Source organism: Ruditapes philippinarum, unplaced genomic scaffold, assembly GCF_026571515.1.
Source record: "Ruditapes philippinarum isolate M1 unplaced genomic scaffold, ASM2657151v2 ctg4134_1_1_1_1, whole genome shotgun sequence".
NCBI lineage: Eukaryota > Metazoa > Mollusca > Bivalvia > Venerida > Veneridae > Ruditapes > Ruditapes philippinarum.
In genome coordinates, this window is record NW_026857240.1 from 144,514 (window position 1) to 261,256 (window position 116,743).

General features: G+C 33.8%; 5 protein-coding genes and 1 long non-coding RNA gene across 8 annotated transcripts; 2 read left to right on the top strand and 4 right to left on the bottom strand.

Annotated features, from left to right (window-relative positions):
- Positions 1–6,570: 6,570 nt before the first annotated feature.
- Positions 6,571–8,492, bottom strand: LOC132749146 (uncharacterized). The gene is made up of 2 exons (XR_009628378.1): positions 7,643–8,492; positions 6,571–7,471 (listed from the first exon to the last, which is right to left on the bottom strand). It is a non-coding gene; the product is annotated as an uncharacterized LOC132749146 (long non-coding RNA).
- A 2,332-nt stretch (positions 8,493–10,824) lies between these two features.
- Positions 10,825–29,352, bottom strand: LOC132749151 (uncharacterized). The gene is made up of 12 exons (XM_060738846.1): positions 29,329–29,352; positions 24,389–24,512; positions 22,261–22,475; positions 20,177–20,378; positions 19,482–19,631; positions 18,129–18,271; positions 17,144–17,369; positions 16,013–16,159; positions 14,183–14,329; positions 13,417–13,520; positions 12,163–12,364; positions 10,825–10,955 (listed from the first exon to the last, which is right to left on the bottom strand). The coding sequence occupies exons 2-12, from the start codon at positions 24,510–24,512 to the stop codon at positions 10,825–10,827; spliced, it is 1,791 nt and encodes a 596-aa protein (XP_060594829.1). The 5' UTR covers positions 29,329–29,352.
- A 9,755-nt stretch (positions 29,353–39,107) lies between these two features.
- On the bottom strand, positions 39,108–62,013 carry LOC132749148 (zinc finger and BTB domain-containing protein 24-like). Of its 2 annotated transcripts, none has more exons than XM_060738841.1 (10): positions 61,692–61,765; positions 60,824–60,976; positions 58,417–59,022; positions 57,689–57,801; positions 56,789–57,122; positions 43,813–43,903; positions 43,144–43,282; positions 42,310–42,455; positions 41,596–41,781; positions 39,108–40,575 (listed from the first exon to the last, which is right to left on the bottom strand). In XM_060738841.1, the coding sequence occupies exons 2-10, from the start codon at positions 60,972–60,974 to the stop codon at positions 39,618–39,620; spliced, it is 2,724 nt and encodes a 907-aa protein (XP_060594824.1). In that variant the 5' UTR covers positions 60,975–60,976; positions 61,692–61,765; the 3' UTR covers positions 39,108–39,617. The 2 variants fall into 2 exon arrangements, with proteins under 2 accessions (XP_060594824.1, XP_060594823.1); XM_060738840.1 differs by lacking the exon at positions 61,692–61,765 and adding an exon at positions 61,920–62,013 and having other exon boundaries at positions 39,110–40,575.
- Positions 62,014–68,021: 6,008 nt separating this feature from the next.
- On the top strand, positions 68,022–77,356 carry LOC132749149 (heat shock 70 kDa protein 12A-like). 2 transcript variants are annotated; one of them, XM_060738843.1, is made up of 5 exons: positions 68,022–68,165; positions 69,003–69,311; positions 69,667–69,888; positions 75,357–75,513; positions 76,155–77,356. In XM_060738843.1, the coding sequence occupies exons 1-5, from the start codon at positions 68,163–68,165 to the stop codon at positions 77,204–77,206; spliced, it is 1,743 nt and encodes a 580-aa protein (XP_060594826.1). In that variant the 5' UTR covers positions 68,022–68,162; the 3' UTR covers positions 77,207–77,356. The 2 variants fall into 2 exon arrangements, with proteins under 2 accessions (XP_060594826.1, XP_060594825.1); XM_060738842.1 differs by lacking the exon at positions 68,022–68,165 and adding an exon at positions 68,241–68,479.
- A 2,074-nt stretch (positions 77,357–79,430) lies between these two features.
- LOC132749150 (heat shock 70 kDa protein 12B-like) lies at positions 79,431–91,885 on the bottom strand. Its single transcript, XM_060738845.1, has 5 exons — positions 91,787–91,885; positions 89,925–90,233; positions 87,230–87,451; positions 86,874–87,030; positions 79,431–84,356 (listed from the first exon to the last, which is right to left on the bottom strand). Exons 1-5 carry the CDS (start codon positions 91,859–91,861, stop codon positions 83,305–83,307), a joined length of 1,815 nt encoding a protein of 604 aa, XP_060594828.1. The 5' UTR covers positions 91,862–91,885; the 3' UTR covers positions 79,431–83,304.
- Positions 91,886–98,773: 6,888 nt separating this feature from the next.
- Positions 98,774–100,738, top strand: LOC132749152 (myb-like protein X). The gene has a single exon (XM_060738847.1). It carries the CDS (start codon positions 98,774–98,776, stop codon positions 100,736–100,738), a length of 1,965 nt encoding a protein of 654 aa, XP_060594830.1.
- The last annotated feature ends 16,005 nt before the right edge of the window (positions 100,739–116,743 follow it).

Below are 116,743 nucleotides of genomic sequence, written 5' to 3' on the forward strand. Positions count from 1 at the left end.
TTGGTATTGATGATTCCCATAAAGTTTCATTGAATTCCAGCCAGTAGTTGCAATGTTGATATCATTGTTATATGACCTTTATGGAAACCTGCAACAAGAAGTTTGGTTATAGCATCCTTATATTTCAAAAGCACGTTACATTTATTTTCAATGTACTCTTCATTTAAATTTAAAAAAATAAGATGAAAGAAAAAGCAACACGATTTTTGTATAAATTTATTTACATTGTATACATAAATAACATATACAATCGTGTTTTTCATGTTTCGCAAATAATCTACATACATATGTTTAACGATGTACTATAATATCAAAACAGTTTAACAGTTTGTTTTTTTTACTGAAGAAATGTCTAACCATATTGAAATTTATATGCATGCATGTTTTTTGTACATAAAGAAGCCCACATTTTAAAGGTGGAATGATGAATTATATAATTATGTTACTATTGGAATTTTAACATTCGTAATTGCCAACTTTTACAAAATACATTTGAACCAAACAAAGGTAATCTACATGTTTATAGCAAATATAGTAATTGAATAGATTTATAGTAAGACTGGACAATTTTATTTAGTATAATTTTTAAACCATTTCCAATTATACATAAAAAATTATAACTAAATAAATAAATAAACAAACCACAGAGTCATGGCGATAGTTCGACGTTGTTTCCAATGAACACATTTATTTCAAAATCAATATTGAGTTCTCATTGTCCCATATGGTCTTTTTACCACTCATCGACTTACGGAATAAAGGTTTAAATCTTATGCGTCTTGATTTTGCCTCGGTAGCAAGTCAGTAAAAAGACCATCCAACCATATATGTCAACTTTTGAAGAAAAAGATGGAGTTCGATGGACAGAGAAAGGCGCGAAAATACCCTTTACAGAAGCCGGGAAAGAAATGTATGAGGATATGCAACTCACATTTGACATAGATAGGACATTGGATAAGTTCTGGATAACATAGAAAGATTGTGGATATTTACAACATATGTGACTATGAAATTCTAAACATGGAGAAAGTGTAGAGCTTCGGAAACTGATCTGACAAATTGCTTTCAGATGTATATGGAGCCCAAAATGACTTGTATCAGAATTTTTTACGCCAGACTCACGGTAATGAATCACTTGAAGAACTAACTGCCATCAGAAAATACCATGCAAGAAGAAAGCAGTTGGTACACAGAGAGACAAAATGTCTACGTGACATAAGATTTAACATGCTGGAGAGTAAAGCTGCAAGTAAATCTGATAGGCTGTCTATAAAATCACGCGATACGATTTTACACAAAGCAAATCTTGAATATAAACGAAAGGAAGATGATATAATGTGAGAAAAAACAATTGTCAAAGAAAAATTACAAAATGCAAAAGCAAAATGTGAAAGAAAAGAAGCAGAGTTGAATAGTACACTTAACATATTAAACATTGAAAATGAAGCCATGAAAGACTCAGATTCACAAGTGATTGACAAAGACAGCAATGACAGCATTATAAATTAGGACAATTTAACAAAAGATTACGTTGAAAAGCTTTGGCATCTTAATCCCAATGTGCAAGATTATTCATGGAGTTAGTTGGCCCTGATATTACAAACATTTATCTTAATTCTTAATGAAAAAAGATTTACAGCTTTCAAGATTTACACGATTTGATGATAAACCTGAAACCTTTGATTCGTGGAAGCCGAGCTTCAAGAATGTATCTGAGAATTTTTGCCTAAACAATGCAGAAGAAGTTGATTTGCTTATAATGTATTTTGGTCCGCAATCTAGGAGATCAGCAAGAGTCATTAAGGCTATTAACATATAATTTGGAGAAAGCTAGGGAAGAGGTATGGCGTCAAATGGACAAAAGGTGTGGAAGACCGGAAATGGTCCAAGCAACACTCAAAAGAAGCAAGAATTGACTATATAAAGACATGTCAAAACTGTATGATCTCCTAGATATTCTTTGTGAAATTGAATATTTGAAAAGCAATCCAAAGTTCTCTTCTATACCGGCTTATTTTGATTCATCTTTATATGCAAATAGAATTGTGAGGAAATTACCACATGGTATCTAAGAAAAATGGACATACAATGCTTCTAAGTACCAATGTGATTATAATAACGTCATATATTAAATATATTATATTTATATTAAATTATATTATAATGTTAAATTCTTTGTAAACTTTGTAAGAGAAGTCACCACTACTAAAAATGACCTGTCTTTTAGAGATGACATCGAGTAATAGATGTCAACAAGAAAACAGGCAATAGAACAAAAGCTTACTGATGACAACACTACCAGCCAAAGGTATCCTATACATAAGGCATACCACTCACTTAACATATGCAAAGAATTTAATAAAATGGAAAGAAGAAAATTTATCAAGGAAGGTGATTTGGTATTCGTGAAGGACAATGAACTCCACCGTAATCATTTGCCAACTGGCGTTATCAATAAGGTATTCGCTAGTTGTGATGACAACATTCGTACAGTAGAAGTTGCAATAACGTAACACCTATGTGCATCCAATCAAAGAATTGGTTATTCTTGTTCAGCAGGGTTACTTACTAAAGACTTTTGTTGTGATTAGTAAATTGTGTGACTGATGAACTGATTTAATTCTCTTGGATAATAAACTGTTATCTTGAGAAATTCAAAAGACAATATGCTCAGAATTTAATGATTGTTCATGTCCAATTTTAAAGTACGATTAAGTTACACTTGTTGCATCATATGGAATTTTATTGGATTTTTTAAATATATTAATTTGATTTGAGTAATCATGATCCATTTATCCATTTATTTTATTTGGGTGACATTTAGGCCTTGAAATTATTGGTACTAATTATTGTTTTAATTAAGAATCTATGAAGTAATTTTATTAAAGTTTTTACTATAATATTAATTCATTAAAATAGTATTGTTTCAAGATTTAAATGTTTAGTAGAGCTTAGAAGTGTGAAAATTATGAAGCCATTTGTAAAGACAGAACTAAAGACATATCCAACTTGCCACTTTAGGTCAACCATATCCATTTGTGCTGAAAAGGGTAATAATGGAATAATAAATGGAGTAATTGGAAACAAAGATTTTCTTTCTATAGAACAGCACCAAAACTTTATAAAGAAGATGAAGAAATGCAAGTTACACTGGTATATACCATGGGAAAGGAAGCTGACAATTTGCTAAAATCATTTGAACTATCACAAAGTAACACACTGTTTTAACAAAATTCGATGAAATTTTAATCCCAAGAAAAACATCATTTATGAAAAAGCAAATTCCATAAAAGAAACCAAATACCAGGTGAAACAGTGGAAACGTTTATTGGATCATTATATGAGTTAGTGGACAGTTGGGATATGAAAAAAGATAAAATAAGGGATTAAACCATAGTTGGGATTTTAGATAAAACTAGAAATGTGTCCATAGGACACGGATGCCCCCACACGTCACTGTTCTGCCAATCTTATGACTCTAGGTCAAATATTTTTTGGACTGCATGTGCCACAAGTTGAAAACTAAAAATCAACAAAGGGCCACTTATTCTGTTAAATTTGGTCGCAGCGAAAATTCCTTCCTTTACTACCATCTACACATTAAGGTTGTTCATCCCTGGAAGTGTAAGCAAAATCTGCCATCCGGTTTAAGAGGAGTTGCATTCACAAGAATTCAGTATGTACGGACAGACGGACCGACTGGCGGACGGACGGACAAGTGCAACGCTATATGCTCCCACTTTTGGGGGCATAAAAAGTGTCAGAGAAACTACAGCTTGAGATTTTACTCTTGAAAATGAATAACAATGGCAAGAAAAAGCGAATTAGTAAAAAAACAAATTCGATCACAACAACATGTAGCTGTAACAGACAAAGTTCATGGCAAGGCGAAGCCAAAAAGAAGTTCGCGACCGCAACTATACGTTTCTCAACAGTAGGGTGAGAAGCAGAAATATCAGTGACCAAATCTACACAATCTGACAAATCTACACAATTAAAGAAAAAACGATAATGAACGGTGTCCAAATTGAAATAAATTTCACGCGCAAGGACATTGCTCAATGTTTGGAAATGTCCGAAATGTGGACATTATAATCATTTTGCAGTGTGTTGTAAAACTAAACAAGAGCTGTCGGTAGGACAGCAACGCTCGACTATTCTTAGTGCTTGATAGTAAAAAAAGCCTTGATTAAAAAGTAAAATTTTCTAAGTAAAGAAAAAGGCAACATTTTTCTTTAAATCCGTATTACAATTATATGCCTTGGAGAGAGTCCTATTATGCTCTCAAAGAAGAGTATAAAATTTCAACATGTTTCAAAGCCAGATGTCAATGAATTTTGAAAATATTTGAGGTATTACAAAAACTTTAACGTAAATTCTAAGTCGAAAAAGGGGCATATTTCTGTCAAAATGATTGATAGAGTTACCTCCTCCTGTGTACATGTTGGGGTCATGATGGTGAACAAGTGTGCAAAGTTTCAAAGCCAAATGTCAATGGACTTTGAAAATATTTGAGGTATTACAAAAACTTCAACGTAAAATCTAAGTCGAAAAAGGGGCATAATTCTGTCAAAATGCTTAATAGAGTTACCTCCTCCTGTCTACTGGTTGGGGTCATAATGGTGAACAAGTGTGCAAAGTTTCAAAGCCATATGTCAATGGACTTTGAAAATATTTAAACTATTACAAAAACTTTAACGTAAATTCTAAGTCGAAAAAGAGGCATAATTCTGTCAAAATGCTTGATAGAGTTACCTCCTCCTGTCTACAGGTTGGGGTCATGATGGTGAACAAGTGTGCAAAGTTTTGAAGCCATATGTCAATGGACTTTGAAAATAAAAGGTAAAGGTCTTGTTTATTATAGTGTCACCCCTACTGAAAGGGCCAGCCATTTTGACTTATGAGACACCTTTTGGTTGCATACCATGTACCTCCCAATTCCTACCACTATGCCAGGCGCCAGGCGGATAGAAATCGGTAACCACTCATTTTAACTACCTATTTGAGGTATTACAAAAACTTTAACGTAAATTCTAAGTCGAAAAAGGGGCATAAGTGGTTAAGCCGACGCAGACGCTGACACCGACGCTCGGGTGACTACAATAGCTCTACTTATTCTTATCGAATAGTCGAGCTAAAAAGTACATGAACTGTTATTTAGGAACTTTTGACTCAGTATGAGATGAACCTTGGACAATTTAACTTCAGCTGAGAGATTTGTTTGTCTACTTTAAATTAGACACTGGTGCTGATTTGACTGTTATTCCTGAAAGTCTTTATAATACTTTAGGCAAACCAAAATTGAATAAAACTCACAGATAGTTATACGGCCCAGTTAACAAGAAGATGATAGTAGTCGGTTCATCTGCACAGACCCTTTCATGGTAACTCTTCACAAGAAGATATATACGTTGTAAGTCAGAATGCTTTGAATGTTAACATATGAGCCGCGTCACGACAAAACCAACGTAATGCGTTTGCGACAAACATGGATCCAGACCAGCCTGCGCATCCACGCAGTCTGATCAGGATCCATGCTGTTTGCTTACAAATCCTATAACAAGTAGAGAAACTGATAACGGATGCGCAGGCTGGTCTGGATCCATGCTGGTTGCAAACCCATTATGTTGGTTTTATCATGACACTGCTCATATGCTTTCGAATTATGTATATTCAATTGTGTTCTGACCATCAGTCATTTAGACAATAGTTCAATTTGTACAGATAGAACTTAAGAAAAATCAAACTTGCTTTTTTTAGGTAAATCTCGTACTGATGGACGGACAGACGGATGGACAGTTCAATTACTAAATGCACATAGGCATAAAAAAATGAAACAAGTAAGCACTATGTCAAGAAATTTTCTTGCAACGAATAAGTTCACAGCACTATGCAAAGAAACCTAAAACATTTTATTGCAAATTAAACTAAATTCCAATTAATAACTGAAAACCTAATCAACATGGAAATTCAAATAAGAAAGTTCTATTCAAATACATGTAATAAGAAAGTTCTATTCAAATACATGTAATAAGAAAGTTCTATTCAAATACATGTAATAAGAAAGTTCTATTCAAACAATAAGAAAGTTGTATTCAAACAATAAGAAAGTTCTATTCAAACAATAAGAAAGTTCTATTCAAACAATAAGAAAGTTCTATTCAAATAATAAAAAGTTTGATCAAAGGACAATCTGACAAAGGTTAGCACTTTTTAGGACTAGATTTAAGTCATGATTAATTTCAGGACAAGAAGTACCAAAAAATATGAAATCCCAATTATTATGGCATTTAAATTAATTTGATAATCAAATACTTAGTAACAGAAATTCCAAACAACTTCCTTAACCAGTTCTAGTGTTAAGAATAATTTAATGAATAATTAATGATATTGTTTATTTTGAACTAAAATAACTTAATTATAAGGTTAAATGAATTTGACCTTTAAAACTCTTTTTCATTGGTGGATTTTAGTTTATGCATTACGTAGGCAGTAAACAACTTTCTATTGGTCGCTTATATTACTGGCGGTAAACATTTTTGTCTTTTGCGCTTCTACAATTTTTGTTCATTCTGTATTTGTTTGACAAGTAGATCACATGTTGAGATTCTAATTAACTAAAAGTTTATTGAAAGGTTATTTTACAGAATTGTTCAACTTAAGTTGAAAATTTATTTGTTTTATGGACTGGTGTATTGTTCATCAGATTTCTTATTGTGCAAATCGAGAGGAGTTTTCGTATTTAGTAATTATTTCATTGAATACGAATAAACTTTATTCTGTACTTCTTGCCGAGTAAGCAGTTTGTATTTTTGACTAAGATGTCTTCCAAGGAGAAGGAACAGGCGAAGAAAAAATTATTGCCTTCTAGAAGTAAGAGAATGGACTATAAATTGTTAAATGACGGATTCGGAGATGAGGACCATGAATCCTTATGGACAGAGGAGCTCATGGAAGATATTAAATTGTTTTCTGATTGCACTACTGAGACAAAACAATTAGAACAAGCAATTATCATAGTATTGCAAGCAATCCATAAGTCCCCTACCGGTTAGAACCCCATCAACAATCTGAAGGGCCATTCACTAATGTTTCAATTTTTCTCTATTTTAAGTAAATTTGTTGGAAAAGTTCTTTAAAAGTGATCACAGGAAACAGCTTTTATGAACAGACAGACGGACTGAAGGACACTCTAAAGTTAATATTTGAAACATCCCTGTTACCAAAATATAACATTTTAAAAGCAAAATTCTTAAACAGGAGATAACTCTTGAATTAAAGATGCAATTTCATAAAAAATGTTCAGCTCTTTTTGACTAATCACAAATATTGTTATATTTGCCATGTTTTAAGCCTATTTGTTGCCAAGGCAACTGATATTTTTTCAAAATAGGAAGAACAGATAAGACATGCATAATCTCAACACTGCTATCTACCCATATGTCAAGTTTCATAAAAATATTTCCAGTACCTTTTTGAGTTATCACTGGATTCATTTTATGTGTAAAATTTGCCATATTTTCAGTCTATGTGTTGCCATAGCAACCAGAATTTTCAACAAAGGAAGAAAAGAAAAAGACGTGCATAATCTCAAGACAGCCATCTACCCATATGTCAAGTTTCATAAAAATATTTCCAGTACTTTTTGCTTTATCACTGGATCCAGTTTATGTGTAAAATTTGCCATATTTTCAGCCTATTTGTTGCCATAGCAACCAGAATTTTCAACATAGGAAGAAAAGAAAAAGACGTGCATAATCTCAAGACTGCCATCTACCCATATGTCAAGTTTCATAAAAATATTTCCAGTACTTTTTGCGTTATCACTGGATCCAGTTTATGTGTAAAATTTGCCATATTTTCAGCCTATTTGTTGCCATAGCAACCAGAATTTTCAACATAGGAAGAAAAGAAAAAGACGTGCATAATCTCCATACTGCCATCTATCCATATACCAAGTTTCATAAAAATATTTTCAGTACTTTTCAAGTTATCGCGGGATCCAGTTTTGTGGACGGACGGACTGACGGACTGACAGACGGACGGACGGACGGACGGACAGACGGACGGAGGGTAAACCTAAAGTCCCCTCCAGTAAACCAGTAGGGGACTAATTACATATCTTATTCAACAATTAAGAAAAACTTCTTTCACACAACAAAACATGTATTATGCTGTTTTTGTTTTTTATTATTTTTTTGGGTTTTTTTTGTTTCTTTTTGTTTTATGTTACTGTTGTTTTCTTTTCTTTTTGCCAAACAGGTAACATACAAATTCAATATGTCAAACAAAATTTGCTGAAAGTGGTCATCTCTCAATGCTGGTATTTTAGAGTTGGCAAGTTGTGGGTGCCCAGGATCCCTAATGATTATAAACATAGCAGTCCGGGATTGTACAAACTGTCATAAGAGATAGGGGTTTAGCTAGTTTACATGTATATTTCATTTCAACATGACTTGTTTAAATATTTAAGATATGAATGGAAATACTGATTTAATACTGATTTAAATCAGAGTCTATATAGTTATAGTCTACAGTTTACCTATCTCTAACTTAATAATTCTGCAGTATTTACTGAAGTACGCAAGCAACTACAATTCTAAAAGTTAAGCAGCATGGGGAGATAACTTTCTGTACAATCATTGGTTTATTAGGGAGACAACTTGCATACAAGATTCCATTATCTCTAGAAATAAACAAGAGACAAAATTAAAGTGTTAAGAGAGAGATAAGTTACAAAAATATGCCAGGAGATTCAAAATAAATTTACACATATTGTCAAACTAACATCATACATTACTCCCAAACTTGAGATTACACAAAAACAGTGAGCAGACATTCACTAATATTATATACATGTATTTGAATTTTAGTCTAGTACACCATGGTCACCATTTGTTATCCAGTAACACAGGGATGTGTAAATAACAAGAAATATAGCAATGAATAGTATTACCGACTTTGAGCAAATCAAGGGCAGAAACCAACTTTGTGTTACTATTCCGCAATTCACATCATGTGTTACTGGATATAAATGGTGATAGTAAAGCAGGAGCAAAATATCACAGACTAGAAAAATAAAACATGGAATGAATAAAAATATTTTCGCAAACTTAAGTAAAAATAAGAAATAATCCTGCAGAACTTATTTTCTGACAACATCAATTGAAACATTTTTTTTAGAAATTCTGATTCAGCAAATATGAACAATTTTCAGTCAAATATTTAAAATTATAATAATTCATATGTTTGAGCCAATAAAACCTTCAACACATAGATCAACAGGTATTTCAGTACTGAAAAAATATTTATTCACAAAACTAAATCTTAATCAAAATAAGCTTTTGAAATGATTAAATCAACGAATCTATCGCTTTTCTTCTCGGTGTTTGACAGTAATTACAATTCAGCAAAGCATCATTTGTACATTTATGTGCTGTGACAATTAAAAAGTAATATGTTTAAGTTTCATTTAACTTTTTATCATTTTTCATTAACTGCAACATAATCTATTTAAGAACTAGTTAAAAACAAGCCCTGAAATTTCAAATTCAAATACTTGACAAGTCCTTTATACAATCTTAACAGGGACAAAGGAATCCCTTACAGTGATAATGCCATTATACAATATTCATCATGACCAAAGTTATCTCTTACAATGCTATCTGCTATCCATGTTAAATTGTGTTTATACCAGATTAAAGCAAAGCCAACGGGCACATAAACCTTACACCCATGCTCTAAACAAGCTCAATACTGCTGACTCATCAATTTCATCATTTTGATTATTGAAATCCCTACAACATACAAAGAACAGTTCCAAATTCAAATTCTGGACAGGTCTATTACAGTAAATCAGCTGGGTAAAGGTTAAGAGAAATTCAGAGAGAATCTGTAACGTCTGGATGCGTCTTCTTCTTTGTATGGGTACCAAATATTGTTTTTTCCCTACTTTTATAGGTTAAATGATACACCCTTCATGTCCGGGCAGGAATGAAAGGAATGGAAGTGTAAACTTTTGTTCCCGACAGTTTTGTTTTATTTTGGGCCCTCAAGGAGGTAAAACTCTAACCCCTGCAGTTTTTTCAAAATAGTACTTCCCCGTTAATGGCTGAAAAGTTTAAGGGAAAATTTAAAGATTAATTTTTTTGAAAAAAAAAATTTTTCATAAAAATTTTATAAATTTACACCCCAAAAAAAATGCAAATAAGCCCTCTAAAAAATTTAGTGGGCAAAACTTTTTTAAACCCTTTTTAAATCAAAAAAAAACCACTCAAAATCATTTAAAAAAAAATTAGTACTCTTTGCCTAGAAATTTTAAAAAATTTTAAAGGAAATATTTTTTGGGATTACCCTGAAAAAAAGCCCCCAATTTTAACCCAAACCCAAATTAAATTTAATTTATTTAACCACGGGAAAAAGGGGCCCCAATTTTGTCGAAATTTGTAGTAAGAATTTTTCTCCAGCAAAAAACAAAAAAAATTTTGGGAATAACTACTTTTTTTAGGTCCAATTAAAAACCTTTAAAAGGGTTGGGGTTAAAAAAGTGGGTTTTTAAAAAAATTTTTTAAAAATTGTGTATGTAAAGTAGAGATCCAAGGGGATTCCCTTTTATATTGCAATATTCTATGAAACCCAAAAATTTCAAAACTGAACCAAAAAAAAGCCCTAAAATGCTGAAAAAATTATTATTAAAAATTGCAAAAAAATTTTGAAAAATTTATTTACTGAAAAAATCATATTTTTTCCTATATCCATGATTATTATTAAAATACTACGGGAAAACTTTGGCTTCCATTGACAAATTCCCCATTTAAAAGGGTTTTATTTAAAAACTTCAAACTTTTTCATCCACCACTTATACCCAGATTTCTCCACTGGTTTAAACACAAAATGCATTCCTTCTGGTAAACGTGTTGGAACTTTGCCAAACCACTGCAGGACTACATCAATACCTGTATTACAAACACATTATTACAATATAAAGCTTAAGCTATAGATGTATCATGAGTACATGTATATGAATATCAATGTACAGGTAGAACAAAGTAATTTGACTTTTCACTTTAACAAATAACATTTTAAAATTCCTGTATACTAAGTTGTTTCAAATTCCCTTCATAAATGACATAGTTATGGACCGGACACAAAAAGTGATGGACAGACAGACAGACGGAAAGACGGACATAGACTTTTTCTATATCCGCCATTTTTTCTTTGAAAAGGCAGAGGACAATAAAAAGAAACTATGGCACTTCAATCAAATCCGGTTTTTTTTGACATTTTTTTAAAAAAACCCAAAATATAAAACTGAAATTAAGCCAAAACCCGTTTGAATTTCTCCAAAGACTGAGTTTTAATATTTAATTTGGGGATTTAACCAAATTTTAACCCCTTTTCGATTTTTAACTTTATAATGGTTTAAAGCCCAAATGGGATCCAAAAATTGTTTGTTTTTTTTTTTTTGTCTTTTTTAGTTTAAAATTTAAATTTTTAAAAATTCCCGTCACACTAAAACCCAAAACATCCCGGCCCTATTCAAATTTTTCAGTGGCTTATATGATTCATGGGAAAAAAAAACACAAAAAAAAATTTCTTCATACCCTTTTTTGAACAGGGAAAATTCCCGCGAGACCCCCAAAGGGGCCCCAAGTATTTCTTTATAGGGTATTTATGAATTTTCATAAACAATGACTAAAACTAGTGATTTAAAAAACAAACCCCTCAAAAGGTTTTTTGGTGGGGGAAAAATAAAAATAAAACAAACAAAAAACTAGTTACACAGGCCGGGGGCAGTAAATGCCCAAATTTTTTGGGTAAATTTAAAAAAGAATAAAAGTATAATTTTTCTTCAATACAAAAAGTTTTTTTCCAACTGAGAAACTAGAAAAAATGGTGGCATAATATTTCCGGGAATTTTTCACTTCAGATTTAAAAAATTTAATATTTTGTCCATTTTTTTACACGTCTTAAAATAGAATAAGTTTTCTTTAATAAGGAAACCCCCCAAAATTAGTACTCTTTAAAAGTTCTCAAAAAAAAATTTATATCGATAAATTCCGCATCCATTTAAATTTAAATTTAGAAGGGGTTTTAAATAAGGGTGATTTTTTTCATTTAAAATAAATACTGATACATAAATTTTAACGTTAATAAAATTACCTTTGCTTGCAAATAAAGCAGTCACTTTAGTATCCCAGACTGTACTTTCAGCTTTAGAATTTTTGGTCATGTTTGGTTTACCAATGCCGAGGAAAAAATCTTTACTGAATGGAGTGGTGGTGTTGAAAAATTCATCAAAGTCAGTCTGATTATAAGTCCTGTATACAAACTGTCCTAGTGGATTATCAGCACCCGCCCAGTTCTTAAACAAACAAGGAATTTTGTCAGGTACAGAAATTTTATCGCCAGTTTTAAGGTGATAACTGAGTATACAAGAAGAATGCCCATCAAAAACAACTGACATTAGGTCGGTAAGCACACAATTGCCCAAAATTTTAGGTCCGTAAGCACACAATTGCCCAAAATTTTAGGTCCATAAGCACACAATTGCCCAAAACTTTAGGTCCCTAAGCACACAATTGCCTAAAATCTTAGGTCCGTAAGCACACAATAATTGCCCCAAATTTTATGTCATGCATCGTACATGTAAATTTACAATGTATTGGGTTTTATTACAACTTTTCTATTTTGAAAAAATAATTTCTATTCTAAAACCTATATTATCATTTTGATCTATATTTATGTATGCTAAATGTTACATTGACATTACCACCTTAACAGATGTTACATCATTTTTGTATGTTGTTGATTTTCATTTCTGATAAAGACATACTAAAGTTGCAACAAGCAGAATGTGTTGTCTTGGTTTTTTACATTATTATGTCATGTGACACAAATATGAGTGTTATAAGAGAGAGGTATAATATGATATACAGCACACAAAATGTAACAATAAATAACAAACACCTTGAATAATACCTTCAATTTGTAACTACATGTAGGTATATAATTAGCTTTGTTTCTAAAATCAAAATATTACCATTTCATGTTTAAATATTGAATTCTGCTTATGCCAGTGCTAGGGGGCATGGACGGTAGTTTGCACGTCCAGGAACAGGCTCAATCAAACCGAGCCTGCAACATTTTTAATTTTGACATGTTGGGCTTTCTTTAGGGACTCTTATTTTCTCTATTTTTTGACAAATTGTCTTGGTTAAGAAATTATTTAAAGCAAAATTGTTGCAAATTTCACACACTGAAACACTGTTTAAGATTGAACACAACAAATACGTATCATATTTGACCTTGACTTCTGAGCTAGACATTTACAGCACCAACCCATCAGATTTATGTTATGCTAATAATATTATAATCTATAACTACTAAATCACATGATAGAAAATAAAATATTACCTGTCCCTTTAAATCTATCAGTTTAACAAGTGCCCCTTGAGTATTAAACTTTAAATCAAAACCTCCACAATTTTGTGACGAAGAAATATCCACCTGATGAAAATCTGCAAAGCACAAATACTTTATATTTGCTGTTTAAAATCTAACAAATTTAAACATTTTTTCTTGTAAAATCATTAGCATCAAAGAGATTAACTTTGGAATAAATACTTCACTGACACTCTTTATTTTGAAATAGTAAAATGTAACTTCAGGAAACTAAAGTATACAGCAGAGATGACAATATCAATTGTTTGGTGTTCCCACACTGCATTTGTTCATTTTCATTCATTTTTTTTTGGTCAAACCAACAAAGTTAAGGTCATTTGGGGGTTTTCCAGCTTAACTGGTGAAAAAAGACCTCAGGATCTGAGTAGAACCAAATGTCCCTCATTACTGTGAGTATGAATCCTGACAAGAACCTTGGATTCTTTCACATGAGGAAGCTATCCAGCTGGCTTATGGAACATCGGTGGTTCTACTCAGGTGCCTCTTCTTGCCTGAAATAATGCACCGAAGGGTACTGGAGGTCTTCCTCCACAAGATAAGCTAGTAAGTCGCCATATGACCTATACTGTGTTGATGCAACTTGAAACCCAACCAAAAAAAGCAGAAAAAAATACACCTATTTTTATCAGGTAAATTTGGTATAATGTTCATTAACTACAACTATTGCCTGTAAGATCAGGGCTTTTTTGGAGTTATAATCATAAACTAAAAGGTTTACCTGTTAAATCAGGGACATTTGGCATTATATTTAAAAACTCTTGTTTTAAATCTTCCACCATGGAGTGATTGCCGAGTGCTTCAATTGCTAGATTTGTCATATACCTTTGTTCATCCCAATACTTTGATGCATTCTGATAACCACTGTCTGAAATAAAAACAACAACAAAATTATAAACAATGTTTAAGATCTTTGTTAAGACTCAGTCAAATATTTTATATATCAATTAAGTAGGGATGTCATTTGGAGTCAAAATCACCATCCAGATCTGCAGACATTTTCACAAAAAATCTTACGATTTATCTTAAGTTTTTGACTTACATGTACGATAATCGTAAGTTAAATCTTAAGTCATTTTCACAAAACCACTTGTAAGTTAAAATTACATCTTAAGATAAAAACATCCCTAGCAACGTTCATTTGATATTGATGTGCATGCTCTATATTTGATTCCGGTTTTAAAATCAAGTAATAAAGAACTTGAAATATGTATTAAACACAATCAAATTTCAATAAGAACAAAAGAATGATTCAAACATATATTTCCTATCTTTATTTAAAAATAATTTTATGTATCTAAGTGATTCAGCTACGTTATTGCTAAGGGATTAATAAATAAAAAGGTGCCACTAGTACATGATGGCAATAAAATCGAACTCACAAAATTGTACAAATTATTAGTTTCCAATAATACTACAGTTTAGTTCTCATTTAAACTATTCATAACTCTCTCCATTGAGACGTCATCAAGTCATGACGTCACAAATGTTTATGTTGAAAAATAATTATACCTTAATTTGTGTTATTTATAACATACTGTTTGCTTTATATATATTTGTCCTCCAATTTTTGTTTGTTTTTATTCAGTTTAGGTAAGAGATACATGATATTTCACCCTTAAGAGAGAAAAAATTACACTTACGAACGGGGAACACCTATCGTAAAGTTACGGCAGGTTTTGCACTTAAGATTTTCTTAACATTTTTTGTGAAAAGGAGAATTATCATAAGATTTCTGTTACGATAAAAAAATGTCGTAAGATTTTTTATGAAAATGTCTGCAGACATCCGGATACATTGTTCTGATTGTTGTTTTATTTATTATATTACAAGCATGTTATATAATGAGCATGCAGATATTGACATGTGATTTTCACAATCTGTCAACATTTAGTGACATATGATCATGAATGAGATCCATTTCAATAACTATTCAGTTATGAAACAGCAGACCTGTAAAAATTTTTAACCATAAAAAAGAATAAATGCTTAAGAAATTCAAAAAAAGCTTCAAATAGATAAAGGAATGCAGAATTATGAACAATTATGAACAAAGTCAAAACTAATGTTTTATTACATTTTGTGCCAGATTAACATTTTCTTTTCCTATTCATAGACTTTGGACCAGAAGTCATTTGAGCTAGTGGTTTCAATAAGTCTACTAGCCCATTCATGTTTTTATAGGCCAAAAATGTTTAACTTTGAAAGTGGAAAATAAAATTAAGAATAATGACATATATATTTATTTTGTAATTCTATGCCCTGAAAAAGCAGTTGTTCCATTTAGAAGTCAGTCATTTCATTTTCAGGAACTAAAGTGATTGACTGCTAAATTTCTACAGGTCAGTCTGGAAAACTCAGGAAATTTTACAGGCCTTGCCAAATACTGCTAGCCATGTGTTAGTGAACATGTGCTTAATTTGCAGACTGTATTAAAGCTTTATATTGAGGTACAAATGTTATAAAATCTGGCATAGATGATATTTTAACCATATCACATAATACATTGTATAACATTATGATTAGATAGGAAGTATATTATAATACAAACTAGGAACTGTCAGCATTTTGTAGAACTGGTCATTTGTCCAGTGTATATTGTCCAGTATTCCTCCGTTAGATCCCCAGGTATGCTCTGCTAACTTCAACATAAATCTACTAGCATTATACACCCTCGGGTCATCTAGAGAACATTTTTCTGGAAAAAAAAAGGATATATAGAAATATGAACTCACCATTCTAATTTTTCAAACTATTATCATCTGAGAACAGTCTTGTGAGCAGACCTGGGGCTGATTACATTGATCAGTAATTGATTAATTATAATAACTTTCAGATTTTATTGTAAATGATTATGATTGATTACTCAGACTTGCCTCTGTAATCAATTAAATTACAATTATTTTAAGAGAGTAATTGATTGATAATAGATTACATTCAACATACAAATGTAAAACAAATGTTTAACTGTGTCATGTGAAATAAATAGATTTTCAGAATATATTCACTGTCTTTTCTCTAAAAATAGATTTTCTGGAAAGCCCACAAAAGACACGTGATGTGACGTCACGCCAAGTTTGTTGTTATTATTCTGAAAGCAAACTGTTGGGCGACTCGCAAACGAAAGTCAAATAAGACTATTAAAGTAACCGTCTTTACATTTTAAGAACATTAAGAATTTACAGTAGCGTGCCAATGCGGATTAAAATACTGGGCCAAATTATGGAAAAAGAAAACAAGCTGAGCGTCGATTTCCGTCGTATTCAATGGAAGATTTGATAGCCAATATAAAAGGGATTTATAAATAATATAATAAATCAGATATGTACTTTGAAGCTGGTAAATATGACGTGATATGAACTAAAAAATTAATACTGACCTCAGCGATATTAATTTTTTCAGAACATATCACATTGACACAGTAAAGGTCATATCACGACGTTCCAGCTTTACTGGTGGAGGAAAACCTCAGGCAAGAACGGGCACGAGTAGAACAGACGTTCCGTAAACAGCTGAAGCTGCCCACATGAAAAGAATCAAGTCCGTTTCGGGATTCAAACACAAGAGTGAGGCAAAGTGGTTTAAGTCAACAAATTAACCACTTGCCACGGGCCCCCACATCATATTCACCAGCTGAAAAGTCCATATTTGTATACTATTCTTTAATCAATAAAACACATACTTGATTTAATGCATTTGGAGCGTACTCTATACTGAGCTCTCAACAAGGCAGTTTTCAACGGGTCAGAACCAGCTCCCTGTATCCAAACATCGCCCATCTCCTGACTAAACACTGGTAACGAGGACTGATGAGGTATCACTAAGGCAATAAAATCCTCAAATTTAGAAGCGTTTATTCTCGCATTTGGAAACTGTGCTCTCACTATCTCATAAACCGTCAATACTTCCTGATAAATGTTTAACAAATTAGACAAAATTGCTTATACATAATACAATAATTTATGGCGTATCCCTGAATTTGAATGTGAAAGTATACAGTAATATGCTGGATAGGGGTATCAAGTTTATTCGTTTAAACAAGTTTGGTCGATTTTTAGCCAAAAACTGGTTAAAAATTTCAATAACCTATAACCCAGGTAAGCATTAGACCAACAACTTAAATTTTTTTAGATTGATTCTAAAAAATCATATTTGTTTCTTTATGACAAGAAATGACATCTTGTTTTTTATTTGAAATGTATTTTTTTCCGATTGCATGCTATCTTATCATGTACAGTATGATACTAAAGGACAACATGTTACTCCGTACTTGGTTTAAAATCATTGTTGAGTACAACAAACTACAAACAAAATGTGCTATCTTATCATTAAAAAATATAGTTAATGTTAAAAATTGTACACTTCTTCTAAAACATACAGATAAACATTTAACACAGTCATTAAGTCGCCATTTAAACAGATAGCATTTTTGCTAACACAGACATCCCAAATGCTGGAATAATCCCTAGTCTATGGACTCTGACATCAAATCACTCGTAACTAACTGCTGTAAGATTAAATACGGCCAAAGACACTGCATTTAATTCTGTGAGAATGCTGGCATATAGAGTCAATAGTAAATACCTAACTGTCAAATATCCTTTGAATTGTCCATATGAATATAATAATTATGCCTAAAACTCCATTTAAAAGCTTCATATATTTACCTTGTAATCTACGGGTGGGCCATCATTATCACTTCTAAAAGCAAAACACAAAGCGTGGTTTAAACCCGGGACTATTGCGCAATCATTTTTTGAGAGGCCACCTGGTTTCATAGGTGCTGGTCCATACTGGTTTGGATACCCTCCTGCAAAACAAAAAAACATAAATAGCAAGTTGAAAATAAATAATATAACTACAATGTCTCTGATGATGACAGCTGATACCAACCAATCATCAATTATCATTTGTATGGATTTTGGAAAATGTCCAGCTCGAGATTGTTTTGAATCTCCGAGATTTTCCTGCTAAATAAATAAATCATTATTTTTCGGAAATCTGCACCCTTACCCTTCTGTTTGGATTATTTTTATTCTCATACTAAAGGTCTTGGCTTGTAATGCAGAAATCTTAACCATTCAGCCACTGCTATCCTTGGTAAACAAAACCAATCACTTACTTGAATAGTAAACAAAACCAATCACTTACTTGGATGGTAAATAAAGCCAATCACTTACTTGAATAGTAAACAAAATCAATCACTTACTTGGATGGTAAATAAAGCCAATCACTTACTTGGATGGTAAACAAAACCAATCACTTACTTGGATGGTAAACAAAACCAATCACTTACGTGAATGGTAAACAAAACCAATCACTTACGTGAATGGTATACAAAACCAATCACTTACTTTGATAACAAACATAACCAATCACTTACTTGAATAGTAAACAAAATCAATCACTTACTTGAATAGTAAATAAAGCCAATCACTTACTTGGATGGTAAACAAAACCAATCACTTACTTGAATAGTAAACAAAATCAATCACTTACTTGAATAGTAAATAAAGCCAATCACTTACTTGGATGGTAAACAAAACCAATCACTTACTTGAATAGTAAACAAAACCAATCACTTACTTGGATGGTAATAAAGCCAATCACTTACTTGGATGGTAAATAAAGCCAATCACTTACTTGAATGGTAAACAAAACCAATCACTTACTTGAATGGTAAACAAAACCAATCACTTACTTGAATGGTAAATAAAGCCAATCACTTACTTGGATGGTAAACAAAACCAATCACTTACTTGGATGGTAAACAAAACCAATCACTTACTTGGATGGTAAACAAAGCCAATCACTTACTTGGATGGTAAATAAAGCCAATCACTTACTTGGATGGTAAACAAAGCCAATCACTTACTTGGATGGTAAACAAAGCCAATCACTAACTTGGATGGTAAACAAAGCCAATCACTTACTTGGATGGTAAACAAAACCAATCACTTACGTGAATGGTAAACAAAACCAATCACTTACTTGGATGGTAAACAAAACCATTCACTTACTTGGATGGTAAAGGGTAATTAATGACTGGTTCCCATTTTTCCACAGGAACACTGGGGGAACCGCAGCTGGACAAGTTGCTCCGTTGACCCCGATAGACAAGGCAGATATACCCATCTTCTTTAATATTGGAATAATAGCTTGTGTAGTACCTAAAATACAATCAAATAAAAAAATATATTCCTCCTTATTCTTACCTTTCTATATAAGAAAATTAATAGATAATATTGAATGAGTGAATGTTGAATACTAAATTTATTTAACTAATTGAATAAATTTATTTTAGAAATTTAGCTACATGATTAAAATATTCTATTTATGACATACCCAAAATACGAACTATTTACAAAAAAAAACCACCCTTTCATTGACACCTTATAGATTAACTTTAACATTTATCATGTCTTTCCACTATGCTTGTATATAAACACAAATGATGTCATGTTAAATTTAAAGTACAACTGTGCAAAAAGGAGCTGTGATAGCTGCACAGGTATGTGATAAATTACTTTATCCCATGATCTTGCTTATTCATTCAATAATCTATTCATTACATATTTCTTTAGAGCACAAATGTTGTATATATTTTCTGACTTTATAAAGTCCTGCAATAAAAGGCATCAACAGAATCTGTAGGTGGTAATCTGATATAACCATCAAAATTTTTTTTTAAGTATCATGAACATTTTTTACTAACCTGGCACATCTCGTTGACTGACCGTCCTGTATTTTCTATCAATACCAAACCTTTTATCTAGATCCAGACTAAGCTGTATACCAAATTCATTCATTGACTCATCCATCATTTCAAACTCCATGTTCATTGGACCAGCATGCCATGTTATAAATCCTAGTTTGATGGCATTTATAAAGTCTGTCTTACTCTCGGCATCAGGGCACTGCAGAAAGTATTAAACAATAATTGAACCAACATAATGGGTTCGCGACCAGCATGGATCCAGACCTGTCTGCGCATCCGCGCAGTCTGATCAGGATCCATGCTGTTCGCTAACAGTTCCTCTACTTGTAATAGGGTTGGTAAGTGAACAGTATGGATCCTGATCAGACTGCGCGGATGTGCAGGCTGGTCTGGATCCATGCTGATTGCAAACCCATTATGTTGGTTTTGTCGTGACGCGGCTCATATAAATATCATGTTATTTATTTTATAAAATAGATTTACCTGATGGCCCATGCCCAATAAGATAATGTCTTAGAAACTTCACTTGAGATTTTGTAACAAGAGGGCCATGATGGCCCTGAGGTCGCTCACCTGTATATAGGCCCCCCCCCCCCCAACGTTGCAAGGCCAATTTAATTTGCTATTATTTGCACAAACTTGGTAGACACCCATACGAAGATGTTTCATGCTAAAGATCTAAGCTCTAGCTCATTGGGCTTTTTAAAAGAAGATTTTTTTAAAGTTTTTACTATACACATATAGTTAAAAACAATGACACCCCTGGGGCCGGGCCAGTTTTGATCCCAGGGCTTTCATTTGAACAAACTTTGTAGACACTTACTAGAAGATGTTTCATGCTTAATATCTAAACTCTAGCTATTTGGGTTTTTTCAAAGAAGATTTTAAGTTTTTGCTATACACATATAAAGAAAATCAATGACCCCCGGGGCAGGGCCAATTTTGACCCCAGGTCTTTCATTTGAACAAACTTTGTACACACTTGGTAGACACTTATAAGAACATGTTTCAAGATAAATATCTTAGCTCTAACTCTTTTGGTTCTTTAAAAGAAGATTTTTTAAGTTTTTACTATATGCATATAGGGAAAATCAATGACCCCCTGGGGCGGGGCCAATTTTGACCCCAGGGCTTTAATTTTAACAAACTTGGTAGACACCTATTAGAACATGTTTGATGCTCAATATCTTAGCCATAGCTCTTTGAGTTCTTTAAAAGAAGATTTTTAAAGTTTTTACTATATGCATATAGGGAAAATCAATGACCCCCCGGGGCAGGGCCAATTTTGACCCCAGGGCTTTTATTTGAACAAACTTGGTAGACACCCATTAGAACATGTTTCATGCTAAATATCTTAGCTCTAGCTCTTTGGGTTCTTTAAAAGAAGATTTTTTAAGTTTTTACTATATGCATATAGGGAAAATCAATGACCCCCCGGGGCAGGGCCAATTTTGACCCCAGGGCTTTTATTTGAACAAACTTGGTAGACACTCACTAGAAGATGTTTCATGCCACATATCTAAGCTCTAGCTCTTATGGTTTTTTAAAAGAAGATATTTAAAGTTTTTTCTTTCGGTTGCCATGGCAACCAGAGTTCTGCATGGAATTAAATTCTTTGAACAATTTTTAAAGGTGACCACCAAAGGAACATTCCTGTGAAGTTTGGATGAAATTGGCTTAGTGGTTTATGAGGAGATGTCATTTAAAGTAAAAGTTTACGGAGATGTCATTTAAAGTAAAAGTTTACGGACGGACGACGGACGCCGGACGGACGGACGCCGGACGAAAAGCGATCACAAAAGCTCACCCTGTCACTTTGTGACAGGTGAGCTAAAAATGTATGTTTTTCAGGGTTGATCTATTTTAACATCACATTTTATTAATCAATCTGCAGTTTTATTATACATATACGGTTCCTAGAATGTCATCCTAAATGAAAAGCCCCATTTTTGAATTGTACCTAGAATGTCAAACTAAAAGACCTCAGGTTTGAATTAAATTATCTAAAGTATTGAACATTATTTACAGTATGCTTTATACACAAAAGTTGTTACATAATTATAGATTGTTAATCAATTTACCTGAAGTTTGATACCAGATGGCAGCACCATGTTAGGTGGACAATCAAGGTACAGACTAACTAACCATGGATGTGTTGTATAAATAAACCTCTCTTGATAGCCAAGTACCAGCAGGTCAAAGGTCACTTTGACAGCTCGAGGAAAATACTCAGTAAAATATCTGTTGAGCACATTTCCCAGATATCCAAGTGATGATGGTAATGCATAGCCAACATCTAAACAAAGACAGAAATCATCCTGATTATCAGCCAGCTTCTCTAAATTACCCTACACTTTAAGGTGTCAACATAAGACAATCTGGTCTAAAGTCAAATTGGACAGAAAATACATATGTACATGTATATATACAAATAAAAGTAAATTTAACAAAAACTGCTTTACATACATAACAAGAGCTGTCGGTAGGACAGCACGCTTGACTATTTTAAGTGCTTGATAGTAAAAGAGCCTTTATAATGTTAAATTTTTTAAGTTCACAAAAGTTCACATAATTTTTTTCATAAATTCATGTTATAGGCCTTAGAGAGAGTCTAATTATACAGTATTGGCTTGACTATTAGGAAGGTAATGTCACAAGGGTGTTTAATTGAGTAAAATAATACTAATTACCTGAATACATAAATTTGACAGAAAAGGTACAAAGGCTTGTTATTAAGATGTTTTATCAAGTTAATCACTGCTTTATTATTATGAATGCATAAAATTGTCCCAAAAAAGGTACAAACCCTTCAGTAGTTATTGAGATAACAGCTTACAAGCAAAACTTTACCATGAATTTTTAAGTTGAAAAAGGGGAGAAAAATCAGCCTAAATGCAAGATAGAATTATGGATCATTGTCAGTGACCTACAATTATGACCCTAAATGCATATGTGAAGTTTTAAATAAATATCTTTAATAGTTATTGAGATATGTTAAACTATCATGTTAACATTAACCAAGAGACTAAGTAGAAAAGGGGATATGAATCAGCCTTAATGCAAGATAGAGTTATGGAACTTGGTCAGTGACATACAATTATGACCCTCCAATTATGACCCTAAGTGCATGTGTAAAGTTTCAAGTAAATATCTTTGAAGACCTTTAACCAAAATTTCTAAGTTTCAAAGGGGCAAATAATTCTGCAAATATTGCAGGCAGAGTTATGCAATTTTGCAAACTGATATACATTGTTACTATAAAAAAGTATTTTAAATTTCAATTGAATATCTCAAGCAATAAATAAGATATTTGACTTTACAAAAAAAACTTTAACCAAAATTTCTAAGTTAAAAAGGGGTATAATTCTGTCAATATTGTAGGCAGAGTTATCCAACTTGTCAATCTGATGTACCTTGTTACTATAAATAAGTATTGTAAGTTTCAATTGAATATCTCAAGCAATAATTGAGATATTTGACTTTACAAAAAACTTTAACCAAAATTCTAAGTTAAAAAGGGGCATAATTCTGTCAATATTGTAGGCAGAGTTATCCAACTTGTCAATCTGATGTACCTTGTTACTAATAATAAGTATTGTAAGTTTCAATTGAATATCTCAAGTAATAATTGAGATATTTGACTTTACAAAAAACTTTAACCAAAATTTCTAAGTTAAAAAGGGGCATAATTCTGTCAATATTGTAGGCAGAGTTATCCAACTTGTCACTCTGATGTACCTTGTTACTATAAATAAGTATTGTAAGTTTCAATTGAATATCTCAAGCAGTAATTGAGATATTTGACTTTACAAAAAACTTTAACCAACGCAGACGCCGACGCTGACGCCGACGCCGGGGCGACTAGAATAGCTCTCATATTCTTCGAATAGTCGAGCTAACAAGTAAAACCAAAGCAAAAGTTATCCCACAACAGAATTTAAATTCTGGGGGTTACAACAAAATATACATTATCATACAAAATCAGAATTTTTTCATAAGATTACAAATGTATGTAAATCAAGTTATATATGTCATTGTGCATGTTTTCCATTGTTCATTAAAAATAATTATTTGATTGTAAAATCTATAAAACTCTAAAAAAAAAAAGAATATTTTCCAGTTTCAACATGTAAAGAAATCTAAGTGGATTCCCTTGGTTAAGGGTTAGCTAACATGATAAATTTAGAAATAAAGAAGTTGTATACATACCAAGATGGTTCATAAAGATGAGATGTACATATTCTATGTCAGTTGTGCCAATTTCTTTATCTGTGTGTCCAGTACTGACCAAAATCCCACAGCTTAATAAGACTGCTGCTATTAATAGATTCATCTGCAAATGATATAAATATAAGTGTTAAAAAAAACTGACCATGCTTGCCAAGTAAAGCAAGATTTAGTGATAGTGTTCAAAACTTGTCACAATGCTTACATGTTGTGACTGAAATTACTAAAGAATTTTGAAGACAAATATCAATGAGTGTGCCATTCATTGTAACAAAAAAGTCAGTCAGAAAGCTTCAGCAGCATGAATTTGCATAATTGACCCAGTAACTGTTATGTTCAGGTTATGAGCATTTTTTCTCTCTGACCTCGTGGTGTCCAAATGATCTAGTTCAAGCATTCATAACTATGTCTCTTAAATGGGGAAAATTTGTACCAAGTAATAATGCAATCTTAATAATGAATAGCTACCTTGCCTTTGCACATTTTGATGCCTGTAAACCTCTTCTCACAATGATGAACATTTATGTTAAGAGTCCCTTAATTGATGATGATTAAATTATCTATACACATAGTTTCATTTAACCTTTTTTAACTTCAATGTGTGACCATGACCCTGGCAACAGGGACCTAAATTTTGTATGTGACACTACTTCTCAATGGTGAACGTTATAATAAAATACCTTTATGCATTTTTATAACCCAGATGAAGACTCCTGAGAGTCAAAACGTCAGTTTTTGGCTATATCCTGGATTAGACCCTGGGGTATATATCAGGTTCATTCCTTTTTCTTTAGTGTATTATATACAAGTTTTACTTCTGAAATATTCATAGGGAGATTGCCCAATTATTGTCATTAAATAAAACCTTAAAACTTATCCTGTGTTGTTTGTTTGTTTGTTTATGTACGTGGAAATTTGTTTTGGATAAGTGTTTTCCTCTGAACACCAAGTGTGACTTAGACATTTGACACAATTGTGCACAACACAACTATGGGCAGCCGCAGGACTTCGTTGAAACAACAGATGGTTGCAAAATTGATACCTGTAGGATACCGGTATGCCTAAAATACGAAAGTGAGATTTTTGACGAAAGAGAGCGAAAGTGACTTTTAAAATAGTAATTATAACATTTTAATAGACTTTTAAAACGAATTTGCAGTTTGTAGACGTATATTATTAGAAAATAATTATATTTATTAACAGAAATAATCATAATGATGATTTAATCGCTACTAATTTGCATAATTTCTATACACAAGTTCTTATATCTTCCTTTCGCTCACATTGAAAAATACGAAAGTGACTTATAAAATATTAAATATTCTGTTTTAATTGAAATTTTTACTAAAATTACAATTTGTAGATGTATATTATCAGAACTTGATGATACCTATTTTTTAAAATAATCAATATGATGATTTAATCGCTATTTATTTGCATTATTTTTATACACAAGTTCAGATATCTTCCTTTGCTCAGATTGAAAAAATACGAAAGTGACTTCAAAATATCAAATATAGCGATTAATTTAAATCTATATTAATATAACAGATTGTAGACGTATAGTTTTGGAATTTGATAATATCTATTTTTAAAAATTATCATTATGATGATTTAATCGCCATTTATTTGCACTAATTTCTATACACAAGTTCAGAAATCTTTCTTTCGATCACATTGAAAAATACTAAAGTGACATATAAAATATTAAATATACTGGTTAAGTTGATTTTTTACTAAAATTGCTCTAAGTAGACGTATATTATCAGAAATTGATTATATTCATTTTCAAAAATAATCATTATATATGATGATTTAATCGCTATTTATTTGCATAATTTCTATACACAACTACATAGATCTTCCTTTCGCTCACATTGAAAAATACGAAAGTGACTTATAAAACATTCAAAATACCGTTTATTTTGAATTTATATTAATATAACAGTTTGTAGACGCATAGTTTCAGAACAGAATAAAAAATACTTAAAAATCATTATGAGGTTTTAATATTCATGCATTTTCATTATTTCTATATAGCAATTTCAGAGATCTTACTTTCGCCCACTTTCGTATTTTCAATGTTAGGGAGAGGAAGCGAAAGTGATTTTAAAAATATCAAATATAGCGTTTAAATTGCATTTAATATTAATAATGCAGTTTGTAGACGTATATTATCAAAACTAGTATCTTTAATCAATATGATTTGATCTTCATTTATTAGCATAATATTTATACACAAGCTCAGACATTGATCTTCCTTTCGCTTACTGTGAGCCTGACGAAAGTGACTTACAGAATATCAAATATAGCGTTGAAATAGAATTTCATGATAATATTGCAGTTTGTAGACGTATGTTATAAGCTATAGTAACTATCATTTTTATAAAACTTAATATGTTAAGATGAAAAATGAAATTTATTATGTAAACTATAATTGGCAAAACATGAATTATACAATTTATGCGTTAGGGCCCCGATTTACAGTTCTCAATTTCTTAGTTACATCGTCTTTTTCGGGCAGTTTTTAATTTTTGATTAACGATGGTGTTACCTAATATTTAATATTCTGTTTATATATTATATTGTAATTATACTGTTTGATTCTAATCTAACAGTAATAGGTTTTGAATGTGTTTCTCATTATTATAATGTCTCTTGAAATTCTTAAATGGAATGGTCTTATGTATGTTTTATGTGAATAGTTGTATATATGTTTAAAAATGCAAGTATACGAATGAGACAAAATAAAGTATGAATATGTTTACATGCAAACACGTGTTGTCATATCATTTTCGCATCCACTTTAATTGATAGTACACACGACGGTGACCGCATGACGCTTTAATCCCACTAAAGAATTATTATAATCCAATCATAGGTATGTAACTGATGACACTTGCCCGGTTGTTTATTGAGTGGACAATTGAATTAACCTTTCTTCTGCACCACCATAGATATCTTGCACGGATTAAAGTGGCAGTTATTATGCTCATCCAGGTGTAGATGAGCAATGTACATGTTAATTTGAAAAATAATTTGGAATTTCCCATCATTGTTAAAATAATATTTCACTATGAAAAAAGGAAATAAGTAATCCACAGAATTTTCTATAAATATCGTACTATATATATCGGTAAAGTTCAATCTTTTTATAAGTTAGGATTTTTTTTTATATTTTGTGCTAGTCATTTTCATCATCAGTTATAGGTCAATCACCATGAAAACATGAATAATAATGAAAATGACTCATTTATTTTTTATTATAAAAAACATTAATATCGTGAATATTGACATTCACTTTCGTCAGATTAAGTCACTTTCGTATTGTTCAATGTGGGCAAAAGTAAGATATCAGAACAGGTATACAGCAATTATGAAAATACATGGATATTAAATCATCATAATTATTATTATTTTTTTTTAAATATATTTTAATCATTTCTGAAAACATGCGTCTTTCAGCGCTATATTTGACATTTTTGAAGTCACTTTCGTATTTTTCAATGTGAGGGAAAGGAAGATCTTTTAACTTGTGTAATGCAAATAAAGGGCGGTTAAATCATCATAATGATTACTTTTAAAAATAAATGTAATTGACTTCTGATTTTGTACGTCTACAAATTAATTGCAATTTTAGTAATACATTCAATTTAAACAGTATATTTGATATTTTGTAAGCCACTTTCGTATTTTTCAATGCGAGCGAAAGGAAGATCTCTGTATATAACTTGTGTATAGAGATTATGCAAAATAAATGGCGATTTAATCATCATAATGATTATCTTTGAAAGTAAATATTATCATTTCCTGATATTATACGTCCACTTTGTGCAATATTAGTAAAAATAATTTCAATTTAAACGGTATATTTTATATTTTATAAGTCACTTTCGTATTTTTCAATGTAAGCGAAAGGAAGATATAAGAATTGGTGTGTATGAATTATGCAAATAAAAACCGAATAAATCATCATTATGATTATTTTTTATAAAAAATATAAGTAATTTCTAATAATATACTTCAACAAACTGCAATTTTATTGTAAAAGTCTATTAAAACGTTACAATTAATATTTTAAAAGTCACTTTCGCTCACTTTCGTCAAAAATCTCACTTTCGTATTTTAGGCAAACCCGTAGGATACCTGTAGGATGATTCTGGGCTCTGATGGAAGGGCCAAGCCCTTTTTAAGCCCCTCTTCTTTTGACAATCTTTCAGTACTTCTTCTTATTGCTCTCACCACCTCTATGTTTAATTATATATACTTTTATCTATTTCTGTTCACTCTGCTGTACAATTATAACAGCATAATTTTTCAATAAGCATTTTAAACTTTATATGGAGTGTCTCCGGTCCAGTGTTGGTCTAGTTTTATTTTAAATTCATGAACAGTCTTTTTGAGTCTACTACATTTTTTGGCAGATTATTCCATGTTTTAATTACACGTCTTGAAAACAGATGTAGGCAATGAGTTGTTCTACTACGAGGCATTTCTAGTTTTAAATTATGTCCCCTTGTTGATGCCGAATAACTAAAAAATTTTTCAAAAACACAGTCATCTAAGCCTTTTACTATTTTGAAAGTCTGAATCATGATAAATTTTGTCCATGTACATGCAAGTGGGTTTGTTCGTTATTTTGAATATTTAAGTGTATCTATTCATTAATTAATGAAAGTCTATTATTCTATATCATGATACAACAAAATACTCTTTTTCTTCAAAATAAACTTCCCTATCCGAAAATAAAATATGTCCGAATAGTATTACAGTAAATCATTTTTCGCGGATATATCGATAAGGGAAAAATGGCCGACATGATATATGTAAATGTTTTGATTAAAAATTGATTAAATAATAGAGAGATATAAGCAAAATATAGCAACAGGTCAGTAAAAAGTTAAAAACAAAGGTTTGTTTACCTCGGAAGTCACATGAGTGGTGCTGTGAAAGGGAAACAGGACGTTTCGGCCCCAAACCAAATCGGCCCCAGTCGAAAAATCGGCCCCTGGACGTTTCGGCCCTTTTCCGCGAGACGTTTAACAATTAAACAATTATGACACTTTAATTCTTTAAATAATTATTTATTATCTTTTGATCTCTTGAACCAATTAGATGTACGTTAATGTTTTTAAAGGTGACATCTATTTTATTAGATTTCTACCAAAGGTACATCAGCGTGCTAGCATTTGGATAATTATAAATATTTTGATAATCATACAAAATACTGGGAACAGGCAAAATATGAATGTCTCGAATGTCAATTTAAGATGAAATTTTATTTGTAGTGATATGGAGGGTGCACGAATAACCGACACTATAATTGTTCTGTACTTGTATTTTCGTATCCATCAAACTCGTCACTGTTAAATAGTTGTTGATGATAATTTAATGTCTGTCTCATGTGTTGTTTTGTGTCTTGCTTCTTAATCTTTCAAATAAAATATTATCTATATATGTTGTAAATAATTGTTTGTTTGTGTATTATATTTTTTCAAATAAAGTTTATGTTCTGTTCTGTTTGTATTAATAAAATATTATCTATATATGTTGTAAATAATTGTTTGTTTGTGTATCATATTTTTTTAATTAAAGTTTATGTTCTGTTCTGTTTGTATTAATAAAATATTATCAATATCTATATATGTTGTAAATAATTGTTTGTTTGTGTATTATATTTTTTTAAATAAAGTTTATGTTCTGTTTTGTTTGTATTGATTACTTTTCCCCTACTACTATTATAATCTAGTTTTTATACAAAATGATTAAATATATATATTAATTGATTCATTTAATCATTGAAATGCTATTAATATATCGGTTTAAAATACAGTACTTATTATGGGGCCGATTTGGTAAAGGGCCGAAACGTCCGGGGCCGAAACGTCTTGGGTAGTTTGGGGCCGATACGTCTTGGGGCCGAAACGTCTCGAAATCGAGCCACAAAGGACTACTAAAGAGGCACAAAGGACCTTAAAATACCTCCTAGGCCATTCTTATGTTACATGGTATTATTTCTAGTGAAAAAAAATTATGATTTTAAGAAAAAATATGATTTTGGTGAAAATTTTATGAGTTCTCGGACCGCTAAGGACTGCTCAGATACACAAAAGACTGCTAGGGAGACACAAAGGACCTTAAAATACTTCCTAGGGCATTCTTATAATACAAGGTAGTATGTTTAGTGACAAAAAATGTATTATTTTAAGAAAAAATATCATTTTAGTGATAAAATTCATGTTTTTGAAGAATTGTCGGACCGCTAAGAACTGCTCAGGTGCACTAACAACTGCTAGGGAGGCACAAAGGAACTTCAAATCCCTCCTAGAACATTCTTATAATATATAGTAGTAAGTTAATAGACAAAAATGTATTATTGTAAGAAAAAAATATAATTTTGGTGATAGAATTTATGCTTTCGATGAGTTGCCGGACCGCTAAGGACTGCTCAGGTGCGAAAAGGACTGCTAGGGACCTTAAAATATTTCCTAAGGAGGCACAAAGGACCTTAAAATACCTGTAAGGGCATTCTTATAATACATGGTAGTATGTTTAGTGATAAAAAATGTATAATTTTCATGAAAAATATCATTATAGTGATAAAATTCATGTTTTTGAAGAGTTGTCGGACCGCTAAGGACTGCTCAGGTGCACTAACAACTGCTAGGGAGGCACAAAGGACCTTCAAATCCCTCCTAGAACATTCTTATAATATATAGTAGTAAGTTAATAGACAAAAATCTATTATCCTAAGAAAAATATAATTTTGGTGGTAGAATTTATGTTTTTGATGAGTTGCATGACTGCTTAGGACTGCTAGGGAAGTACAAAGAATCTTAAAATACCTCCTAGGGGCACAAAGGACTGCTAGGAGGCACATAAGACATTTAAATACCTCCTAGGGCATTCTTATAATATATGGTAGCATGTTTAGTGAGAAAAAATGTATAATTTTAAAAAAAATATAATTTTGGTGATAGAATTTATGCTCTCAATGAGTTGCTGGACCGCTAAGGACTGCTCAGGTGCACTAACAACTGCTAGGGAGGCACAAAGGACCTTAAATTACATCCTAGGGCATTTTTATATTATATTGTAGTAAGTTTATAGATAAAAAATGTATTATTTTAAGAAAAAATATAATTTTGGTGATAGAATTTATGTTTTCCATGAATTGGAGGACCGCTAAGGATTGCTAGGGAGGTACAAAGAATCTTAAAATACCTCCTAGGGGCACAAAGGACTGCTAGGGAGGCACAAATGACATTTAAATATCTCCTGGGGCATTCTTATAATATATTGTATTATGTTTAGTGAGAAAAAATTGTATAATTTTAAGAAAAAATATAATTTTGGTGATAGAATTTATGTTTTCGATGAGTTGCCAGACCGCTAAGGACTGCACAGGTACATAAAAGACTATAAGCGAGGCCCAAAGGACCTTAAAATCACTCCTAGAACATTCTTATAATATATAATAGTATGCTTAGTGACAAAAAATGTATTATTTTAAGAAAAAATATAATTTTGGTGATAGATTTTATGTTTTCGATGAGTTGCTGGACTGCTAAGGAGAGCTCAGGTGCGGAAAGGACTGCTAGGGAGGCACAAAGGACCTTAAATTACTTCCTAGGGCATTTTTATATTATATTGTAGTAAGTTAATAGATAAAAAATGTATTATTTTAAGGAAAAATATAATTTTGGTGATAGAATTTATGTTTTCGATGAATTGCAGGACCGCTAAGGACTGCTAGGGAGGTACAAAGAATCTTAAAACACCTCCTAGGGGCACAAAGGACTGCTAGGGAGACACAAAGGACATTTAAATATCTCCTAGGGCATTCTTATAATATATGGTAGTATGTTAAAAAAATGTATAATGTTAGGAAAAAAATATAATTGTGGTGATAGAATTTATGTTTTCGATGAGTTGCTGGACCGTTTAGGACTGCTCAGGTGCGCAAAGAACTGCAAGGGAGGCACAAAGGACCTTAAATTACTTCCAAGGGCATTCTTATAATATATGGTAGTATGTTTAGTGAGAAAAAATGTATAAGTTTAAGAAAAAATATAATTGTGGTGATAGAATTTATGTTTTCGATGAGTTGCTGGACCGCTAAGGAGAGCTCAGGTGCGCAAAGAACTGCTAGGGAGGCACAAAGGACCTTAAATTACTTCCTAGGGCATTCTTATAATATATGGTAGTATGTTTAGTGAGAAAAAATGTATAATTTAAAAAAAAATTATAATTTTGGTGATAGATTTATTGAAAGAGTTGAATAAAATCATATAATGCGAGCCTCTGGCTCGCATAATACTGTTTTATTCAACGAGTTCAATAAATTTAGAATTGAATCTACACAAATATAATATTCTATTTATCACATATACAAAATAAGAACAGTGAACTGTTAAAATGAGTAATTCAACAATGACGCGCCCATAGTGTAACGCTATGTTTATATATAGCGCAAATGACGTCATGTCAGAGTGTTATTACACTAGTGTAATATCGTTTTTATTAAATGGCTTTATAACACTCCCGCGCCGGGGTTTATGTGATAAAAATATCTATCACATAAACCGCGGCGCAGGAGTGTAATAAAGCCATTTAATAAAAACGATATTACACTAGTCAATATTACACTAGTGTAATATTAATAACACTTTGACGTCACGTAATTTGCGCTATAAACATAGCGTTAAAGCGAGCTAATGTTAGCGTTACACTATCAAAACAAGAGCGATCAGTAATCACATGTGTCGCCTCATGATGGCCAATTTCATGTTGGGACAAATTTTGTGACAGACGGACAGTGCACAACTAGACTTGGTACTGATCATTTCTGTAAAGTTTGGAAAAAAAATTGCACCAGTAGTTTATGAGGAGTAGTCCGGACAAGCTTTTGCGTATCTGGCAACACACAGAAAAAAAACACCTTTTTATCAAAGAGCCATAACTCGGCCAAAAATCTATCAACCAGAAAACCCGTGCAATATGCGCAAGGACTTGAGCTACAGATCAATCCTGTAAAGTTTCATTGAAATTGCATGAGTGGTATAAGAGAAGTAGTCCGGACAAACTTTAAAAATAAAAATTATTAAAGGGCCATAACTCTGACAAAAATCATTGAACCGGAAAATGCTGATAATATGCACAACTAGACTTGGTACTGATCATTCCTGTAAAGTTTGGATGAAATTGCACCAGTAGTTTATGAGGAGTAGTCCAGACAAGTTTTGTGACGGACGGACAGACAGACAGACGGACAGACAGACGACGGAGAAGTGATCCCTATATGTCGCCACTACTCCCTAGAGGCGACACAAAAAATGACTCTTGTTAACAGTTTACCATTCTTATTTTATATATGTGATAAATAGAACATTATATTCGTGTAGATTCAATACTAAATTTATTGAACTCGTTGAATAAAACAATATTATGCTCGCCAGAGGCTCGCATAATATTATTTTATTCAACTAGTTCAATAATTTTAGTATTAAACCTACACTCATTCAATATCCTCTATACATATATAAATATTTTTTTTAAGGAACTGAAGTGGACAGATGTAACAGAAATGAGCAAATGATTCTTTTTTACAATAACACTAAACTAATCTTGTTCTTATGTTGTATGATATGGAAGTAGTTAGCTTTGCAAATGTACATAGAAATATTTCACACTAAAATTAAATAGAATAATCATAACAGAATAATCTTATCAGGCTATATATTCACAGAAAACTATTAAAGTAGGATATATAGAATGTTGAAGTGACATTGTGGTTAAAACTAATCAATGGTTAAAACATAGATTCTTTAAGATCATTCTTTTTACAATAGAAAACAAATCATCTATCCCAGCCCCTCATAAAACAGTGAGATAAGGATCCTAACTATATTCATTCAGATGGGGCTGGCACATTATTGGAAGTTAACAAGCTGTATATTGGGAGCTGTGTATTGTATATTGGGATGTGTGATATATTACAAACCAGTGGGGGTGCCAATATAGGGTGATATACTTCAAAACAGTGGGAGGGACTTTCTGTTAGAGAATGCCTATTAAGTAGGCTGTAGATCAATTAAGTCTAAGGATCTATTGAACAGCATTTTTTTATTGGCCAAATATATAGTCAATGAAAAAAAAACAACCCAGAAAACAAATATATTTCACCACCCTGAATAAAGTATTTGTCTCCATATTCCAGCACATTGTCATATCACTTGACCAATTTAATTATTATAAGAAATGGAAGAAGATCATAAGAAAAAGGATTTTAATATATGGTTATGACCCCAGTAATGAAAAAGTGATAATAATTAAAATTTGTTTGTAAACAAAGTCCTAAACAAATATTTTGACTATAAATTTTAATGAATGATCAGCTGTCCATTTATACTGAAACATTAACATAGAGAACTATCAATACTGGGAAATAATGAACTTATAACACTGAATCATAATAACATCTTCATATAATAATGTTACTGACATTTCACATAAATAAAAATAAAATTTCATCAATTGGTAGTAATAAATTACAACAATTTAAAAGCAGATCTGTAAATTTTTTAATGAAAATTTTTATTTGTTGGTATTGTTACGAAAAACTTCTCTTTTGTGAAAAGTTTTGTTTATTCACTTTTTTCGCTTAAAAGTAAACCATTTCTCTATGCTGGTATAATGAACAAGTCAAGTCCAAGTGAAAGCAGGATTATATTTATTGCAGTAAATCAAAATAATGCATCATTTTATTTTCTATCAACAGTCAAAACCAAAGTAAAATTCTTAACAACTTCAACAAATACATTTCTTCAATGACTAACTAACTCAACTCAACCAACTCCAACTCAAACCCCAACTCACTCCAAAACTCCTCAAAAACCCACCCAGCTAGAAAAGTTCCCAGCTTATATACCCTTCTGTTTGCGCAGCTAGGGTGGTGTGCAAAAGTAGATTGTCGCGCGACCCGCTTGCGCTAACCAGTTTGGCACATAACTCATTGCGCGACCTGAATGTTGCGCGACCTATTAAAAGTGCTGACAATGCCTTAACAATGTTCAAAATGGCCTGCAACTGGTTCAGGTATACAGACTGTTGTACAATACAAACATAAGTACAAAAATACATAATAGTTATATAAATTTACATGTTAACACTCAATAGCATAATTATTATCTGTCCAATAATGCAACTTAATAGTGCAAAATATACTTGTATTAATAAAGATATATGTACTATATATGGCTTATAAAACCAATACACTTACTACTGATTGACAATTCTATAAACTTATTATACTGACTGATAATTCGTTAAACAACAGAAATATAATCTCTCCAGCTTTAAAACATACAGCTCAACATTTGAACCAAGTAACCTGTACATAGATAAAGCAGGAAGGAATCCCATTCATAAAATCTGATATGACCAAATTATGCTTTGTTAACAACAATTGAGATGCTGAAGGGCTAAAAATAACTTAAACCTTGTACTTTTAGTCTGCGCGACCTCTTATTGCGCGACCTCTCCATATTTGGAACTAGCATGCCTGGGAAAGCTGATTCTGCGCGACCTTTCCTATTGCGCGACCTTAAGTGTCGCGCGACCTTTGTCTGCGCGACCTTTCCAAATTTGGAATGAGGTATGCTCATAATCTAAAAATAACTGAGCTGTGCCAATGTCCTGGACTGTTAATGACTCAATTGTTTTACAACAAAAAATGAGTAAAAGTTAACATAAACATTTTAACCAGCTTAGAAATGTTGTCCACATATACCATCCTAAAAGAATACTCTTCCAGTAAAAGACTAGTTTCAAATTTCATAACAGTATTTACTATTTCTTTGTCTTGTATTATGCTATTATAATGTCATCATGGGCTTATAAGCCTTATATGATTGTTTGTTTTAACAAAAAAATAGGGTTTGTAAAACAAAGGGAAATAACTCTGTTAATTAATATAGGTATCAGGCTATTTTCGTCATACTATATATCTTAAGTACTGCGTTACTGCATATTTTTACTTCATTTTGGTAATTTACGCAGATTGTAAGTGCCAATTGCAATGTGTCAATTACTTTCTTTGTTCACTTCATAATATTTTACTTTTAAAAACATTTTCAAAATATTCATGAAAATAAGCATGAATCTGGAGGCGTGGCGTGCCGCTTAAACATTTTGCGACTTCTTTAAATCAAACAACTTATAATTGCATACAATTACTGACAAATGATTTTGTTTTTCTTGTGTTTTGTTTCGGCAAGAACAACATAAACATTCACAAACAAGTAACTCACTTATAAATATAGATTTATATGATACATTGTAATTATACATACAAGTGTTTGTCAAATTTTTTTTCTTACAATAATACATTTTTGTCTATTAACTTACTACCATATATTAAAAAGAATGTTCTAGGAGGGATTTGAAATTGTGCCTCCCTAGCAGTTGTTAGTGCACCTGAGCAGTCCTTAGCGGTCCGACAACTCTTCAAAAACATGAATTATCACTATAATGATATTTTTCCTTTAAAATATATATTTTTTATCACTAAACATACTTCCATGTATTATAAGAATACCCTTACAGGTATTTTAAGGTCCTTTGTGCCTCCCTAGGAAATATTTTAAGGTCCCTAGCAGTCCTTTTCGCACCTGATCAGTCCTTAGCGGTCCGGCAACTCATCGAAAGCATAAATTCTATCACCAAAATTATATTTTTTTCTTACAATAATACATTTTTGTCTATTAACTTACTACCATATATCATAAGAATGCTCTAGGAGGGATTTAAAGGTCCTTTGTGCCTCCCTAGCAGTTGTTAGTGCACCTGAGCAGTCCTTAGCGGTCCGACAACTCTTCAAAAACATGAATTTTATCACTAAAATGATATTTTTTCTTAAAATTATACATTTTTTGTCACTAAACATACTACCATGAATTATAAGAATGCCCCAACAGTTATTTTAAGGTCCTTTGTGCCTCGCTAGAAAATATTTATAGGTCTTTGTGCCTGCCTAGCAGTCCTTTTCGCACCTGAGCAGTCCTTAGCGGTCCTGCAACTCATCGAAAGCATAAATTCTATCACCAAAATTATATTTTTTTCTTACAATAATACATTTTTGTATATTAACTTACTACCATATATTATAAGAATGCTCTAGGAGGGATTTGAAGGTCCTTTGTGCCTCCCTAGCAGTTGTTAGTGCACCTGAGCAGTCCTTAGCGGTCCGACAACTCTTCAAAAACATGAATTTTATCACTAAAATGATATTTTTTCTTAAAATTATACATTTTTTGTCACTAAACATACTACCATGAATTATAAGAATGCCCCAACAGTTATTTTAAGGTCCTTTGTGCCTCCCTAGAAAATATTTATAGGTCTTTGTGCCTGCCTAGCAGTCCTTTTCGCACCTGAGCGGTCCTGCAACTCTTCAAAAACATAAATTCTATCACCAAAATTATATTTTTTTCTTACAATAATACATTTTTGTATATTAACTTACTACCATATATTATAAGAATGCTCTAGGAGGGATTTGAAGGTCCTTTGTGCCTCCCTAGCAGTTGTTAGTGCACCTGAGCAGTCCTTAGCGGTCCGACAACTCTTCAAAAACATGAATTTTATCACTAAAATGATATTTTTTCTTAAAATTATACATTTTTTGTCACTAAACATACTACCTTGTATTATAAGAATGCCCTAGGAGGTATTTTAAGGTCCTTTGTGCCTCCCTAGCAGTCTTTTGTGTATCTGAGCAGTCCTTAGCGGTTCGACAACTCATAAAATTTTCACCAAAATCGTATTTTTTCTTAAAATTATAAAAAGATTTTCACTAAAAATAATACAATGTAATATAAGAATGGCCTAGGAGGTATTTTAAGGTCCTTTGTGCCTCTTTAGTAGTCCTTTGTGGCTCCTTAGCAGTCCTTAGCGGTCCTTAGCAGTCCTTAGCAGTGTTTAGTAGGACCCTGAAAAACTAGCAGTTGTGAGATTTCGTTTTTCTTTTAGGCTTAAGATCATAAATCATCCCTCCCTACAAAACAGGTTTCATCCGAGTACCCAGTTATTTTAACAAGAACTCTTCATGCTTTATGAACAATAGTGAGAATATTTGCTGATCAATTACTGGTACATGATTTCGTGGGATAATTAGGATTTAGTGGTGTTCACATTTTAGTTCCTTAAGTGAAAATTGTCATGAGAAGCTTTATTGAAAACATCAGTTGGCTTCGAATTTGCGAATGATGCTAAAATACTATTTTGAAAGTCTATTTTAATACTAATTAAATAAGAAAATGCACAGTTAAACAGGTTGAAGTAACCCGTAAAACAATGAAGAATATCAGTGACACATTTAGAGCCCTGTAAAAAGTGTCCTGACCCATACTCTTAGATGTCTGTCTTACAACACTGTTAAGTACAAAGACCACTTTCCATTTCATTGATGGGAGTTTTACTATAGATTCTTTTCCACACCATGTTTCATGCACAATGTGGGCTCTAGGGTAAAACCTTAAACCTTCCGAAAGCTGTCCCTGTAGCTTTCTTGCATGAAAGAAATTCAACACCCACAGCAAGTTGTGAACTACCTAGAGTAAGACATACACAGGTTCAAGACAAATTACTTTACATAAAAAACAAATAAAGAGAATTTTAACCAAAATTTATTTTAACAAAACAAAACTTGATAAATAAGTAATTATCTCACTCAAAATTTTCAAAACATGTTGCATTTGATTTTTTTTTATCAAATTACATCTCATTAATACATTGTATTATGTAATTTATATCAATCATAAAATTCATCATTAACAACAGTAATGACCCTTTATTTTATTACTCACCTAAGCACACTTCCTTTTAATTCATATACTACCCAAAACAACCAATATTCTATTATAAGTCTCTATATTTAAAACAAGATTTTATTTTCTTCTTACTAATATAGGTAATTTGAGACAGTTACCCTTATGATGATGATGATCTATAACAAAACGTGCTTTGACAAAGTTTGATGAAGATTATATAAGAACTGAAACATTTAAGAGTTATGACACTAAAGACTAATACCATTAAATTTGCAGAATTACATAGAAAGCACTGTCATGTATCACAAGCATTATGGTAAATCAACTGAGATTCTCTTTCATTCACTATAAATACATTCCATTTTTTCATTCACTTCTCGTTAATTTGTTGCCTGAAACTCATCTATACTGTCACATTCTTGCCATTCATTGTTTCCTGCCAACTGTATCACATTTATTCCGTCTTTTGATTCAGTTTGATCTTGTAAAGTTACCTCCCTTGTTATTTCTTCACCTTCCGGAAGATGAAAAGTTATAGTATGAGTTGTCACCCCTTCTTTTAGATTTGTTTCAATAGAAGTCTGAATGTCGCCACTCTCGACACCAGCAACTAAACCCTGACAATCTATGTCCTCTTTCCCGTTATGAGGATTCTGGGAAATGGCGGTGAGAGTGGAATAAATAAGCTGCGCGGCAGCAATGTCATTGGGTGCTAAAACTTCTTTTCCAAATTCTTCTACAATGACATTTTCATTATTTTCATTCATTTGTAGTTGTAACTGGTTAACTTGTCCATCTTCCAGAATAAGTGGTTGTGTTTGCAGAACAGGCTGGGTACCAGATGTTTCTATAACTTCCTGTACATTTGAATTCTGGGTAACATGTGGCTGAAGCACTTCCTGTATGTTGGAATTCTGGGTAGCACGAGTCTGTAATACCTGTAATATATTCTGATTGTTTGCTACACTTGTGTACACTGTAGATATATTTGGACTCAAAATCATGGTTCCAGGCCTTTTTGTTTCGGGGATTTTAACTATTTGTAATGGACCCAACTGTATTTCCTTAACAACAGGTTCTGTCTTTATCAAACCATTCTTATGATCCATCACATGGTTTTCATACTGTTGTTTATTAACAGTTTTATATAAACACCAGTCACAACAGTAAATTCCTCCCATACCAGGATGTTTGTTTTTTACATGAACTTTGAGAGATATAGCTTGTATACTGGCATACGGGCAATGTGGACATCTGTAAGGTTTTTGTCCGGTGTGACGCATCTTATGCCTTCGTAAAGAGTTGTGGTCCCCACAGCAATATGTACATTGATCACATCTGGAAATAATAAAATTCTATGGTTATGCAATCAGCTTGTTTGATTTTTGAAACCGTATCTACAATGCTATTTTTTCTTTCTTGGTTACTTCAAATTGTTAAACACCTGACATTGGCAAGGTGCTGTATCAATTCATTCCATTACTTTTGATAGCAAGTCTGTGTTATACATTAATAACCCGACACTTGTATATACTTGAAAGAAATAATCATAAATGAAGGACCAATATATTATGTTTGATAAAATTATATAAAAACACGAATGAAAACAAAAGTAAAACAAAGTATTTCGATCATTTTTTTTCTATGGAAGGCTGTTTTGTGATTGACAGCAACACATCATACATTCTCAATCATTGTTTCAATTAAAGGTTTACATGGAGAATTTTAGCAGTTAAAATGGTTGAACAATTAACTTACTGGAAATAATTAACCTTCACCTGAAATATAGAGCCCGGCCAGAGCGTTCCGATCTGTGCAGGTTGACCACATTCTACACTGTTAGTAACTAGATTTTTGTATTTTGCCGTTGAAATCCCCTAAACTAGACTGTGGGTGGGGAGGGGTTGTGAAAAAGGTGTTGAAGGCATGTATATATGGAAATGGGTTTAATAAAAATGCTCATAAATCAAAGCAAGGTAAATACTGGAATGATCATTATCATTCGTGATACTGGAGCACAAATTTACGTGGTTTTCGTGGGTAGGTCAATCCGCAAATCTAAGATCTGATGAAATTTAAAGTACAAAAAGTGTGGCGATTAAGTGTTAGATTACTTTACATTAAGTAACCTTTTTTTTAAAGAAAATGAAAATTCACGAATTAAAGAACCCAGGAAAATGCCTGTTTTGACAAAACCACAAAATTTCATGCCAATAAATATAAGTGAATTCACAGTATGTTACAAAAAAATCATGTTAATACTAATACAGATTATAGGAACACATGTTCAGTAATTTTACCCAATACTGAAATACCATAAAACTGGCTATTATACTAAACACATCATCAGATACATACTTGAATGGTTTATGCCCTGTGTGTATTCTAAGATGAAGAACTAACATGGCCTTCCTCGAACACTCATAACTACAGTAAGTACACTTGAAGTCTTTTTTCCCACCATGTACCACTTCCTTGTGCTTCTTCATACACTTTACGTTGACAAATCTTCTACCACAAATGTTACATGTCTTTGGTGTATACCTGGAAATAAAGGCAAATAAAACTCAAGTACTTACGGCTGGTTATTGCTAACAATAGTGAATACATTGAATAGTCTGGCAAAATGTCAAAAGAAGTGAAATGTCCCCCTGTAACAAATGTATGAATTAGCATTTTACTTAATACTGTCAGACTCTTTTCTTCTTCTCATTTTTTTGTTAGCTTTCTTGTTACATAAACAATGTAAATGTCAGACAACAAGTGTGCAGCTTTTGTGATGACATTTTAGCTTAATGAAGGAAGACCTTCTTTGCTACTTTATGTGTTTATTCAGATATAAGCTGATATCTTAACAGGACCACTAACCTTCTATAAGCTAGCTGTAAAACTTCCTAATATAGAATAATCCAAAGTTCCTGGATTCAAACACACAGAGCAGAGGGGCAAGTGATCTAGCACCCTGTAGCCATGATGGCCGCCACTTCATCACATTTAACACTGGCATTGGGGAAATAAGCCTTAATTGAAGAATATATCATGAATTGTGAAATATGACATGATTATACTAACCATCTGTCTGACATTGACTTAGAGTTGACTATATCTTGTGGAAGATGACATGTTTCATGGTTCTTCATCTGAGCAAATTGTTTAAATGTTTTACCACATACTGGACAGGCATAGGCACGCTCGCTGCCATGTGTCTCTAAATGTATCTGAAATAAATCAAATTATATGTGTACTTATCAAATCTATATTATTTTATAAGGCAAATTGTGCAGAGCAAATGACAATATATGAGTTACAGATATGTATCTATGAATTTAACTCATGAAAAAATAATTCAATGGCTGGGTAAGGAGCCACGAGTGCCCAGATCCTGATGGTGACAAGTCATTCCTGATTTGAAGCTAATAATCTTGAAGATCAACTTTTTTCTTGTCAGATTACTTATAACAATCTTGGATGAAGGTAATTAAATGTCAGAAAAGTAACAGTTCATCAAACGTAGGTAAAAATCCATGTTCAAATCATATAAGGACATGCTCATTTACTTCTAACTATTATTCTGGTTTACAAGATTAAAAATATCTTAAATGGACTTGTTAACCTTTCAATATGGACTAAACCATTAATCATTTTTAAGTAAATATTTAAAATATGTATTAACTGAATAGCAAGCAAAGTAACATTTGGTTAGCTATTTTAATAGACTGTTAATTTAACAGACGGTTAAATTTAACAGAGCTTTGAGAAACTGGCCCCAGACCATGATCAGTTTTTGGTCTGCATTGTTTGCATGGGTAACATCTGTTGCCACCAGGAGGATAAGGCAATTTCTGTGCAAATTTTTTTAAACAGAACTATTAGAGTGCCATATACATGTACAAGTGTCTGTCTTACCTTTAATTTAGATGGTGTATCAGTTTTATAGATTGGACAATGTGGACAGTTGAGGAGATCTATGGAGATCTTGTGCTCCTTCCACAGGTGATGTCTCACTAACCTCCATGTATCAAACTTTTCTTCACATGCTGTACATCTGTAAGATCATTTATTTAGTTGTGTTCAGAAAAATTGTTAATGCAAAATGTCAATGATTGGTGGAAGACAGTGTTTCATGGAAAATGTGATCAAATTTGAAACATGCTATTTTTATTAAATGACCTTACAATTAATTAATTCCGATAGTATATGTCACTTGAAAAGAAACTAGTCTTAAAAGACGCTAATGAATTAAAATAATTCTTTCCCATAAAAATAGATTTTTATTAAAATCACATGAGCAAATATATATTGTAAAAGTCATATGATGACCTCCAGATTATGATTAAGATCATATAATGACCTATAGGGTATGATCAAGGTCATATGATGACCTTGAGGTTACAGTAAAGGTCATATGATGATCTCAAGGTTATGCCATTAAGGCAATTTACAAGCGTGAAACTTGAGCATTTTTCAGGCATGAACTGTCATGTAAGAAGAAACAACCAATCATCTTTAAGCTAGTGGAACTTCATGAATAATCAATAGAATTAATAAAATATGAAACATTTCATGAAATTTTACCGGAATTGCGGCCCAGTCAAGTCTGCATCTTCAATGTGACATTGGACGTGCTGTCTCATGGTGTCCTCATCTTTAAATCCTAACCCACAACCTGTAACATATTATATATAAGTTGTCTCTATAGTTACATATGATTTATGAATATGATGTATTAACCATAAGGACACATAAACTTACCCTGGAAAAGACACAGCACTCAAGAGTCAATGTAATTCCATTGAAGTGTTAACATTGAAAATAACTTGACTATTCTACTAGTATAGATCTTGGCCAGCTTTCACATCCATGCTGTCAGATAAGGCTCAGATACAATAAGACAGCCAAACTTTGATACTGAAATCCTTTACAATCTCAACATTTCAGAGTTAACTATAAGGGTTAACAAGGGAAACTTTTATGCATTAAAGGGACTCCACTGAGGGTTTTTGACATGATAGGAGTGAAAATATTTTTTCCAGATAAACATACTATTTTATGTAGGTTTAGACCACTAATCTTTGTGCAAAATCTAAGATCATTCGCACACTTTGTTTTTCCAACATAATTGTTCAAATTGTAAAACAGGAGGGCCATGATGGCCCTGAGGTCGCTCACCTGTATATAGCCAGGGTTCCCGCTGTCGCTCGCCAATGGCGCCAAATGCGACAAAATATTAATTCTGGCGCATAAAATCTTCAATTGGCGAATTTTACTGGCGCCAACGTAAGATAAAAGCATCCGACAACTAGTACACTTAAATATCATAAGCGGCCGCGTCAATTACATAAGCGGCCCTAATGTGAAAGGTCACGCGCGATTAGCTTGTTTATCAAACTGTATCATCAATAATGTCATCAATTGTGTGACACTTCGGGAACATGACAAGATAAAAGTGTCAATGTGTTAATTGGAACAATTTACGTCTTTAATCCTTGACTTGGAGCACTGATAATTACACATGTGGTCAAATGGTGTTAGTAGCGAGTCAGAGAAATGAAAGATCGTCCGTGATGTTGACAAACATTGAACTTTAGGTAAGTTGGCTCATCAAGTAATTTAAAATAATTACAGTTTGAAATATAAAATCGGATGACAATTAAAAGAATAATTTCACTAATGATTGATCTAAAGCCACCGTTTACTGCAGCGTTAATATTTTCATATATCTGAATGTAAAGTGCTGAAATGTCTAATCACATGCAAAACCTATTAAAATAAACAATATTCTTCATTGTTAAAAAGTACTTAGTATCTATTTCATTTTTGTTCTTATTGATTTTTAGATGAAGACAATTTACAGTAATGTTTTTTTTTTATTTTGTATCTGTAGATCACCAGAATGTCAGATAGAAGCTGGAAAGATTATGGCTCAGTCCAGTCAGTGAGAATGAATAAGTCATAAGAACTGCTAAAGGCAAAACAGTGGAAAACAGTACCTCCAAACCTCACTACTAACTAAAAATGATGTTTTTGATTACATTTATAATGTCACATGTATTTATTCAAATGGAATTTCAAAACCACATAATACTATGTCTATATTTTAGATAATAAACATGTGCAGTTACAACTAATAAAATGCAACATTATAAATATGTGTTTTTAATCTTAATGATATATAACTGCTAAAGATAGGCATGTCTCCCTTGCAGAATTACTGGCTCCATATTGGCTCCAACTTTGGAGCCATTGGCTCCAACTTTTTCTGATTGGCGAATTTGGTGGCGCAAACTAATTTTGACCCAGAGGGAACCCTGTATAGCCCCCCCCCCCCGGCCAATTTTTACCCAAGGGTTTTTATTTGTTTATTTGAACAGACTTGGTAGACACCCATAAGAAGATGTTTCATGCTAAACATCTAAGTTCTAGCTCATTGGGTTTTTTAAAAGAAGATTTTTCAGTTTTTGCTATACACATATAAGGAAAATCAATGACCCCCCGGGGCGGGGCCAGTTTTGACCCCAGGGCTTTTATTTGAACATACTTGGTAGACACCCATTAGAACATGTTTCATGCTAAAAATCTTAGCTCTAGCTCTTTGAGTTCTTTAAAAGAAGATTTTTTAAGTTTTTACTATATGCATATAGGGAAAATCAATGACCCCCTGGGGCGGGGCCAATTTTGACCCCAGGGCTTTTATTTGAACAAACTTGGTAGACACTCATTAGAAGATGTTTCATGCTAAATATCTTAGCTCTAGCTCTTTGGGTTCTTTAAAAGAAGATTTTTTAAGTTTTTACTATATGCATATAGGGAAAATCAATGACCCCCTGGGGCGGGGCCAATTTTGACCCCAGGGCTTTTATTTGAAAAACTTTGTAGACATTCACTAGAAGATGTTTCATGCCAAATATCTAAGCTCTAGCTCTTACGGTTCTTTAAAAGAAGATTTTTTAAGTTTTTACTATATGCATATAGGGAAAATCAATGACCCCCGGGGCGGGGCCAATTTTGACCTCAGGGCTTTTATTTGAACAAACTTGGTAGACACTCACTAGAAGATGTTTCATGCAAAAAATATTAGATCTAGCTCTTTGGGTTCTTTAAATGAAGATTTTTTAAGTTTTTACTATATGCATATAGGGAAAATCAATGACCCCCTGGGGCGGGCAATTTTGACCCCAGGGCTTTTATTTGAACAAACTTGGTAGACACTCATTAGAAGATGTTTCATGCCAAATATCTTAGCTCTAGCTCTTACGATTCTTTAAAAGAAGATTTTTTAAGTTTTTACTATATGCATAATGGGAAAATCAATGACCCCCCGGGGCGGAGCCAATTTTGACTCCAGGGCTTTTATTTGAACAAACTTGGTAGACACTCACTAGAAGATGTTTCATGCCAAATATCTTAGCTCTAGCTCTTACGGTTTTTTAAAAGAAGATTTTTTAAGTTTTTGCTATACACATATAAGGAAAATCAATGACCCCCTGGGGCGGGGCCAATTTTGACCTCAGGGCTTTTATTTGAACAAACTTGGTAGACACTCACTAGAAGATGTTTCATGCCAAATATCTAAGCTCTAGCTCTTACCGTTCTTTAAAAAGAAGATTTTTTAAGTTTTTACTATATGCATATAGGGAAAATCAATGACCCCCTGGGGCGGGGCCAATTTTGACTCCAGGGCTTTTATTTGAACAAACTTGGTAGACACTCACTAGAAGATGTTTCATGCCAAATATCTAAGCTCTAGCTCTTTGGGTTCTTTAAAAGAAGATTTTTTAAGTTTTTACTATATGCATATAGGGAAAATCAATGACCCCCTGGGGCGGGGCCAATTTTGACTCCAGGGCTTTTATTTGAACAAACTTGGTAGACACTCACTAGAAGATGTTTCATGCCAAATATCTAAGCTCTAGCTCTTTGGGTTCTTTAAAAGAAGATTTTTTAAGTTTTTACTATATGCATATAGGGAAAATCAATGACCCCCTGGGGCGGGGCCAATTTTGACCCCAGGGCTTTTATTTGAACAAACTTGGTAGACACTCACTAGAAGATGTTTCATGCCAAATATCTTAGCTCTAGCTCTTTGAGTTCTTTAAAAGAAGATTTTTTAAGTTTTTAATATACATATAAGGAAAATCAATGACCCCCTGGGGCGGGGCCAATTTTGACCCCAGGGCTTTTATTTGAACAAACTTGGTAGACACTCACTAGAAGATGTTTCATGCTAAATATCTTAGCTCTAGCTCTTACGGTTCTTTAAAAGAAGATTTTTTAAGTTTTTACTATATATGCATATTGGGAAAATCAATGACCCCCTGGGGCGGGGCCAATTTTGACCCCAGGGTTTTATTTGAACAAACTTTGTAGACATTCACTAGAAGATGTTTCATGCCAAATATCTTAAGCTCTAGCTCTTACGTTCTTTAAAAGAAGATTTTTTTAAGTTTTTACTATATGCATATAGGGAAAATCAATGACCCCCTGGGGCGGAGCCAATTTTGACCCCAGGGCTTTTATTTGAACAAACTTGGTAGACACCCATTAGAAGATGTTTCATGCTAAATATCTAAGCTCTTGCTCTTTGGTTTTTTAAAAGAAGATTTTTTACGTTTTTACCATATACATATATGGAGAAACAATGACCCCCTGGGGCGGAGCCAAATATAACCCCAGGGCTTTTATTTAAATAAACTTGCTAGACACACACTAGAAGATGTTCCATGCAAATATCTAAGTTCTATCTCTTTTAGATTTTTAAAAGAAGATTTTTTTAAGTTTTTAATATATGCATATAGGGAAAATCAATGACCCCCTGGGGCTGGGCCAGTTTTGACCCCAGGGCTTTTATTTGAACAAACTTGGTAGACACTCATTAGAAGATGTTTCATGCTAAATATCTTAGCTCTAGCTCTTACGGTTCTTTAAAAGAAGATTTTTTAAGTTTTTACTATATGCATATTGGGAAAATCAATGACCCCCTGGGGCGGGGCCAATTTTGACCCCAGGGCTTTTATTTGAACAAACTTTGTAGACATTCACTAGAAGATGTTTCATGCCAAATATCTAAGCTCTAGCTCTTACGGTTCTTTAAAAGAAGATTTTTTAAGTTTTTACTATATGCATATAGGGAAAATCAATGACCCCCCGGGGCGGGGCCAATTTTGACCTCAGGGCTTTTATTTGAACAAACTTGGTAGACACTCACTAGAAGATGTTTCATGCCAAATACGAGGGCTGTTCAAAAAGTTCGTGGACTGCGGCTACTGTTCACATCTTTTAATTTGCGTATATGATTTTACAAGAGACATATATAAAAATATGTCCTTAATAAACAGTGAAAAAATCAATACAATATGTTTACAAATAAAAATTCTGTGACATTTACAAATCACAAGGGGTGCACAATCCGGCGCACGCTGATGATGAAACAAAATGACGTTCGTGACGTCGCAATATAAGTTAAACATTTTACCAGCGCCATTGTTTCTGAAAGTAATCTTTTTAGTGTTCAATATCTGCGGATCATATACCAAAACCATTTTTCTGTTTGCGATGATGACCCGAGATATAAAGTGGTCATCTATTCGCTCCATTCTCCGTATAAAGGTCCGAGTGCCGCATACTTTCCGCTCTTTATCGGGATTTTTGAGTAATTTAGACACTAAAAGGACAGTGTTATTAAGTTAATTCAATTGTTGATTGATAGTATCAATTTGAAACCGCCCTCGTCCGATCTTTAAACAATATGATTATCGATGATAAAGAAAATATTTTATCAACTGACAATTATTCTATGCGGTAAATCTACTGAACACCGGCTAGCATTAATTATCAAACGGACCAGGGTAAATAGAGGAAATACAAATAATAACTACAAGTATTTATTGTAAATACGCATAATTATATCCTGATGAATGAAATAAAATATTATTTTAATTAAATTAAATTGTTTTGTCAGAATTAAATGCATAGACCCGATGCAGAAATTAAACATGTTGGACATCTCGCAAAACTGTCATAATGCCTGAACTTCTGTAGATCTTTTGCAATTGGCGACAATTTGCCACTAAAATTATTCGTCGCCCTTTCTGTCTGTGAGCATGTATTTGCCGTATTTGAATCGCTTGCGCGACCTGAAACCAAGAGACTTGCTCGACAACTCATTGTTTTTCGTTAATTTAATCACCTTATAAAAATATAAAGGAGTTTACCACATTTATTGGTAAAAATATCCGAAAGAGCGAATTTCTAGTTTTTAAACGGGGTTTATACTTCCCAACTTACCCGTCTGTCTACTGCTGCTCAAAACTTGTTTGTTCAGCTATTCAACGTCCAAACGACGCCAAAAGTCAGATTTATGTCATTTAAATATTAATAGATGATTACTTGTATTTAACTTCATAAAACAATCATTTAATTTGTTTCAACATTTGTTTATATTTAAACATTATATGAAAATTTCGGCGTGCGCCGATGTTGCGTTGCCATGGTTATTAAAGTGCACATAACTCGTAAAGGAAATAAAAGTTAACAATAAAAGTAAATCTTACTTTTGAAAATAAAGACACTCTTTCGATTCATATCCACTAAGGGTGTTTTTATGAACCAAGTAAAAAATGACAGCAAAAATCCACGAACTTTTTGAACATACCTCGTATCTTAGCTCTAGCTCTTTGGGTTCTTTAAAAGAAGATTTTTTAAGTTTTTACTATATGCATATAGGGAAAATCAATGACCCCCTGGGGCGGGCTAGTTTTGACCCCAGGGCTTTTATTTGAACAAACTTGGTAGACACTCATTAGAAGATGTTTCATGCTAAATATCTTAGCTCTAGCTCTTACGGTTCTTTAAAAGAAGATTTTTTAAGTTTTTACTATATGCATATAGGGAAAATCAATGACCCCCTGGGGCGGGGCCAATTTTGACCCCAGGGCTTTTATTTGAACAAACTTTGTAGACATTCACTAGAAGATGTTTCATGCCATATATCTAAGCTCTAGCTCTTACGGTTCTTTAAAAGAAGATTTTTTAAGTTTTTACTATATGCATATAGGGAAAATCAATGACCCCCCGGGGCGGGGCCAATTTTGACCTCAGGGCTTTTATTTGAACAATCTTGGTAGACACTCACTAGAAGATGTTTCATGCAAAATATCTTAGCTCTAGCTCTTTGGGTTCTTTAAATGAAGATTTTTTTAAGTTTTTACTATATGCATATAGGGAAAATCAATGACCCCCTGGGGCGGGCCAATTTTGACCCCAGGGCTTTTATTTGAACAAACTTGGTAGACACTCATTAGAAGATGCTTCATGCCAAATATCTAAGCTCTAGCTCTTACGATTCTTTAAAAGAAGATTTTTTAAGTTTTTACTATATGCATATAGGGAAAATCAATGACCCCCCGGGGCGGAGCCAATTTTGACTCCAGGGCTTTTATTTGAACAAACTTGGTAGACACTCACTAGAAGATGTTTCATGCCAAATATCTTAGCTCTAGCTCTTTGGGTTTTTTAAAAGAAGATTTTTAAGTTTTTGCTATACACATATAAGGAAAATCAATGATCCCCTGGGGCGGGGCCAATTTTGACCCCAGGGCTTTTATTTTAACAAACTTGGTAGACACTCACTAGAAGATGTTTCATGCCAAATATCTTAGCTCTAGCTCTTTGAGTTCTTTAAAAGAAAATTTTTAAAGTTTTTAATATATGCATATAGGGAAAATCAATGACCCCCTTGGGCGGGGCCAGTTTTGACCCCAGGGCTTTTATTTGAACAAACTTGGTAGACACTCATTAGAAGATGTTTCATGCTAAATATCTTAGCTCTAGCTCTTACGGTTCTTTAAAAGAAGATTTTTTAAGTTTTTACTATATGCATATTGGGAAAATCAATGACCCCCTGGGGCGGGGCCAATTTTGACCCCAGGGCTTTTATTTGAACAAACTTTGTAGACATTCACTAGAAGATGTTTCATGCCAAATATCTAAGCTCTAGCTCTTACGGTTCTTTAAAAGAAGATTTTTTTAAGTTTTTACTATATGCATATAGGGAAAATCAATGACCCCCCGGGGCGGAGCCAATTTTGACCCCAGGGCTTTTATTTGAACAAACTTGGTAGACACTCACTAGAAGATGTTTCATGCCAAATATCTTAGCTCTAGCTCTTTGGGTTTTTTAAAAGAAGATTTTTAAGTTTTTGCTATACACATATAAGGAAAATCAATGATCCCCTGGGGCGGGGCCAATTTTGACCCCAGGGCTTTTATTTGAACAAACTTGGTAGACACTCACTAGAAGATGTTTCATGCCAAATATCTTAGCTCTAACTCTTTGAGTTCTTTAAAAGAAAATTTTTTAAGTTTTTAATATAATATGCATATAGGGAAAATCAATGACCCCCTGGGGCGGGGCCAGTTTTGACCCCAGGGCTTTTATTTGAACAAACTTGGTAGACACTCATTAGAAGATGTTTCATGCTAAATATCTTAGCTCTAGCTCTTACGGTTCTTTAAAAGAAGATTTTTTAAGTTTTTACTATATGCATATTGGGAAAATCAATGACCCCCTGGGGCGGGGCCAATTTTGACCCCAGGGCTTTTATTTGAACAAACTTTGTAGACATTCACTAGAAGATGTTTCATGCCAAATATCTAAGCTCTAGCTCTTACGGTTCTTTAAAAGAAGATTTTTTAAGTTTTTACTATATGCATATAGGGAAAATCAATGACCCCCCGGGGCGGGGCCAATTTTGACCTCAGGGCTTTTATTTGAACAAACTTGGTAGACACTCACTAGAAGATGTTTCATGCCAAATATCTTAGCTCTAGCTCTTTGGGTTCTTTAAAAGAAGATTTTTTAAGTTTTTACTATATGCATATAGGGAAAATCAATGACCCCCTGGGGCGGGCTAGTTTTGACCCCAGGGCTTTTATTTGAACAAACTTGGTAGACACTCATTAGAAGATGTTTCATGCCAAATATCTTAGCTCTAGCTCTTACGGTTCTTTAAAAGAAGATTTTTTAAGTTTTTACTATATGCATATAGGGAAAATCAATGACCCCCTGGGGCGGGGCCAATTTTGACCCCAGGGCTTTTATTTGAACAAACTTTGTAGACATTCACTAGAAGATGTTTCATGCCAAATATCTAAGCTCTAGCTCTTACGGTTCTTTAAAAGAAGATTTTTTAAGTTTTTACTATATGCATATAGGGAAAATCAATGACCCCCGGGGCGGGGCCAATTTTGACCTCAGGGCTTTTATTTGAACAATCTTGGTAGACACTCACTAGAAGATGTTTCATGCAAAATATCTTAGCTCTAGCTCTTTGGGTTCTTTAAATGAAGATTTTTTTAAGTTTTTACTATATGCATATAGGGAAAATCAATGACCCCCTGGGGCGGGCCAATTTTGACTCCAGGGCTTTTATTTGAACAAACTTGGTAGACACTCATTAGAAGATGCTTCATGCCAAATATCTAAGCTCTAGCTCTTACGATTCTTTAAAAGAAGATTTTTTAAGTTTTTACTATATGCATATAGGGAAAATCAATGACCCCCCGGGGCGGAGCCAATTTTGACTCCAGGGCTTTTATTTGAACAAACTTGGTAGACACTCACTAGAAGATGTTTCATGCCAAATATCTTAGCTCTAGCTCTTTGGGTTTTTTAAAAGAAGATTTTTAAGTTTTTGCTATACACATATAAGGAAAATCAATGATCCCCTGGGGCGGGGCCAATTTTGACCCCAGGGCTTTTATTTGAACAAACTTGGTAGACACTCACTAGAAGATGTTTCATGCCAAATATCTTAGCTCTAGCTCTTTGAGTTCTTTAAAAGAAAATTTTTTAAGTTTTTAATATATGCATATAGGGAAAATCAATGACCCCCTGGGGCGGGGCCAGTTTTGACCCCAGGGCTTTTATTTGAACAAACTTGGTAGACACTCATTAGAAGATGTTTCATGCTAAATATCTTAGCTCTAGCTCTTACGGTTCTTTAAAAGAAGATTTTTTAAGTTTTTACTATATGCATATAGGGAAAATCAATGACCCCCTGGGGCGGGGCCAATTTTGACCCCAGGGCTTTTATTTGAACAAACTTGGTAGACATTCACTAGAAGATGTTTCATGCCAAATATCTAAGCTCTAGCTCTTACGGTTCTTTAAAAGAAGATTTTTTTAAGTTTTTACTATATGCATATAGGGAAAATCAATGACCCCCCGGGGCGGGGCCAATTTTGACCTCAGGGCTTTTATTTGAACAAACTTGGTAGACACTCACTAGAAGATGTTTCATGCAAAATATCTTAGCTCTAGCTCTTTGGGTTCTTTAAATGAAGATTTTTTAAGTTTTTACTATATGCACATATAGGGAAAATCAATGACCCCTGGGGCGGGCCAATTTTGACCCCAGGGCTTTTATTTGAACAAACTTGGTAGACACTCATTAGAAGATGCTTCATGCCAAATATCTAAGCTCTAGCTCTTACGATTCTTTAAAAGAAGATTTTTTAAGTTTTTACTATATGCATATAGGGAAAATCAATGACCCCCCGGGGCGGAGCCAATTTTGACTCCAGGGCTTTTATTTGAACAAACTTGGTAGACACTCACTAGAAGATGTTTCATGCAAATATCTTAGCTCTAGCTCTTTGGGTTTTTTAAAAGAAGATTTTTTAAGTTTTTGCTATACACATATGGGAAAATCAATGATCCCCTGGGGCGGGGCCAATTTTGACCCCAGGGCTTTTATTTTAACAAACTTTGTAGACACTCACTAGAAGATGTTTCATGCCAAATATCTTAAGCTCTAGCTCTTTGAGTTCTTTAAAAGAAAATTTTTAAAGTTTTTAATATATGCATATAGGGAAAATCAATGACCCCCTTGGGCGGGGCCAGTTTTGACCCCAGGGCTTTTATTTGAACAAACTTGGTAGACACTCATTAGAAGATGTTTCATGCCAAATATCTTAGCTCTAGCTCTTACGGTTCTTTAAAAGAAGATTTTTTAAGTTTTTACTATATGCATATTGGGAAAATCAATGACCCCCTGGGGCGGGCCAATTTTGACCCCAGGGCTTTTATTTGAACAAACTTTGTAGACATTCACTAGAAGATGTTTCATGCCAAATATCTAAGCTCTAGCTCTTACGTTCTTTAAAAGAAGATTTTTTTAAGTTTTTACTATATGCATATAGGGAAAATCAATGACCCCCGGGGCGGAGCCAATTTTGACCCCAGGGCTTTTATTTGAACAAACTTGGTAGACACTCACTAGAAGATGTTTCATGCCAAATATCTTAGCTCTAGCTCTTTGGGTTTTTTAAAAGAAGATTTTTAAGTTTTTACTATACACATATAAGGGAAAATCAATGATCCCCTGGGGCGGGGCCAATTTTGACCCCAGGGCTTTTATTTGAACAAACTTGGTAGACACTCACTAGAAGATGTTTCATGCCAAATATCTAGCTCTAGCTCTTGACGGTTCTTTAAAAGAAAATTTTTTAAGTTTTTAATATATGCATATAGGGAAAATCAATGACCCCTGGGGGGGGCCAGTTTTGACCCCAGGGCTTTTATTTGAACAAACTTGGTAGACACTCATTAGAAGATGTTTCATGCTAAATATCTTAGCTCTAGCTCTTACGGTTCTTTAAAAGAAGATTTTTTAAGTTTTTACTATATGCATATTGGGAAAATCAATGACCCCCTGGGGCGGGGCCAATTTTGACCCCAGGGCTTTTATTTGAACAAACTTTGTAGACATTCACTAGAAGATGTTTCATGCCAAATATCTAAGCTCTAGCTCTTACGGTTCTTTAAAAGAAGATTTTTTTAAGTTTTTACTATATGCATATAGGGAAAATCAATGACCCCCCGGGGCGGGGCCAATTTTGCCCCAGGGCTTTTATTTGAACAAACTTGGTAGACACTCACTAGAAGATGTTTCATGCCAAATATCTTAGCTCTAGCTCTTTGGGTTTTTTAAAAGAAGATTTTTTTAAGTTTTTACTATATGCATATAGGGAAAATCAATGACCCCCTGGGGCGGGCCAGTTTTGACCCCAGGGCTTTTATTTGAACAAACTTGGTAGACACTCATTAGAAGATGTTTCATGCCAAATATCTTAGCTCTAGCTCTTACGTTCTTTAAAAGAAGATTTTTTAAGTTTTTTACTATATGCATATAGGGAAAATCAATGACCCCCCGGGGCGGGGCCAATTTTGACCCCAGGGCTTTTATTTGAACAAACTTGGTAGACATTCACTAGAAGATGTTTCATGCCAAATATCTAAGCTCTAGCTCTTACGGTTCTTTAAAAGAAGATTTTTTAAGTTTTTTACTATATGCATATAGGGAAAATCAATGACCCCCCGGGGCGGGGCCAATTTTGACCCCAGGGCTTTTATTTGAACAAATTTGGTAGACACTCACTAGAAGATGTTTCATGCCAAATATCTTAGCTCTAGCTCTTTGGGTTCTTTAAAAGAAGATTTTTTTAAGTTTTTTACTATATGCATATAGGGAAAATCAATGATCCCCTGGGGCGGGGCCAATTTTGACCCAAGGGCTTTTATTTGAACAAACTTGGTAGACATTCACTAGAAGATGTTTCATGCCAAATATCTAAGCTCTAGCTCTTACGGTTCTTTAAAAGAAGATTTTTTAAGTTTTTACTATATGCATATAGGAAAAATTAAAGACCCCCTGGGGCGGGGCCAATTTTGACCCCAGGGCTTTTATTTGAACAACTTGGTAGACACTCACTAGAAGATGTTTCATGCCAAATATCTAAGCTCTAGCTCTTAGGGTTGTTTAAAAGAAGATATTTAAAGATTTTTCTTTCGGTTGCCATGGCAACCAGAGTTCTGCATGGAATTAAATTCTTTGAACAATTTTTAAAGGTGACCACCAAAGGAACATTCCTGTGAAGTTTGGATGAAATTGGCTCAGTGGTTTATGAGGAGATGTCATTTAAAGCAAAAGTTTACGGACGGACGACGGACGGAAGCCGGACGAAAAGCGATCACAAAAGCTCACCCTGTCACTTTGTGAGAGGTGAACTAAAAATGACACAAAATGAAAAGTGTTTAAACGCTTTTCACTCAAATCCGGCTAAGAAAAGCATAAAAATATGATTTTCAAATTATTTCAAAGTATATTTCTTAACTATCTTTGCATATATGTCTGTTTTAAGTGCCCCAGCTCATTTATGTAAGAAATTCAAATGTTATGTTTTTAGGTTTTTAAACCTCAGTGGAGTCCCTTTAAGACTGGTAGATAACTTAAAATTGCACACATACTATTTATTAAGTTATATCCTAAATAATATATAAAACATCAATAATGTCAATATAACAAATACTAAATAAATTATAAGCTAGCCTTTTAGGTCTCTGTCAGATGAATAGTATAGTATAAACTTGAACCGATTATAACTTGGACCTCATTCTAGAACTGAGACACTCTAGCTTATAGTACAATTTATCTAATTGATTCAAATAATAATCTCTTTAACTAAGAAACCACACAAAAAACAACATTACCAGGCTTTTCACATCTAACATTCTGTTCTTTTGGTTCCCTCTTTTTCTGTTCTTTTCTCTTGGTACGCCCAAGATAGTAATCATCCTTTAAGGCCTGTGGCGGTCTTCTTTTCCGTCTGCTGCGTGTTGAATATGACATCAACTGTTCGGCCCAATCTTCATCAGATTCTGACATCACAATATCTTCCGGTTCTGTCTTCACTTGCTCAATGAGATCGGATTTCTTCTTTCGACCTGGTTTCTTCTTCGGTTCCACTTGTGTTCCGGCATCTACACGACAACTTGTCTGAAAATCTGTCACTTCGTGAATTTTGGTCATGTGATCCTTACAAGCCTAAAATTCAAATAATCACAATTTATTTAAACTGTGTGTGTGGCTTATAATCACAATTTATTTAAACTGTGTGTGTGGCTTTCTATATAATGAGTAGTTAAGAAAAACTTTGTGGCAGGCATTGCCTACTTAACATAATTTTACCTTGATTAAGTATCAGTAACAAAATACACACATGCACATACACAAAACATCCATATACTTCAAACCTAATCTTAAATACTTGTTCAATATCCTTTCCCTTAGTATTTTTTTGTATGTGTTTAGATTTTACATGGCATCAATACAGTAGTGGTCAAAGGCAGCTTTCCAGTTTTACTGGTAGAGTAAGACCTAAGATACCCCTCTGTGCATTATTTCAGGCAAAGCAGTATTATTTCAGGCACAAGTTGGCACCTGAGTAGAACCAACAAAGTTCCTTAAGTAAGCATCACATGAATCGAAAGTCCCTGGTGGGATTGAACCCAGTGGAGATGGATAAGGGATTTGAAGTCAATGACCTTAACCACTCACCCACGGAGGCCCACTTCCCACAGTAAAGGTCAAAGGTTTAAATGAATGCCTACCTGAATAGAAGCAAATCCCTCACTGCAGTTACCACAAAGATACAATTCTTTTGTAACAATGTCGTCCTGGATGTCTGTTTGTCTTAGTTCTGCCAAGTTATCTTCTCCTGTATCTATTGTATAAAATATTCATGAAATATATCTAGTGTACATGGTAACAAATATCAAATTTTGTGAGCGTGTCTCTCCATGTGTTATTCAGACACAGACATGAACCTAATTAGAACCGCTAGTAACCTGTAAGCAAGCTGGATAACTTCCTCATTTCAAAGAATTCACAGTCCCTGGCAGGTTGGCAGGATTTGAGCCCTACAGCAGTAAAGGGAAATTGGTTTGAGGTCAACATTGTTAGCCAATCAACCACTGACACTCGTAAAATTAACTGGAAAAGTAACTTATCTCGAAAAGAAAATGAGGAATAAAAATAAATTGATATATCAGGAAATGTAGGAAATCTATTTTTATTCTCAGTGGCATTTTATGGTTAACCAATCAATCTGAAACCCTCACAAAACAGCAACTCTAAGCTTCAAACAAACTTTTCAAAAAATTCACTAAAGGGAATTTATTACAGACTTTATGATTAAATCAATAGAAAGCCAAATGACATTGTCTTAAGTTGCTGAATACAGAAAATTGTCAATATTATATATTTTGGATTGCAAATAACCTAAAATATATAATCAAATTAACAAAAATAAAACAGTCAGAAATTATAACTTTCTTACTCAGTGTGTCAACATCTGTCTCTAGACTGGGCGGATCGTTTAAACTTCCTGCCACCATGTAACTTTCCTCATTATTTTCCGTCAAAGCATCTGTGGTGAGTGAAGGTTCGGCACCAGAATCTTGCACCAAAACATGCACCATCCCATTGGTACCAATCTGGACATTTTCCGAGTTTTGTAATATATACTGTCCGTCCGAATTCTGACAAATGAACTGGTAATCATTAGTCTGTTGTTCTGAACTGCTAACTTCTGGTACAATGTTTGACTGAGTTTGTTCTAGTACTGCTTGCTGGTTGTTGTTAGATAAAGTTATAATCATATTTTTGTGAGTTGACAAGTTGCTTGTAGAGATGGGCAAACTGACTGGTGACAAATTAGTATATAAACTCTGCGAGGATTCACTTGTAGAATTTATATCAATACCATTGTGGTCATAGTTGACTTCTGAAGCTATCGACTCTAGGGCGTCTGTGCGTCTGTATGAAACATCAAGCTTTGATATTGTAGGATTACCACTTTGTAGTATAAGGTTATCTGATGGTTTGGTGTCGTTATCCATCGGCAGACTGGTCTGTGTAGCACTCGTTACAGGGGAGACAATGTCTACAATGTATTGATCAAACAATCAAAATCTGTTTCAACCATTGAAAACACATGTTATTCTTAAAAAAATTCATATTAACTTATTTGTCCATGAAAATAACAGACACTTTCTTTAAATTGAATAAAGTATGCCTAAAGATTTCTTAAGTTAATGGGTGGACAAACTTTTTTAGTCAAGGCTCCTGTGACCTTGACCTTTGACCCAGTGACCTAAAAAATCAATAGGGGTCACCTATTAATCATGATTAACCTCCATGCCAAATATGAAGACTGTGGGTCAAAGGAATCTTAAGTTATTGGGCAGACAAACTTTTTGAAGTCAAAGTCCCTGTGACCTTGACCTTTGATCCAGTGACCTCAAAATCAAAAGGGGTCATCTACTAGTCATGACTAACCTCCATGCCAAATATGAAGACTGTGGGTCAAAGGAATCTTAAGTTAATGGGCAGACAAGCTTTTTATAGCCAAGACCCCTGTGACCTTGACCTTTGACCTCAAAGTCAATAGGGGTCATCTACTAATCATGACTAACCTCCATGCCAAATATGAAGACTGTGGGTCAAAGGGGAATCTAAAGTTTATTGGGCGGAAAAGCTTTTTAAAGTCAAAGCCCCTGTGACCTTGGACCTTTGACCTCAAAATCAATAGGGGTCACACTCTACTAATCATGTTACTAAACCTCCATGCAAATATGAGGACTGTAGGTCAAAGGCATCTTAAGTTACTTGGGCGGACAAGCCTTTTGAAGTCAAGGCCCCTGTGACCTTAACCTTTGACCTGGGTGACCTCAAAGTCAATATGGGGTCATCTACTAATCATGACTAAACCTCCATACCAAAATATGAAGACTGTGGGTCAAAGGAATCTTAAGTTATTGGGCGGACAAGTTATTAAAGTCCAAAGGCCCCTGTTGACCTTGACCTTTGACCCTGGTGACCATCAAAGTCAATAGGGTCATCTACTAATCGAGACTAACCTCAATGTCAAATATGAAGACTATGGGTCAAAGCAATCTTAAGTTATTGGGCGGACAAGCTTTTTGAAGTCAAGGCCCCTGTGACCTTGACCTTTGACCTGGTGACCTCAAAATCAATAGGGGTCATCTACTAGTCATGACTAATCTCCATGCCAAATATGAAGACTGTGGGTCAAAGGAATCTTAAGTTATTGGTCGGACAAGAAAAAACCGACAGAGGGCCGGACAGCCAAGCTGATTCCAGTATACCCCCCTTACAACTTTATTGTGCGGGGGTATAAAAAGAAAAGTTAAAATTATGATGCCATGCTATCATCTATGTCTCCTTTAAAGCGACATTGTTGAACATGCAACAGTTAACGCTAATGCCAATAAAGTAAATTAAGTAAAGAAACTTCAAAGTCATATTATAAGAATTTGTGAAAAGTAATGATATATCTTTGCTGTATCTTTAAAAATTAAATTTATAAGAGGTATTGTAGGTACACTTATTTGTTTTGAACAAAATTTTGAAAAGACCTAGTTATACCAAGACGACTAGCAAAGCCAAACTTTGACCGCCTCCGTGGTCGAGGGGTTAGAGTCGATGACTTCTAATCCAATTACCTCTCTGGCGTGGGTTCTATCCCCGGGAGATGCTTTGGTAGTTTAGCATGGAGGAAGGTAGTCTAGTACTGGTGTAACTCTCAAGGAACGATGGTTAGGAAACTACCCACCTATATGACTGAAATACTGTTGGAAAAAGGCGTAAAATGAAACAAAAAAACAAACTTGGGTTAGTTAGGCTAAAAATGTTAAACTGTCCATATTACACAAATATTTTACCTGTAAATGTAGATTTCTTGATGTGTGTATGTTTAACATGTAGCGCCATCTCTCGAGGACTAGTTGCTGTAAAGATGCAGAATTTACACCTGTACATAGTGACCACCTCCATAAACTGTTCAAGATCATCTTCATCTCCTTCAACATCCATAACTACAAAACAATTATATTTGTATATACATGTATTATCATACTGTGACATTTTTACAGGGCAATTTGCAGAGGTTGGTACTAAATTTAAGGGACAAAATACAGTGTTTTGTATAGCAGGAAGAACAAACTTAATAACTTTGGGAAGTCAAAGGGCTTTGGCTTGCCTCTCTATAGACTGCACAAGTATATTTAAAAGGAAATCAAATAAAAATTAATTAAAAAATTAATATATAGATTTTTATACCTATCATCGAAATATTCAGTATCTTTTTTAGATGGGCCCCTCTATTTTTAATGTAAAGAATACCGCTGAGGAGTTCCAATTGAAAACGGAAGCGGTGCATAAAATATCGAATGACACCTTTAAATTGAAAATATAAAATAACAAATGAACAGATTTTTTATCTGACTTCCCATTCATATAGGCTTTGCCTACTTTCATATAATAGGGTCAGTTCTTAGTGTTGTTGCAAAAAAAATAGCATCTGTCTGCTCAACAACAGACTTCAAACTGTATTTTGTCATTCATAAACTATACATAAAACCTTATGACAGATTTTGCTTTGTCTTCAGAAATTCAACACACTCAAGGTAAATATTCTTTTTGTTACAATTTCAGTTTAATAGTCATATTATGATATACAATATAAAAATATTAATTGTTACAACATGTTAGATTTTTGCAGACAAAAGATAGAATCTATATGTTGCTAACATTTAAATATTGGTCATCGATGGCCCGTGCCGAGTTGATTTGGGGACGAATTAACCGTTCAGCACCCTCAATACTAATCTGGTTCCCTCAATACGGGCCTCAATTATCCTCGACGCCGTTTTTCTTGTAAATTGAAAGCAATAAACTTGTACTCTGTTGAAACTATGAGAAAAATATTTTAAGCATCTGCTAACGTAGTAATATCAATGACGATGTAAAAATTATTACCTTTCTTTATGGTAACAATGCAGGATAATTTAAGTTTATGGTCGCTCACTTTTCACCTCGACTTTTGTATAAGAAGGCAACGTCTATGATATTCAATAATATTAGTATTGAAGACCACTAAATTAATATTCGCGCTCTCTGTAAGGTTCAACGATACTAAATATCAAACCTGAGCGAAGTGAGTATTCGCATACATTTGGTTCAGAGTGAAAGGAATATGTGTATCTTTTATCTCACAAAGAGCTTACTATATAGTAAACATCAAGTTTAACCACTTCAATTCCTTGATATTTCAACATACCAGGATCTTTCAAATATAGAGATATTGAAAAACTCTGGCCCGGCCCGTTTCACTATATAAGATTTCAACCACGGATTTTAAGCCCGTGCCCCAACTATTCTACATTGTTTATTTTCATAGATTAAATATTCATAGATCAGAAATTCAATATTAGCTGGATAAATATCGTTTTGAAATGTTATGTTTATGACCCATTTAGACTATTATTAAACACAATGCGAGTGATAGGTAATATTAACTAAGTATATAAGTGTGTCACATCATTCTAATAAAGTTACAAAAATCTACACGAATTTTTATTACTATCATTAAAGTATCGTGAAGGAGGTTTTGGGGTGTTGTCTGAAAAGAGCATCTACGCAACTTCGGTCGACTTCTTAATTCATGTTCTTGTCCGAAGTGAAATTCAGCAATGAGTTAGATTCTGAATAAAACTACATGTATATGTATTTTCTCGTAAAATAATGCATCAATAATATAATAAATTATAATTGTCTTTATCCCGATAACGGTTCAGTCTGCAATATCTGTTTAATAATTGTTTGTTGTAGGCCTATAAACATACGTAGCTACTTCTTGTCTTTAGAGGGAGAAGAAATGCACCTTATTTGTCTACTTTACATGCACCACTATCACAACAATTTAAATCATTCAATTCCTTGTCATTGATCATTATATTATCCCTGCCAAGAAACAATGCATTTCCCCCGTGCTTTTCAGGATTATTAAGATATTTGTAATGACGTCATGAAACGGACAAAAACACGGTTTCGTTACTGAAGAAAAGTCTATGTCTACCATTAACTAATGCACACATTATTTGAGAAAATATTTTACCTTAGATCACTGGGATTTCTTAATTCAAGAAGATATATGTATACCTGTTGTAAAATATTCAGTGTCTATTATTTGACATCGACAGACGAGTATACAAAACAGACAATGCCTGTCTATTACAAAACACGTTGCTGAGACATCGTTCGTTCCAGAACGGACACCAGTGGTAATTTATTGACTGGGTACAAAAAAGTAATCTGAATTTGTATTTGCCTGAACTATAATAAAGACTGGAAATGCTATAATAGATACCAATTAAGATAAAAAGCATATTAAGTATAGTTCTAAGAATTGGATCCTTTTCTTTTTGAAAATTTAAAAACAAACTGGTCATCCATAGGTAGAAGGGAGAAATGTAGAGGTATTTTGATTATTTACTCTTCTGCCAAAAATATCTGTTAACAGCAGAGAAAATGTTTCTATTTATAAATTTACTTTAATGAAACAAATTCCCAAATGACTGCAGTGAATGTAAGTTATTTTCTAAACACGTTTATCCAATTGCCAAAAGAAGCGGAGATCGTTTGTTATTAATTGGCACCGGATAATGCTCGAGTCACTTAGACGTTTTAACCCTGGTTTTAACATTTTTGTTTTGTTTTTAATTTTTATGGGTAGGCCTCTCTATTAATTGTATGTTCTGAAGATCGTATCAAGCCATTGTCAGTATTTGAGTTAACTGCGTACATCGTATCAAATGTGTCTGGCCAAGTACGATCCTGGTAGATTTTTAGTTCTTCTTGACTTTAGCCACAGGGTATTATAAGATTGAATCAAATGACTGTATAATCGGTTCAATGAAAACAAACGCTTTTCTTTAGTTTTTGACGTTTAGTCTTTTTCAGAAAAAAATGATGTTTATAATATAACAAATGACGAATGACGCAACCTTCGTTTAACTATACGCTAAACATAACTTGGCGTTAACGCGGGAATAAAAACTTTAACAAATAAATACAGAATCTTTCATGAACATAAGTACAACAATATACAATTAACTACACATAGAATATGGGTCTGCATATGTTATACAAAAATTCTCATAATTAATAATTATAAAAACCCTTGATATGAGAAAATTACATACTACATGTATATGTATATTTTTATATAGGCTCATCAGTAGCAGGTGGCTTTTGGATGTCAGGGGTACACTGTGATGCATTGTAAGCCGTTGGAGGTGATATTGGCAAATTAGTAGCAGGTAGTACAGGTAGTACTTAATTACTGTCTGACAAGCCATCTGATATATTAGTACATGGATGTGGTATACGAGGATTGATCAAAAAGTTGTAGGCCCGATGTACTTCCGGTAGTCAGAGAACCCAACTAATGGTCTTACTTTTCAATATAACCGCCCTCTACATCAATGCACTTTGCCCACCTGTGCTCCAACATGTTTAACCCTTCAAAATAGAACCCTTTATTTTGAACTCGAAGAACTCATTGACCGCCTCCATGACACCTTAGTTGCTCCCAAAACGTCTACCACAAAGCTAGGTTTTCAGTTTCGGAAACAGGTAGAAGTTAGAGGGGGCCAAGTCCGGAGACTATTGGGGGATGGGGAAGAATTTCAAAGCCGCAGTCAGTTGAAGCAGCCATCGCAACTTGGGATGTGTGAGCTGGCGCATTGTCGTGCAGGAGCAAAACGCATTGAGTAAGTTTGCCATTCCTTTTACGCGCGATTTCTTGACGCAGACGTCTCAATTCGTCTGCATAGTACGTACCGTGTATGGTACGATCTTGCTCAAGATAGTCAATCATGACAATGCCCTGACCATTCCAAAAATTGAATCCATCAGCTTCCCTGCTGATGGCACCCTCTTGAATTTCTTCGGAGGGGGTGAGCCATGGTGCTATCACTGCATGGTCTGTTGTTTTTTTTATATTCTGGATCGAAATGATGGACCCATGTTTCATCCTGAGTTACGATCCGGTAGATAAAATCAGGTTCATCCTCGTAGCGAGACATAAGATATCTTGAAATGTCAAGTCTGGCCCATTTCTGTTCGTCAATCAACTGTCTGGGGACCCACCTAGCGGAAACCTTTGACATGCCATAGACATCAGTCAGAATTGCCTGAACTGAACCAAAGCTAGCATATAATCACTTCCCTAGCAATGCTTCGCGGGTCTCGCCTTCTGTCGCACATTACCAGATCGTGCACAGCTTCGGCAGTACTTGTCAGTACGTGACCAAAGTATTTCACTTCCTGAGAGCCGATTACACATTTGTCTGTGTTAAACCTAAACCTATCGGTCCAAAACACGTGTCAGGTTTGTATCTTGCTCTTCGATAGTGTCCGTCCGTACACAAGAAGATCGTCTACTATTGACGTCACGCCCGTCACGTCCTCGAACGATTCGTCGATTTGTTGACAAAATATGTCTTGCGAACTTTTTATTTCCATAGGAAGCCGCAAATATCGGTATCTACCGAAGGGACTATTAAATGTCGTCAAATATGAGGATTCGTCCGTCAATTTTATCAACCAATAAGCTTTCGTTGCGTCCAATACACTGAAGTAATTAGCACCTGTAAATTGGTTTGTCACGTCTTCTATAGTCCTCACAGGGTAATGCAGTCTCATAATATTGTCATTTAGAGCTTTAGGGTCTAAGCACACCCTCAGCTTTCCAGTTCTTGTTTTTTCCACACAGACTAATGAATTGACCCAGTCTGTCGGTCTAGTAACCTTTTGGATAATACCTTTATCCTCCATAGATTTCAATTCGTTTTTAAACGGCCCTGTAAAGCTACAGGTACACGCCTGGATGGACATATTACAGGTATACCTTTTGGTTTTAGACACACCCCTCTATTGATCAAAGTGTGTTTATGTTACTTAATATGTATAAAACAGCAAGTTACTCGGTCAGTAATCTTCATTAAGATATCGTTATCGACGTATTGTCTTTAAATGTCAGTGTTGTTGCTACAAGTATATCGGACCGAGAACTTTTTGATCATACCTCGTAAGTGTATCAACAGAAGAATGTACCTGGAAGATTGCGATGCTTGGACAGAGTTTTAACTAGTGTCGAAAGAACACCAGACTCACCTAGTAGAAACAAACCAGAACCACGAAACCCTCACCCAACAATATCAGTAACTGTTGTTTTTTCTTTCATCCATGCATTTTTGAAGACATAATTTTTTATTTGTAACAAAATGACCAATATTTCAAAATTTAAATTCCGTGGCTGTTTGCTTCCAATGCTTCAAATCGCAAGTCTGTAGAAGTTGAGAGGCATATCATAGTAATCAACACAGCACATTATCATGTGTATAAATTACTGTCAGGAAGGTTCAAATGCGTATAAAGCCCGTCAACGAAAAGAACAATAGGTTTCTTAACTCCCTGAGACTAAATAGCTGACACGAAAGTGTATTAAATCCACGTATAAACAACTCAGAGTTCAAGGAAACTTTCAAGAGGATTTTGATGAGACCTTTAACACGGAAAAATCATCGAAGGAGGATAATGTCCAGTTGCACGCCAGCAGTGATTTGTGTTTTATCGGACGACATAAAGTTATCCACATTAGTAAAATCATCTTGTGCTACGAATGTGCTAAAACTAGGACATAGTGAAAAACCAAGATCATTGTATATCCTAGCAGGGTCATTAAAGAGTGAATTGTCCTCTACCTCGTCAGAAATATATGCCCTTTACACAGTAAACCAGTTCTGAACCTTAAATGGAGTAATTACGATCTTTTCAAAATTGTTGTGGCGTGCTCTCTGTCGTTAATCCACAAATGCATACCACCACTCTTTACATTGTCTGTTATCGGTAAAGGGATTTCATAATCCATTATTTTTTTAACCATGCCCAGCAATTCATTTGTGGTTCGTCCAAAGCCAAAACGACCAATGTGTTTTGTCAACACTTTTGAGTTCCTCAGCTGCAGTAAGAATAGTTCTCAATATTGGAGCTAACGAAGTTCTTTTGCTGACTTTGTCAAACAAAGTCGATCGGCTGACATCATACCCTCTGACTTGCTGCTTCCTGAAGTGACATTGAACTCGACTGGACTGCCGCAACAGTGTTGTTCATGTTCATGTTGTTCAAACTGATCGTAGGTTCTCTTGCGAAGTATCGCGATATTCGCTACGCTGCTAAAGTAACGTACCAATGATCGGAAAAACATGGAATTTTTTAAACTTCAGTGTTATTTGTGCTGCGTGGCGGCTGTAAAAAGTCTCTCCGTACATTTAATCAAAGATGTTATATTTCCGATTCTTGAAGATCGTTCAGCACGACATAATTATTGTGTATACATGTTATATGGTATTTTTATTTTCTTCTATTTGGCTTTTTTCAACGTGAGTTGTTCCAGTATTCCTACTTGAATACTGTATAATGACCCTAATAAATGTTACCTGCTTTTTAAACTGTCTTTTAACGTCTCGTCTGTGATATGCAGGCTTCATAACTTCAGATCCCCTTTCAAAATTCCATTTTATTTCGTTCCACCCATTGTTTTCTCGTTTTGGGCACACGTATTCTTTTATTTGGGGACCATGCGCCGTTTCTCATGGAATGGCACTACTGCGTCTTATTGAAGATTCCATGATAACCGCCGTATGAACACATCTGCGGATGTTTCTAAATTCAAAATTTCACCATTTTCGTGTTTAAATGTTGAATTCTTCTTAAGCCGATGTTAGGGGCGTGGACGGTAACTCGCACTTTTAAGTACCGTCATCAAACCGAACCTGCAGCGTTTCAATTTTGCCGTGTGGAGATTTCTTTATTAGGGATTCTGTTTTTTTTCTCTATTTGATATGTAAACTTCAAATCAAATGGTAAATTGAAGTAGCAAAGAATTTTGTTCGATACATGTATAAATATTTTCTTATATTTAATCAGTTTACTATTTACATTTTCGCAAAATGTTATTATCTACAAATGCTACCTGAAAGTTGTATTTATGACCTTCAAAATTGTAATGGGAAACTTACTGGCTGTGTACCAATATTTGATAAAGATATAACGTTAATTCATGGAAATCGAATATGACATTTATATGTATACCTTCCTGGTTGATTTAAAGTGTCTTAGTGAAGCGAAACTGCAAATGTAAGAGGGAAATTTGTCATGGTACGTATTTTCTTTTTCATAATGTTAACAAACTATATCATAAGTCTATTGTGTGACTAATTATCTAACTTATCAGTTGCTATTTACAAAGTGATACATGGTAGTTATAATAACATGTAGATTTTGAAACCTCTTTTTGATCGGTAAATCTTATTTACAAATTCTAGCTGATTGAGGGATTTCTGACATTTTAGGATTAAATGTAATATTGGCTGTGCACTAAGATATCATAAGGTAAATTCATGGAAAATGAATATGACAATTATCTTCCTGGTTGATTGAAAGAGAAAGTGCAAATAATGTCATTTGACATGGTATGTATTTTCTTACAAAATTAACATCTAATGTTATTATTGATAAATATTTTGACATTTTCCGGACTTTGAATACGAACATATATCGAAACAATTACATTGATTACCATGTCAGCAAGGTTTAATATTTTCTTGTATGAATTATGGTTTGATTTTCTGTTTCTTCGTGATTGGTTTAAACATATTTATATCAGCTAGTTTTTGCAACTTATATTATCACGTTCGATTCCGCTTCCTGGAACCAACCAGAACTGGTGTCATATGGTTGTGACCCGATTAGGGCTCAAACCCATGATCCCAGGGTTGAAATGCAGACACATTATCCACTAGGCCATCGCCCCCTTCTTCGGGATAATTTACTCGGTATTCTCTCCTATTTAGGTTGTTTAATAATTTCTACACCCAATTTAAGCTGATTTACTTATAAGTTTTACGGCATACGGTATCTTAACAAGAATACATATTTCAACATAATATAATACTGTTTAAAATCTGCTATGACCATTTCCCCTGTTTTCTTTAGGCTGCAAGGGACTTGCTCGTCGGGGCAATAGATTTTGGTACAACTTATTCTGGCTGGGCTTTCTCATTCCTGCATGATTTTCAAACGGATCCTATTAAAGCGTCTGTCAAGCAATGGCACTCAGGATCTGGAACTCTAGTAACAGAAAAAGCACCCACATGCTTGTTGATAAAGTCAGATGGAAAGACTCTTGAAGCTTTTGGATATGATGCTGAAAACCAATACAGGGAACTTGCAGACAATGAAATGCACGAAGAGTATTATTACTTCAGAAGATTTAAAATGGCACTTAATAAAAAGCTTGGTGAGGTAGGTAATTGTCACACTCTGCTGGTTTAATGTGACTTGCTTAAATTCCCCTCTGCTAAAGGTATCCATAACTTTTCATTTCGGTTTTTTATGTACATGTAACAAAAAGAGAATTAACTTTCAAGACACATTATTGCGTAAATTCAGTTGTTTTAAAGAATTTACTTGCACAATTTCACGTTCTATCTCTTGTGTATTATGATAATAATTTTGAACAAATGTCAGGGGAAAAACAGACATCAGTTGTTTCTATTTGTAATAAAAATGTAATAAGAAAACAATATAAACTGTAGTAATAAAAAGCAGATTTAAGATTGTTAATTGATATTTTGAAAAATAGAGTTATATGTTACAGAAACTGGACCGTGGCATGACAATAGAAGATGAGATGGGAAAGTCGATGGTTGCCTTAAACGTTTTTGCCATGGCAATCGAATATCTAGTAGGGGATATGATGAAGAGTGTAAAAGATAAACTAACATCCGCTGTTGAGAAAGATGAAGTCCACTGGGTACTAACTGTCCCAGCAATATGGACAGATGCTGCCAAGCAATTTATGAGAGAGGCCGCGGTGCAGGTTATATTCGTTTTCTCTTTTATTTTGTATAAGTTTAATTTACTTTTACTTTATTCTCCCCTCTTTCAATTTAACATACAAAGTGGAGCCTTCCTTAAATGATACCTTCAGCTATTTTACTCACATGTCTGTGGTCATTTGACAATTGAATTTCAAACAATGAAAATCACTATGATGTTATCGTAGGACATTGGAAAGGGTGTAATGAAATACTTGAAGTATAAATTTTATTTTCTTTACATTTACCTTCTCCTTCTTCTGAGCATTTAAGCCAAGATGGCTTGTAAGCAGTATACAGTATTATCAAAGATAACTTCAGTAAATGTCACTTGTATTTAATATTTTACTTTGCCAGCTCCGGTCGAGTAAAGTTTTCTTACGTTGCTTCTCATAACAATGTTTATTGATTTTTTGCTCCTCATATATATCATATATAGTGATGTTAAGTAAAACTTGTGTTTACGGTGTCATAGAATTTACATTTGCAGTATTTTTTTAATCTTGTAGCCATAACTTATTATCTCGTGGCCATGATTTATTATCTTGAGGCCACAATTTATTTTGTAAGTTAAGTTGTTTAAAAGAGTTTACTTGCACAATTTTATGTTCTACGATGCTGTCCGGTAATCTTGTGCACCTAAGCACTTGTCGGCTAATTTACTACGATTCAAATAAATACAAAAAAAATCATAATTATTTTGCTTTTTGCAAAAATCTTAAAGACATATAATAACGCAAATATTTTTTGAAAAGATAACTCATTGAACTGCAGAGTGCAAAAATGTAAACACTTACCACCATGTTTAATCCCAACATTCAATTGTCCGGTGATCTTTCGCATGTGTTATGAATGACGTCACGGTAGCTCGCAAACTCGCACCGGTTACGCTACGGCTAGTCACTGCGAAGGAGATTGAGTAGCTCGTTTTAAAGTATGGTGTCCCAGTAAAACTATCAAATTTGTGAGTCCAATTAATGAAAAGTTAACTTAAACTGTTCAAACAAAGCTGTAACACAAACTTATTTACATCAAGGGTTTGTTATTTAACTGTTCACTACTACATCTGGGACACCTGAAATCATCACTACCAGTCAATGTCACAATTTTTGCATAGAATTTCAGATGCACCCCTTGACTACACACAGTGCAACACCCCCAGTTAACACATTTAATGCTCTTGTTTAGATTCAAAGCCTCTGGTTGGAATTTGCCACACACTGAACAACATTATGTATATATTCTGTATTTATTTCAATCACTGTCTTTTGTTTAGCTCTTTTTGCTTGACCTTTTCCTCGTTCTGAATTTAATTTTGGACCTTTCCCCTTTTTTTCTATCTTGTTAACTGTATCACTTTTGCCTTCATCACTGTTCATAAACTTGGCTGTCTTGTTTATAGAATTTGGAACACTTTTATCTATACTCTTGTTACTCTGTGGAAATTGAGGATTGAACACCTTTTTTCCATTTGCCTAACTTTTGTTTTTCCTTCTCAGTATTTTCCTTTTTCTTCTCTTTCTGTTTTTCTCTCTCTTTTTCCATTGCTTTCTTTTTCTCTTAGTAATTATCTTCTGTTATTGCAGCTCAGTATGGTGGCACAAAATAACTCCTTTTTATCACAAGTTCTACATTTTCTTTCTGGTGAATGAAGTCAGTAGATTTTTCTTGAAAAAGTATTTTCACTGTCCAATTGTCCTCTCGTTCTTTTCTTGTTTCTTTCATTTCATGTTTTTTTTCTTGTTAATAACAGGTGGTGTTACACAGGGGGCAGATGGGTCAAATGGAAATATGCCAGTCTCCCTATAACCTGACATTATTGTACTTACAGTCATAGAATTTTAATATTCAGTACCATTTATCTTACTTCACTATCACGCGGCTGGGATGACTGTGCAATAGCTTATGGCACTCTGTGCTGAGACTCCTTTTAAATGGACTGAATACTGAAAAAATCAAGTGGTTGTAGACAGTGACTGCTATGAGGGGGTAAAACAAACAAATGTATGTTATCCTCCCTTGCTGCTTCAATGATATCATGTGTAACATGGGTGCAATGTTCATCATAAAGAAGTATACAAGAGAGAGAAATAAGGATCCCAAAAGAAAGCCCAACATGGCAAAATTGAAAATGTTGCAGGCTCGGTTTGATTGAGCCTGTTCATGGACGGTACTGTCAAGTGCATATTACCGTCCACGCCCCCTAGCACTGGCTAAAGCAGAATTCAACATTTAACATGAACTGGTAAAATTTAGAATTTTGAAACATCCGCAGATGTGATCGTATGGCGGTTATCATGGAACCTTCAATGTGACACGTTAGTGCCATTCCATGGAAAGCGGCATATGATTCCCAAGTAAAAAATGCATGTGCTCTAAACGAGAAAACAATGGGCGGAACTAAATAAAATGGAATTTTTAAAGGGAATCTGAGGTTATGAAGCCTGCATATCACAGATATGACGTCAAAAACAAATTTAAAAAGCAGGCCACATATCCTATGGGTAATTCAACAGTATTCAAGTGAGGAATACTGGAACCAACCAACAAGAAAGATGCCGATAGATTAAATACCACAAGCACAACAATTATGTTGTGCTGAACGATCTTTGAGAATCGGAAATATAACATCCCTGATTGAATGTACGTGGCGACTTTTTACGGCTTCCACACGGCACAAACAACACTGATGTGTCGTTCACCCTTGAAGATAACATAAGGTGGAATGGTCTCGCCTAGAGCACTTACAGCAGCTATGACAGTAGTTGTTGCAGATTTACCAGATGTTACACAGTGAGGATTACTTCTTACTTTGGCAAGAATCTTTGGAGGACTGTGATCAACCGAAATACCTGTCTCATCCACATTCCAAATGAATTTAGGTTTCTCTTTAATATCATACTTGTCCAGTGTTCCACTAAGCTCATCAAAAATATCCCGCCAACATCTCCTTATTCACTGCATCATCTCTTGCCTTTTTTGGGGGGAGATGAGTCATTTTCAGATCAGGAAACCTTAAAACCAGTGTTTAGTAGGTTCATTGACCTTTCCAACAGCTTCACACATATTTTTAGCTATGTCGATTATTTGCCATCTGGTAAACCCATAACCAAGATGAGCCATTGTGACAAATGTTCTGCCAACATTTCCTCTTGAGCTGGTGTGAAAAATGTTGGACCTCCTCGCTTCACATCAACAGATTAACCTTTCGCCAGTCGCCAACGAAGAGTAGATTCTGGTAAGCCATGTATTCTTGCAGCCTTCCTAATTGCCATTCTTTTCTCTGTAACATCTTGGTAGGCCTCTTTCAACATAAGGTACCCATATTTAGGTTTGCTCGTAGATGCCATTCTATTACTCTGGAAAAGACATAAAAATAAAACTCATCTTACTTTTTAATTTTTTTTATGATTAAATTCATTGTTCTGTTTCAGTCATTCATTTTTTTTTCAAATTTTGTAAAAAATGACCATTTTACGCTTCCGTAGAAACAAAATTGAAAAGCGCGGGAAAGGCTTTCCATTTTGACAAGATGGCGGGAATCGGCAGAAATACAAATTTATTTGCAGAGGTAAAAAGGAAATTTACAACGTTTTATCGGTGCAATACTGTTTAAAAATGTGTGATATTGATTTTCATTCTTGCTGGACGTAAAATTTTGGAACTGGATGAATAGACAGGAAAATAATGGGAAAATAGGTCAGTGGGCGTGTTTATGAATAAATTAGGATGACGAAATAATATAAACAAACATGTTTGACAGATATTTTTTTAACTTTCTTACCTTGTTGTAGTTCAAAGTAAGTCCAAGTCACAAATTTTGGCTGAAAATTTCTAGGGACAGCATAAACAAACAACCAAACGAAACGAAATATACTTCCGTGCCGAGTGCGCGAGGTCACCGGCCGCGCAAGATGACCGGACATGACTGTATCTCTTGTGTATTATGATTATAATTTTTAACAAATCAGGGTAATAAAACAGATATCTTTTGACGTCATTTTCGGGCATCAGACATCATGTCCCCTTTTAAAATTCCATTTTATTTAGTTCCGCCCATTGTTTTATCGTTAAAGGTACACGCGTTTTTTTTTTAATTGGGGACTATACGCCGCTTTTAATGAAATGGCATGGTTGTTTCATCTTGAATGATAGTTAATACTGTTACACAGAAGCAGTGGACAGATTTGACTTTCAGTTCAAACCACCCAGGAAACTTTCTCTGTTATTTTATTCTTCCCTGTATTTCCATAACTTGACCCCAGCAACACGCACACACACACACACACACACACACACACGCACGCACGCACGCACGCACGCGCGCACACTTCCCTGTGGATTTGAATCCCTTTAGAGACTTGTATGTAGATATTTTTATTAAAGATATATTACGATGTCGCACTGACAAATATTGAAGATATATTAAGATGTCGCACTGACAAATTTATACATGTTTCAAAGACATAGGTCGATTTTTAAAAAAAAAATCGACTCTGTTTGTTACTATTCCAAAAGCTTTTCCTTGGTATTCCAAAAGCTTTTCCTAGGAAAATATCATTTTTTCACTATAACTTCTTTATTTCTTAAGGTATCTACCTCAAATATATATTTCTTATCATCACCCACATAATATGTGACAAGATTCATAACTCAAACACACATTTTCTTTAGAATTATCACCCTTGAACTTACAATTTATGTTGTAAATGATTTCTTTTCACTATAACATCTTCATTTCTTAAGGTTTCTAATGTCAAGCTTCAAAATTTCATACTAATTATCACTCACATCATGTGCCACAAGATTCATAACTTTAGCATGAATATTGCAGGAATTATTCCATGTTGAACTTTGAATTATTTCAATTGTTACATTTTTGCTCTAATCTTTTTTAAAGGATTTATTTTAAACTTTATTTTTTTTGTTTTATATTAAGTTAAAATAACTCTTATATTATGATAATGATGATGATGATGATGATGATGATGATGATGATGATGATGATGATGATAATAATAATAATAATATGACAAGGTTAATAAATCTAGCGTCAATATTTTCTGAATTATCTTCTCCTTAAAGTTAGAATTTTCCTTATTATTTTCTCATTATTTATTGCTTTAAAGAGGGAAAATATGTTATAAAGACTCGTCCGTTTCAGTTTTTTTGTTTAGATTCATATTAGACAAATAAAAAGCATGTCTAGCGTTTGCGAATATACTTCTTTCAGAACAGGTGCATTTGATATTATATCAAATTATAAGGGGATGTTGTACAAATATGATTGGAAAATGATTTATGATTCAAAATGTGTGTTGAAGTTCAACTGAATCTCAACCACAAGAATATGGGTACAAGTGCGGGGTACTTTTTATAAATTTATGCAAATAGAAGTGATTTGGGTGGGGGTGGTTACATATATTCGCCAAATAAAGCTCAACTTTTATGTCTGCATATTTCTTTCCAGGCTGGACTTGCAACAAACAAATTGACGATTGCACTTGAACCAGAAGCAGCATCGATATTCTGCCGCCACTTGTCGGTTCACACAACCATTTCTGGTGGAAACACTTCAATAGCGAAGATGCCTGTTGGTACTAGATACATGGTTCTCGATGCAGGAGGTATGGTACATTTTTATTCATCTGAGTCACGACCATGTTTTAGCATATGATACCAGTGCTTCTTATTTCTATAAAAACGGATCCGAGAGGGATTAAAATATTATAAAGACTTTACACGTATTTATTGTAGGTGGATCATGTAAAATACAAAAATGTATGCCAAGATATTGTGAAAAACGAAAACGATCAATGGATCATTGTATTTCGCTTATAAATTTACAAATAATCGGAAAATACTTGATCATTCCGAGAGCTGACTAAGTTCTAGGTTTAATGAGGGCCATTCTGTCGTAAAGCCACAAAAAACAGCTTTCGCTGTCGAGTACTGATCAATGCTCTTAAAGGGTTAATTTTGAAGCGCAAAGTGGTGATAATTTAACGTCATGCAATTATATGTTATCATTAAAATGTATGCATTCATTTCTTATTGAAAACATGAAAATGTAAATACGGTAATATCTTTACAAAAATGCTTTTTGGAACCTACAATTTTGATAAATCTTCATTTGAGAATTATATTTATGATATAAAACCATAAAAATTGAGTTACAAGATATATAACTGGTTGTAAGATATTAGATTTAACCACTTTATTTTTCTGTTTTTAAGTTTCCTTTTAATGTATCGATGTTTATTTTCAGGTGGAACAATAGACATAACGGTACACGAGGTTGTCAGTGAGAACAGCGTTAAAGAGATCGAATCAGCAAGTGGTGGTGGGTGGGGAGGTATCCTTGTTGACAAAGCTTTCGAAAACCTGCTTATTGATCTGGCTGGGCCAGAGGTTTATAATACCTTTAAACGAACGGAAACGGAAGACTGGCTTGACATTTGGCGTGATTTTGAAGTAAAAAAACGATTAGTTGCACCCAATAAAACTGCTCGTATTAATATGAAATTCCCACTATCGTTCGGACGCACCTATGAAAGATGCACTAAAGGGAAACTGCTTGATGCTATTGAAGCTTCAAAATACGCCGATGACATTCAGTTTGGTGAAGACAAAATCAGATTTTCTGCCAGTCTGTTCAAGAGTCTTTTCGAATGTTCCATTAACAAAGTCATTAGCCATGTGTCAACTTTACTTCGAGATGAAAACGTAAGCAAGATAAAAACAATATTGATGGTAGGCGGTTATTCAGAGTCTACCTTGCTTCAACACTCAATAAGGAGCGAGTTCTCCGACATAAATGTTGTGATACCAATTGGTGCATCATCTACCATTCTTAGAGGAGCTTTAGTGTATGGACATAGTCCGGTATCCATACGGGAAAGAGTGTTGAAGTACACATATGGTGTTGAAACAACTGACCCATTCATAGAAGGGACTGACCCCGAACATTTAAAGGTAAAAACAGCAACTGGTGTACGATGTAGAGTTTTCAGCAAACATGTTGAAAAAGGACAAGTCGTCAAATGTAATGAACCGCAAGTTGAAAAGCCTTATGTAACACAACACAAATTCCAAAGTAACGTAGCTTTTGACATTTTTGCCACAGAACAATGTAACCCAAAATATACGACTGAATGTTCGCTTATTGGAAACTTGAAATTTCATCTTCCGGACCCAGAGGAGCAGCCTGGAAGAGAAATCATCGTGTCAATGACGTTAAGTGGTACTGAGATTATCGTAAAAGCAGTGGATAAGAAAACAGGCAAGGACACGAGCGTTTTTATCAACTTCCTTGGATAAATTCAATGCGGATCTGCATGTTGTAATGAGATGTACCGTGTGTAATACTTTAAGAGAATTAATTCTTTTTTCTGCTTAATGTGACAAAAAAAATTACAAAGAAGTAAGCGAATATCAATTTTAGAAATAAGGAAAATTTGTTGGTAATTTATGAGGAATGGTCAAAATACACATATTTATAAAATAATCTTCGCAAATAAATATAACAAGGCTTAATTGTAATAAATTAAAAATATAGTTTAAATGTGATTAAAAACTAAAATGTTGCTAATTGTTAGAAATAATTGTTATTGCACACATACAGATCAAAACGTGCTAAATAACTAATACTAAATATAAGGGCGAATTACTGGTGTGCATACGAAATTGAAGAGTGTGCGTAGGCGCCTTAAAATTATGATAAATAATAATAGATAGAGACTATAGTTAGCAATTTCACTAAACTTAAAGAATCAATGAAAACGATGTGCTATAAAATGATTATAAATCACAGATATAGAGAAGTTCACTTAAAACGAAAAACAAGATAAAATTTGGCAAGGGAAGCATTCTCAAATGCTTAAAATCAGGTTAACACCCAAAATATTTGCTTGAGAAAGATATTGTTATTTTAATAAAAAGATTAACAAACACATAATTTGTTTTAAAGTATACAGGTTTGAAAAATCGCAGTAAAATCGAACCGAGTTCTATTTGTCAAATCCCAAGAAAATAAACATGCAGCCAGTAGATATGCAGATTGGTATTCTGAGGGTCACGTGTTTGAGTTTTGGTCAGACCTCACATTTTTCTCATCCTACGTTACAAGCAAATTTAAACTTTCAGTAACTTTGTCAGATCCGGGTGATATCACAGACATTAAATCAATTCTGGAATTGACATATTGACTTTCTCCCATGCTACTGGTCAAAATCAAACTTATTTGGCGGCAAATAACAAAATATCAATAACAATCATATTACATTGTTTCGTCTTTAAACTCCATATACCAGGTTTTGAATAAGTAGCCATTCTCGACAATTGCTACAAAGCTTCATAATTCTCATTTATTAACTGTTTATCAAATAACACTCGTGTATTATTTATTCAGAAATTGTTTCCCAATATTAATGTTATGATTAATTTCATACATATGGACTATAATAAATTAATAAATCACAGCGATATGAGATTTTGTGTTATGTTGTATCAACTGTTTATCGTTTAAATATGACGGAAGCTCGTTAGCACTTTCCGTCACAAGTAGCTAAAATATGGATATCTAGTCTATCCGAAACACGTCGGCACTTCTCGTATGGCCCCGTACGTAGAACGCGAATACACAAGGTAATATACGTTCTCATACAACTTCTGCAAACTTACTACTTAGCCTATGCCTGATTTAGAACGGAAATTGACTGTTATTAATTAAAAAATATGATGATTTGATTTTCTTTGGACCGGGCGGTTAAGGATAACCTACGAAAGTGCAAGCACTTATTTCCAGTAGGGTCCTTACCTAAGCAGACTTTAGAGACAGCTTAAGACATACAAGGGAATCCGGGAACTAGTCCCTAGCTCTTATCGAACAGATTCCTTGGTTCTTTTACATGCCCAGTGTATAGCACTGATACATGCGAGGATGACCTGGATTTCTTACCAGTACACCTCTAGTTAGGTGGGAAACACTGAAAGTTTCTGAAAAATTCCAAGAGTGTTACCAAGGGTCGAACCCGGAACCTCAGGAGTGACAGTCAGTGGTCTAACCAACTGAGCTAACACGCCACCTATTCAATGTTACTCTTTCTGTTTAAAAGAAACATATCTCTATCACTATTGCCACAAAGGTGGTACATGGAAGCCGTTATTTTCCCATGTGACTGAAATAAGTTCCACTATGTCGCCTTTTTATATGAGAAGTCTATAGCGAAACATAATAGTCGAGATCAGATTGACAATCGCGACTGAGGTGTGATTGCTCTCCTGTTAGTTTACAATCGCGACTTTTTTACCCTTTCTTTTACACCCATACTAAACGCTGGTTCTTTAACATTTTGGGCGACCTTTTAAAATAAGAGCGCCTTCAAAACTTCCGTCGTAAAGCGTCCTCGAGGAAAATAACGCTGTAAAAGGTTAACACAGTTTCTAAAAATATCCGGTTTAAAAGAACATGCTTGCTTTCTAAAAATCAAGAATGCTTAGTCACGTAGAACAATTTTCTCATCATTTTGGATGCAATTTTAATAAGAAATACCTCAATGCATATAATATTGCTAGAACTTTAACCAAATATCAACTCGAGCATTTTCTTTCACAAGGAGACACACCTTAAGTGGTTTCTCTTCCATAAAGTTAATGTTAGCCTTCTTAATCGTGCATGTAGCATTGTGCCAACATCACTTCTGGCTCATCACAAAAAATAAATCTAAGAGCTTTGTTAACAATAAATTACTTACATTTATATAAATGCGATCGAGTCATCGACAAGGTGCTGACGCCAGAGGCTTCGCAAATGTGATTGAGCCAATATTGAATAATAATAATAAAATTCATGAATTCAAAATTATATTGAGTTGATAGACGTTCTTTCATGAAACATACTAGTATTTAATTCCTCATGGCACGAAGTACATTTCGCCAAAGCAATGCAACACTATTTAAAAGTTACTGTTTGAATCAAAGAATGAATCTTCGAGGTGCCACACTGGCGTAAACCAATAAAAAAATGCGCATTGAAAGACCGAGTTCCAAACTAGAACTCCGCGAGTCGGATGTGTCGCCTTGTGAACAATATCATAATAGTAAGAAATGGCCAGGAAAAATGAAATATGAAAATTAACAAAGGTCAATAACTCAAAAAATAAGAAATGCAGAGCAGCAGTTTCTGTGCAATGCACGTCTTATCAATAAGATCTATCATCCTATGAAGTTTCAAGTCTAATTCATGAGAAATGGCCTGGACAAAAATAAAGTATGAAAATAAATAAAGGGTAATAACTCTAAAATAAGGAGTGCAGAGTACCGGGTCTTGTACACTGCACTTTTCCTTAATGAGATCTATCATCCTATGAAGTTTTAAGACCATAGCATTTATACTTTAGGAGAAGTGGCCTGGAAAAAAATAAAGTATGAAAATTTAGAAAGGGTAATAATTCATTAAAGAAATACAGAGTACCGGTTCTTGTGAACAGCACTTCTTCTTAATGAGATCTATCATCCTATGAAGTTTCATGTCCATAGCTTTTTTTACTTTAGGAGAAATGGCCTTGACAAAAATAAAGTATGAAAATAAAGAAAGGACAATAACTCAAAAAATAAGAAATGAAGTGAACCGGTTCTTGTACATTGCACTTCTTCTTAAAGAGATCTATCATCCATTGAAGTTTTTGTTCATAGCTTTTATACTTTAGGAGAAATGACCTGGACAAAAATAAAATATGAAAATTAACAAAGGGCAATAACTCAAATAATAAGAAATGCAAAGTACCGGTTCTTGTGCACTGCAATTCTTCTAAATGAGATCTATAATCCTATGAAGTTGCAAGTCCATAGCTTTTATAGATTAGGAGAAATGACCCGGACAAAAATAAGGTTTGAAAATTAACAAAGGGCAATAACTCAAAACTTAATAAAGTGCAGAGTACCAGTTCTTGTGCACTGCACTTCGTGTCATTATAAGTAGCATGCATCAATCCGACTTATAATGACTGACTTATGCTCCGGAGAAGCTTAAGGGGACGCCGACAACGACGAAGACGCCGATACCGCCGACAAAAGTAACCCCTATATGTCGCCTTTTTCAAAGCGACACAAAAAGGAACTCGAATTATCTAGATCAAATACATTATCTTTTGCAAATTTGATAGTCTACATCAACGAAAACATTAAAAGAACATTTTTCACTTAAAGTTCATATGACGTAAAATCTATAACATAGAGTACACACTTGGGAGTAACACATAGTTAACCTACATATTGAACTAGAGATATTAGAACAAAACTAATTTGTTATAAAACTCACAAATAGAACAATAGTAAAATAATATGATTGAATAAATTTTAATTTAGACACCAAAAAGTACAAAGCTATACTCAAATCTAGTTAAACTCCTTCTAGCTAGTTAACATACACCCCAGGTTTCGGACGAAGTAGTTATTATTAACAATGATGTGTAAAATTTATGTAAAGAATAACTGTTAATTCTATATTATAAGCTCATTTATACATATACATAAAGATTTAGTACATATAAAAAACAAGGCATATATAGTCATTCTTAAAGGAATTAAGTACTAAAGATTGTCGTTCATTGAACGCCGCCTTTTCTTGATGATCTTGTTTATCATATTTTATATATGTGCTGCAGATATACCTCCCTTTTCTATTGCACACCACATACGTATCATACAAGTCTGTACATAATACTAATTATTGTCTACTTCTACTTACAAGCATTTACATTGTATTTATGTTACAGCTCAAATACTATATAGATGGTAAATGCATGCCAGACAACACAGAGTTAACATCACTCAGATTTGGTAAATATGTGCATAAATGTTGTAATCAAACATATAAGAGTATAATAAAGGAAATAATATAGCTTAACTAATTTTTAATATTAAGAAAGCTACGAAAGTAATACACTGTATTTATAATAAACATGTAATCTGACATTTATAAACAATAACAGTGTAACATATCACGCACATAAAAAATCAATACTTAATAAAACTAAAATAAGGTGCTTTTCATATCTCCTACAAATGTATAATTTGATTACAAAATGGTAAGTAACAGGATAACATACAACCAATAGTTCGTATGATTTGAACTTTAACAGTATTGCAATTGATTTTTCGTAAGCTAAAGATGAGAAATTCAAAAGGGGGAAAACAACGTTAAAGAAGACCTTGCATTTCAATTCGGGTTTTGTAATCAGATGGAAAAGCAACTGCAGTTAGAACACGATAAATTTATGTTTACTTTAAAATAACTAAATAGTAGAACAAACTCACGTTACTTTAATTGGATGACATTAACCTTATATTGATCGTTGAAATTTCTAGAATAGAAAAAAAACAATCTAAAGACAGAAAGTGTATGATTAAAGTAAGTACTCAATAGATGATTAAAGTTATTACTCTTATGCTATTATTCCCTTTTTATTAACAACAAAAAAGTGTTATTACTTTTAGCAAAATAATGCGCATTAAGTTAAAATGTCTTTCTTTACCATCAATAAATAGTACATAATAAATCGTCCGACATCGGTAAGCTGCTATACTACAAAAAACCGCTCATTTACTGAAAAGTGTTCGCTCTTTCCTCTTTCTTCCCCACCATCCTCCTATTGAGACAATTCATGTGACACATGGGTCATACTGAATGTTTATTTGTTTCTTCACGTTAATTAAAAGGCATATTATGTTACATTTAGCAAATATATATCCGAGCATTTATGTCACATTTTGTTTGACCAATTTTATATCACTGTTCTGGACTTAGCTTTGTCCTCCTTTGTCACATTCTTGTTTGATACGTTGTTTATTAATACTTTTGATAACCATTCATAAAACGTCTTACATAGAGCTGTAAACTTCCAGACATGTTCAAACCTTACAATGTGTTATTTTCACGTCGACATTAATAAACTTGATCCCTGGGGAAGAGAAAATATAACAAATTTTATGTTTTTATCAACCGTTCACAAGGCTTACACATCATTTTCTCACAACGTAAGCTTTTGTGCAAAACAAACGGCCGGAACAGTCGATGATCAATGGTTCTAAAGAATGAGAATATAATCTTATTGATTTACACATTAATGTTAATGTTTACAAATACATTTGAATGAATCATTGCAAACATCTACATGCATGTCCATGTGCTGAATTTTAATAATTGTGCACATTGTGTTTACAAAAAGCAATACCAGTATTAACACGAACTTTTACCTTAATGTATTTTTACTTTCATACACCAAATATGGTTATTTTTATTTCTAAACGTGATGTTATTTACATACAATGTATGACTTAAAAATAAAATTTCGCACGGTCTGTTGTCAAGTCAAAGTGCAGCACTTTTAACATTGTAAGTGCTCTCAAAAACTACTCTATCCCAGAAGATTAACAAAAACGCATGTGTCTTCTCCGGTTTTCTCATCGACAGCTTTGACGACAATTTCAGTTCCACTGAATGTCATGGAGACGACAACTCGTCTGCCAGGGAGTTCGTCTGGATCCTTTAACTGGAGTTCGATCTCTCCAATATATATACATTCATCTATATATCTTATATCAATGTCTTCAGAAGCGTAAATAGGGAATCGTATTTTCTTCTGAAACTTATGAGATGTTCTATAACCCTTTTCTACTTGTTTCTCATTACATTTCACGGTTTGACCTCTTTCTACGTGTTTGCTAAATGTGCGGCATCTTTTGCCAGTAGCGGTAGTAGTTTGAAGATGCTCAGGATCAATTCCCTCTCTAAATTTGCTTGTAGTTCCAACTCCGTATGTATATTTCAAGACCCTCTCTCTAATAGATATCGGACTGTGCCCATAAACAAGAGCTCCTCTTAGAATAGTAGACGATGCACCGAGGGGTATTACAACGTCTATCCCTGGGAACGCTTCTCTTACTGCTTGTTGAAGCATAGGAGACTCAGAAAAACCGCCGACCATCAAAATGGATGTTATCTTCCTTACGTTTTCATCTCGAAGAAGGCTTGTGACATGCCCGATAGTTTTTCCTATAGAATGCTCGAAAAGGCTCTTGAAGAGACTGGCGGACATTTTCATCTTGTCTCCGCCAAACTCAATATCACTTGCATACTTTGAAGCTTCAATGGCATCCAATAGCTTTCCTTTAGTGACTCTTTCAAATGTGTTGCTGAACGAAAGAGGAAATTTCATATTTACACGAGCAGTCTTTTCCGGTGCAACAGCTCGCTTTTTCACTTCAAAATCTCGCCAGAGGTCAAGCCAGTCCTCTGTCTCTGTTCGTTTAAAAACGTCATAAACCTTTTGCCCAGCTAGGTCAATGAGAAGGTTTTCAAACGCTTTATCAACAAGCATTCCTCCCCATCCACCACCACTTGCGGACTGGATCTCTTTAACGCTGTTCTCACTGACAACCTCGTGTACCGTTATATCTATTGTTCCGCCTAAAAAGAGGAGAATGAATAAGAAAAAATAAGTCAGTAATATCTGTTGGAAACATTTTTTGAAATTACTCTACCAAATCAGAATTAGAAATACAAAACGTTTGCAAATTGTCAAAAAAAATATCATTAGTTTTTTTAAATTACAACCATCATCCTTATAGTATTTTTTTTTGATTCTTCAATAATTCATATGATGATTTTAATTACTTAAAACCAAATCATAAATATATGTTTTTGAAAATATGAAAATACGAAGAGTGCTCAAATATAAAAGCATCTAGAATGTTATATCATTCAACATTGCGAAAAACACGAGTAAATGAAGGTTGTCGGTTACATGTCACCCTATTCATTAAAATCTGTTTACGTTAACTGGGTTTATATCTCACTATACATGGTCTACCCTAATACTTTAATACAATAATGTTTAGTAGATCAGAGAATGCCATTAAATTACGGTCTTCAATTACGAATCGTTGTCTCCTTTGCAAAGATTGTAAAGACATTTTTTTTTAAATTTGTTCTGGCCAAAATGAAATGTCTTTTTTCTTCAGTTATTCGTTGGTTTGATAAATTCAAGTAAGCGTTGATTTCGGCTAAAGATGCACCTCATGGCCGTCAGCCTTAAACAGCAACGTCTGTCAAGAGGGTTGTTAAAGTGAAAGATATAGTACATAACGATGCAAGATACACTTAAAGGCAAAAAGCTAGTATCGCTGGGATATCATTCGGGGCAGCTGATACCATTTATCAAACGTGATTAGAAAATTATATAATGAGAATTATATGTGCTAGATGAATTCCCCATTTGCTGACGGATGTACAGAAAAGGATCGAATTCAATGCACTAAGTTGTTGCCAAAAGTATCAAAACTATAATGCACGGTCTTTTGCAAATGTCTCACTTGTAACGAAATATGGGTTCATTCTTATGAGCCAAACACCAAAACAAGATTTAGGCTTCAAAGTCTGGCAACAGACCATGCCTTGCAAAAGGGACCATCAGTAAAAAGAAGGTAGTGAATGTCATTTTCTTGACAACTAAAGGTCCTGCCATTCAGGTTGCTGTTTTTAAAGACGAATCTGTTCATGCAATATTTTGCAAGACAAAGGGTCATCGAAAATTAAACAAATACTTTCGAAAACCAGCAACAGGTTTGGCCAATGTTAGATTGCTGTATAATAATGTATCACCGCACAAGGCGTCTTTAGTGTAAGACATTCTGCAGAAAACAGTCGTTTTGCCCCCCCCCCCAATCCTCATTATTCGTCTGACCTTGCCCATTGTGACTTCTTTTTGTTTCCAAAGCTAAAAAATACATTTCAGACTAAACATTTCTTCAGTGCAAATACATCTGTTCTGCAATATTCCAGTGTTTTCATAGTATACCTAAAAGACTTCGAAAATGCCTTCAAAGCGGAGACTGAAACCTTGTATATTGTATTTCTGTTGGAGATGATTAAAACTTAAGTTAAACCTATGAAGAATAAAAATTTATTTAATTAGATGCATTTTTATTTGAACACTCCTCGTAAAGAAGAATAAAGGTAGATACATCATTATTAACCATTCAACTTGACACAAACGTGCTGGTTTTTTTTTAAACCTAAACGAGTTATGAAATATGAAAATAATGAGGTAATTAGACGGTTTTGCATATATGAAACATATAGCTTTTACAGCCCAAGTGAAACTGATTTCGCAATACAACCTAATTTTTCAAATTACAACTTTTGTCTTTTTTGTTTTCGATGTAAAATTAGTTATTAACGTTCCCTCATTACAAATGATTTAGGTTTTACGAATATTGTTGTTTGCCCAATAAACCCTCAGATCTCGTTTGTTTTATATATTAACTAGTTCGATTCCATTGCTTTTGTGTAAATTCTTTTAAACCTTAATATGTATTTTAACAAGTTTTATCAGTTATATGATAACATTGTTATATTATCATGCCAAGCTTGACAATTATACACATATAACGAAATATTAAAACATCAGTATTTTATTATTGTATGATATATTTGTTTTGTTGTCGGGAGTTATAATAATCAAGTAGGCTTCAAAAAATAGTGATATAACACAAGATGTAAATTAATTATCCTAAAATCCCTAACATGGAGACGCTGGCTAGACATGTTACTGAGCATGCGCAAAATGTATAAAATTTTAAACTAGCTAACAGTATATATTACTACATTTAACTGGAATTCGTCATGAAAGAATAAAGAATAAATGAGTGAGCAGTTTGACTTCTGTGAAAATGGTAAGCAATGATCATTATAAAAACATACAGTAAAAAAGTAAGTAATGGAACATAAATTTGGAATTATTAACATCGGCCAAGAATCATTGTTGATCTAGTTAAGGAATCATTGTACATGTAGTACAAACTGTGAATTTCATAAAACAAACTAGATAGAATAAAAATTCAGTGCAAAACACAAGATAAAAATCATTTATTGTAAATTGACGGGATCTGATGTTTCGATCAATATTAACATTAATTACCATACCTCCTGCATCGAGAACCATGTATCTAGTACCGACAGGCATCTTCGCTATTGAAGTGTTTCCACCAGAAATGGTTGTGTCCACCGATAGATGGCGGCAGAATATCGATGCTGCTTCTGGTTCAAGTGCAATCGTCAAGTTACTTGTTAAAAGGCCAGCCTTTAATGATATTTTGTTGTGTGTTATTTCAATAATATTCAAAATGATACTATCGATATATTTTATAATGCATTTAAATATAAATCACATAATCAAACAGCAAAAAGTGTAATTGAAAAGGAAAGGTAACAATTATACATTTGTTTACATTCGAGATTGTACGCATAACAAAAATTTTAATACGGTAGAGAAATATAACCTGTACAGCCGCTTCTCTCATAAATTGTTTGGCAGCATCTGTCCATATTGCTGGGACAGTAAGTATCCAGTGGACTTCATCTTTTCCAATAGCGGATGTTAGTTTATCTTTTACATTCTTCATCATATCCCCAACTAAGAATTCTATTGCCATGGCAAACACGTTTAACGCATTCATCGATTTTCCCATTTCATCTTCTATGGTCATTTTACGGTCCAGATTCTGGTGTATAAAAATGAAATCTCTTTAACATTGAATTTCCCTCAATAAGTCCGAAAACCATATGTGTGGGCCATATTCAGTGAACATAACATGTAACATTGTAACATAGTTGCAGTTCCACTCGCCTGTAGGCCTATAGTTCCAATGATTTAAATCATCGTTATTGTTCCAATATTAATATCTAATGTGAAGAATGAATTTAATGCTTTAATAAAGGCTGATGTATAGAAGATTATAGGGATCTTGTAAACACCGACTGTAGATACAGACCGGATTATCAAGCTCACGGCCGTAACGCCCTTTTCTTATAGTAGTATGAATTCACAAATCCATTCATAACGTCAAAATGACGTCATTCTGAGAACGTAATTCATTCATAAAAGGCACCCGAGAATGACGTCATTTAAAGCGCGCTTCTTTGTCTGTCATGGGGAGGGGAGAGGACCGGTGTAAACGTTAGATAATCCTGTCTGATATGCAAGAATCTGTTTTGGCACGTAAAATGTGTGTGTGATAACATCTGTATACTGATCCCATTTGCGAAAAATGTCATCAACTTTAAAAACATAAAACATTAAAACAACTTTTTGTTGAATTTTTGATTCAAAAACTCTAGTTTGATAGAAAATGGTTTGAATAAAAAGATTTACCCAAACAACAAAATCTTTAATTCAGTCAATGCTGTACATATAGTAATTGTACTGTTGTTTACGTTAACATAAAATAGGCAATTACTGCAACCTACTAATGAATACTGTAATCCGTTTGGACAATCGTGATTTTTTTTATTTAGTCTCACTGTCTGTACCAGCGATGCACGATGGTACGATGGTGAAAACGCGATAGCACGATGGAACGATGGTGAAAACACGATGGTACGATGATGAAAACGCGATGGTACGATGGTGAAATCGCGTTGGCGCGATAGCACGATGGTGAAACGCGATGTTACGTCGCGCTTTCACCATCGTACCATCGCGCTTTCACCATCGTACCATCGCGTTTTCATCATCGTATCATCGCGTTTTCACCATCTTGCCATCGCGCTTTCACCATCGCACGATCGCGTTTTCACTATCGCACCATTGCGTTTTCACCATCGTACCATCGCGTTTTCACCACCGTATCATCGCGTTTTCACCATCGTGCCATTGCGTTTGCTACATCTTACCATCGCGTTTTCACCATCGTGCCATCGTCTTCCGGTGGTCATGCGCAATGGTACATCATCAATGCATGCCTCCTTATTATTAAACCCGCACCCATTCTATTTTCGCATCTTTGAGATCTTAGTATTTTAAACATGGAAAATAACAAAGGGCAATCGCTCAAAAATTTAAGAAAATAAATTTGTCATCCTTGTGCACTGTAATTTCAAGTTGATATCTTCAATACAGCAAAAGAAAAAATGCAAACATATATTTAGCATATACATGTATAAGCATATATTAAATAGTTTTTGATCTATATACAGGATAATAACATATATGAAAAATTTAATATAAAGACAACAGGTTTTATTATATATAACTCAAATGAATTAATAAGTAAGTATTCTAAACTTGTTTTACTATCTGCCGTATCAGAATCTGAAATCTTTCTGTATGTGTACTGGTCATACTGACCGAAAGGCGATGGTACGATGGCGCGGTGGCACGATGGTGAAAAGATGATGGCACGATGGTGAAAACGCGATGTTAAGATGGTGGAAACGCGATGGCACGATGATAAAAAACGATGGTGTGATGGTACGATGGTGAGAGCGCGATGGCACGATGGTGAAAACGCGATGGTACGATGGTGAAAGCGCGATTGTACGCTGACGAAAAAGCGATGGCACGATGGTGAAAGCGCGATGGTACGATGGTGAAAACGCGATGGCTCGATGTTAAAAGCGCGATTGTATGATGTTGAAAAAACGATGGCGCGATGGTACGATGGTGAAAACGCGATATAACATCGCGTTTTCACCATCGTACCATCGTGACATCGCGATTTCACCATCGTACCATCGTGTTTGCACCATCGTACCATCGTGTTTTCATCATCGTGTCAACGAACCATCGCGTTTTCACCATCGTTCCATCGTGCAACGCCGGTAGGAACGAAATATAAAATCACGAGTGTCCAAACGGAACACCGCACTAGTTAATCTATAAAACATGAAAAGGAAGATTAAGAGTGAAATGCGACATTCAATGAACGCATAGTTATATCAAACTAAAGAACTTATTAGATTCTCAATCAATTACCTAGATGAGCTATCTTATGCTTGTTTTATGCTGACAACTGTTCAATTTATATGTTGAAGGACATGCATTTCAAATTTATCTGCAAAATTTGAGTTCATAAATTACTGAGGTTTATATTAAATTTGTGGATTGTGGTTTAATAATACTCTTATGGACACTGGACATTAATTATAAGACTTATGTATTACCTTTGGTACTAGAAAATCATGACCAATGCTTACCTCACCAAGTTTCTTGTTGAGTGCCATTTTAAATCTTCTAAAGTAATAATATTCTTTGTGGGCTCCTGTGTCGGTAAGTTCTCTGTATTGGTTTTCAGCATCATATCCAAAAGCTTCAAGTGTCTTTCCATCTGACTTTATCAACAAACACGTGGGTGCTTTTTCTGTTACCAGAATCCCAGACCCTGAGTGCCATTGTTTGACCGACGCTCTTGTCGGATCCGTCTGAAAATCATGCAGGAAGGAGAAAGCCCAGCCAGAATATGTTGTGCCGAAGTCTATTGCTCCGACGAGCAAGTCTCTTGTAGCCTTAGGGAAACAACATACAAAGATGTAAAAGAAATATCTAAGCCAACAAATTGTGTTGAAATATGTATTCTTGTTAAGATACAGTACACTTGTAAAGCTAATGTAAATCACCGAAATAAGACGTTGAAATCACGGAACAACTAAATATTTTAGGAAATGTGATAACCTTCAAGAGAATTAATGATCTCAATGATCCTGAAAAACACTAAAATCAATTCACGCATGTATGCAGTAATCCTTCCTTTAATACATGAAAAACAATGTTTTATTCAGATAGTCCAAAAACAGTCTAAGAATTAATTAAACATTAGGAAAAATTGCGGTGTTGTCTGTAGAAAACACACACCATGCCAAATGACCTTCCTTTTAAATAACCAGGAAGATAATTGTCAAATTCGTTTTCAATGAATTTACGCCATGAAATATTGGAGTACAGCCAATATTAGAATCATAAATCCCACAATCAGATAGAAAATGTCAATTTAGTTCCATTTTAAGAAATGTTTAATTTACGTGACATTATAACTACCAAATATCATTGTAAATAGGTATGGATAAGAGTTTTTATTAAGACGACCGTAGGAAGTCTTACCAAACTCTTACCCGTATAACTGCAAATCGGCTCTAACAACTCGATATCAGCAAAGGGGAGGAACTGTTACACAAGAGATGGAGCGCATATAATAACTTTTCAGGAGTTCTTGTGATAACTGTCACGAGGTTCGTCGGAAAACTTTTGTATTTAGTACAGAAACACTTGTCAAAAATGGTCATTTTCATCTAAAAAAATGAGTTGTAGGTGCTAAATTTAACGATTAAGTTTTACCTAACATCTTGCATTATGTGACTAATAGTAATTTATAGTCCATTTTTCAGCACCTCTTGTTTAAAATCTGGTAGTTTTGAATAAAATTATTTGCTAATTCGCACATATTGACCTGTTCATTTGTGAACAAAGTTATCATATGAACTCCATCCCTGGTGTAACAGTTCCTCTCACTTGATCAGAAATGTCTACTCTTTGATTAAGCGTCACATTGTTTTTCCCAGTCACGTACAAAACACACTTCCTTAGGTCTACATGTAGAAGAGGTCAATTACATAATCTGGCATGTAAAACGATGAGTTCTCGAGCCAAAAGACAAAATTACGCAAAAGGTGTAGAACTTATTTAAATGGTGGGCCATTTTCAGTTTGACTCCAATGATTATATTGATTATAAAAGACAGAATTCCAAAGAACACATTTTTCTTAGAGTTAAAAGGATATCAAAAAGTTAATGTGTACGAGCTCCACGTGTTATATCTATATAATAAATGTGAATGTATCCTCATATTGCTACAGTATTATCAGCCTCTTTAGAAACATTTGACCTCGACTATAATGAAAATCTGCCAATCACAAATATCAATATCAGCACTGGCCTCTTCATTAATAAAGCGGCTACACTAATCGCTACCGGGTTAAAGCCAATTTGCAATTATCAACTAATAAGTCAAAGAATTAATCAAACAAAAGAATTATGATATAGTTTTTAAAACGAAAATACATACCATCATAAATGATCCTCTTAGTCTCAAAGTCACTTTTAAACAACCAGGAAGGTAAATGTCATAAACGATTTCCATGAATGTACGTGTTCAAACAGTTTTTCTTTATCATATATTGGTAAACAGCCAGTATGTTTCACATTTGAATAGATAATTTTAAATATCATTTTACCACAATCAGGTTACATTTGTAGATAAAAGGTACTAATGCAAATGAGCCTTAATTAAACATTTACATTGGTAGATTGTTAACAAACGTCAAGTCTGATTATTTAAGAAGTCGGCTCTATCGGACAATCCATTACATCATAAATAAATAAGAATAGAAATGCGCGACTCGATAAGTGATTTATATATATATGAGCGGCCAAATTGGTAAAAGAAATAGAACCGACGATCAGATTGCCAAGAACAACATTGTTTTGACAGTCATGTCGAGTTCAATCTCACTTCGGGAAGCAGCAACGTATGAAGTACCCCAATCGACTTTGTTCGACAAAGTCAACAATAGTACTCCGTTAGCTCCATCATCGAGAACTTTAATTACTGCAGCTGAGAAACAAAAACTTGTTGAGCTGAAAACTTACACATGTTGACCAACATTCTTGTAAACTTTCAGGACTACAGGTCAATTCTTGGTGAGCTATGCATTAAAAAGTTGACAATTTACAACTTATGATAAGGAAGGGGCAGTAACTCTAACAAAACTTAAAAAATCCACACGCAAAACCTAAGATGTACAGCTTCACAGTGATGTTGATTATCAATCCAGTAAAGTTTCTTGATTTTAACTCAAGATCATACATCACAACATTTTGGAATGGTTTTTACTAAGTTAAGTGCAATTACTTTACAAATATACAATAAATCTACAATAAAACCCCAAGGTGTACAACTACAAAAGCTGATCAACATCTCCGTAAATTTTTATGACTCTAGGTCAAACACCTTTTGAGCTACACACGAGTTTTTACTTAATCAAGGGTTAATAATTCTAGAAATAATAAATAAATCCACAAGCCAAAACCCTAGTGCACAACCAACTGCACAAGCTGACCAACATTCCCATAAAATTCTTCACTCTAGGGCAAATACTTTTTGAGCTACCTGCGACAAAAATTGAAAATTGCTAAAATTTTTACCAAGTCAAGGTCAAGGAAAATCACCAGGTGCACAATTCTCTATGTTGGACAACATAACTGTTAAGTTTTTTGACTCTATGTCACATACTGAGCTACGCGCGACACAAGTTGAAAATTGCAAATTTTTACTAACTCAATGGCAATAACTCTACAAATATTGAAAATAAATCCACATGTAAACCTCTAGGTGCAAAACTACACATGCTGACCAATATTTCTCAATACTTTTTGAGCTACGTGCGACACAAATTGTAAAATGAAAATTTTTACTAAGTCAATGGCCATTAGGCCTACTCTGATAAAACAGAAAGTTAGACAAGTAAAACACCAGGTGCATGATCTTAGGTCAAATACTTTTTAAGCGAAGTGCGACGCAACATTAGAACGGACGGACGAACAATGGTAAATCTTAATCCCCCATAGAGAGTGCACAAAAATAGTGGATTCTCTTGAAAAGCGTAAATACCGGATCCCATCTTCTATTGATGATGACAGCGTAGATCTGTCAGACGCATAAGAGGATGAAGCTCTTGTATTGCACTAAATGTGTATATCCATGGGACGATAACTGTGGTGAAGACAGTGAACACGTAAGTTTACACCATCCAGTGCGAGGTTGTCAATAATAGCCGTGTTAAACACGTATAGTTAAAGACCAATGAGAATCAAGCTTACAAAAAGAATCGTTAAAGATAAAACGGAAAGAAAGTCGACAGGCTATCGTCATTAATTAAATATTTCATACATAACATATTAAAACAGTCCTTGTAAATCAAAGAACAAGAAAAAACATAATCTAGGTAAAGTATAACATTTTTTTCAAACATTTTCTGTGTTTTAATCATACAAAATAATAATCAGAGAAGTTGTTAGGAGTATGTTTGCAATACACATCACAATATTCAATTTAATCAGATTCATACATTTGATAAAAAAAAATAATATGACAGATTATTATGTTTATGTTTAAAAGACATCAATGTTGCAACCTGTAAAATATGGTACCAAACATTGATTACGAAGTAATTTATATCTTTTATAGTGAAAGTAACAGAAATTTACAGATGAGTTAAAGATGGAATTCATTTTCAATACCAAACATAATACATTGTCCACATAATCGGTTTCCTCTTTGAACTCCGTATGCCATGTTTTTATTAAGTAACCATTCTCAATAATTACTTCACAGCTTAAAACTCGTGTATTAGTTATTTAGATATTGTTTCCCAATATTTATGTTATGATTAATTTTATACATATTGACTATAACAAATTAATAAACCACAGCGATATGAGATTTTGTGTTATGTTGTATCAACTGTTTGTCGTTTAAACATGACGGAAGCTCGTCCGCACTTTCCGCCACAAGTACATAAAATATGGATATCTAGTCTATCCGGAACACGTCGGCTCTTCTCGTATGGACCCGTACATAGGACGCGAATACACAAGGCAATATACCTTCTCATACAACTTCTGCAAACTTACCACTTAGTCTATGCCTGATTTTGAACAAAAATTGACTGTTATTAATTTGAAAATATCAATGTTACTCTTTCTGCTTAAAAGAAACATATCTCTATCATTTCAAAGGTGGCACATGGAAGCTCCCAATTTACCATGTGACTGTAATTAGCGCCATATGTCGCATTTTTATATCAGAAGTCTATAGCGAAATATAATATGCAGTCGGTATGAAACTGACAATCGCAATTGTGGTGTGTTAGTTTACAATCGCAACTTTTTTACATCCCTACTAAACGCTGGCTCTTTCACAATTTGGTGACCTATTGAAATGACAGTCCTCGACACTTCCGTTGTTAAGTGTCCTCGAGGAAAACAAAGCTGGAAAAGGTAAACACAGTTCCTACAAATATCGTATTTAAAAGAACATGCTTGTTTTTAAAAAAATCAAGAATGCTTTGCCACGTAGAACATTGTTTTCCTTATCATTTTGGATGCATTTTTTTTATAAGAAATACTTCAATAATGTGATGTTGCTAGAACTTTAACCAAATGAAAAACTAGTGTTTAAATGATTTCAGCACGAAGTACATTTCACCAAAGCAATGCAACACTATTTAAAAGTTACTGTCAAAACAATGAATATTTAATCAAAAAAAATGAATCTACGACGTACCACACTGGCGAAAACCCAATAAAAGATTGAGCATCGAAAGACCAAGTTCCAAAGAAGCAACTCAAATAATCTTTGTCAAATACATTTTTTTGCAAATTAAACATTCTACACCAAGGGAAACATTAAAAGAACATTTTTCACTTGAAAGTCATTAAATTAGTGAGGAAGAAGTGATTGAAAATGGTACGTTTATACGTTTACAGATATAATTATGAACCTATCTCATATCAATGAATATAAATCGGCATAATACCACAATATAGACACTAACTGAATGGTTGTGTTGGCTGTGTCATATTTACGAAGGCTCTGTCACATCCTCGGAGGTTTTACCTTGGTGACCTTGACATTTGACCCCGTGACGTCTATGTAGGTATTTGCCATCTTAGCTATTGAAAATAGGGCTTAAAAATCATCAAAATGGTAGGAGCAATTGTTTCTGCTAGTGATACAAGCATGTTCGAATCTATGACAACCGCTTGAGATCATTCTATATGAAATCGTGTTACTTGATTTCTTTTTACTTAACTGCGCAAGAAAAAGAAGATATTTTCTTGTAGACAATGTAGGGGAAAATTTAGTTAGTAAATTACTGGAAGTGGATAAGTTAAAGCAAACAGTAGCATGTCAGCGATCGATAGCTGGAACTATAATACCTAGCCGTAGACAAATAGTGTGATAGTTAATTGCCTCATATAATTACTCCTATAACTCAAACGTTTCCATATTAAACTATCCCGAACCATATCACTGTTCATGCCCATTCTGAGGTAAAAACAAGAAATCAACGTCCAGTAGCAAAACGGTGTGGAGTAAAGTGGAAATATGGTATTCGGTGATATTTAGGGTAGACATAGCAGTCAGGGTTATTCTTTTCTTGTTCATGCTATGAGGTTATAGTATTTTTGTCTAACATTTAGCCTTGTGAACTAGAGATTAATAGAATCTATCATTGGGTTAGATAGAGGATAGGGAAATCCCAACCCGAGGGTGATCGGTTCCATCGGGAACGAGCCTTGGCGAGTTCCCGATGGAACCGATTGCCCGAGGGTTGGGATTTCCCTATCCTCTATCTAACCCAATGGTTGATTATTTTTCTCACTCACCTGAACACACAAATATCAGTGAATCTACTTGCTACGCCCATTACAACGTACCTAGTTTTGAAAAGGGGGCGGGGCTTAGGCGCCTGACTTTCTATGATTAAAAAGCATTATGTACGTCCGCAAAAAAATGTTCTGACCAAGTTTTTGTGTTACAGGTGCTTCAATTACTATAGATAATATAAATAAAATCCTGAAACAGTATTTTGTCTTGTATTTGATTTTTCCCTCAAATATATTATTCAATTATTAAAGCATTTTTGTAGCCGTAACTAGACTATGTAGTTGTAGGCCGTAGCATAGTATGTAGGATGCCGTTTCAGGTAACATTCTATTCAAATATCTATCTTTCTAACTGTGCACTTTACACCTTATTTTATTTTTATGCTAAATATTTGACTGTATTGACCAATCGCAATGTACAATATCGATGAGACTACCATGTTATCATTGAATTGTATATTCGATTGAGAAATACATTTGAATAATTGCAAAATATATATTGTTTTATATATATTTTCCAGGTAATTTTTATAGCATCGTGTTTGATATACATGTTTCTACAATACTGTATGTTAATATGTAAATCTGTTTCGTAAATAATGCTTTTGAAGATGTTTTTCTATGCGTCTTTGTGTAAACTATATACGTCGCCATATTTGTTCATTGTTTACATTGACAATATCGATGAGACTACCATGTTATCATTGAATTGTATATTCGATTGAGAAATACATTTGGATAATTGCAAAATATATATTGTTTTATATATATTTTCCAGTAAATACCCGCCGTCAGTCCAGCTTATAACCCTCACTCCTCAGTCGAAGCACTTATAAACCTCATCTACAGAATCATATGACATAGATATGAGACCCCTACTGTAACAATTGGCGCCCAACTTGAAGGAAGCTGGCAGAGGTACATCTGAGATGACAACTTTTTGAATGTATTGTATAAATGTAGTTCTCCATGGAAGTGCGGTTCCACGTACAACTCGCTATTTCGCCTGTGTAAACAGTGGACTTTGTTATTTGTGAGTATATGATCATATATATTTAAAGGCCTTTCAACGTATTCGGATTTAATGTGTGCACACGCTAGCTAGCAAGTATGGTTAACCAATCGTCAAACCCCGGGACAGGATCGTTTCACTAGAGAGCATCACCAGTACCCAAGGATTAGACGATGGATTTCATCATTTTGTCATTCTATGTGGCAAAACTGTATTATTAATTTCAAGGAGTTATAGTGTATAAACTCCAATTTACATTGTGTATATCACAGTGAAAGTTTTTGTACAGACTTATATAGTTATATTTTATATCTTGTCATTTTACTTTTCATGTATTTTCAATAATTCATATACTTTCACCTGACAGGTATTTGTTTACATAATAGTGTGTAAATCAACATTTCGTCCTACTTTTTAAACTCAGAATTTACACTGTCTGACCGTTCGTCTGGTATAGGTGTATGGGTCATTGATTTGTCCATTATTCATATACTATTGTATACATTGTACATTGTTGTAACCGGTTTTTTCTCACCTGATATTGATATATACGAGTCACCGTATATTTTCATCTTTACACTCCTCAACTTTTTATTACTCTCTTTCCTTCTATACAGAGAAGCGTAACAGTAGTGTTTGATAGCAAGTATAGTAGTTTAATAGGAAAATGACATACAAAAATCCCTGGCCTTATCAGATAGAACATATACACGGGAAACAATTGAAATCGTATACATAAAATGTATATTGTTTCTTTGTGTTTATAAATATACATGTACTTGAAAGTTTTCTTTTCTATATAGAATTGTAAAAATCTATATAAGAAAAAGAAATCTTTGATATCTTATATCAATTAAAGTTAATTGATATATATTTAAAAAAACGTAAAACGAGAAAACGAATTGTGTAGCTACACGCGGAAAACGTGCTGAATTCGGTGTTTTTGTTTATATTTTATAAAATTGCTTTATAAAATATATTTTCGGACTCGGAAATTTCGTTGATTTTTTTTTTAAGAAGAAGGAAATCTTTCAAAGGCTGGTAACATTTTGCAATAAATCGTTATTTCTGTTGTATTTTTCGACGATTTAACAGGTGTTATTGACCATGTCGTTTTCACTTTACATTTGATTGGGAAAAGCGGATTAGCCGTGTGGTCTACGACGTTTACTTGTGACACAGCTTGTCAAGAAAGTTGGTTGAGGTTCGAGCCGAAAACTCCTCTTGATTTTTTTTTGCTTGATATTTTTCTTTTATATCTATATTAGTTTGTGACTTAGAGATGAATTGTGAATAAGAATCAAAATAGTGAATTGAATGAATTCAGATTTGAATGTGACTTAGAGATAACTTGTGAATAAGAATCAACATAGTGAATTGAATGAAATCAATTGAGATTTGAATGTGACTTAGAGATAAATTGTGAAATAGTGATATTTGATGAAATCTTGGATGTAATGAAACATATGCTATATGAAAAGTGATTCTTAATTCAGCTATAACGTGGAAGTGAAACATAATATAAGTGATATAATTAAAAAGAGAATATACTGTTAAATATTAGAAACAATATACAACTGTTATTAAACAATGGCATCAGGTGGAATAAGTGAAAGGGAAATACGGTTGAGAAAAAGAGATTTAGAGAAAGAAATACGAGAGTTAAATTTTCAAAGAGAGCAGCTTTTAAGAGACCGCGGGACTCAAAGAGTTACAAATCGTGCTTTCAATGATCAAGATAGACTAGTTGCTTTGGGAAGGTCTAATGAAATAGATGAAATTGAGACACATGATAGAATAGAACCGGCAGGAAATAGTGTTAATATGGTGGATAATACAAAGAATGAAGATAATTTCAGCAACATTTGTAGATTGAGAAATAGTGACATTGGAGCTTCATACAGAAATGAATATCCTGAAATTAGAAGAGACGACAATGCTGATACTTTTGATGAAAGGAGCAAATATAGTACACCATGTTCTTTGAATAGATTCATGACATCTGCAGTACCTGAAATGGAAAGAAAAGATACATTTAGTTCAAATACATTAGAGAAAACTGATGTGACAGAAAGTAGTGAAAATATTAAAAGAAATGAAGAAGAATTTGAATCATCCATTGATGCTACGTTCAATGAATTTAAAAGGAGAGTCCAAGAATTGAACTATTCCGAGCTCATTGTAGATGATGTTATAGAAGATGATTGTTCAGGAAAGGATAGAGAATTAGAAAAGAAATCTTTGATAAAACAGGAAGAGATTATTATTGAAAGAGAACGCAAGGTTGCAGATAAAGAAAAAGACATGAAACAAAGAGAAGATGCATTGATTGAAATGGAAAGGATGTTATTTGAAAAGATGAATCAACTTGAAAGAGAACATATTAAGAAGGAACAGAAATTGAGTGAAAGGGAAAAGGAAATTACATGTTTCATGAGAAATGCACAAAAGAAAATGGATGAAAGAATAGATAAGTTAGAGTTAGGATATAGAAGAAAGGAGAAAGAATTAGCAGAAAGACAGCTAGAGATAGATAACTTGAAAAGTGAATTGAGAGAACAATACTTTCATAATTCAGACAGAAACACTGAAAGATATACATCAATGAGGTTAAACATCGATGCACAGACCGAGGAAGACATGTATAATAGAGTGGATAGAGAAGGTAGTAAAGATAGAGCATCAGGTTTGGACATCAAATTAAATATAACGCCATTTTCGGGGATTGAACCAGTTCCTAGGAATGAAGCAACATTTGAAGAATGGAAGCTTGAGATTGATTGCGTGAAAACAATATATTCCGAAATGGTTGTTCTTCAAGCGATACGAAAAGCTTTGAGAGGACAAGCTAAAAGGATAATGCTTCATCTTGGACCCTATGCATCTGTAGAAGAGATTGAGAAGAAGTTAGAAGATTCTTTTGGAAATATAGCAAGTAAAGACAGTATCCTTTCACACTTCTTTCTTGCTGAACAAGAAGATAAAGAGTCAATCGTAGAATGGGGACTAAGATTGGAAGAAATGCTCTTACAAGCATCAAGAAAAACCAAAATCGCTGAAAATGAGAAGGAAGAGATGTTAAAGAGAAAGTTTTGGAGAGGATTGAGAAGTGAAGAGTTAAGAAATGCAACTAGAGTTCATTTTGAAAGCAACAATACATACGAACAATTAAGAAAGCAAGTACGGTCAGAAGAGTTTGAGATAAGAGTGCAGAAGGAGAGAAGTGATAAAAGAGAAAAGGTACCAGGAAAAGCCAAACAAGCTGCTATTAATTTACAAGATGAAGAAGGAAAGAATATGATAAAGCTTTTGATAGAGAAGATGGAACAGTTGGATAAGAAAGTTGAAGAGATAAAGAAGGAAAACATGCAAGAAAGGACCAACATAGGTTCATCACAGAGAGGAAATACATATAGACAGTATAGAGGCAGAGGATATAATACTGGAAGATTTAGTAGAGGAAGAGGGATAGAACAGTATAGAAAAGCAGAAGAAGAAACCAAGAAAGATATTACAGACCCGGACAAGACTTTAAACCAGAAAAGTTCTTCATAAATGGAGGTATGAAGAACAAGAAACAAAACCCTCCAAAACAATGTTTTAATATTTTTGGCAGACTAGTTGGACATCCAAATGAAAGCACAGTAACCATCAACAATATAGACACTTCTTGCCTAGTTGATACTGGATCCATGATAACAACTATCTGTGAGAATTTTTACAACAAACTCAACCCTCAACCAGTTTTGCATAGTATCGAAGAGTTCGTTGTTCAAGGACCTGATGGCAATAAACTTACTTACATGGGATATATCGAAGCTGTTGTCAACATTCCTGGAATATTGAATAAAAATATAGAGGTGCCAATTCTTGTTGTCCCAAACACGGAATATAATTTGGATGTGCCTGTGATAGTTGGAACAAATGTGCTCAAGTTTATACAGCATTCTGAAGAAGTACAGCTACCAAATGCTTGGAAATCTGCTGCTTCAGCAATATGTTGCAATCAATTTGTTGGTATTGTATCATCTACAAACAATAGAGATATTCTTGTCCAACCAAAGGAAACCATTGTTTTATCTGGATTTGTCCGAAAAGACAATGCTGTTATATCTGCAGTTACAGAGCAATCAAGCTTAGCATCCAGCAAAATTGGAATTTGTCCTACCTAGAGTTGTTCGGCTTGATAAGCCTGGGTCATCAGCAAGAGTTCCTGTAAAGATCTTTAACATGTCTGCTTCAGCTATAACTATCAGACCAAAATCAGTTCTTTGCGAGTTGAATGAAGTGAAGGTACTACACAATTGGGAGCCAGAGTCAGCAAATTCTTCATCAAAAACTGATAACTCCACAAATCTTCAATTAGATCAGCAAACATTTTTTGAAGCCATCAATCTTAAAATAGATCATCTTGAACTATCAAAACAGCAGCTACTTAAGGATCTTTGTTACAAATGGAAAGATGTTTTCTCTCTCAAGGACCTTTAGATCTCGGAAATACAGATATTGTTAAGCATAACATTAAACTTGTAAATGACCAACCTTTTAAAGAACCATACAGAAGAGTTCCGCCTGCTCTAATAAGTGAAGTCCGTGAGCATCTTTAAGAAATGCTAAGAATGAATGCCATTCGACCTTCTCACAGTCCTTTTTCCTCCAATGTTGTAATTGTTAGGAAGAAAGATGGATCAATACGCTTCTGTATTGACTACAGAAAACTTAATAACCGCACTCATAAAGATGCTTACGCAATTCCACGGATTGATGACACTTTTCATTTATTATCTGGCGCTAAATACTTCTCCAAACTTGATCTCAAAGCAGGTTATTGGCAGGTGGAGATGAACGAAGCCGATAAGGAGAAAACGGCCTTCCAAGTCGGTAATCTCGGATTCTTTGAATGTAACCGGATGCCGTTTGGTCTCTGCAACGCTCCGGCGACATTCCAGAGACTGATGGAACGTTGCATGGGAGACATGAACCTCAAAGAATGCTTGATTTACCTTGATGACATCATCATCTTTTCTGCATCTTTTTCGGACCATCTTCAACGTCTGGAAGCTGTCTTCTGCCGCTTGAAGGAACACAACCTGAAATTAAAAGGATCAAAATGTGAATTTCTGAAAAAAGAAACTACTTACCTTGGTCACGTCGTGTCCGATGAAGGCATCAAAGCAGATCCGGATAAAATTGATGCAGTCCGCAAATGGCCAATCCCTAAGAATCCAAAGGAAGTCAGAAGTTTTCTTGGGTTTGCAGGATATTTCCGGAAGTTTGTTCCGAAGTTTGCAAGTATTGTCCGACCACTCAATGACCTTCTTGTTGGTGCTTTCACAGACAAAGGCAAGAAAGTTGTCAAACGAGTTCCTTTTGAATGGAAAACATGTCATCAGCAAGCCTTCGACACCATAATAAGTATGTTAACTTCAGCACCAGTCTTAGCATACGCTGACTATTCAAAACCATTTATTTTGCATACGGATGCTGCAATAACCGGATTAGGGGCAGTGCTTCTTCAAAGACAGGATGATGGATCGGAACGACCAATTGCATACGCCAGCAGGAGTCTGAAGATCTCGGAAAGAAACTACCATTCAAGTAGGCTTGAATTTCTCGCTCTTAAATGGGCAGTCACTGAGAAATTTCACGACTACTTGTATGGAGCCAAATTCGAGGTGCTTACAGACAATAATCCATTGACATACATCAAAACCACTGCCAAACTTGATGCTACTGGTCAGCGTTGGGAAGCTGCACTTGCCAACTACGACTACAGTATAACATATCGCAGTGGCAAGACAAACACAGATGCCGATGCATTATCCCGGCAGAATTCATTAGAAACAACTGCTGCTATTCCTGAAACAACTCATATTGAGAAGGAAGTTGTCAAGGCAATGCTTAACCAGAATAATTGCTCAGCACCATTTATTCTTGACCAAGCTAACAAGACAGATAGTGAAATTTGTCAGGATTACAAGTCTGACAATGATTCACTTCCAACTTTACAAACTCATAATTGGTTAGCAGAACAAAATACGGACCCAATCATTTCTTTGGTAAAGTCAGTCGTCTCACTTGGCAATCGTCCCACTGAACTACAAATGAAGGATTATCCAATTATGACGAGGAAATACCTTCGAAATTGGAAGAAGTTATTTCTTCGCGACGGTATTCTCTTTCATCGAACCATGATTAGAGGAGAGATTATGGAGCAAATTGTACTCCCAGAATCTGCCAAAAGAAATATATTTAAAATCCTTCATTCTGATATGGGCCATCAGGGAAGAGACCGTACAACAAGTTTGTTTAAAGAGAGGTTCTATTGGCCGGGTATGGACGCTGACATTTCGTTGTGGGTGAGTCAGTGTGATAGGTGCATTCGTCGTAAGATACCACCTACTTTAGCGACGGGGTTGGTGAACATCTGTTCTTCGGCGCCGATGGAGTTGGTGTCCATTGACTACCTTTCGCTCGAGGTATCTAAGGGCGGCATAGAGAATGTTCTTGTCATCATGGACCACTTCACTCGCTTTGCTCAGGCCATACCAACAAGGAACCAGACTGCTAGAACTACAGCTAAAGCTCTCTTTGACAATTTCTTTGTTTACTACGGATTTCCCGAAAAACTCCATTCAGATCAAGGCCAGAATTACCTCTCAAAGGTGATTAAGAGACTTTGTAGGATTGCCGGCATAAGAAGGTCAAGGACGACACCATACCACCCACAATCAAACGGACAAGTGGAGCGTTTTAACCAAACACTTCTTCAGATGTTAGGAACGCTTACCGATGACAGGAAGAAAGATTGGAAAACAGCCATACCTTCACTTGTCCATGCATATAATGCCACTCGTCATGAGAGCACTGGTTATGCACCTTACCAGCTGATGTTTGGTAGACCACCCAGATTAGCAATCGATGCATTCCTTGGTCTCAAACGTCAACATATCAGCGGAACTTCTCCATCTGATTATATGCAGAAGCTAGAGCAGCAGCTTTGCGACGCATACCAAAGGGCTAACGATGCAGCGACGAGAAGTGGAAAACGGGGCAAGAAATACTACGATCAAAAGGTCAAAGAATGCAAACTCATACCTGGAGATCGTGTTCTGGTCAGAAATGTTGGACTCAAGGGAAAACAAAAACTTGCCAATGTTTGGGAAGAAGTACCTTATATCATTCAAAAACAGCCAAATGATGATCTGCCAGTATTTGCTGTTAAAAGGGAAGATGGTGAAGGCAAAACACGTGTTCTTCATAGAAACATGTTGTTACCATTTACCAGCTTGCCGACTCCTATCTCTGACCACACTGATGAAAGTTCATCTGAACCTGAAAAAGATAATGGTGATAAAATTAATTCTGTTTCCTCTGATTCTTTTTCAGATTGTAGCAGCTGTTCATCCTCCACAGACAGATATCGACCTCCGCACAGACGAGGACCAAATGAACCCGGACTTCTTCCTCGTAGAACACGGCAGAAACCAGGTTGGATGACCTCGGGAGATTTCATGTTAGGTCAACATACGTTTACCGTACCACGGGACCGCGTTGTTCTTCTATAGATATCAGCCAACACCTATCATGATAATACCATGACTTGAAACAATATCCTGATACTCATATTGTAGATTTATAAAGTTTCTAATACATGCTATCTTACAAGAGCAATCTTATGTCAGTTGTGTAACTTCATTTATATAATGTTGTTATTGCTTTAATTGAATTGAGTGTTACATGTATATTATAAATTCATTTGTAATATTGTCCATAATATTTGAATAAAAACAACGATAACACTTGATAGCATTGAACTTGTCTCTACAATATTCATGTCACCTTTATTTATGGGTAATATATCGGACGCGCGAATTTGTAATAAACGCATTGTATCTACCTCGTTGCTATATTTTCACTGGTAATGTCGAGGACGACATTTTTAAAGGAGGGTAATGTGTTACAGGTGCTTCAATTACTATAGATAATATAAATAAAATCCTGAAACAGTATTTTGTCTTGTATTTGATTTTTCCCTCAAATATATTATCCAATCATTAAAGCATCTTTGTAGCCGTAACTAGACTATGTAGTTGTAGGCCGTAGCATAGTATGTAGGATGCCGTTTCAGGTAACTTTCTATTTATCTATCTCTCTAACTGTGCACTTTACACCTTCTTCTATTGTTATGCTAAATATTTGACTGTATTGACCAATCGCAATGTACAATATCGATGAGACTACCATGTTATCATTGAATTGTATATTCGATTGAGATATACATTTAAATAATTGCAAATTACATATTGTTATTTATATATTTCCCGAGTATTTTTATAGCATTTTGTTTGATATGCATGTTTCTACAATACTGTATGTTTATAATGTAAATCTGTTTTGAAAACAATGCTTTTCAAGATGTTTTTCTGTGCGTTTCTGTGTAAACTATATACGTTGCCATATTTGTTTATTGTTACATGAACAATATCAATGAGACTACCGTGTAATCATTGTATTGTTTATTAGATCGGAAAATACATTTGAATAATTGCAAAATATATATTGTTTTATATATATTTTCCAGTAAATACCCGCCGTCAGTCCAGCTTATAACCCTCACTCCTCAGTCGACGCACTTATAAACCTCATCTACAGAATCATATGACATAGATATGAGACCCCTACTGTAACATTTGTGTGAAAAATTTAATGAAAATAAATTCATATGAGACCCCTCATGAAAAAGCAAGGTTATCATGATGAAACACATCGATATTAAAAACGGAAAGTGCCAAAATATAAGTGTTTATAAGGAATTCAGTCCATACTTCAATGGTTGACAAAAAAGCGTTTACCGTTTGCAAAGGTTTTTCTACTTTTTCGGTTATTTTGGCCGAATATTCAATTAAAATATATCAAAATGAGATTCGTCATCAAAAAGCATCGTTATCATAACAAAAAACATGAATGCTTTTTTCAGGCAAAGTGTCATGATATCCGATTTTACGAAAGAACGTTTTTCGATATTTTAAAGTGTGCTATTTTAGTAACAGATCGTTATTGGAAAGGGCGGATCTAGGTAGAGTAGGACTCATTGCAGTGTGAAAGTTAATACCAATCTATTTTGATTCCGTAGACAATTTAATAGATTAGCTCACAAATTTTTAATACATTTTGACCTTTTGACGTTTAATTTTTGTTAAAATAGGAGTGAATCGCGTATTATTTAGAACTGCAGCACGTTGAGTGTGAGATAGGCCCATGTGAGATAAGATTTTCCAACACCGCTATTTTTAGTAACATTTAAGGATTTTTCTATCTGGTTAGTGAGAAATTTACATCTTTCTTGATTTTGCTGATGAATGTTTCATGATTTACACATGTTTTAATGTTTTTAGTAATGATAATGATGACCTTGATGATGATGACTTTGATGATGATGATGATGAATAAAAGAAGAAGAAGAAAATAACGAAGTGGTTTATCATTAATGATGTTGATAAAGAGAATGATGACGGAGATGGTGATGATTTATGATAATGAGATGATGAAAATGATGATGATGCTGATGCTGAAAAATGACGATGATGATTATTATAATCATTATTATTATTATTATTATTATTATTATTATTATTATTATCATCATCAAATGAGCTATATTATGTGGGATATGAACTTAAAATAATTACGCCCGAAAGAAAATAATGTGCATTTTAAATGCCAAGCAGGTGTCGTAGCATAAACCTTTGTTTAATTAATGAAAACCGCATAGACCATACATTGCCTGTCACTAAAAGCAGATATTTCATGAACAAAAATAGAGCTTTTTTCATAATATGCTTTTATTCTCTTCGATCGCAACTTTTAAGTTTAAACAGACTTTTGCAAACAGCTGTAGTTTATTTACAATTTATTGACGGGTGTCCGATTGCCGATCGGTTAAGGCTAAACACCACAAAATTCTTGTCATACCCCAGTGATTGTCGGATTAGGTATAGTATAATATCTTAACCATGAGCGAGGAAGATTTATCCCAATATGTAAGTTTTTACCTTCTTGTTTTAATTTGTTTCAAACTTTCAATTTTTAGGTTTACAATTTTATAGATGTATAAGTTGGATATACACAAATATTTAAACACTTATAACATTTATGATTTTTCTTTCTTTTCTGCGAGTACATATAAAGCTTACTTAATATGATCACACATTTAACTGCGCTCGCTAATACCAAAAAAAAAAATAAATAAATAATAATATAAAATAAAAATAAGTTCCGAAATATTTTTTTCTTTGTCTAGAAATGACTTCTAACATTAATTTTAAGACGGATATTGAATTTTAGAAAATTATACACTATAGATATTCATTAATTTAATACTAGTCAGCAGTGCATGTCCCATTATAGCTATCACATAAAATTTATATGTTCTACAAAATTGTAAATGTGCAATTTCAATAAAAATGATTAAACACGTTTTGAAACGTGTGTAATATTTGTGGATTAAACATATTTGTCGGGTTTAAAGTGACATGGTCTATATAATGGTAGAGCTGTAATATAATGAATAATTACGTTGTTATACATAACGACAAGCCACGGAAAAATCTCAATGGCGTTGTTAGCAATATTACATACATTTATATAGCAGATAAAAAAGTGTTCTAGAACAAAATATTATTATTCATCATATAAATGTTCATTCTAAATCACTTAATCTTTTATCAATATTTTTTTCAAGCATCAATTTATAAGAATATCAAAATGGTACATTTTTATAGTTTTTATGAGTATTTGAAATGCTTCTGGACAATGTGCCCATTGTAAACTTATCCATTTTAAGCCACAACTATCTTCTAAATTTAATTTGGAAGAAAAAGAAGAAGAAACAAATCAGAGGGCGTTCATTATTTGAGTTAAAGGATTAAGCATTGACACCGGGAATAGTTTTATAACAGCATGGTTACATTTGAAGTTTCGTTGTTGACATTATGATAGCCTAAATTCTCTACCATACCCCAAGTTGTAACGTATTTTTAACTGTTATAAATCACCATTTATCATTAATATTGGCTTATAAATATCCTAGTTTACAGCGTAAATTATAAAATAAAATTCTATCTATGTGTTGTGAGGTGGCATAGTTTTAGCAAAAAGAAGATGTTACGACTCGGTCCGTTAGTTTTATTGCATTTAATCAGTTTTTATAAATCCTAATGTAAAATCGTCATTTATTTCATATTGGCGTGAACTGCCGACCTGACGATATAAGCTCATGGCGGTGTGTGTGTGTTTTATTCTTTGAAGTTGAATGCCATTGTAATTTCACTAATTTCTGTTCAAAATTTTCATCTGTTTCAATTTTCCCGATTTGAAATAGGGCATATATGTATTACATAATTTATATTTGCGTGTTATTTGCAATTTAAAATGTGGTTGCATACGTGCATTCTCAAACTTAAGCATTAACGCCACTACCTAGATCTATATACATGTAGAACATATGTAGTAGTAATCAAGTCTTTCATCCAAGAAACTGTAAATGCATGAGTATTGAACTTTTAAGTCAGACTTCTTCTTTTTACATAAATATGTGATGATTTGAAATAAAATAGAATCTACATATGTTTATCTGGTGACTCCTCTAGCAGTCTTCTAATTGACATGCCTTTTTTGCTCTTATGGAGATTTCATACACAGAACCATTGTTTATAGTTTAGTTTGAAAGGTTGTCATATTCGCGATACTGCCTGGTATAGAGAGAAATGAAATCCCTTAAGAACGCTACGGAATCCCTAAAGAACGCTACGAAATCCCTTTAGAACGCTACGAAATCCCTAAAAGAACGCTACGGAATCCCTAAAAAAACGCTACGGAATCCCTAAAAGAACGCTACGGAATCCCTAAAAGAACGCTACGAAATCCCTAAAAGAACGCTTCGGAATCCCCAAAGAACGCTTAGTAAAGTCATCATGTAATTGTGACGTCACAACTACTTAATGACCATTAACCGCCATTGTAATTTTGTAGAGTGACTTCTATTTTCATAACGCGCAGTGACCAACAATAATTACGTACACATTAAACCATAGAGAAATAAATACAATTTTCCTCTTACCATCGAATGTGAAATACGTTGCAATGCTAGACTATGAAAGGTGTTTATACGTATAATTCATTTTTTTCTGCATACATTTTTTAATATTTTTTTTTAGATATTAATGCGTACTTAATTTTAAACTGATTGTAAAGTAGGTTTAACAGACACTAAATATACAATACATGCATCATATGTCATAATCAGTTATAGATTTTATATTTGTATAAATAAGTTTCCTTTTTTAACTACAATTGCATGAAAGGGCGTTAATGGGATAAATCATTTGAAAATACATTAATGATATTGACTTTTAATTAATATTTCTACTCGTCTATTTAACGACATACTCGTCTTATATTACATCCCATAGAAATCGATTTTTCTTATAGAAATGAAAATCTAAAAATTGTCCGCCCACCCTAAATTTTGTATGCAAGAAAAGGCACGTTTTTTCTGCGTTTGTCTACGTTTTTTTTTCATTTTCAGACCAATTAAGCAGGGTATTAAATGTCAATGAAAATATATGATATCATTTGTACGACCAGATGTATACGGAGAAGAAAAAATAACTCCACTTTTTAAATTCTTGTAACAAGGGAAATAACGCTTCCTTATCATAATCAAATTACGTACAGCACTACTTCCCCTTCTCAGTTCGGCACCCTTGAATGATGGGGAAATCACTGCGTGAAAAAATGGCTGTATCATATGTACAAGTAATCTACCCTGAATAAAATTACTGTGATTACGTCAATTTTAATGTTAACTCAAGTATAAGCATTTTCAAAAAATGCCAGAAAGCGTTCAGTTAGTTATTTGAAAATAAAAATAATAAAAAGGTCTCCTTCCTGAACGTTTCTTCGATCTTTTATGAGAATAACTCTGAATATTGTTTACCCCGCAGGGGCTTACACACTAGTTTCACGGTTTTTCAAGTCTATTTTATACATAAAAAGGCAAAAAATATGGCGCATGGCGTGCCCTGTACGCGCCCCTTTTATTGAGGTCTTTTGTCATCCATTTTGTTATCACGTGTTATCATATTTTCCATTCTGACCATTCTAATTGGCAATCGCAACTACCCGGCCCTTTCCGTCAGTCTTCGGATAAGGACCTCGAGCACAATAGTATGAAAACACAGAACGGATGCGGTATTCTGGTCTAACCTACGCTAAGAAACTAAACATGTAAACAAATAGTAATTTAATGCTGGGAGTTGTTGACACGTTTATTTCCAATATATGTAGTGAAAGTCCACCTCAAATAAGTGAATTCAGAGGTACAAAAGCAAACAATACATTATTTATATATTTACTAATATGGCTGTTGACATTTGGTGGGATTTGTTTAAAATTGAACATCAGTGGGCATATTTAAATTACAAATTGTTGTCAGACATATTTTCAAGCATAAGAGTACCGGAACAGACATTAGATGTCAAATATATACATTTGTTTTACATTATCTCTGTTCCTGTTTACATCTCTAAACCACGCGGTAGAACTACTTTCAATCCGTATTGTTTCCGAGGTTAATATTATAGATAATAGCCGAGGCAGTTCCGAATGTCTAATTGGTTTAGGACAGGCGGTGTTCGGGTAGAAATGGTCAAATCTTGTTAATTGTATAAGGTGACAATTAGTTTCAGGGTCATAATGCATCATATATCATGACGACGACGACCATCGCCACTAACACTATCATAATCGTCATCATCATCCTTATCGTCATCAACGGCTACGATTACAGTTATTGATGATGATGATGATGTTGTTGTTGTTGTGATGATGATGATGATAATGATGATGATGAATGATATGAGAAATCATATTTATAATAATATTTCTGACGTCACACTTAAATTACACGTCCATTTACCTTATCCTATTGGGCGATTAATCTAATTAAAATCAAATTAAATCGATCACTGTAAAATTAATGTAATATTTCGTTTTTACCCGGTATTTTGTGCAAGATTTTTCAATGATTGAAACTGTATATCACATAATCGTGTTAAAATTGCCTTGATATTACATTATGGATAGTTGTTAAATAAATATTTAAAAGACGGGTCAAGTTGAAATTACTGACATAACGGCAATAAATTGAATAAGTATTTCTCTTTCATTTAGATAAGGACTCGAATATTGGAAAACATTACCGTTTTAGTGTCTACCATTTGTTTATTTGCCTCTTGTGACGAACGCGCTGTCTATACGCTAGCTATGAAATCTTGGTAATGTACCATTAAGCCTACGGGATTTGCTTAACATTTATGAGTTGTCTTTATTTTCAAACAAGACCTTCGTAATTTTCTTATGTTATCTACGAAACAGTGTCGTCTGCTTTGTCTAAATAAAGCGTTCGATAGATAGATTTTTAGTGACGCAGACGATAATCGTAAACAGCAGACGACACCACGGGAGTAATCACATATGGTGAAAATAGGATGTAAATTACAGTAAAAAACCACCAGGGATTAGCGAACAGTAGTGTTTTATTTGAATCTTTAATACATGTTTAAAGTAAAATATCTAGAGTTTATATATATATATATATATGCGAACTATCTAGAGTTTAGTGGTTGTTACTAGGAAGTTTGCGATATGTCTAAAAAGGTAAATTTATTTATTATGCACGATTAAAATCAGAAATATATTTGCATAGGCAGATATTTGAAATACTTTAACAAATAATATTCTATCATATCATATACTTTGTACAAAAATTGTAGATTTCAATGTGTGTATATGTGTGTACATTTTGCAGTTTTAAGTAATTCTAACACAGTAATGAGACTCTTATACAGTTTTGCTTTGATTAAGTTTGTATCTGATTGCTTGTATAAGTATCTTTTTCACAAAAAGAACAGCATTTCGAAGAGCTTAACAAATACAGTAACTGTTGTTATGTTGAACATTACAGGGCAAACTATGACATTTTACTTAACAGGCTGTTAATTGTAATGTCAAAATAAATCTCTACATTTTTTCTCTTAATCGCTTTTTGTTGTATAGAATTATCTGAGAAATCTCTCTGTTTCTGGCAAGACTGGCTGGTCAATACAACGGATGACATCATAGATTTACAGTTAGTTCTAAAACAAGCCTAATTAGAGCTAATACAAATATGTTTTGTTTGTCGTGAAAACCATTTTCTTTCTAGATAAAAAAGTAATATAGAGACATGCAACTTAATGGGTGGGCACAAATGATAGTTGCACTATTGTGGAGTGGGGTTCAGACAGTATTTAAGACTTCATCCCCACACGTGCTTTATCCACAACTTCATACATTACCGCTTTACCAACTTCATACATTACCTCTTCACAAACTTCATACATTACCGCTTTACCAACTTCATACATTACCGCTTTACCAACTTCATACATTAACGCTTTACCAACTTCATACATTACCTCTTTACCGACTCTATACATTACCTCTTTACCAACTCCACACATTTCCTCTTTACCAACTTCATACTTTACCTCTTTACCAGCTTCATACCATACCTCTTTACCAGCTTCATAATTACCTCTTTACCAACTTCATACCATACATCTTAACAAACTTCATACATTACCTCTTTACAAACTTTATACATTACCTCTTTACCAACTTTAAACATTACCTCTTTAATTACATTGAGCTATTTTGGCGCCCAGACTCAAGCATACTACAATCAAAGGGCTGCAAGCTCTGCGGTATTTTCTGATCCCTGCAATCTAAATCGTACTGTATATCTGTATGTGTTTTCCTGTATAAGTTTATTTTTATGTACTATAAGTCATCTTGCAGGGCACCAGAGTTTGATACATACGGAATTTTTCATAACTAGAGTTGCATCAAAAAATAATTTATGTTCATTTTTTATGATAGCCACACTTTATCCTTGCATATCGTGGCTATTTCCTTAACAAAGACACTAAAAAAAAAAGAATTAAAAAAATGTTGACTCGACTGGGATTTGAACTCCAGACCTCTCACACATCAAACGAGCGCGTTACCACTGCACCACGGAGAAGTTTTAAAATCATAAGCTGAATAAAATCAAGTCATTCTAAATTTAGAATTTCCATTGCATTTCGGGTTAGGGTAATTTCGAGGTATTTTGTTCAGGGTAAACCTGTTTGTTTAAAATTGAAGTAAATAATTTAGCAAAAATCTTCTCGCCCAAACAGTCCAACATGTAGAAACTATATATTCAACTACTCGGCAGTTAGATTTATTTTGTGTAGTATTCGGTAATCGACATCGCTAAAAATAGCATTTTCATTGATTAAAATCATATTCATCCGCGTAATTTGTGAGTGTGCATTTATTGACAACTCTATTAGCCAACGCTACTTTAAAAGTTTGAAGGTGTAGTAATTTGTTGGACACTTGTAACAAAAATTGTTCTTTCTTTTAAATTGCTGGTTTTTAAGCAGTTTTGAGCGAGAACTAATTTGCGTTGTTAGGACTGTTAGGAAATTTTGTGTTAGACCGTGGATGTTAGCTATGTATTATCTGATCTGCGATCAGAAAATACAAAAACATGCAACAACGGCGCATACTTGTGCGATTTTATCCCTTGATGCATGTTTTTATGAAATATTTTCTTTTACACATATCTGTACATAATTTTATTTGAAGGATGTAGGCCTGAATAATTTACACACTCGCACGCACGCACGCACACGCGCGCGCACACGCACACAGACACACACACACATCTGATACTTAATGACAAAGGTCTAAAATTTTAACAGATATTTGAAAAGTTTTGCTTTGTAAATAAAGGAATAGATTTTTTGGTCAATTTAGTTAAACATACGCTTCTCCTTTCTTTTACAGAAAGATTCGGACATCCTGTCCAAGTACTCAGCTGGACAAATACGAGGTATGATTTTTATTTGTTGTTGTTGTTTTTTAAAGCAAGCAAGTTGTAAGTGCCTCATGCTAAGAACCAATTCATCAGTCGATCTGGCCTCCTCGACAATATACCGTTGACATAATAAAGCGGCGTATTAGAATTGCTTTCAGTCACATGGTAAAATGGAAGCATTTGCCGCTTATGTGTGGCAAAAGTGATAGACATATGAATTGATTTATAAAGTGGAAGAAAGAATAACAGTGATATTGTGAAATTGATAACAGTCAAGTTCCTTTCCAAATCAGGCATAGATGAAGTTTGAGACAGTTATAGGAGTTACTTACTCGAGAAGGAGCACTGCCTTATCAACGGTGTACTCGTTATCTACATACGAGGCCTACGGAAGGAGACGATCTTTTATGATTGACGTCTAGATTGACATTATTATATTTATTTCACACTTTTGAACCGTTGACAATGATTTTAATTATGATATATTTCATCTGAATGAATGCAAGTCAAATATTGGCTGTTGTTCAGATATATTTTGTTGTTGTTCAGATATTTTTCAGTTCAATTTAATTCATCACTGCATATGAAAACTCTGAAAACCGAAAATTTAATGACTACTCTACTTTTTTCAATTTGTTTAGTAATAGCAAGAGGAATATTGATTCTATCCGTTAATTCCCCAAGTGTGGAACGCCAAATTAACATAAACTCGATTACAAGAGTCTCTGTTTAAATATTTGCAGAGAAGATCAACTGATTTGGAGAGCTATAATTCAATTTATGCGAAGTGTAATTCATTTAGAACTCTCGAAATTATTAGTGTGCAAATAAATAGTAAGCCTTTTTTCAGGTGTAAAAATGATTTTGTGCTTGCAGAAAAGAATCAAAACTCAGACAGGGCATTATTTATCTACAAATGTACAAGTCAAACTTAATAATGAAATTATTTTATTCTGCTTTGGCGTTCCATATAAATCACGGTGACTATACCACGTGACTTCTTAAAGTGAATTCGGGAAGAATCTTTTAAATTATAAGGACAACAGACCATTTTGGGAATTTATATGAATCATTTTTTTATTACTTTTCTTCTTTTCTAAAAAGTACAAAAATCTGGACCTTGGAAGCATTAATCACAACAAAATTACATAAGAATTGCAGACACGGTTTGATTGAGTTTGTACATGAGGGGTAATGAATAGGTGCAACATCCCTCACGCCCCCTAGCACCGGCAAGAGCGGTACTCAATTCTCAACACTTAATAGTGCTGGCATCAATGATCCCGAAGGGCCAGAAAAATATAATAACACTGAAGTGAAGTACGGAGCAACTTTTTACAGCTGCCACACAGCACTTGACACCTGCTGTTGTGAAGTACAAAATTCTGGAAACAAAGTGATCCCTCGGAAGCATTAATCACAACAAAATTACATAAGAATTGCAGGCTCGGTTTGATTGAGTCTGTACATGAGGGATAATGAATAGGTGCAACATCCCTCACGCCCCCTAGCACCGGATTGAGCGGTACTCAATTCTCAACACTTAATAGTGCTTTCATCATTGATCCCGAAGGACCAGAAAAATATAACAACAATGAAGTGAAGTGAAAACATTTATTATAAAAGCATACCCATAAAAAATATCCCCTTTTCAAACAAGTAAGCTGTCTAAACATTTAAAACCGGTGCCCATGTGTGGGGTATGTGTATGGGGTATTTGAGACATCTAATAAGACTTAAATTAAAAAACATATTCAATGATATATAAACATACATGCATAAATATTTGAGAAAATTGCCTTTTGATGTTGATACATATATACCTTTGTTTGGCCTTACTTCCTAATTTGCATTAAATATCAAACATTCACTTTTTTCCTTTTTTGTTTTCTTTTTTATGTAACCACATGTATTGTCATGCTTTTATCTTTTGCATTTCACTGCTTATTGTTTGAGAAAAAAGCGAATGGTTATATCAGCAAGAAAGAAAATGATGTATTGAGAGGGATTTGAGCCTCGGGTCTCTTACATCTGAAGCAAGTTGGACCAGGGCCTGTGGGGAAGCTAAGATGTTTACACAATACAAGGGGGGATAATCCAGATTATCTTGAGCATTTAGAATTTAACACACTATTATTTAATATTTCTTTAAAAAGATAAATGTATGCATTAAAGTTGTTTTTTTATAAGTTTTTACATAAACTATGATTTATGAACAAATTAACAAATTACGTATAAAACAAAGATTGATTAAACAACCAATCATGTACGACTTATAGAATCTCATACCCCCCTCCATGTACATAAATGTGTTGCAAACCTTTTAATAAGTAAACCCATACTGTACATAAATATTTTTTTGGAAAAAAAAAAGTATTAGTTTCGAGAAGTAACACAGCGTGAATTTTCTGAATTTTCAATTATGTGGTAAACACTTTTTAAAACAAATTATTGATTTTTTCCCTTTGAAAACGTCGCTTCTGAATCGACCAACTTTTGCATTGGTTTCCTGCCAAAGTTAGATCACAAAAGGTCACATGGTTAAGGATCCATTGAATTCGAGCATATTTTGCTCTATTTTTCAGAAT

Coding starts and splice junctions, on each gene's coding strand:
- LOC132749149 (XM_060738842.1), top strand. Junction 69,312..69,666: donor TTAATAAAAAGCTTGGTGAG/GTAGGTAATTGT, acceptor TATATGTTACAG/AAACTGGACCGTGGCATGAC. Junction 69,889..75,356: donor TGAGAGAGGCCGCGGTGCAG/GTTATATTCGTT, acceptor ATTTCTTTCCAG/GCTGGACTTGCAACAAACAA.
- LOC132749152 (XM_060738847.1), top strand. CDS start 98,774: ATGGCATCAGGTGGAATAAGTGAAAGGGAAATACGGTTGAGAAAAAGA.
- LOC132749150 (XM_060738845.1), bottom strand. CDS start 91,861: ATGGAAATCGTTTATGACATTTACCTTCCTGGTTGTTTAAAAGTGACT. Junction 90,234..91,786: donor TAAGAGGATCATTTATGATG/GTATGTATTTTC, acceptor TGTTTCCCTAAG/GCTACAAGAGACTTGCTCGT. Junction 84,357..86,873: donor CATGGTTCTCGATGCAGGAG/GTATGGTAATTA, acceptor TCCTCTTTTTAG/GCGGAACAATAGATATAACG.
- LOC132749151 (XM_060738846.1), bottom strand. CDS start 24,512: ATGAATCTATTAATAGCAGCAGTCTTATTAAGCTGTGGGATTTTGGTC. Junction 16,160..17,143: donor CTCCAAATGCATTAAATCAA/GTATGTGTTTTA, acceptor TTTTTTTTCCAG/AAAAATGTTCTCTAGATGAC. Junction 10,956..12,162: donor TGCTTTATTTGCAAGCAAAG/GTAATTTTATTA, acceptor TTTGTAATACAG/GTATTGATGTAGTCCTGCAG.
- LOC132749148 (XM_060738841.1), bottom strand. CDS start 60,974: ATGGATGTTGAAGGAGATGAAGATGATCTTGAACAGTTTATGGAGGTG. Junction 43,904..56,788: donor TGTTAGATGTGAAAAGCCTG/GTAATGTTGTTT, acceptor AATATGTTACAG/GTTGTGGGTTAGGATTTAAA. Junction 42,456..43,143: donor ATACACCATCTAAATTAAAG/GTAAGACAGACA, acceptor GATTTATTTCAG/ATACATTTAGAGACACATGG.